The sequence below is a fragment of the Peromyscus maniculatus genome, chromosome 6, assembly GCF_049852395.1.
Source record: "Peromyscus maniculatus bairdii isolate BWxNUB_F1_BW_parent chromosome 6, HU_Pman_BW_mat_3.1, whole genome shotgun sequence".
NCBI classification, from domain to species: domain Eukaryota; kingdom Metazoa; phylum Chordata; class Mammalia; order Rodentia; family Cricetidae; genus Peromyscus; species Peromyscus maniculatus.
Window position 1 is genome coordinate 117,520,360 of NC_134857.1, and position 121,896 is coordinate 117,642,255.

A 121,896-nucleotide genomic window follows, 5' to 3' on the forward strand; every position below is an offset into this window, starting at 1 on the left:
TGGAAAAGAGGTTCTGCTTTTGTTTCCACAGAAAGCCAGAGGCTGTGGATTTGTTCCAGATTAAGATACATCAGGTTTCACCAGCCAAGACCACCTGAAAGGTCTCCAATGACACCATGGCCCAGATGATCCAACATCCAGAATCGTTTCAAGGCAACTTGCTCAGACGATACAGCCTCATGGACTAATCCATGATCCTAAAATTTTCTTTGTGTCCCCAGAGATACAGCGCCCCTCTCCAGCAGGAAGTAAGAAGAGAAGCTACGCCCAAATTCCCAAATATACCAAGCTGGCTTTGGAGATGTGTAAAAGTTAAAACCTTACTTTTTTAAAAAAAGAAAAGGGGAAGTGCTGTGGGATGGTCTGTTTGTCAAATTGCTCTGATTGGTCAATAAATAAAACACTGATTGGCCAGTGGCCAGGCAGGAAGTAGGTGGGACAAGGAGAGAGGAGAGTTCTGGGAAGCAGAAGGCTGAGGCAGAGAAACTGCCAGCTGCCACCATGACAAGCCACATGTGAAGACACCGGTAAGCCATAAGCCACGTGGCAAGGTATAGATTTATGGAAATGGATTAATTTAAGCTATAAGAACAGTTAGCAAGAAGCCTGCCACGGCCATACAGTTTGTAAGCAATATAAGTCTCTGTGTTTACTTGGTTGGGTCTGAGCAGCTGTGGGACTGGCGGGTGACAGAAATTTGTCCTAACTGTGGGCCAGGCAGGAAAACTCTAGCTACACTCAAGAGTGTTTTTGTCTTCAGTGAAACTTAGGCAGTTCAATTTGGTGAGGATGATCACACATCAGTTGTTTGTAGTGACAATGCTGGACTCTAGGAATACAGGTGACCTTAAGGATCATCGGGGATTTGGCTCCAAGACTCCCTTCCAAAATCTTTCAATGTACAAGACCCTTATATAAAATGATGTAGGAAGCTGGGAAGCTGTTGTGAACAACCCACACAGGCCCATATCCTTTAAGTCATCTCAAAATATCTAATACACTATGAAAGTAGTCATGACTGTATTGTGTAAGAGTCAGCACAAGTGCAGTACAGGTGTAACTCCCCCCCCCCCCCGCCCCCCAACATTTTTGACTCATGGTTGTTTGAATCTTTGGATGCAAAACCTTTGGGCACAAAGACCCAATTTTATAGAGTGGGCTCAAAACCATACTTTAAAGAATCATTCTATAGTTCTTTATAGAGAGGACTCATACATGGATTCTCACCTCCGGAAGTTTATAATCCGGGACTGAGAGACATTTCTGATTGGGTGAGTGTTCTCACAGGTGTGTGAGCATGGTGCTGTAGGATACTTGCAGAACTGAATCCACCCGGAGAAGCATCCCAACACTACCAGAGGGACCTGGGGTGGAAACAAGACATCACCAAGTAAATGAAAGTGGTTGAAAGTAGTGTCCTTTACATTTGATTTGCATTAAGACAATAACTTTAGCACCAGGTAAGAAAGAGATGCAGCCAACCACAAAAATCCCTGTTGGGGAGAACAGACAGCGAGCTTTAATTAAAAATCACCCTTTGGAGGAAGTTCCTAAAAGTGGTTCCAGACACATGTCTGCCACTGTGTCTTAAGGAGCACAGTACTGGGAGGGATTCAGAAGATGATGCACCTTTGGAAAGTCTAGTTATGCAGCCCCTTCCATCCTCCTCACCCTTTGGTGGAGAAGGTTGAGAGTCACATGCAGCTTCCACACTTGCTAACTGTGGGTTGGGAACTGCCTTTCCGTCCTCGGAGATTTCCCTCTCCACAGGGCTTCTCAGATGAGAGCTCCGTCTAAATGATTTCAAAATATCTTTTAAATGAACTTTTAAAATGAAATCAGTAATGTAGGTATTCTCTGCAGTCACACAAACATGCCCAGATGTTTATGAAATTCAAATTTGCAAAGTTGGAAAAGAAGGGAACAAACAAACAAGCAAAGCCTTTGACAAAAATCTCCAAATTGAAGTTTTCCCCCTGGAGACAACAGCTGCTTCATACAGGCAAAGACGCAATTCATGGCCCTGCCAACCCCCACTTGAATTCCCCTCCTTCCAGTCTGAATCAGAAATGGGGAGAGTCGTATGGAGGGTGATGTTGCTGAATGCAAATGCCCATAGTCTGTCAAGGCACAAGGTACGGAATTAGACAACTGAATGGGAAGGGAAATGATGGCACCCCGAGGAGCTAGACCTCTCACCCCGATGTTCTGTGCTGCTGTTCATATCTCAAGCGTCTGCTGATTTCAATGTATCAATTTTTTCTTTTTCTTTGTCAGCTCTCTGGTGCGCATTCCACGTGAGAGGCTCTCCTGGTCAGCTCTGTCTTGACAGGAGCGTTTGCCAACTCATGGCACCTCTGCTGGAGGTTGCTTTGTTTCCGTAGCAGAGGCAGCTGAGTCTGTTTTATTTTGATTTTTCTCTGGCAGTGCGTTTTGCCTTTTCCCAGGAAATGTGTAAAGCCAGGCTGATGACTGATGCTGTATACGCAGGAGCTCAACTCTTCTCTAGGAATGCAGGAGCCAGATGACCTTCAGCTCTCTGGACCAGGCAAGCATTTGCATGTAGCCTGTACTCAACGAAAGGACCTTGCAGAACACCAAGCTGTAATTGCAGCCTTGACCTTTCATGGGAACCAGCTATCTGCGCTATCTGCCCCTTAGCTAGTAGTACTTTGTCTAAAACTGAGCTCACACAGCAGATGTGACAGATTCGGGACAACAGCCTCCCCTGGCCCTCTTATTAGCAGATTCTTCGATGAAGAAGTGCTCCCTCCTCCCCCGGTGTGGCCGCTAATGAGCAGGGACTCAGCACCCAAGATTCTTAGCTATAGCTAAGGGCTACGGTGCAATTGGAGCTGGAAATGACAGATGTGGAGGCAGATTCACTTCTAAGAGGTGTCTTTTGTGCCTGGCTGCCTAGGAGGCTGGTCTACTTTCTTTCATGGAGTAGATGGATAACTTTCTGAAATGTCTCTTTCGTCATTAATTGAAATTAAGAATCGGATACTTGGGAATTTAAATCTTCCAAATGAATGATTTTAAGACTTCGATGTATCAACACAATGTATCTTGAAGTCACTTTAGAAACCTAGTTCATTCACATATTATATTTCCTTGTTACAAAGAAGGGATCTTAAACACAAACATTTGATGTGACATTTCCTTGTTTATGTATGAGAAGCTGATATAGATCAAATGAACCCATTAACTGATGTCCCATCGCTCCTCAATCCCAAGCTGTTTCTTAACTAAATTACAATGTTCCCATCAGTGGGCAGTAGAGCTAACCTGCGGGATCTGTAGGACATGGATTTTGAGCACTTTAGATACCAAAACCTGTGGATGCCCAAGTTCCTTATATAAAACGGCTATAAATGATGTGTATATAAACTATGTACACCCTCCTGTATGCTTTAAATCACCCCTGGATTACCTAAATAACTAGCATATTGTAAACACTATGTAAATAATCATTATACTATAACACTTAGGAAAAACTGGCAAGAAAAAAGTCTGTACATATTCAGTACAGATATAATTTTCTATCCATGATTGATTGGATCCATAAACATGAGACCCAGTAAACACAGGGTCCAGGACATATTAGTGTAGTGCAAACTCCAATTGGTCTTAATAATAGACAACCAAAGTCAGATGTTGGGGTAAATGCTGAAAGATCAAAGAAGTAAAGGAGTTAGCCACGGCCACCCTCTACCTCCACACTCCTCAGACTGAAAGGAGCCAAGCTATTGTCTCCTCCTGCCTTATATTCCTCTCTCTGCCCAGCCATATCTCTTCCTGCCTCCTGTCTATACAGACCTCCAGACCTCTATGGTTAACTAATGGCTCCTCCACCCTCTGATCTTCAGGCAAGCTTTACTTGTTAGAACACAAACAAAATATCACCACCTATTAGATTGCTGAGACTACAATAACAAAACACCATAGGAATTTAAACAACTAAAATTCATTTTCTCGTAGTTCTAAAAGCTGAAAGTCTAAAATCAAGGCCTCGGCCAGATTAGTTGCTTTTTGTTTTGTTTTGTCTTTGTTTTTCTTGAAATCTCTCTTTTTTTTAAATTTATTAAATTGTAGATACTATGGATTTTAGCTTGTCTGTTTGTTTTTGTGACTACCACTTCTCAATAAGGCCATCATATTATGAAATCATCAATGGGTCATCCATTGATTAAATCATTATGATCCAATCACTTCCCCAAAGGACCAGTTTTGAATAAATCTTTAACACGTAAGTTTTGAGAGGTTTCATAGCCATACCATAATAGATACTAAGATTTGTTTTATTCTCAACATAAGCTGGCTTCCTCACCGGCTTTTCAAAATTAGCATCAGGACTGCATCTTGCCATTATTTATTTGGCTTTAATCACAGACGCCCAGCTAGCACTGTTTCAAATCACTATCCATTTTTTCCCAATAGTGAGAATCAGGAATCTTGTCTTTTCCTTTGGAAAGAGTGAAGTCCAATCTTGGTTTTCCGTTATTCCATTACTCCTTGGGTCTTATTTCATCTTCAGAACAGAAAGATCCCCATGTCTTACAAACTCATGGAAGCCTCTCCATTATCGTCTTAGGTTCCACAGGATGGCTGACCCCCAGAAAAACTCTGAGATGTTAACTTATTATTTAATATGAACAAGATTCTTTTACACCTACTATAAATGCAGCAGACATGGCTCCCCCCCCCCCCCCCCCCCCCCCCCGCCCAATGCCCAGCCAGAGGAAGAGTCAGTGACAGATGTATCCAAAGTATCAATTACTCCTTAAGATTAATCTTGGAACAATCCCACAGTCTCTAATTTAAAAGTGGCATGCTTGCTCCACAAAAACACACTAGCATCAGTTTAAAAACTGCTTACCATGTAAAAGGGGAGACCAGAGGATGGAGACTGTTTAAATCATATCAGCATTCCAAAAAATAAGATGCGATTTCAGAGGAGACCTAATCTGTAGATTAGATGTCTGGCACCCAGCATTGGTGTCATCTAGACTTTAAAAGTCACCAGGTACAGTAGGACTTTATCCACCATAAACATGCTAGACACTACTAAATTAGAAAACACATCTATAGTTTTTTATATTGGGCTTTTTTTTTTAAATCAAAGAAAGCCCTGTATTGCTATATTATTTATTAAGCAAGAGGAGAAGATGCACGTTCTGATGAGTCACCCAGCAGGCAGGCTGGTCAGAAGTCATTCTGTGTTCACCAGTGTCAGCGGTGGCAGGTGTTCTTGTCAGAGGGCAGCCATGAACACTTGTGCAAGCTCACTATTAACCACACAAGTGGCAAGGACATGAGTGTCTTCTAATGAATAAGTCCATCTGTCGTCCTCTGATCTCTGTTCCAGTATCTGGAAGCTGCATGGTCACACAACCAGAATATTTTGGTTCAACCCTAAAAATGATGTCTTTTCTCTGCTGTGTGGTGAATTCACTTCTTGAGAAACATTATGGTGTGAAGCAGATGAAGGAACACACCCCCCCCACCCCCACCCCTGAGGCTCAGACATGACGGAGAGTTCAGCTGTCCGATGCTTCTCCTTCTTCAAGGGTGGGAGGATGTAGAGGATGAGGTTCAATTTTTAACATATTTATTCAGGAAATCTAGCTCTATTTGTTGAAAAGATTAGCTTTTGTTGATTATAGAAAGTCAACTAATTCTGAATGTGTGGGCCTAGTTTCTAACACTTTAATCCACCCTATCCCTTTTTCTCTGCAGTAACGACAATGCCATTTCTTTTAGTTCCTACACACTTTCACTCTAAGTCTTCACATCATGGAATGCATCCAAGTTGTTCAACCTATGAAATCATGGTGCCAACTATACAAAACCGTCCTAGTGTTTGGATTAATTAGGATTATGTTCCATAATTAATCCTAATTTAGTCAATTGAGAAAGAGCTGAAATCTTAGTGATTTATATTTGCTGACCTGTGAACATTCTACACCTCTCAATTCTCTTAAATCTTTTCAATTTTATTTTAGTCACCTTTACAATTTTCAGTTTAGAGGTTATTTTTTGACTTTTACTAAATTTATTCAGAAGTATTTTATTTAAAATATTTTCCAAATGTTTTCTGCAAGTACATAAACATAACAATAGAACTGAGGAAAGAGTGTAGTCATTAAAGTTCCTGCCAGACAAGTGGGAAGAAGACCTCAGAGCCCAGGTTAAAATAAATCAGGGAATGGTGGCAGGCACTTGTCACACCAACGCTGGGGACGCAGAAACGGGTGGGTCCCTGGGGCTCACTGGCCAACCTAATCTACTTAGTGAGCTCTAGGCCAGTGAGAGGCGCTCTCAACAAAACAGGATGGGTACCTGAGGAAGGACAGCCTGGTCTCCACAGGTAACTGCACAAACATGGACAAACATGTACCTAGCCCCACAAAAATAAAACCAGGTGTTTAAAAACAGGATTTATTTTATTTTTGTGTATGTGTATATGGCATGTGTGTGAAGGTGTGTGTGGGGGCCAGAAGAAGGCACCATGTCTTTTGGGGGCTGGAGTTATAGGTGGTTACCTAGCCATTTGGTGTGGATGCTCAGAACTGAGTTCAGATCTTCTAGAAGAGCAGCAAGCATTCTTTGCTGTTAATCTATCTCTCTAGCCCCAATAACTGATTGTTTTATATACTCTATTTATAGTCTATGAACTTTGTACATTTATGTGCTAATTTCGGTAGTTTAAATAATAGATATTGGGGGCTGGAGAGGTAGCTCAGCAGTCAAGGGCACTGGCTGCTCTTCCAGAGGACCTGGGTTTGATTCTCAGCACCCACATGATGGCTCACAAGTTTCTGTAACTCTTGTCCTGGGGATCTGACTCTCTCTTCTGGCCTTTCTTTCTCACCCTCTAGGGTCTTTTGGAATCCAGACAGAAGCAACATGTCTAGTGTCATTATTATTTTTTTTTAAAGGATGAGGTCTCACTATACTGCTAAGGCAGACCTGGAACCCCTGGTTCAAGGGATCCTCCTGCCTCAGCCTCCTGCATGGCTAGGACTACGGGCATGGGTCCCCTGCAGGACAAATTAATGGATTTTTTGAGATGGGAAGGGAGGCCTTTCTCCAGCTGTGAGCCCAGTAAGCTATTTAGCCTGTTCCAAATTTTCTCTTTTGTAACCTAGAAGTAATTGTGTGTTCTAGAGAGGTAATAGTAATTACTACACAACAGGCACCTTGTGCTTACTGCATAGGTGTTCAAATAAAGGTAACTGCAAAGTTAATGACCGTGACCATGATAATGGAAACAGCAAGTGGTGCCAGGCACCAGGATGCAAATCCCCGCTGTCACTGTGAGGTCTATATTTGGGATTGGATCCCTGCCTCACTGCAGCACCAAGTTCAGGAGACTGCAGGCTGCCACCTCTTTAACTGCATGCCTCTGGCTCTCCCTGCGGCTCTTTCGGAGGCTCTCCTGAGGCGGAGGATGAACTGAGGCGGAGCTGTCCTTGTGTGGTGGCTCTGGTTCCCCAGCACAGCTCTCCTGGGCAGAACTACTCTGGTGTGAAGACGATTCATTTAAGGACAGAACAAAACGCTCCTTCCAACCCCCAATCACCGTAGCACAACCCAAGTAGAGAGGGATCACTCACTGTGGCGATACTCCATACCTGGTGATGCTTTTTCCGCACAAGACACCTAATGGGTCATTTTACAGATAAAACACATTCGAGGTCTCAGGATATAGCTCAGCTGGTAAAGAGCTCACCTGGTATTTATGAGGAACCCAGTTCAGTCCCCAGCACCACATAAAACCAGGCACGGTAATCCCATCACTCAGGAGGTAGAGGCAGGAGGATGAGAAATTCAGGGTCATCTTCGGATACAAAAAGAGCTCTAGGCCAGCTTGGCCTACATGAGAACCTGTCTCAAAGAAACAAAATAAGAACAAACAAAGAAAAAGATCACATGGATTGTCTCTTTTCTTTGGCGTGTTTTCTGTTAATCGTCACCTTTTATGCAAAGGTGAGCTTGTTTACCATTTCCTTATTTAACCAAGGACACTCCAAAAAAAGTAGACTGTTCACTGTGTGACAAGTACGGAGCTGGAAAACCCTAAGAAGACACGTGACAGACCAGCCTAGAAGCTAGATGGTGTGGAAGTGTGGGTGGCTGGTATATATTTGTACGTATATGCTCACACATGTACACAGTGTTAAAAGTCAAAGCCTGTGTGTTTGCAGGCGGTGGTTTGCCAGCACCATCTGCTCTAGGGCAGAAAGACGACCTAATAGGCAAAGACAGCTGCCAGCCTAGGCTTTCATGTACTTGTTTAGTTCCACCCAGCATGACCTGGTGTGACCACCCTTTCTAGGTAAAGAGGATTCTGTCTCCATTGGACAATAAATCCTCAAGCCGAGTCTGGATGGCTTTAAATCACAAGAGGGTGGAGTTTTTAGGGCTTAATACTACCGAGCAAAGCCCAGTGCTGATCACTCAGGGTGAGTCCAGGTGAGTTTGGTCTGGGATCTGATTTTAATCAGTCTTTCAATATCAGTGAACTGAGAGAACGTGATTATTTCTGAAATACTAACACATGTACATTTCCCCTGATATTTCAAGTTCCATTAAAACCCGGTGACTAATCTGTGGGAATGGTGTGTGGGCAGGGTGATGCAGATGCCAGCTGGGAACAAAGGAGAATGAAGGTCATTCCAATTAAACTTTCAACTATTCTAATGAGGACTTAAAAACAAAAATTAACTTGCAATGGGAAAAAAGCAAAAGTGTCTTTCTTACACACTTTTCCCTTTCCATAGTAGGAATTGTATCTGGGGCCTCACTCATGCTGGGCAAATGCACCACCAATGTCCCGAATCCCAGCCCTCATGTTCTTTTAAGACAGGCTCTTGTTTAAGGTGCCCAGGTTGAACTTGAACTCACTCTGTAGCCTTGGCAGCCTTTGATTTTGCAATCCTCTTGCAAAAGCCTTTTTTCTAGTTGCTTTCTGTTGTGATAAACACTGACCAAAAGCAACTTGCAGGAGAAACTGTTGGTTAAATAGCGCGCTGCTCGTGGAGGCCATGCCACAGAAGGAAAGTGCTGGAGGAGGAATTACAGGCCATGGTTACCTTTTTAGAGCTTTATTGGGAGGGGTGGAGAGGGGGGGGGAAGGGAAGACAAGGAGAGAGAGAGAGAAGAAGAAGACAGACGGAAGGAAGGAGTGGAAAGGAAAAAGAGGGGCACACAGAGGGCCCACCTACTTTTTAAGTTGGGACACTGTTGCAGGCTGATGATGTAGTTAAGGACCAAATCTTTACAAAAACAGGTTTGTTTCATCTTACACTTCCGGGTCACAATCCATCACTGGAGGAAGTCAGGCAGGGCAAGAACGCAAGAAGTAAAGGAATTAAGAAACCCAGGACCAGCTGCCTAGGGATGGGATGGGCCTTCCACGTCAGCAATCCATCAAGGCAGTCTCTCACAGACATGGCCAAAGGCCTGTCGGACCTAGTCAGTTTTTCAGCCGAGGCTCCCGCTTCCCAACTCCAGGTTGTATCAAAATGACAATAAAAACTAACCAGTTCCGCCTCCGGAATGGTTGGGGTGACAGGCCTGTGCCAGGAGGCTCGGCCGACATTTGGTAGAGTAGGCATGAGAGTTCTAATTGCTTTAGCCAGCTTGGAGGATTTGGTCTGAAATGTAAGAAGCCCGATAGCAACTGCTCTGAAGATGGCAACTTTGGCAAACGGTTTGGCAGCGACAGCAACCGCAAGGTCCCTAAGACATCTGGGAAAGGCTCGTGCCTAGAGAACTTAGGGCATTGGATCCATTTCCTGTGCTCTCTCCACCTAAAAAATGATCAAAATTATCGGTGTCTAAAATTTTTCTACTTCATTTTTCCAATTATACTACAGATGTAGGAGAATATTTTATTCTAACACTAAAATTTCTATGTCTTAAAACATATTCAAAATTATTGTATTTAACTGTAAAATTAACTGTAGCCGGAAGGTTTCTCCAGTCCCTCCTGGCCCCAGGTCCCCCTGGTCCCAGGTCTTGCAGCCGCTTATAAAATAATCACTCAGAGGCTTAATATTATTTACTAATTATATGGCCTATGGCAGGCTTCTCACTAGCTAGCTCTTATAACTTAACCCATTTCTATTAATCTACAAGTTGCCACGTGACCGTGGCATTACCGGTCTGCTGGCATCTTGTTGCTCCTTCCACAGAGGCTGGCGTCTCTCCAGACTCCACTCTTCTCTCGGTATATCTGCTTGGATTTTCCACCTGCTTCTAAGCTGCCTTGCCATAGGCCAATGCAGCTTTATTTATCAGTCAATCAGAGCAACACATATTCACAACATACAGAAAGACATCCCACAGCAATTAACCCTTCTTGTTTGAATACATTTTAGAAATTATAGTTGGGAAAAGAAAGTTTTCAAGAAAGAAACCTGACTAACTGATGATAATCACTATGAACACAGTTATCCTGCTAGAAGCTGTTTTGCCTATAAAGGCTTCCTTCCCCTTATCTTTATGATAATTTATTATAATATATAGCACAAGGCTGTGTAACACATTTCTCATAGTGTCTTGTGTATCATCAACACCTATTTATAATTTTATACTAATTTTAAACAAAGGAACACCAACTTCTATCAACTTTTCCATAACCTGAAAAGTATTATTCAAGATCATTTCCAGTGTTGTTAAATATAAGTATGTAATGCAGTTTAAATGTCATATGGTATTCTTTCTTATAACAATGCCATGTTTATGAGACATTTAGAAAACAAACATGATTTTTATTGGCTTTGTAATATTTCATAACATGTATGCATTAAAATTTATTGAACACTTTACATTTTTTCTTTTTATTGGAGATATATTTCTTTTTTCACATAATATATCCTGATTACTATTTCCCTTTCCTCTACTTCTTCCAGTTCCTCCCTACCTTCCCTCCCATCCACATCTACTCCCTTTCTGTCTCTGATTAGAAAACAAACAGACTTCTAAGGGATAATAATAAAATAAAATATAGTAAGATAAAACAAAAACTAGTGCATCAGAATAGGACAAAACAAACATAAGGAAAAAAGCCCAAGAGACAGCACAAGAAAAAGACCCACTCATGTGCATACTCAGAAACCCCATAAAAACATTAAACTGGAAGCCATAAGCCATACTATATACACAAGGGACTTACAGGGTAAAGAGAGAGAAGAAATAAATGAGTATATATAACATATGTAAGAAATATATGTAGCCACCAAGATGTTTCTCAGTCCCACTTGGTCCTGCAGACGCTTTATAAAATAATCACACTGAGGCTTATATTAATTACAAACTGTATAGCCTATGGCTTCAGCTTCTGGCTAGCTAACTCTTTAATCTTAAATTAACCCATTCCTAGTAATCTATATGTTGCCATGTGGCCGTGGCATTACCAGTCTGCTGGCATTTTGTTGCTCCTTTGGCAGCGGCTGGCGTTTCTCCAGACTCCATCCTTCTTCTCTCTGTATCTCTGCTTGGATTTTCTGACTGGCTATAAGATTTCTTGCCATAGGCCAAAACAGTTTTATTTATTTTCCAATGGGAGCCACACATATTCACAACACACAGAAAGACATCCCATAGCAAATTTTACATATATATATATATATATATATACATACATATATAAGAAATATAAATATGTTTATATATATGTATATATATAAATTTTTAATTTTTTTTTAAAAGAGGAAAAGCTCTGACATGACATTATAAGACAAGGGTCCTCCAAAGATACCATTGAGCTTGTTTTCTGCTGGGCATCTACTGCTGGGCATGCAGCCTACCCTTGAGAGTAGTTTGTTTCTCCAGTGAGATTCCCTGGTGTTAATTCCACCATGGAAGAATAAGACCACAACAAAAATTTTGAGCCAAATTTGGAGCAATCTTTAATTGAATACTGGCCAGGGTGATGGACTCTGGCCAGGTCCATTCTGGGGTTCCCAGAAAATGGCCACAAGTTGTTGGGAGGTCTTGCTGGTCAGAGGTTGCAGTCTATCATGGCCTGGTAGCTCTCTCCAAGCTTGGCAACATGAGGGACTCCCTCCCTGGTGAGACTTCCTGCTCTCTACCTGCTCTTATCTGGAGAATATCGCTAGGCCTGGAGGACTGACCTTATCTGAAACCTGTCTCTAAGCCTGGATTCCTGATTTATCTCTATCGTGAGCCTTGGCACAGTTTCCTGCTAGAAGTCTTCCCCCTGTTGCACATAAGGTAACTAAGACTTGTACTAGGAGCTTTGCTATAGGACCCTGATGTCATATAGAAAGGCTTATGACAGGAGCATGCTGTATAATGCAAATTAGGTGGTTCCCCAGCTACTGTCCCCAAACCTATATATTCCATATACTCTGGAATAAAGTTGAGTTGTCTCACTGAAGTCATTTCCCGGAGGAAGGGCTATCTCTACAGTATTGACAGCCTTCTAAAGCCTGTTCCCCCACCCCCTTCACGGACTGGCAGCCAATGATCCCAATGAACAAGAACCACAACAAGCTATGTTGGCCAGGTGCTTAGAAAGGCAAACCCACAAGGCTACATACTTCCCATCTTCATCCAATCTGGGGCAAGCATACATGCTGGCATATTTCCTGCCCACGTACCTCCTGCTTATGTGTGATCAACACATCTGGTGCAGTTGAGTCAACTTATTTAGGGGAGTGGAAACACCTGGCTTGTTATCTTTCATGAACAACAGCCTCCAGCATCTCAGAAAGTATCTGTCCTTGGGCAAGGGGCTTACAGATTAGAGGCATTTTTGTTTTATGAATTTCTTAGGCACAGTAATTAAAACTTAAAAAAAAAACTTTGGCTCTCACTCCTTGGAGGAAACTAAATTTTCATTTGCAATACATTTTACATTGTTAATTTTATGCTGTTTGCTTTGGCCTCTGTGTCTGGGAAAAGTGAGACCAGTTGACAGAATTCAAGTGTCTTATTCTTTTTGCCAACTGTCTTTCACAGGACCTCAGGCTCTCCTTTGAGACTTCTCATCTCATCTCTAGAGGTTCCAAGATGTTCATTAAATCCTTAAATAAACAGCAACTGAGCAAATGTCATGAACTTACTGGGCATAGTTGAGAAAAACCCACCTAGTCATGGTTCTCTTAGCCTTTAATTAAATAACCACTCATTCAGTAAAACTGTAAGAGTTATGAAGAAAAGTGGGATCAAGACAGAGGTAAGGGTCTGACCTAGAGGAGGACAGGGAGGGACTCTGAGGATGGTCTAAGGGGGGCAGAGCTGAACTTTCACTAGGTCTCTGGGGGGCTGATAGAAAGGGAGGAGACTGAGCAGGAAGGAAAGTTCCCCACAGGAAGAGTCTATAGAGGAGAGGCCACACCTTGGGGGATGGGCAGGGGCCCCTAGAGTTAGTAAGGAGGCAGAAGGAGTGAGAATTGAGCAGACCCAGAGTCTTCAGTGGGGTTTCCACAAGAAGGGCAGAACTCCATTATCTTTTCAGGGTTAGTTTCCACCACTCTAGTGCATAAGGGTTGCAAGTGGGTAGCAGAGGTGTAGGAGGGGAGGGTAATGCAGGGGTAGGCCCCCAAGTGTTAGGGTCAGCAGGGAAGGAGATGCAGGATCTGGATTTGCAGTGGCTGGTTTTCACATGAGAGGCCCACACCCAGGCTAACTGTTCTCCTAGGAGTTAACTTGCCCTGACAGGGCAAGCCTGCAGGGTCCCAAGGCCCCAGGATGGAAAGCACACAAACTACAGGACAAAAAGCAATGATCACTACAGCATGTTTGAGAACATAAGGAGGGTGTGGGAGTGGGGAAGGCCTAGACACAGCAAGGAAGGGCAAGGGCAGGTGTGGTAGTGAAGAAAATGGCCCCAAAGGGAGTTGCACTGTTAGGATGTGTGGGCTTGTTGAGGTAGGTGTGGTCTTGTTGGAGGAAGTGTGTCACTGTGAAGGCCGGCTTTGTGGTCTCATGTATGCTCAAGCCACTCTCAGTGAGGCAGACCACTTCCTGTTGCCTGAAAGGCATAGAACTCTCAGCTTCCTCTCCAGCACCATGTCTGCCTGCACGCTGCCATGTCCCACCATGATGATAATGGACTAAACCTCTGGACTGTAAGCCACCCCAATGAAATGTTTTCCTTTATAAGAGTTGCCATGGTCATGGTGTTTCCTCACAGGAATAGAAACCCTAAGACAGAAGTTGGTACTAGGAGTAGGGTATTGCTGTGATAGGCCTGATCACACTTTTGTTTGAAGGAATATGGACCTTGGGACTGTGAATTAGAAGACCAGTTGAACATTTTAAATGCTGCTTAATGATGGGTCATCTTAGTAGGAGCATGGAAGACAGTGGTTCTGGGTGCGATTTGATGAACTCTGGGGGGCTGGCTCAAGAGGTTTCAGAGGAGAAGAATGTTAATATATTGCCTAGAGAGCATTCTTGTGATCTTTTGGTGAAAAATGTGCCTGCTTTTTGCTCTTGCCAGAAGAGTCTGCCTGAAGCTAAAATGAAGAGTTTTGGATTAATTCTGTTGGCAGAGGAAATTTCAAAGTAGCCTAGTGGTTATTATGTGTTAACTCTGACGAAGTGGTTATGGATTCTGTCCTGTGGTTATTAGTGTTAACTCTGACAAAGGTTTATAACGAAAATGAACCAGCTGAGCAAGAAAAAAAATACAACACAGAGAGCAATTTGAGGAGAAAATGAGCACCAGGAAATGGAGGTAAGTGGAGTGGAGCTGAGTCCTGTGTTCAAGGAGATAAACAGATTAAGAAATGAAATAAAGGGAGTGGTGACCTCAAGGCAAGATCCCACCCAGCTAATGAGAAGGAACTAAAGAAAAGCTTAGAGCCGGGTGTCGTGAGAATAAGGTCTGAGAAAAGACTGAAGGAAGACCCCAGACTCAAATAGTATGCAAAAACAAAGAGCATTTATTTACCAGCATACAAAGTCGAACACCTGAAAAAATGGCGATGAGCCTGAGAGAAGTGTGCTGGCTCTCTTTAAGCACAGGTAGGGGAATTTCAGGAACAATTATGTCATCTCAAACATGATTGGTTAAGCAGGCAGCAGTTATATTACCCCATTTTTGATAGGCTGAGGTTCTAGTTTTTTTAACTTTGGGCATATTTGGGCAAGTTTGGGTTTGTTTCACGGGGTTACAGGAATTGTCCTGTTTCGGTCACTGTCTTGTAATACTGCGGGGCTGATTCAAGCCTTGTACATGTTCTCTTTCTGTCTCTGTCTCTGTCTCTGTCTCTGTCTCTCTCTCTCTCTCTCTCTCTCTCTCTTTCCTGCTGCAGGGGTGCTGTTTGATTAATAGCCCTTTATTTAAGAAACTGAAACATGTTTACTCTTTAAAAAAAATTGAAACCTGAACCTGGCAGCTTCAGCCATGTGGTTCTAGAGTCAAGGACAATTTTTTTCTTTCTTTTTTAAAAAGGATAGAGTCAGGGATGAAGGGTTCACAACATGCCCCCACAGTCACACTTCCGCCTAGCCAGTTCCAGGTCAGGATAGCCATTTCCGGGTCAAGGCGTCTTGCGTGACCAGGATCCGTGACGTTTCATGGCGACGTAAGCGCACAACGTGGCCATGTGATCTATGCACATGCAGAGTAGTGATGTGACCTGGCCACGCCCACAGCCTTTAAAAAATGAGCACCGTGTTCCCGGTTCCTCCTCCTCCTCCTCCTCCTTCTTCTTCTTCTCCATACACGTGTCTCTCCCACAGGCCTGCGCACTCTCTGTCCCTTTATCTCTAATAAAACTCTTATTAGCAGATTCTGTCGTGTTTTGTGACATTTCCTTGCAGGGTAAGAACACAACACAGCCAAATAACTAACAGAATATTCCTCCACAACTAAGGAAAGCCACTGTGGCCAGGCATGTGTCAGGGGTGTCCTTGAATGGAGTCCCAGAGAGACCATTATGTGAAGCTGTGAAGTTGAAGTCTGGATTGCTCTGGAGACCCCAAGATGTTGGAGATGCCAAAGCTGTGGGATACCTGCCGAGGAGAGCTGCTAACAGCAAGTGGAACCAGCCCAAGAGAAAGAAGTGTGTCACAGTCAACAAAGCTGAAAGGAGTTAGAGATCTGACATTTTGACACCAGATAGGGAGATGCAGAGTATGGAATTTGCCCAGCTGGTTTTCAGTCTTTGGTCCAGCATTTCCTCACTATGCTCCCTCCCCTATATTTTGGAACAGTAATGCATATCCTGTGCCATTATATGTTGGAAGTATGTGATCTGCTTTTTGATTTTGATTTTATAGGAGATTTCAGTTAAGAGATTGCATGAGTCTCAGAAGAGATTTTGAACTTTAGAACTTTAAACTTTTTAGTTTGAGACTGTGATGGACTAACACTTTTGAAGTTGGACTGAATGCATTTTTGCATTGTGATATGGTTACAAGCCTTTGGGGGACAGGGAGCGAAATGTGGTCCATTGGAAGAAAATGCCCCCCAAGGAGAGTGGTAATATTAGGAGGTGTGGCCTTGTTGGAGTAGGTGTGGCCTTGTTGGAGGAAGTGTGTCACTGGGGAGGCAGGCTCTGAAGTTTCATATAAGCTCAAACCATGTTCATGTTCAACGAGACAGACCATTTCCTGTTGCCTGTAAACTGTAGAACTCTCAGCTCCTTCTCCAGCACCTTGTCTGCTTGCATGCCACCATGCTTCCTGCCATGATGACAATGGACTAAACCTCTGAAACTGTAAACCACCCCATTAAATGTTTTTCCTTTATTAGAGTTGCTGTGGTCATGGTGTCTCTTCACAGCTATGGAAACCCTAAGACAGCAGGTATCTTTTCTCAACATATTGGAGAGTTCCCAGGAAGGTGGGATATTTCAGTGTCCATAAGAAATTTCATGCATATAGACCTTTTGGACTTTTGTAGTGCCTTTCCCACAAACATGCACAATTAGAGGGCAAATCTGGGTGAGAGGATCTTCTGTTGCTGACTCTTTCTTGTTGATATTTTATTCTTACACTCATGTGTGTGTCTGAGAGAGAGACAGAGATAGATAGATAGATAGATAGATAGATAGATAGATAGATAGATAGATAGATAGATAATCACTCAGACATGCATGTGTAGGGGTCAGAGGGCCAGAAGTTAATGTTGAGCATCTTCCTCTCCTGTGATCCACCTTGTTTTTGAAACAGGGTCTCTCACTAAACCTGTGTCTCACCATTTCTGCTAGACTGGCTGGCTGGGGAGCTCCCTGGGATCTGCCTATCTCTGTGTCACTCCCAGGGAGGGATTACAGATGAATGTCATGACACAGAACTTTTACGTGAATATTGGGAACCTGAACCGAGGCCTTTATGCATGTATAGCATAGCATGCATTTCACTCACTCAGTCCTCCCCAGCCCATCTTTCCTTACAGTCTTTGGCTAAATAAATCCTAGAGTGATAATTCTCAATTAAAAACAATTTAGTCATTCAAGGGCCATTTGGCAATGTCTGAAGACATTTTTGGTTGGCCCAATATATTAGTACTTTTTCTATTGCTTTGATAAAACACCATGACCAAGGCAACTTATAAGAGGAAGAGCTTGTTTGAGCTTATGGCTCCAGAGGGTGAGTCCATAACAGGGGCATGGCAGGAGCTTGATGAAGCAAAAAGTGGAGAGACCATATCTTCAACCAAAAAACACAAAGCAAAAAAAGTGAACTGGATATGCGATGAGGCTGTGAACTCTCAAAGTTGCCCCGCCCCCCAGTAACATACTTCCTCCCAAATGCCCCATCTCCTACACCTCCCCAAACAGTGCCATCAACTGGAAAGTGAGTGTCCAAACACCTGAACCTCTGAGGACTTCATTCAAACCATCACGCTTTGGTAGGTAGAGTAGGATACTGTCATGTGGTGAGTAGAAGCTTGGGCTGCTGCTTAGAATGATGCAGTGCATGGGACAGTCCCCCACAGGTAAGCATGGCGAGATCCAAAATACCAGTGCTGCCGAGGCTGGGAAATAGGTTTTCTAAACATTTGCATTCTGGAAATGAGTGATGCTAGGACTTAAGCCATGACCCAGCACACAATAAATTTTCCCAAATGTAGCTACCATAGACATATTGTATAGATTGTCTTCATAAATCTCTGTTTTAGCTTAAGAAGTATTTTTCCCATTTCTTTTCTTCTTCATACTTCTATTTCTGAGAAAGATGACCTGAGGAGTTGATGTGGAGAGAGTTGTTTAGTCTCTGGATTAGTCACTTTAGGAGGTGACATGAGGGAGTGTCTTAGTTATGGTTTCTGTTGCTGCAATGAAACACCATGACCAAAAAGCAAGTTGGGGAGAAAAATGGTTTATTTGGGTTGTACTTCCACATTGCTGTTCATTATTAAAGGAAGTCAGGACAGGAACTCAAACAGGGCAGGATCCTGGAGGCAGGAGTTGATGCAGAGGCCATGGAGGGGTGCTTGTTACTGGCTTGTTTCACATGGCTTGCTCAGCCTACTTTCTGATAGAACCCAGGACCAGCAGCCTAGGGATAGCACCACCCACCATGGGCTGGGGCAATTAAGAAAGTGTCTTACAGCCTTATGGAGGAATTTCCTCAGTTGAGGTTCCCTCCTTTCAGATGACTCTAGCTTGTGTCAAGCTGACATCAAAAAGGCCAGTACAGGGAGGGAGGATTTATTCTAGCTCACTGTGGGAGAGATACAGTACATCCTATCAGGAAAGATATAGCAACTTTCTTACACCCCAGTGGACCAAGAAAAAGAGAGACTAGGCCCAAATCAGGGACCAGGCTAAAACACACAAGACCCCCTGACCAGTGACCCATTCCTCTAGCCTTACCTCCAAAAAACTCTACAAGATTCCAAAGCAGAGCCACCAACTGGAGACCTAACCTTTGAGGGGACATTTCACACTCAAGGCACAATAGTCTCCTACTTCATAGTTTTCAAAGTCCTTTCTCTTGATTATCTATTTCTTGAGGCATGCAATTGCTGAGGAAATCATGTCAACAAAGAAATCTCTGCTGGCTGCCCACCATATCTAGCATGGTTTGGACACAGTGCACATAGGCTCTGGCCATGGGCCTATATTATCCTATTTACTTCTTCCCATAATCCCAAGTGGAGGGATTAATATAACTCATTTCACACAAGAGTAACCAGAGGGCTGGAAGTTTAATCGTGCCCAGGTGACATGGTAAGTATGTAGGGGACTCTGGGTTCTCACACAGGTACATGGTTTGATTCCACTGCCAATGACCATGCTGTGCAACTGTCAAACTCCCCCTCTATGGTTTGGAGCTGGGTCGCATGTGCATGTTTTGTCCCTACAGGAACTGCGCTCCAGCTGTCTCTTTGGATTTGAGAAACTCCGTTAAACTCACTCTTAGCTTCCTCTTAGGTTGGTAAACATAGTCCTGGATGAGAGGGAACACAATCAAGGGAACACACACCCACAGGGAACGCAATCAAGGGAACACATGCTCACTCTGCCAGAAAAGCCTGGCTTCCTCTACTTGCTTAACAGCTTTGCTGAGATGTTGTAATCATCTATATCAGTTGGGGACAATGACAACATGGAGGTATATATCTGCCAGGGTAGCTACTCTTCATTGTCAATGACTGGAATAAGAAACTCCTAAGAGATTCTAATGAGATAAGGTCTAATGATGCTTCTAGAGATGATTTTATGATGGAGTCTCTTACTTAACAAATTGGTTAAGCCTTTGATGGATTCATATCTTGGTGGCTTTATTGGGACGTGGTTAAAGGTAGGATGCAGGAAGTCCTTAGAGGAAGTAGATCACCGGGGATATGTTTTTGTGGTCTATATATTGCTCTTGCCTCTTCTTGGATTCCCTTCTTTTCTTCCTATATGTCAGGTTCTGAAACCGTGTCCCATCACATGATAATTTCACAAAACCTATGGGGCCAAGAAACTGTGGACTAAGAAACCACTACAGTATATATCATATAGAATAGTTACTTGATAAATAGTACCAGTTAATGCTGAACATTTGTTACACATCTTTCAACTGTGAATGACACTGTGTATAATCTGTGATGTGCACAAAAGTTTTGATAAGAATATTTTTATAGCAGATTTATATGTGCTTATGGTAGCAATTTGTAAAATAGACCACAAGCTACATATGTTTATATATCACAGAAAATAGAAAATAGAAAAGTTTAGGTATGTCATGATTGCACAAATACATATAGCTTATAAGCCATGATTTTTGAGTTTTCCAAATTGTTACAAGATAGAAAAAAATCTGCCTGTAAACAGACCTACAGAGTTGAGTGCTGTGGGATGTTCTGTATGTCCTGTGGGAGCCCTTCTTGGGTTCTTTGTGGCGTTACCCAGCAGGTCCGCATAGAGGATGATTAGGACCATGGGCCTGAGTGCAGGTGTCTGAGATGGTCTGCACTTGGCTGTGCTGGGGGATGGTCTGTATGTCAAGTTGTTCTGATTGATCAATAAATAAAACCTGATCGGCTGTGGCTAGGCAGGAAGGATAGGCGGGACTAACAGAGAGGAGAAATAAAAGGACAGGAAGGCAGAAGGACTGACTGCCAGCCGCCGCCATGACCAGCAGCATGTGAAGATGCCGGTGGGCCACCAGCCACATGGCAAGGTATAGATTTATGGAAATGGACTAATTTAAGCTATAAGCACAGTTAGCAAGAAGCCTGCCACGGCCATACAGTTTGTAAGCAATATAAGTCTCTGTGTTTACTTGGTTGGGTCTGAGCGGCTGTGGGACTGGCGGGTGACAGAGATTTGTCCTGACTGTGGGCAAGGCAGGAAAAATCTAGCAACAGTTGAGCAACCTGTGTTGCTCAAGAGTCAGCTATATTCAAAGGAAATGAAATCAGCACCTTGAAGTGATGTTGGCATCATGTTATTATTTACACCTAGCAAGATATTCCATCAGCTTAAGGTGACATTTAAATATAATGGAATATTATGCAACCTTAACATGAAGGAATTTTTGTTAATTGTGACAGCATAGATGAACATGTAAGACATGTATGCTAAGTAAAACAAATGAGGCTTAGGAACACAAATATTCTATGATGTACCACACTTGCATGTGGAATCCTACAAAGTTGAACTCACAGAACAAAACAACACGAAAAACAAGGTAAGTCTTTCAGTGACTGGTGAGTAGAACCATGAATGCTAGGGTTTGTGGAGTGAAGGGTTTTTGGGCCAGGGATATAGCTTGGTTTGCAGAGTGCCTGCCTATCATGCACAAAGCCCTGGCTACTGCATAGACTAAGTGTACTGGCACATCCCTGTGAATGCAGTACTTGGGAGCTGGAGACAGGAGGATCAGGAGCTTAAAGGTCATTTTTGTCTATGGAGCATGCTCCTGACTAGCCTAGATGACATAAGACTATCTGAAGAAAAAACAAAACAAACAAAAAAAAGCATGAAGGAGTTTGAATTGTCCAGGATGAATATATTCTAATATGCAGCATGGTGATTATGGTTAACAACACTAAATTGTATACTTGTGAATAGAATAGATCCTGAATTCCTACTAGCAAAATGGTGTATGTGACATGATGGATATGTTTATTAGCTTGATTGTGCCAATGATGTCACAATGTGTATAAAAATATCACATTGCACATCTTAAATACATACCATTTTTATTTGTCAGCTGTACTTCTGTAAATTGGAAGAAATTTGGATCATTCAAAGTAAGGTGCATTAAAGCGAGAAATCCACAGAGGCAAGAAATTTATTAGGGTTAAAACTCACTACAACATGGGAGATTTATTGCAGGGTCCTGGAAAGCCAAGCTATGATCCATGCTGTTCTTCTGCCTGACCCATCTCAGTATCCAAAAAACATTAGGGAGAGTGGGCCTCGTGCTGCATCTCAGGTCTTAAGGGTCCCAAGTGGCCACACCCCAGTGGCGTGTACTTCAAGATCATAGGCAGGTAGAGCAGTTACCTGTTACATCTTCTAGGGGGTGGTGCTTCAAGGTCATAGCCAAAATAGCTACTTGCATAAAGCAAGTTGCTGAGTTAGAAATCCATCTCACTGAAATAGGAATATTTGCATATTTAACAGATATGTATTGATCTATAGCTTCTACCACACTGTTGTGGAATATTCATTTACATTTCGAAGATGTGTCTTCACCAAGGTGCCTTCTGGTTGGTTTAATAAGGAGCTGAATGGCCAATAACTAGGCAGGAAGAGATTGGGCATGACTTCTTTAGACAGAGAGGACTGTGGAAGGAAGAAAGGTAGAGTCACCAGCCAGACACGGAGAGGAGACAGGAGGTGCAAGATTGAAGAAAGGTAACGCCATGTGGCAGAACATAGATTAAAACATCTGGATTAATTTAAGTTATAAGAGCTAATTGAGACAAGTGTAAGCTAAAGGCCAAGCTTTCATAATTAATAATAAGTCTTTGGGTCATTATTTGTGGGCTGGAGGTCCAAAAATAGTCCAACAAAATAGCTTGCTACACCACACAAAAGATATATGATAGTCCCATCAGGAACAAAGTCCCAGGGTCATAAAGACTGATTTTTAAATGAGTTATAAGAATACTTTGTATTTTTAATTGCATGTTTAGGTGTGTCTCTGTGTGTGAATATGTGAGTGTGAGTGCAGATGTCCTGGGAGGCCAAGAGATAGTATTAGATCCCATGGAGCTGGTTGTAAGCCACCCAGCCTGGGTGCTAGGAATCAAACTGGTCCTTTGTAAGAGCAGTATGTGTTCATAACTGCCAAATGACTCTGCAGCCAGAAGAACACTTTTTAACGAGGTGTGTGTATCTGCAATGAGGCAAAGATTAGCACGACAGAGATGCTGAGGTCAGGAAAGCAGAAGTATGTAGCAGACATTCAGACATGTGAGGACCTGGTCTGCTTTTCCAGGCAGAGTTCTCCAGGGAACAAGATGCCACATAGCACACTCATGCCTTATACATAATTGAAGGCGTTATGCACTTCAGTTGCCGACTAAAGGTTGTGCTTGAACAAGTCACAGATCCTTCTAATAAAATACATTTATTAGTTTTTCATCAAACTGTTTTCCACACCAAGGATCGTTACTTAGGTTTCAGAATCTACAGATGAATGTAGTACATCTTCCACGAAATTAATGGACTTCATTTACTCACCTGAAGTACGTTTCTGTGGATCCCCGGCAAGACTGATTTTGCTGTAAACAGTTAAGCTATCTCAGAGTAATGGCTTAGTATGGTTGGTGGCCTGTCACTACCCAGCAAAACAAGATAAGTCATTCAGTGACCGGTGACAGTAGAAGACAGAATCAGTCCATCTTTGTCCTGTTGGGCTTGCCAAGCAGAGCTCTCTGGCACTGAAGACACACTGACCATCTGGAGATGTCCAAGGCACACCACTCACTCTACACCCCCAGCTTTCTGCCTTCATCTCTTCCAACTTTTTTTTTTTCCATGACCATACTGCAGTCTCTGCTGAAATTTAAGAAAGACTTCAAATCAGGGACACCTGTTGTAGTTGGAAATGACCCGGTTGTCTGTGTTACGGTGGCCATTGAGCCCGGGACAGCTGCACGAAGCAAGGCCAGTGAGGGTTCACTTCAGTAGTAGTCTCTCCTGGAAGAACCTCAGGCCCTCAGTGTTGCAGTAGGTGGGATGATTTTTGCAGAAAGATGGTTTTGTTAAGTAAAGACACATAAACATCACACACACGTTTGCACATACACACAATAGGACTAGCAGTAACTGAAAAAAGTTAAATTGAAAGACACTAAAAATAATGGGCATATATTGAAACATTTCATGTTAAAAGACAGACTTCTGTTTACTGTGCAATATCCACAATAGATTAACATTTGATTGAGTGTGAGCACACCGGGCTTAAAGAGACTTCCAGATATGTTTATCTCATGAACTAGTACTCCTTGATTGAAAATAGAGTTCTTGGGCTGGGAATGTGGCTCAGTTAATACTGTGCATGCTTAGTATACACAAAGCCCTGACTTTGATCCCCAGCATAGCATAGACAGAGTACAGTAGCCTACACTCATGACTCCAGAACTTGAGAGGTAGCAGCATCAGGAACAGGAGCTCAAGTTCATCCTCACTACATAGTGAGTTCAAGGCCAGACAAGGATATATGAAACATTGTCTCAAAGTAAAAAAAAAGGGGGGGGGGTTTCTTTTCCTCTGTGTTTATTGGCTTATATAATATAAAATTAAATATAAAGAACCTAAATAATAAGAACAAATGATATTGACTTGCCTGGGACAAAGTCCAACAGTAAGTGTCCCCTCCCACAGGGAGAGTGGTCTGGTGTGTGTGTGAGAGCAGGACCCAACCAGCCTTCTGGAGGAGCTGAGGCAGGTCTTCCCTCTGGGAGAAGATGATGGACAGGTGGGTGCCTGGGATGTATGCCATTTATACCTCTTTTTAGAGAATTCAAGCACAGTTTTAACAGTGTATCCCTTTCTTCTGATGTCTCTTACCCCGAAGAACCAGAGCTCCACAGACGTGGAGGTGCTTTGCAAGAGCTATCTTTATCCTCCATCCCCCTGCACTGACCTTTGAAAAATGCTGGGTGCTCTCAGGTTCATGGTAAGAACAGTGTGAGAATCTAAGTTTTTTCACATCAAAATAATAAATCTGGCCTAAAGATAGCCATGACCAGAACTCAGCTTTCCTCATTCCTAACCTTACATTTTTCTGCTTTGTTTTCCATCTTTTATTTCTCGTGTAATTTGTGGCTGCCTCTTCTGGGGTTCTTTCGGCATTGGATTATCTCAGGTTGCAGCCCAGAGTCGCTCATAGACACCCATTGTTTGGGATCTGCTGCTGGCTCAGTGGTTAAGGAGAAAATAGCAATTCAGCTTGGTGTCCCCTTCACCCTGTAGAGTTCACTGAATTTGGCACTAGCAACCAGTCTACATGCATCTGGTGTGCAGTGTCATGGGCACAACTGTGACCTTTCTTAAGACTGCTGCTTTTAGAGACTCTGTGGGTTCAGTAAGCATTTTTATTTTGAATTTTATTTGAATTTCTAAATTCAGAGTCCATGGTTTTACTTTAGATTGCTTCTAGGGGAAGCATTATCCAAGCTGCACTTGGTCAAATCAAAAGGATGTGACATCGGGGTATTCTAGGCACAGGCAGCACCAAGCCCAAAGGCATTCACTTAGGGAAGTATGGTGGCTTGGAGACCAAAGATAGGACAGGGGCCAGTCATGAACAGCCATAGATTGCCTTCTGTCCAATCTGGGGAGTTTGGACTTTGTTCTGAGGCAACGGAAAGTTACTAAAGGATGGAAAGCAGGGGCATGAAAGCATCAGGTTTGATTTACATGGGTCAGCTTGTCAACACTAAAAAATGGACAGGGCGTGGGAGGGGATTGAAAGCAAGGAGGCAAGCTAGAAGGCTGTTACCATAATTCAGGGAAAGATGAAAGAGTCCTGAACAAAGGCAGTGACAATCTGGATAGAGGCTGGGAGATGTGTTCCAAGGCATTAAGCAGGCCTGGACTTAGACAGAGCTTCTTAATGCTCTCTGTCTGCAGGGCTTGACTAAATCGGACAGAGGATGACAGAGAATACAGAGTTTGTAAGAGATCCAGCTTCAGATTCAGTTTCAAGGAACGCTCCAGAGCTTGTAATTTTCCTCAGGGTTATCATGTACGGCTGAATAGGTTGTATACTACAAGACTATAGGACAATGCTATAGAATAGATTAGACTCTGTTTGGAGAATCCTTGAGTTATGCAAGTACATGTACAACCACTTTTCTTGAGGCAAAACCTCATGGAGATGGTCTCCATAGCTTCTCGAATTGGGTATAAGAGGTATGTAAGACCCCAGGATCTAATGAGAGGCTAAAACAGTTCCTGTTGTACATGGGTGTTAACAGGTACAGGGAAGAATGAAAATGTGAAGAAGCCCTGCAGCAGCTGGAGACCCTGTAAGGAGGTCATGAACCCTCAGCACCAGAGCAGATGGAGACAGAGCTTCCCTTTCTCCATCAGTGTGGTGTAGCTTGGGAATGCCAGAAAGTAGCCACATTAGGGATATCTTGACAGAACACTGGACACAGGACGTGGGAATAGACTAGAGAGGAATGTGGAAGAGCCTCCAGAACGCTGAGCCCCTGGACAGCATCCACACCCACAAATCACAGGACAGGTTGTTTCTATTTTGCTTAGAAAGCCTGAGAATGCATAGCTATTATTTTACATTGTCCACTTAGGATGGCATGTTATTCAAATTAGACTCTTTGTTCACAATTCTCATATATTTGAAAGACATGAAATATGAGTGATTTTGTAAAAAAAAAAAAAGATAAATATGAGTCTTTTCTCTCAAATACTATAAAATTTGTTTATGATAAGGAATTCAAATCTTTTTTTTTAATCTCCCTCACCTTGTAGGACTTTTATGCAAATGTCTTTATCCCCCCCACCCCACCCAGTAAAACCTTCCTCCAAAATTCCTGCTGCATTCTCAGATTAAAGTACCTGATCCCTGCTCACTTCATCTCCTATGTAACTAGAGTTTTCCTGCCTTGCCCACAGTCAGGACAAATCTCTGTCACCCGCCAGTCCCACAGCCGCTCAGACCCAACCAAGTAAACACAGAGACTTATATTGCTTACAAACTGTATGGCCGTGGCAGGCTTCTTGCTAACTTTTCTTACAGCTTAAATTAATCCATTTCCATAAATCTATACCTTGCCACGTGGCTTGTGGCTTACCGGCATCTTCACATGCTGCTTGTCATGGTGGCGGCTGGCAGTGTCTCCTTCTGCCTTCCTGTTCTTTCTTTTCTCCCCTCTGTTAGTCCCACCTATACTTCCTGCCTAGCCACCAGCCAATCAGTGTTTTATTTATTGACCAATCAGAGTACACATTTGACATACAGCCCATCCCACAGCACTTCTATGCGTGATTCTTTTACTAGTCAGTTGAGCAAGACAGTGAGGTTGAATTCCAGGAAATAGGGAAAACTCAGTCACCACCTGAGTTTGAACAGAAACCAAGTATACTTCTTGTCTGGGAGCTTGCTTCTCCATGTTCCCCCTCTTGTAGAATAAAAACCAGGTATACTTTCTGTCTGTGGGTTCACTTCTCCGAGCTCACCCTCTTGAAAATGTGCCCTGTCCAGACACTTCACTTGCAGTGGTACTTTTTCTCTTTGTGATTCTGAGCTTATTTCCAACAATTTGCCCTTCACACTAGACAGTGGCTATATTTCTAAGAAGTTGGGAAACCAAATTTTATTTATTTGTTTGTTTGTTTGTTTATTTGTTTATTTATTTATTTCATATGTGGTTTTTCGAGACAGGATTTCGCTGTGTCCCAGTCCTGGCATCCACTTTGTAGACCAGACTGGCCTTGAACTCAGAGATCCATCTGTCTCTGCCTCCCAAGTGCTGGGATTAAAGGTGTGAGCCACCACTGCCTAGCCACCAAATTTTATTTTTAAAATATTTCCATCATTATGACATTCTCAAAAGGTACAACAATGGTAGTTTAGTAAATAAACGTATCCAATTCCTGCATGCCTGATAGGATCCAGCATCATGAAGCATTTTAACAAAAAGTAGATGTCTCAGAGGAAAACTGCAGAGGAAGGTGCCAGGCTGTGCGGATCACAGCTTTAGCACCACATCCATCTGTATCCCTGGTACCTGAGGAGCAGTTGCTGGACTGACAAAGGAGCAGGCTGGCATAACGGAAATGGTCTCACTTGATCCCAAGAAGTCTGTGAAGTAGGTGTTACTATTTTTGTTTTATAAAAAGGAAACAGAAACACAAAAAGGTCAACAGACTGAAGTGGCCAAGGTCATAGAGCTGATCAGTACTATAGCTGGGACATTAACTGAAGCCTTTTGGTTCTCCCCATGGCATGACACCCATTAGTAAGGGCTTTGTTTTGCATATTCTGACTTAAAAGCACCTACTACATTTCTCTTGTAAAGAAGAAACCCTAATTTATATTTTGAAAATTAAAACAAATGGCACAGGAGAGTTTTCCCTACAATAGGATTACTCATTTATAAATGCAGAAAATCTTATTAGTCAACCTATTTTGAAGAAGGACTGAGGGAATTTATCAAGAACACAAATAACCGTTAGCCACCAAAGGAGAAAATGAAAAAGGCCAAATACAACCCCCTGACAAAGTTTCCACTTGTCTTCACCTCTCTCACATTTAACTAACATCACACCATAGCTACACTTTATGCCTACTTGTTTTTATTATTTTTATTATATTATTTTTCTAAAGTTGTTACTATAAATGTGTTTGATATATTAAATTAATAAAATAGAAAGTGGCTGGAAGTGAGCCAATAGTCTCCCAAACCCAACAGATTTTGAAAATAGTAGATGTGAGGGGTTTGATGGTTTTGGAGTGCTGCACATCCTTCTGGGCAACAGTGGACCCCAATGGTGGGGAAAGGTTATTTCCGACCAAGTGCCACAAAGCAGAGTCACCTGGTGCCCACTGGTGGCTGCTCAGCTTGTGTCTCTTCTCGTTGTAGGAGGACCTCTCCAGCTCAAGACACCTCCAATCCTCCCATCCCCACTTAGACCTCTCCAGCTCAAGACACCTCCAATCCTCCCATCCCCACTTAGACCTCTCCAGCTCAAGACACCTCCCATCATCCCATCCCCACTTAGACCTCTCCAGCTCAAGGCACCTCCAATCCTCCCATTCCCCCTCAGCAATTCTGCAGCCCTCACAGCTTCCTGTTCTGGACTCAGGCTGGGCTTTGCACACATGATGTGCTCTCTATCCTAATCTTTGGTTTTTAGGGGCGGGTAAACAGAAACTGAAAGATCAGGTACTGGCCAGTAAAAGAAAGGCTGTGTTTCTAGTGGGCCACAGGTGAACATGAAATGGAAAACAGGACAGCATCTTTGCTGTGGAATACTATTTTAAGATGTGTGGCATTTGTTTATGCTGTAGGATATTTGTTTAATGATGCAAAGATGTGTTGCATTCTTTTGTGTTACATTTGTTTAACTCTGTGAAGCTGTGTTACTGTGCCTGTCTAAAACACCTGATTGGTCTAATAAAGAGCTGAGTGGCCAATAGCAAGGCAGGAGAAAGGATAGGCGGGGCTGGCAGGCAGAGAATAAAGAGAAGTCTGGGAGGAAAAGATCAAGGAGTGAGAAAGAGAAGGAGAGGCAGACTCCAGGGGCCAGCCACCCAGCCAGCCAGCCACCCAGGTACACAGCAAGCCACAGAGAAAGAAGTAAAGAAAGGTATACAGAAATAGAGAAAGATAAAACCCCAGAGGCAAAAAGATAGATGGGATAATTTAAGAAAAGCTGGCTAGAAATAAGCCAAGCTAAGGCTGGGCATTCATAAGTAAGAATAAGCCTCGTGTGATTTATTGGGGGGCTGGGTGGTAGAGCCCCAAAGAGCTCAAAGAGTAAACAGACAAAAGCATAAAAACACAACTACATATCTTCACCGTCAGAGTACTTTTAAGCAGTAAAATGGGGTCCGTCTCTGTATCACGGCCCTGTGACACTATTCAGGAGAATCTGTGCAGAGCAGCACAGTGTCTTCATTTGTTTCACTCAGTCTGAGGTGGCGGGTCAGACTGTCACATCATGATCATGGTCTCAACAGCCTGGCTGACGTTTCCCAGTACCTTCAGAGACCCGAACCAGATCATCAGTTAGATGATTATTAGATGATTAGTTAGATGTTATTCAACCAGCTCTGAGTCAGGGGTCTTTTTCTTCAAATTAATTTATTGACAGCACCGACCACAAACCGATGGAAGGTTGAATTTTTAAGGTTAAAAAAAAGTGAAGCTGAGGGCAAGTTGGTGAGAAGAAGGGCCCAGAAGCTATAAATATGTGCGTGAGATTTTGGTGGAAGTGGTCATGTGCTTCCCAGCCAGCACGAAGCAGATTCCCAGCGCTGTTTACTGAAGGACTCTAAATTTGGAAGAGGCAGGTCTAATGAAGCCAGGCTGGGAGCCAGCCGAGAGCCACCTGATCCTCATTGCCATGGCTCTGCATAGGAGAGAACTCGGAGGCCCTCACGGGGGGATCACCTAGGGCTTCCTAGTGACCAAACATAGCCTTGCTGATCAAGAAGCCTGCGTGAAAGGGGGCTCATCTCCATGAGTTTCTTCCAGCATAGCAGACATCCACGGACCCAGGCTGGAGGAGAGAAAGGGGACTTTCTTGGGCAGTTCTGGCCAGTTTCCCAGTGCTTCAGGCCTACGGCACAACTGGTCTAAACTGCTTCCCTAGACAAGCAGATACACCAAACAAACTTTCAAGGCTAGAAACTCAGGACAGGCGTGAGAACCTGGAATCCTGAATCTATCAGATTTTAAAAAAGCCACAAAAGCTGTTATGCTTGAATTTTTATGCATTGGAAAATTTTTAAATTGCAGAAATAGTATTCCTTCACCTGTGCTAAAAATTTTTTTTTAAACTGCATAACTTTCTCAAGAAAGAATTTCCCAGCATCTGTTGTTAACAGATGATTAAATTAAAACCATTTAAAACAAAAGATACCTCTCTCTCAATCTCTCTCTCTCTCTCCCTCTCCCTCTGGTGTTCTGAGACAGGGTTTCTCTGTGTAGCCCTGGCTGTCCTAAAACTCACTCTGTAGACCAGGCTGATCTTGAACTCAAAGAGATTTGCCTGCCTCTCCCTCCTGAGTGCTGGGATTAAAGGTGTGTGCCACCACAGCCTGGCAAATATAACATACTTTCAAATGTATCACACTTGATCTAAAATAATTCTCAGTGATTTGTTGATTGACTATTATCCATGATCAGACATTAATCTCAGTATAGTTACAAAAAGTAAATATCAATAAAACATATTTGCTGGTCTTGGGGGACTCACAATGTGTTATTATGCAAATACGTGAATGCCAATGTTCAGACACAATGGTAGGCATTGGGTAAAGAGAATTGCTATGATATTGTGGCAACAAGCTGTGGCAAAGCATTTGGCAGAAGTTATTTGTGGCTTCTCATAGATATTAAGACTTAAACTGAGTTTTAAAAAGATGATGTAAGAAGATTTAAAAGTCAGACCAGGGCTGAGTAAGGACAAATCACCAAGTGATTGCTAAGAATGCATCAAGGTGGCCGGGGCAGGTCCTCCTGCCTGCTCCAAGCCCCACAGGCTCTGACCTGACAGAGCGCATGCGCCTCTCAACTGGACTTCCTGCTTCAGTTCTGAGCTCTCCCTGGAAGTCTCTTCTCCACACAGCATTATCACTCACAGCTTCGATGGACAAATCATTTATTCCTTAGTACACTTATAAAGCTATGCCCAGAATCCCAGGAGGTGTGGAATTAAATTAAAGAAAGAGCAGCCTCTACCTAGATGAGCTGATTCTCTAGGAGAGCACAGATCCACAAGGCAGACAATGATAGGGAATTACAAACAACGATAGAGTGGACGAGGAAGTAACTGAAACGCCTGAGCAGTTAGAGGAGATTGGGAGGAGGGGAGATAGGAGCAGAGCAGCTTTGAGCATCAAATGCTTAGCATGGGCCTCATGGAGACAGTGACCTGTAAGCATGGACTTGAAAGAGGAGGAAGGAATTGCTACACAAGTGTGACGAAGAGGCGGTGTGGTGTGAAGGAGAAATGACCATGTGGCTGCCCTTCCAGAGGATAGTTCAGTATAGAGAGGCATTTTTGAATGATAAAAGTATGAAAAGACAAAGCAGATTAAGAAATAGAACGAATAACATATGTAACAGATTAAAGGGAAACAATCTGGAATGTTCTTGTGTTGGTGATATGTAGAGGCTTTCTCAGACTACCAGTCAGCTCCCAAATAAAGACATAAAGACTTATTAATCATAAATGCTTGGCCTCATCTTATACTTGTCCCACTAGCTCTTATAACTTAGTTTAACCTGTTTCTCTTCGTCTAAGTTTTACCTTGGGGCTTTTTAATCTTTCTTTCATTCTGTATGTCTTACTCCTACCTGGCTGGCTGGCCGGCCCTGGGCATCTCCCTTTCTGTCTCTCTCTTTCTTCTCCTCTAGATTTCTCCTCCTACTTATTCTCTCTGCATGCCAGCCCTGCCTATCCCTCTGCCTAGTTATTGGCTGTTCAGTTTTTTTCATTAGACCAATCAGGTGCCTGAGGCAGGCAAAGCAACACATCTTTACATCATTGAACAAATGCAACACATCTTTGCATAGTTAATGTAATATTCCACAACAGGAATAGACTGGAGGAAAAACAGAAACTGAGAATATTTGCAAGATTTTAGATGTCTATAAGGGAAAGAAGAGGGTTTGAAAGCCGAATAACACAGAGGCAGTGGTGTGCAGTGTAGGAGGAGCAAGGGCCACTCCCATAGGTTTGGAGAGGGCCAAAGCCTTTCTTGGGGTGTTTTGTTGAATTTTGTTTTGAGACAGTGTCTCACTAGGTAGCCCTGGCTAGTCTGGAACTAGTTAGGCAGACTGGATTGGCCTTAAATTCACAGAGATTTACCTGCCTCTGCTTCCTGAGTGTTGGGATTAAAGGCATATTTATTAACCTGGGGTTAACAATTGGCTCCATCATTCCAAGACCCTGGGACCCTTTCTGTCTTGAGCTGACCTCCATGGCCAGATTTCTCTTAGTGGTTTTGTGACTTCTGTAAGAGACCTATCCCTCCGGGAGTCTGTCTTCTTCTGAATCCCTTTGAAGTTATTTAATAATTTCAATTTTAAAAAAAGGTTATTCCACACACATAGCAGTGATTGTTTAATTCTGGTTATCACGAACAGCTTGAATATTGATTATGCTACTGTATGTTGTATTGTGCTCAGAGCTAGGGACACACAGACAAACAAGTCAGGTATATTTACATGTGAAGACACATACATAGTATTATTTACAGATGGAGTCTGGCCTCTATGTTTTTTATACCTTCATTAATACCAGGATGGGGTGGCATTGCCTGAAGTATGGTGGTGGATCTCCATATATAAATTTTCTTGAAACTCAAGAAGATGAGAACGGAAAGTTTTTTTTATGTTTTATTTTTTTTATTTTTTTATTTTGGTTTTTCGAGACAGGGTTTCTCTATGTAGCTTTGCGCCTTTCCTGGAACTCACTTGGTAGCCCAGGCTGGCCTCGAACTCACAGAGATCGGCCTGCCTCTGCCTCCTGAGTGCTGGGATTAAAGGCGTGCGCCACCACCGCCCGGCTGAGAACGGAAAGTTTTTGAACAATGACTGTCAAATGACACTAGCCACGGGCAAAAACCTTAAGCTAATTTCTCTATGTTTTTAGTCCAAATGGTGTGTGGAAGCTTCCTAAAAATAAACACAATAATGTCTTCAAATGGCTATGTAGGAGGTCAATATATCCTTGTTTTCAACATAGGTTAGGCTAATTAGGTTTCCGTCACTTTAAGATAATCAGATTATAAAAAGAAAGAAAGGTTTGTTTTGTCTCATAGTTTAAAAAGTCTGTTGTCAGGTGTCCTGGTTTCTTTTCACCTGTGGTGGCACATAGTGATCTTTATACAAAGCAGAGCAAAGTGTCTCCCTTCAAGCCTAGAAGTAAAAGAGAAAAGGAAGGCTGTACCACACAGTACTCTTTAAAGGCCATGCCCCCAGAGACCCAAATAACTCCCACTCGGCCTGTGGTCCTCAACCTTCCTAATGCTGTGACCCTTTAATACAGTTTCTCATGCTGTAGTGACCCCCAAACATAAAATTATTTTCATTGCTGCTTCTTTACTGTAATTTTGCTACTGCTATGAATCGTAATGTAAATATCTGTGCTTTCTGATGAACCCAAAGGGGTCCTGACCCACAGGTTGAGACTGCCTCCCCAACTCCATACCACCTCCCCAAGGTAAACCGTTTACGTATTAGGGTGGGGTCACCATCCCCCCTGTGCTTTCTCCATGCATGCACAATCGAATCTGTAGGAGTGATTATTTAGCTTTACAATAGACCACTTTTCTCAGCTTCCTTCCTCGGTCTCTTTATACAACAGGGTATTGAACATAGTCTTTTGAGTCTGTTCTCACAAACAATCGAGTCAAGTGAAGTCTAATTTCAGTAATAATTTAATTTTAGTCATATGTTATATTCCTCTTGATTGCTCTGTTTGCAGCTAAGTGACTTGATGCTAAAGAGGTAAAGTACACACACTACTTAGTTATTGAACCTTTTTATAAAAATGTCAACATCTCTGACTAAGGACCTGTGCGGGTTTTCCAGATTAGATAAATCTCAAGAGCAGGGATAATTTTCAAAGCTGCACAGAATTCAATTCCCTTAAGGATGATCAGATCACATGATCTCATTGTCCTTTTTCTACAGAGTTTGGCAAATGAGGAAAGATCTACTCATCACTGATACAGACAAGCACTTCTGCCTGCGGTGCCTGTGGTATATGACTGAGCTAAGTGGCCCAGGGTCACTCCTCCTGTACATTACATTCCGACTAATCTTCCAGCAAAATCCACAAGCCTACCTCACCCCTCCCTGAAGGCTACAAAACCGGAAAGGCTTGGCTGAATCTGTTTCTAAACACAAATCCAGGATTAGAGGTAAACTCTACTCTTTGGAGTAGAGGTAAATTCTATTCTCTGGAATATTTTGGGTGAGTAAATTGAGAAAACTGCATTCAATCTAAATTCCCCCAGGTACCCATTGTCACAAAACCTGCAATAGAAGCAATAGCTGTGATCCACAGTGGAAGGCGTATCTCATGCTTGGCACTGTTTTGAGCAATTCACATGTGTTACCTCCTTTACTTCCCATCCAGATCCCTGTAGATGAATTTTTAAATGGTCTTATTGAATAAGAAACACACAGCCAAATATAGGGGTGAAAGCCTGGGAGAGATCAGGAAAATAGGGAGAGCTACCAGCCAACCTTACCTCACCAACCCTGCAGTTTCCAAAGAGAGCGACTTCCTGTCTACCCAGGCTTATATGCCTTGCTGTTCTGCCATCTGATTTGCTCTCTGTCTAGTTACATCACTTCCTCTTCCTGGCTAGCTATGTCACTTCCTGTCGGTATAGGCCTCCAGAACTCTATGGTTGGCACTGGGATTAAAGGCATGTCTCACCACACTTGGCTTTGCTCCCTAGTGTGGCCTTGAACACACAGAGATCCTGCCTGCTAAGGGATAAGATTAAGGGCATGTGCTACTGTTGCCTGACTTCTTTGTTTACTTAAAATGGCTTGCTATTTTCTCTGATCTCCAGGCAAACTTTATTTATTAAAGCACAAATAAAATATCACCACAGATCTCAGTAGCTCTTCTTTACCCATTTTAAAGGGTTGTCTGGGGTCTCACCAAGCAGGCTCTACGCTGTCTGTGACAAGCCGCAGTGAACAAAGACCGTTCCTGCTCTCTCTACAGTGAATTAAGTCACCAGCATTGTCTTCTTCATGCCAGCAGCAGTGGGGGCTGAAAGCGGCACAGCCCAGCAGTCTGGGACTGAGAAGATGCAGCTGCCACAGCAGAAGGACAAGTGTGTGGTCAAGAAGGCCATCCTAAGAGGGGTAGCACTTTGCTTGGAAGCTGGAAAACCTAATGCTTCCTGCCCAAATATGTTCATAAGCAAGGTGCTCATTTTGGCCACTATACGTAATCTAAATTATATACCTCTATAGAAGGAATAGAAAATCCATTTACTGGCTTTTAAAGACCCCTTTAAATAACACACACACTCACAATCAACCAGATGAACAAATCATTCTGTAAAAGAAAGTCAGCAAATAACAAATAGGAAATCGAAAAGATTAGGACTCTGACTGGGAAAGCAAACACCATTTGCCTTTGTAGATAAGATGCTGGGCCCAGATTCTGGTTGTCTAATCAAGGCTGAAGTGGCTCCTTGGAAACAAGCCTAAGGAACACAGCTGAGTCGAAATGGACTCGTTTCCAACACAGAGTGGGAGCAAGGCTTCTAACTGAAGTCAGGTTCCGACGCATAGACCTGTCTATGAAGCCAAAAGCCTTATTGAACCTAAGGGCTGTGATGGGTACAAACGCAAGCACTGTGGCGGGGAGCTGGGAACATGTTCAGAGGTGTTGTTTCCAAGCCGCCATGTACTCTCTCATATCATGCATAATTGTGGGCGTTCATTCTATGCAGGGCTGTATCCTCAGTATCCTGAAATGGGGCGTACAGGTGATTCAAATGGTTTTCAAAGATGATTTTGGCTTCAGTTGCTTTTTTGTGTTGAGCTATGTCTCATAGGCCTGACCAGTGTCCAGCCCGTGACCCACCGAGTGAGAAAGCCCGTGACACAGATGTTTTTCCAGTCCCCAAGTACTGATCTAGACATGATTGTAATGCAGTGGGGTTCTCCAGGACTAAAGACAAGAGAGAAGTATGAGTGGGCCCAGATTGTGTCCTGCTACCTAATAAGTCTTAAGATTGGAGTCTCAGAGCTTGTTTAGTCACACTAAGACATTTAGGGGGAATCCAGGGAAGACCACCAACTAGGAGAACATGTCCCAGGTTGGTACTGACGTGGGATACTGAGTTGTATGAGTCTGGATAAAATGGTTTTCCTGCTTGTGTTTCTCTACATTAGGAGACAGAAAAATCTTCTGCACCAATTTCTGTTCCAAGAGGCTGTATGGATGGTAAACATACATAAACAAATATACACCAACTTGAGTCTTATAGAAGGGAGCACATGATTTCAGGACATACTAAAATAGTAGCACATCAAAATCAGGCAGGTGTCTGAGTAGGGAATGTGAAACCATCTTAAAAGGGACTCTGGAGGTTTTTATTTAAACCTTTTCAGCAAAATAAACGGTTACTAGGAAAACATGCCGTAAATATACGAAGGGTCTGTTGGCTTGAAATGTATCTGGCGGATTTCTCCTTCCTTTGTAATCCCGTTAAGCTCAGCAGCGAAAGTCAGACTCCTGGCAGCCCTCCCCACTCACAGCTGCCGGCAGAAAGTAGTCGGTGTTCTGAGCTCAGAGGAAAGTCTTTATTGGTGAATGACCCCTGGCCTTTCAAAGGTGATGTCTTCGGCGATATCGCTTGACTTGGAGGCTCTTACTCAATATACAGGCTGATGAACAGATGACAAAGAATTTTGTTGGAGGCAGAGACTGATTTCATGAAAGGGTAGAACAACCTGAAGATGTCTATTCTGGATTTGACTCAACTGTTGAGCTTAATTTTAAAATTTAGGATTTAGTGGGGGTTTTTGTTCGTTTGTTTGTTTGTTTGGTTGGTTGTTTGGTTGGATGGTTGGTTGATTTGGTTTTAGTTTTTAGAGGCAGAGTTTCTCTGTATAGCCCTGGCTGTCCTGGAACTTGCTCTGTAGACCAGGTTGGCCTTGAACTTGCAGAGAGTCGCCTGCCTCTGCCTCTGGCGTGCTGGGATTAAAGGCATGTGCCACCACCACCTTTAATTGTGATTTTTAATTTGTATTCATTTTTAAAGTGAGTTTTAATTTATATTGATAACTACATATTTAGAATTTTATTTTATCTTAAACATTTTGTTGTCATTAAGGAAGTTTAGAAGGCAGGCAAAGTAAAGGGGTGATTTTTGCTACTTTTGAGTCTTATTTCTGAGGACTTTGAATGTGGCTTTTGAAACTGCATTAATATTCCATGCAGGCCAAAATACCTTAATTCTTTATTTATAAATCATTCTTAGCTATTTAGTTAGTAAGGATCTCCCTAAATAATTTTTGGCAGTTTGTATCCAGTTATCCTAAATAACTATTTAACCATTGACTCAATAACGAAGGATAAACTAGTGTTTGCTCATTCCCTACTGTTCAGTCATTTGTAGGTTAACAAAGATTTATTTTATTTCAAAAGTGTGCCAGACCCTTCACTGGGAGGGAGAGAGAAATGAATGAAAGGGGGATATCAGAGAAGTTTGAATTAAAAGCTTCATTTTTATGAGACTTATATTATTCTAGATGTTAGAATAAACAAATCAGACATGATCCTGCTTGAAGAGGGTTTGAATTCCAATGAGAAAGATGAGCAGTAAATCAGTTCCAATTATTTGTAATGTGTGGTATTTTGAATCAGAATGGCTCCCTCAGGCTCATATATTTGAGTGTTTAGTCAGTAGGGAGTGGAACTGTTTGGAAGGATTAGGAGGCGTGGCCTTTTTGAAGGAAGTGTGTGACTGAGGGTGGGCTTTGGGGCTTCAAAAGCTCATGTCAGGCTCAGGCTCTCTCTCTCTCTCTCTCTCTCTCTCTCTCTCTCTCTCTCTCTCCCTCTCCCTCTCCCTCTCCCTCTCCCTCTCCCTCTCCCTCTCCCTCTCCCTCTCCCTCTCCCTCTCCCTCTCCCTCTCCCTCTCCCTCTCCCTCTCCTCTCTCTCTCTCTGCTTTGGGGTCAGGATGGAGCTCTCAGCTACCTCTCCGGAACCACTCATGCCTGCTACCATACTTGATGCCATGATGATATTGGACTAAAGTCTGTAAGTTTAAGCAAGTCCCCAAGTAAATGTTTTCTTTTATAAGAGTTCTCTTGGTAGTATTCCACTAGTATTTCACAGTAATAGAACAGTGACTAAGACATAAGGTAATTTGATAATAATGTAATATACAGGTTGGTGAGATAGGACATGGTCATTCTAAGTACCGTTGTAGTAGACAAAAAAAAAAAAAATTAAAAAATAAAAAGCCACAAGCAAACAAAAAAAAAGCCACCAATAGTTTAAGACTCAAAATGCAACATTATGATTTAGAAGAAAAAAAATTGCTTCCTAAAAAATTACAGAAATATGTGACGGATATGATCATCCAAGCAGTTGACTTAGCTGGTTATATCCTGCTTCTAACTGTAACCCGTGAAAGGCAAGGGAGACATCTTCCCTGCCCTGCCCTCATTGACTGGGGAAACCCCGTGCCACCTCCTTCCCTCTGGATACGTAACATACAAGTCAGGATGACAGGCAGGTCATGGATGAGATGGACCAAGATTTAGAGTTAGGCTATTTTAAGTAGTGTTACGGAGAGATTCCACCTGAGGGTGGTCTTCAAGGGAGCATCGTCCTTTGTGTCGTCCTATCTGAAACTCTGACACCTCCCCAGATCCCTTAGGAGAAAGGCCAGACGGACGCAACTGTCTAACCTCACACATCATGGGCTTGGGGGCGCATCATCAGAGGAAGGGAGTGCAGGAGGCCCAGCAGGGTTCCAAAGTCAAGAAGAGGAGGAGGGCAGCCAGAGAAGATGGGCTCCCTGATACGCCTCCCGGCCCAAGGGACCAAGTGAAAAACCACTCAGCTCCTTATCTGAGCTTGCGTGGAGGGAGGCTCAAGGGCTGTTTAGTAAGGGTTTATTTCTGGTGGTGAAGTGTCCCTTCCTGTCCTTCCAAGTTCTAAGGGCATAGCTAAGGGGTTGCATCTGGAGTGTGTGTGGCTGCATGCTACAACGACGTGCTCTTCTTCCCTTACTCATCCTCCCGGTACATGCTGCTTTGCCCTTCACAGGGATAGTCTTCTTCTCTAATCCTGCCTCTCCACATCGTTGGACCAGCCAGTCCTGTGGGCAGGCAGCTGGCTTGAGGCTGTGAAACAGCTTAATGGGCCTGCAGTGAGCACGGCCCTGTGACAGCACACCACTCCCCCGACCTCATAGACTCGGTGCTGAATTAACCCAATTAGCGTAGGCTGGAACCACCTCCAATCCAGTTTTAACCAGGGCCATGCATTTATCAATTGGAAAAATTTGTGAAAAGCCATAGAAGGCACAAGTTTTACTCAGCCTCACTTTTTTTTTAACTCATAAAGTGGAAATAATAATTACTTTTTAGTCATATGAGTGTGAAGCACTTATTTCAATAACTAATCAATTAGGCACCTTCTAATATTTTCAGGAAAATAAAAAAGACAGCAGGTGCCTTCTTTCCCAGGCTAGCTTTCACATGTCCCTTCTGGGCCTGGGAGGAAGGGGCTGGCCACACTCTGGGTCTTAGGCAGTAGCCAGCAGAAAAGCCTTCTTCACCTAAGTGTGTGCTGAGAGCTATCCACATCTTCATGGAAAGACCTTCAAGTAGATGTAAGGCATCACCTCCCTCCCCTCCCTTTGTACCAAGAGGAACTAAGAACGTTTGTGCTTGGTTAAGGTTTGGCATCTAATCTGAGGCTAATCGTAATCGAATGCATTTCTTCACTCCCAGCCTATAGCTACCTTCAGTAAACTGGGTTTTTTTTTCTCTTGAATGACATGTTTCGTTATCATATTTTGCCACAGTTGGAGACCCTAAATATAAGTATATCCTTAGATCACCTGGTGAGTGGTCTGGCCCTCATTCTTAATTTCTTAAATCATGTGAAGGTTTTACATACACTGATCTATCTCAGAAACCCTTCAGGGAAAGATAAGAATCTTTCTCCACAGAGATAAAAATAACAATGCTGAGTCATTTCCTTTGTTGATCTCTGAATTCCCATATAAAGTTGTCAACAGGGAATACCTTGCCTGGCTTACCAAGCATGCCTCCTTAGCATGGGTTAATACTGGCAATATTAGTCACCGTCAATTGCTCAAGACTTGAGATCAGGTAGGCAATCACTGAGTTCATCTGTAAAAAAGTGATTGTAGTCATATGAAAGAATAAAAGGCACTGTGGTGGCCAATGACTCCAAACTATTCAACAGATTTGAGACCATCCCTTTTCAGAGTACCAGAAACCTACCCAGAACTCTAAAAAATGCTAGAAGGTCAACAGTTTGGAGTTTTTAATTGTCTTCTTTACCTAAAAGTTGCTCATTATTTTTCTATTTATAGGTTTCTTTTCTTTGAATAGTCAGTCCTGCTGCAGATTTTTAGCTTTTTTAATTTTTAAAAGGAATCCGTGGTTTAGATTCCAAAACTTTTTGGAAATTGACTTTATATGAAGGAATTGTCCCTTCCCCTCCCCCCACCTACACTGGCACTGTTTAACTAGAAAGCAAAGAGGAGCCTCACAGATACCCTGAAGGTAAGTACCCACATTAGAACTATCCTGAAGGTAAGTACCCACATTAGAACTATCCTGAAGGTAAGTACCCACATTAGAACTATGCTGTGTCTGATTCTTGGGGAGATTTGGCCAGGGCTGTCCTCAACGAGGAAGTAGATCTCGGGAGGGAGATTTTAGGAACTTTTGGTATTTAGAAATTGTGCTGTGCAGTGGTGGTGAACGCCTTTAATCCCAGCACTCAGGAGGCAGAGGCAGGTGGATCTCTGAGTTCAAGGCCAGCCTAGTCTACAAACTCTGTCTCAAAAAAAAAAAAAAGAAAAAAAGAAAAAAGAAAAAATAAAAGAAAAGAAAATGAAAGAAAGAAAGAAAGAAAGAAAGAAAGAAAGAAAGAAAGAAAGAAAGAAAGAAAGAAAGAAAGGAAAGGAAATTAGGAATTTACTCACACCCAAATGCTCCTGACCTTCCAGTTTTATATTTTGCCAACTACAAGAAGAAACTCAGGAAAAATTTGTTGTATTGTTGTCATAGACAGGGCCATATGAAAGTCCTGGAACTATTCCTCCTCAGACTAGAATTGCCTGATGAGCAGAAGCTCTCTCTACCTCTTGTTCAGCGGTGGTGAAGTTCACGTGCCTCACAGTCTTCAGGGTTTACTGGCCCAGGTATGGCCAGCCTCAAAGAAAATTCAAAATGGAGAGCTGAAAATTCTGCTTGCCTGAGAGGTGACTATATTTAATTCCATTTTATTAATAGGACCATGGTCCTTAATCCCCTGAGTCCATAACATGTTCTCGGGTTGATTATATGAAATAAAAAACCAAACTCGCCGGGCGGTGGTGGCGCACGCCTTTAATCCCAGCACTCGGGAGGCAGAGCCAGGTGGATCTCTGTGAGTTCGAAGCCAGCCTGGGCTACCAAGTGAGTTCCAGGAAAGGCGCAAAGCCACACAGAGAAACCCTGTCTCGAAAAAACCAAAAAAAAAAAAAAAAAAAAAAAAAAAACCAAACTCAAACAGCTACGTGGCTTATTTGTGGTCATGCAGATTTAATAGATGGCCGTTTGAATTCTGTCTGATTTCTGTGTCTCAGTTTCCCTATCTATAAAATCAGTACAGTAACTGTGCTTAGCTCCTTAGGGTCTAAACAGGATTCAATAATTACTATACTCACAAGTTGCCCCACAGTGGCGGCACACACATTTAATCCCAGCACCGGGGAGGCGGAGAGAGTTTGAGGACTGCCAGAGCTCTTATCTCAAAAAACCAAATACACACACACACACACACACACACACACACACACACACACACACACACACAAACTAAAATGTCCCTAGTTATTGTACTCAATAATTAAGAAGCTGATACTTGGAAGGCATTTCTTTTTCTTTCTCCTCACTGTGAGTTATGGCTTTATATCCATAATTTTATTCCTGCTGCTTTCAGGCCCTCCTGACCATGTTTTAGTAGCAGTGGAGGGACAGAGAGTTTGTCCAGGGAGAATAATTGCATCCCAACCCGGAGAGAAGGTAGAAGCTGCAGTTGTTGGGGTGCCTGCCTCCCACCTACCCGCAAGCCTACTCAGAGGAAGGAACACTTTTCAGTGTGGGGGTGGCATTCATGTCAAAAGGGGATGCTTGACGGTGTTATTTTCGTTTCCCACAAATGTGGATGTTTAAAATAGGGCTTTATCCAATCGGCATAAGTGACACACAGACTATGTATAGTGGTGGAACTGGGCCTGGCAGGTGACGAGGGCCAGATCTCATCAAAACCAAGTCATGGTTCTCCAGGGACTGGGCCCCGTGAATTGCCCCAAAGCGTGCTAGCACAGACCCCTGTGTTAGGTTGCCTTGGCAAATCTGCCTGCACAACACTGGACTTGTTTGGGATGGATCTATCTCAGAGCTGGTGAACTGGGATGTTGGCTGTATTTCACGGGGCATGCCAGCGGCTCACATTTCCTCTCTGAACCTCCCTCCAAGCCGAACTGTACTCATGAAGGGTAAGCACATTCGTTGCTCTTTCCTGTGTTTTGGTTCTGTGCCCTGCAGGCCTGGCACACAGCCAGGGGAACCCAATCTCTGAGCTGCAGCTCAGGCTATATTTAACGGGGCTTATTGTCTTGTCGTGGGTTTACAAGTTTAGGAACGGTTTTGAGCTTGAATAGACACTGTAGGGATTTGAAATAGTGTCCATATTGTCTTCCTGTGTTTCTTCGGAGTGCCCATAGCTCAAAGTTTATTTAAGGAGTTTTTAGATCTCTGAAAATTCCCCCTTTCAGCTCTGAATCAACACAGTAAGGATACTAGAAGGGTCCCCCGCTCCCCACCCCTTTTTCAAACAAATAGGTTATGTTCCATGGAGTATAAGTTTGGCCAGAGGAAAAGAGGATGAAGAAAATTCTTGTCCTATGAAAACTTTTATTACCCTCACTCATCCGATTTCGATCTCGAAAGAAAGAGTATGCAAATGAGGCAAATGTAAAATTACCATATGCACAAGGGGGACGCGAAATATTTCTGGAGTTTCCTTAACTGATTTGAAGTGTAGTGCAAAATTTGAATTTTGAACAAGGAGAGAAAATTCATTTAATCAGAGGCTGGGGAGAGAAAGATGGCAGTCAGTGAAGGGTAATTGTGTACTCGCTAGACAACTCTAAAACAGATTACAAAGAACATTTGGCGGATTTGAATCAGAAGCCACATTCCTCTCCCACCCCACCGCCTCTCCTCATCTCTTCACAGCCTCTTCCGTTTACCCTCAAGTGTAGTTTCGGTATGACTAGGGAATGGACACTAAAAATATTTCTGGAATGACGTGACCCTCTGTCTCCCCATCCAGGAAAGCGACAAGGCTGCTGCACAAGACACATGCTTTCCCTTCATTTCTGGCAGACCCGACGTCGACCTACAGATGCTGCTTCTTCGCTGGCTGATGGCATTCAGACCACCAAGCACGGACGGTGCCAGACAAGCGACTGGACGGGACAGCTCCTCCGCATCAGGACGCTGGCCACAGTCGCGGCCAGAGCCCCAGCCCCCTGGCTACAGACCACCTCTGCTGCCGCTCTTGGGAGCCCTCCCACCCCACTCTGGCTTGCCGAGGCCCCACCGCAGGGGCTGAAGCACTGGGCGGTGGTGGTGGCAGCTGTAGCAAGGGTACCTACAGCCTTGGGGCCAGCCCAGGCACGTGGGAAACTGTTCCGGGCCACTCTGCGGCCCCTCCAGGACCAGAGGGGGACCCAGGGCAGCCCCAGAGCTCACCACTGCCTCTTCTTGTCACTGGAACCTGGACAAGGGCTCAGAATGGAAGGCGGTACTTCGGACATGAACTCTCAGACCAGCCTGACGCCTGCGGAGGACCCGGTGAGCCGAGCGCAAGACAGCCAGGAGCCCAGGCAGCAGCTGCGGCCGCTTCCTGAGCCTTCAGACTCTACCCAGCCTGAAGCCAAGTATGTGGAGATGTGTGCTTCAGCTGGAGTCCGAAAGGAGAGCCCCCAGACTATGAACCTGCTACTGGAACACTGTCCTAGGGAGCAGGCCTCCGAGAGCCCAAAGACAAAAGCCCAGGATGAACCCGGCAGCCATGCCAGCGAGGCTTCGACCCCCAAGAAGAGTCCTGCTTCCCCCCAGTGCCCCAGCTCCTGGGCTGGCGAGAAAGACTTCTCATCTTCCTCCTCCTCCTCCTCCCCGGTGGACAGAGCAGAAGACGATGGCCTTTCCAAAATGGATGATCCCACCAAGTTACTGGGGGTCCTGGCCACCTCCTCTTCATCCTTGGGCTTTGAGAGTGAGCCGAAAATGGGCTGCCAACAGCAAAACCGAGAAGAAGCAGCGGAAGGCGCAGGAGCAAGGGAGGGTAGAGGAGGAGGGGCCAGTGATGGAACAGAGTGCAAGGACATTATTGCCAAGTCCCAGGGCAAGAGGGACCCCCCGAAAAATGAGGAAGCACACTACATCACCACCCATGAGATCCAGCTGAGTGAGGTAGAACAGGGCATGGATTTCGATGTGGGGCTGGCTTCTCGCTGGGACTTCGAGGACAACAACGTGATCTACTCGTTCGCGGACTATGCTTCCTTTGGTGGCAGTGATGAGACCCCAGGAGACATCACCACCGAAGAAGACGATGACAACAGCTGTTACGTCAGCACCCCTCCGAGCACCGACGCCACTCGGACTCCCAGCCCCATCAGCAGTGACCTGGCTCGCCCTAGTGCGGGCGGCAGTGGTCGTGACACCAGCAGCACAGAAGTGGGCAGCGGCCCCTCCGACAGCGACACTACTCCCCCACCCACTGGACCTGGCACGGCCACGCCACCTGAGCCTGTCCGGGAGCTCCGGGAGGCAGCCTTAGGAGCCCCGGCCACTGCTGCAAGCAGCTGTGGGAGTACAGCAAGCCAGATCCTCCTATCAATCAAGCCAGCTTCCCGGGCTATAAATGAGCCTAGCAACGTGCGGGCAAAGCAAAACATTATTTATGCTGCCAAGCATGAAGGCGACATGAGCCTCCGAGTCTCTACAGCTGCTGAACACAATTCAAGTTCACAGAAGCAAAATTCGGCCGCAGCCGTGGCTCAGGACCATGCAAAGAAATTCATCGCCGTCCCTGCTCGCCTGCAAACCAGGTGCGGGGCCATCCGGGCAAAGGAGCTGGTGGATTACTCCAGCGGAGCCTCCAGTGCAGTGAGTGAGCTGGACGATGCGGACAAAGAGGTGAGAAACCTAACTTCCAGGGCCTTCCGGAGCCTCGCTTACCCCTATTTTGAAGCTCTGAACATCAGCTCCCGAGAATCCTCCACCACACTCTCTGAAGTGGGGTTTGGACGATGGTCAACCTTCCTGGACTTAAAATGTGGCGGTGTCGGGGCCAGAGTGGAGCAGAGCCTGCTGAGGAGCAGTGCGGCCTCTGTGGCTGCAGGTCTGAGGAAGGGCGGTGGTACCCGAGCCACTGCAGACCAGCTCTACCTCCAGGCCAAGAAGTCCCAGACCAAGGCCTTAGAGTTTGTGGTCAGCAAAGTTGAGGGAGAAATCAAACATGTGGAGACGCCCCTGTGCTTCCAGAAACAGGTCCAAACTGGCTCCCGGGTCGTCACCCTTCTGGAGCCCCTCAATCTACGAAGTGAGAGTAAAGCCAGCAAAGCCAGCTCAGCCACCGGGCCCAGCAGAGTCACCAAGGGGTCCAGCAAAGGCCCGGGGTCTGTGTACACGGACGATGGATCAGAGGCGCCCGAGGGTAGCAAGCCTGCCTCCCGCAGTGACGGCCCCCAGAAGAAGTCCAAGTTTGCTTCCAGTCTGCTCAAAAACGTCATTTCCAAGAAGATGCAGCGAGAACATGAGTTCAAGATGGAGAGGGGAGAAGTCTCTGACACGTCTCACCGTAGCGCCCCCAGCACCTCTAAGGAGGCAGAGGGCACTCCTGGGGCCGAGAAGCCGTGGGAGAGGGGGCTGCAGAGGCAGAGCTCGCGCCACTCAGAGGCCAGTTCTGAGTACACCGTGGTCAGTGTGTCGGATGCAGCGGAAGGGTCTGTCGCAGGTTCTAAATCCCCCGTTTTCAAAGCCAGTACTCCTCGAGAGAGCAACACCGGCCCCGGCCGAAAGTTCTCTGATGGACACGCGGAAGTGTGTGAAATTAAAAAGAGTGCTTCAGAGACTGTGAAGGGTATCTTCCTTCGGAGTCAGAACAGCGCCTTCCGGACATGGAAGGAGAAAGAGGCGGAGAAGCTGGAGGAGAAAGCTCCCATCGGGAAACTGAAGCTCCCCAAAGGTGGGGACTGGAGAGCCGATCTTGGGGAGATCTCTGCCAGCAAGTCCACCATCATGTCTCGCCTCTTCGTTCCCAACATCCAGCAGACACCCAAGGACAAACAGCCAGAGAAGCAGGCCACCAAGTACCCCGCTGCTGCCCAGGCTACCTCCATGGCAGTGGTCAGGCCCAAGGCACCTGAAATCAAGATCCGCCTAGGAAGTGTACAACAGCCAAGCTCAGATTTCAACATTGCCAAGTTGCTCACTCCCAAACTGGCTAGTGGCAGCAACTCAAACCTCTTCAAGACCATTGAGGACAACAGCAGGACCCAGCAGAAACTCTTCCGTGGTGGGGACAATCTGGAAAAAGTGCCCCAGTTCCAGGTGAGAGATGTTAGAGACAAGTCCAAGGCCCCAGGACCTCTGCACCAGGTGAGGGATGTCAGGAAACTGATCAAAGGGTCAGGGGACAGCAGTGACAAGGGCAGTGTCACCCCAGAGCAGGGGTTGACAGGGCCTAAGCCTAGGCAGCTGACCGCTGCCACAGGAGGATCTAGGTCCTTGTCCCCTATGGTGATTATGTGCCAGGCGGTTGTGAATCCAAGAGAAGACAGTGTGGATCGAGAGCCCAGGGAAGGTGCGGGCAAAGTGGGCAATGGCAGCAGAGTCTTGAGCTCCTCCCCAGAAGGGACTGTCTTGGTTCACAGGGCATCTGGCAGGCTGCCTGTGGCCACCATTGCCCCCAATAAATCTGAACAGGGCTCTTACCTGCCTGTGCTTAAGATTGTCTCCAAGGCGTCTGCTCAGAGGACCCCAGAGAAACCCAAAGAGGACGACATCAAGGAGGAAGGGAAAGCGCCGAAGCCAGCCCGGAATGCCTTGGAGAAGCTCACAGCGGCGGTGAGGTCCATGGAAGAGCTATATAGCTTCAACAGAAATGAATGGAAGCGCAAAAGCGACCCTTTGCCCATGATGGCCGACAGCCATGTCCTGTCACTCATCGCCAGTGAGGAGAGGGAAGGGGTCGAGGGAGCTGAAGGAGACCCAGACAAGCCGGCCAAGCAGTTGGGACAGATAGAAGAACGGGACACGGGACACAAAGGCGGTGTGGTCCTGAGAGGGGCCCCCATGGAGCGTCTGCAGAGGAGGAACTCTAACCCCAGCACCGAGAGTGTGTCTGCCCGGGCAGCTGCCTTTGAGAACATGGCCAGAGAAAGGCCCAGGTCTCTCTATATCCCCCCAGTCCACAAGGATGCGGAGAGAACCCAACCTCTGCAGCCCCTCCCCCCGCTCCCCAGCAGCCGGAGTGTGTTCACAGTGAGTGCCAGCAGCACTCAGAAAACTGGGGGTGTGGCCGGCAAGTTCCCACAAGGGCCTTCTCCAGAGAGCCTTTCACCAGCCAAGGGCATCAGATCGCAGGGACTCAGATCCCTCAAGATCTCCCCAGCCACCCGAGCGCCTCCTGATGAGGCCACCAGCAGGAAAACTGCGGCCAGCCTGGAGAAGAGCAACAGTGACTGTGAGAATTACCTGACCATCCCCCTCAAGGGCAGCTCTGCCGCAGGGGAGTTGCTTGGCAGGCCTGGGGCTTCCAGAGAAGGGCCTGCCAGCTCCTCAGCGGCCACTCTTTGCAGCTTGCCTCCACTGAGTGCCCGCAGTCAGGTCCCCAGTAACTCCAAAGGCTCTCACGTCAGTGGAACCAGCAGGCCAGCCTGGCGTACCAAACCTGACAACCACCGAGAAACAGTCGCTGCCCCGCCAGGGCCTCAGAGCCCCGAGCATACTCCCACAGCGGTCTACCACCAGCAGGCGTTGCCCTTTACTCTCCAGGGGGCCCAGCCTCAGGTCCTCTGTTTCTCCCCTCCTGGAATGCCAGCCCCAGCCCCTGCAGGCCCGGCCGCAGTCCCCACAGACCCCTTTCAGCAGCCACAGCCTCAGCAGACACAGCGCAAGATGCTCCTCGACGTGACCACTGGCCAGTATTATCTGGTGGACACGCCCGTTCAACCTATGACCCGGAGATTGTTTGACCCCGAGACAGGGCAATATGTCGACGTGCCCATGACCTCCCAGCAACAACCAGTGGCACCCATGTCCCTTCCGGTGCCTCCTCTGGCCCTGAGTCCTGGGGCCTACGGGCCCACCTATATGATCTATCCCGGGTTCCTGCCCACGGTGCTGCCCCCCAATGCCCTGCAGGCCACACCTATTGCTCACACTGCAGGAGGCAGTGAGCTCTCGGTGGCAGCAGAGACCCCGAACAAAGAGACAGCTGCGGCGTTCACCGAAGCCCCATACTTCATGGCCTCCGGTCAGTCCCCTGCCTCCTCTTCCTCCTCAGCCCCGGCAGCCACATCGCAGCTTGTGGGGGCCAAGGGCTTCGCCCAGCTGCACGGTAAGCCCGTCATCAGCATCACCTCACAGCCCTTGGGGCCACGGATCATCGCTCCCCCTTCCTTTGATGGCACCACCATGAGCTTTGTGGTGGAACACAGATGACCGGAGTCACAGGAAGGCCCTTGGGACAGCCCCTGGTGAGTGCATTTTACTCTGGTGATCCCAGAGAGTGATTCGGTGTCTTTGTGTTGGGAGAGCTACCGTGGCTGTCTGGAGACATGGGCGGGCGTTCTGGAAAAGGGAGACTAAACGCCATCTGATTTGTGACGGGACTAGTTTATTGTCCACTCCCTCCTCTCTGCACCCCTCAGGGTGCCACGGATAGCCTTTTCCTCTGGCCTTTGCAAACTGCCTGAGTGTTTGTCCCACCAGAGAATGATGGGAGAATGAACCCCCCACATGTCCCTTGGCCTTTGTGTTAGTCAAGGTTGAAAGGAGACAGAAATGAAAGCCTGGTCTAGATTTGGTGGTGGAGTGAGCCTATCTCTTTGTCCCCAGCCTCCTGGTGAGACAGATAACCCACTTTAGGTCACCGGAAACACAGCCTGTTTGCTCCCCTGTCTTAAAGAGGAGTTTAAAATGGATGTTTTCTAGCGTCATAAAACATACCTTTCTCTCTTCTTTCATGTCTTCCCTTGGAACTTCTTATATTAAAACACTACATTGTTTAAAGTTCTTGTTTTTTAGTTTTCAAAAGATCAGAATACTTTCCCCAGGGTTTTTAGTGTATCTTATGTGTGGGCACATACACAACATGAACATGTACACACACACACACACACACACACACACACACACACACACACACACACAGAGTTTGACCTTCACAAGAGGGTGAGATTCTGGAGCCAAAGGTACCCCTTGGATGACAGAGTTGTTGCATTTCATGCTGTTTTGCTCTGACTGAACCCACCATGCTCCAAGGCTAATGCCAATCCCCAGAAGCACCGTTAGATCTGCCTGTGTGGCTCCCTTTGAAAAAGAATGACTTCCACGCTGCAAAGGAAAGCAGAGAAAACCTGTTTCTGACGCCTAGTCTGATCTGCACTCACAGGCAGGAAATTTCTGCTGGAAATACAGTCTGTGGAACTTGATAGGAGGCATGGATGTGGGTGGTGGAACCAACCGGGACACCTCAGGTCAAACCCAGAAGACAGTGAAGACACACACCTTCTGCCAGGAGCACAGGGCGTCAGAGCTGCAGGCCGGCTTGTCTGCTGTAACCCTGGCCTCTCAGAGCAGAGAGGGTTGAGATTTTGTCTTTGGGATCTTCACTTCTTGGTAAAGTCATGTTGAATGAAAAAGAAAAGAGGACTGAGATAAAAGCATAGTGTAATCTTGGGGATGACAGAGTGGCTCACATTCCTGTCATCTCAAGAGGGGATGCAGTCCTCACACCCCCAAGCCCGTGTCTGTGTGTGTGTGTGTGTGTGTGTGTTTTGCTTATTCATGCATCTAAGGTAAACAGACCTATATTGCCAGCTCAGGGACATTAAAATCTACCATCCAGTGTGTATCAGAATGTCAGCTGCTAGGACGGCGTATTGCTGCTGTGAAGTCTCTTCCAAGGTAAGAAAGCACTGTATAGGAGCGATCACACTGGGACTTTTACTAGAATTCACGTGAAAATGCCAACTTTGCTCTAGTGGCAACCTAGAGACAGTGTTTGGACTGTTCCTCTCCAAGAGTCTGCGGCAGGCACTACACGGTGTGGTGACCACTAATGCTGAGGGGAGGAGAGGGACGGGGAACACAAAGGGACCCCTAGAGTGCCTGCTGAGGAGACTCAGCATGGAGGATTAGCTCTGTAGATGCACTATCTTGTGGGCGGCAGCGTTTTGATCCCCTGGATGGATGGTGTGTTTACCTAAGGCTGTTTTGGATCTACTAATCCTGAGGAGTTTGTGGAGCCCTGGAGGTGCAGGGAGCCCAGGAGGTTGCACAGCGGTCCTATCTTCTTAGCAACTGCCTTTGGCCCTTCCTTGGTCTGCTGCGTCTGGAGAGGTCTGGTGTGATGCTGTGTCCATCAGACACAGGCATAAATCTGAGTTTTGCATCTTGAGAGTTGAATTGGAGCTTTGAATTTGTTCTTACCCTTGCTGGAAGCAGAATTTTTACCTTAGCAAAGAGCCCTAAAGATACAATGACGGGTGTTGGCTTTGATTTAAGCAGAGGAGTTGGGAACTAAGGGTGAGCTTTTTGTGTGTACAGGCAAAAATCTAGATGGCTAAATTTAGATACGAATTAAAGGTCTTCAGAACTCAACATTACACTTTCCAAGGAAAAGTCAGATTTTAAAAAGGGGTGAGTAATTCTTCAGACAGTTTTAAAAAACAGTGCTCAAATATTCCAAAGCACCAATTGGTTTTCCTGATGGAAGCCTCAGCAGGTGATTTCAGCTCCCATGTTTCCTTTGGAACCCAGACTTTTATAAGGGTTGCAGGGGATTTTGTAGGATAGGGTTTTATGACATCCTTTCAAAATACATGCTATGTAATGGATTTGATCCAATTATAATAGCGAATGCACCAACGAGTAAACTAGACTTAGAGATTTTTGCTGAAGTGTCCAAAGGGTGAGAGAGGCAACTCTCAGTGTTCCTTGGTAAGGTCCATAGAACAGCAAAGGGAGGTCATAGAGGAGAGCTCTGAGCTTCCGGAGAGAACATCTGTGGTTTACTCCCTGGTGACATTTGGCTCCAAACTACTGCCGTCTCTATTTACTTTTAGGAATGCTTATTAAATACAGATTTTCAGGAAATACTGTTACATTCTTCATTCAGTCAATGAATACGAATTCCATTCCTACACTCTGCAGCCATTGTGTGCTCTGGGGTGGGCTGTAAACCCACAAGGTGACGCATGGCTCTATGTCAGGAGCACATATTCTAACTAGATAGGGCAGAGTCCCCCTTCTAAACGGAAAGCTGATGTTCAAGTGTTGTTCCTTTCCACCCAAAGACAATCTCGCTGTCTATTTTTAGTGCCCCGCACAAAGGGGAGTGTTCTGCTTTTGCTCCTGTGTAGGCTGAGTGGAAAAGCTATCGGCCTTGTTTCTAGTTATTCTGTTATGAACTTTCCCTTTATACATATAAAGTGCTACAAACTTTCAGTACTTTCTCATTTCTTTAGATGTCATGTGCATGCGTGTGTGCATGTGTATGTGTGCATGCATGTGTACATGCGTGTGTTTCGGTTTTGGTCTATTTTGGTTTTGAAAGTTACTTCTCCTCAGGATCTTTGATACCTTTCTGACAGAGTAACTTTAACAAAACTTTAATCAGCACTATACCTGCCACCTAGAGTCCAACCTTAGAGAATGGCAATGATTGTGTATTAATTGAATGTCCCTTGTTTTTCTGCAAGGCTTATTTCTCCAGTTCTGAGTGTCTTTCACGACCTTCCCTTTCTCCTTACTTCCCGGGGTTATTCTATGCCACGAACAGAGCCTCATATGTCAACAGCTAAGGAGGAAAGGGAAAGCTGGGTTCAGGGGGAGCCATTTTCAGCACCCACTTTCATGGTGTGTTCTGAGTGGCCCCGGAGGAGTTCTGAGACTACCAAACCCAGGTCTAAGTGTATCAAAACGAAGAGGTCGAGTGACCCTTCCTTAGCTACTGTTCCTTCTGTGTAAGGCTTACCTTTCAACCTGGACAGTCATCTCAGTGTCTTTTCAGTCTACATCCTTTTTTTTCTTCCTCTCTAGGGACACTTGGATCGTTTCCTGGTGTCTGCTCTAGTGTTTCCTTGCTATCTGAGAAATCATTCTGGGCTCTTTGTTAATTGTTTATTTGTTTGCAATATCTTCCCCACCATGGCTTCTCATTCCGTATTCACGTCAACTCGATTGACTTTAATGATCTACCACGGGCATCTATACATCTGCCCATGTCCTTGCTTTTTTTCAGGGTTTGGTTTTGCTTTATTTCAGAATAAATAGCTCAAAGTGCAGGACTGGGTAGCTTGGCAGCTCGCTCACCAGAACGTACTTCAGAACCCTGAGCATCCCTGTTAGGTCAGGCGTCTGGCTACCCTTCATGTGCTGGTGGACAGAGGTATCCAATTGCTAAGCTGCTGGAAACTCCACACATCATTTTTAGCTAGTCCCACAACCAATAGTTTATTTCTGTCCCCTTCCCCGAACACGGTGTGGTTCCCTCTTCCAATTATTGTATATAGCTAGAGTTTTGTTCTGTCTTTGTTGTTGTTGTTGTTGTTGTTTTGTTTTTTTGAGACAGGGTTTCACAGTGTAGCCCTGGCTGTCCTGGAATTCACTCTGTAGCCCAGGCTGACCTTGAACTCACAGAGATCTGCCTGCTTCTGCCTCCCAACTGCTGAGATTCTTAATGTCCTGTTATTTGAATTGACTTTTCTCTCCTCCTTTTTCATTGGATTGAGCTTTTCTCGAGCTTACTCTCATACCTTTCTCCAGAATTCTGTTGGGCATACACATATCAACCAAGGCTGGCCTCGAACTCATCTGAAGCTAACCTTGAAATCCTGTTTCCTCTGCCTCTGCCTCCCAAGCACTGTGCTTACAGGTGTGCTCTGTCTACCTTTATATTTTCTTCCTTACCAAAACTTAGCCTCGTGGAGTCTTTAACCAAGTAGACACTTTCTTAACCTCTGTTAGGCAAATGAAGACATAAATTGGCCCAATCCACAGTAAATGAAGTGCAGGCCGTCCAAAGCCCATGCTCGCATTGGTGCAGCAGGTCCACGTTCACCCACTTCTCTTACTTTTTACCCTCTCTTTTCTTTGTTGTGAAATATTCCCCTTCCCTTATCTGTCCTTTTGTGCCAGGCTTAACTTTTCTGAAAAATTTCAATATCTTTATTTTGTCTCTTGGCCAGTCATCCTAGTAAAGAATTAATTATGTGACATTTGTGTCCTCAAAGAGGATGGCAGAACATGGCTAGGCTGGTGGCACTGGTGCTAATTTGTCTAACTTCAGTTCAATCAGGTGGGAAATCAAAGTTCTATCCATGAGAAATGCTGTGGATATCGCTCTGTATAAATAAACACTGATTGGCCAGTGGCCAGGCAGGAAGGATAGGCAGGACTAACAGAGAGGAGAAAAGAGGAAACAGGAAGGCAGAGGAGGGGACTGGCTGGAGCCGCAGCCAGGACAAGGAAGATGTAAGGTACTGATAAGCCACGAGCCACGTGGCAAAGTATAGATTAATAGAAATGGGCTAAATATAAGAGTAAGAGGTAGACAATGATAGGCCTGAGCTAATGGCCAAGGATTTTAAATAATGTAAGCGTCTGTGTGTTTATTTTATAAGTGGGCTCCGGGACTGGTGAGACTTGGCGGGACCTGGAGAGAAAAGTCTCCAGCCACAGAGAAAATTGAATCTTCTAGCTTTTTCACTAGGAGGGAGAGAGGGAGGGAGGGAGGAGAGAGACTGTGTGTGTGCATGTGTGAATGTACACTGAGTTTGAGAAAAAGGCCAAGAAAGGCAGGGAGAAGGGAATAAGTTGAAGTCTGAATATACTCAACATAAATCAAGCTTCTATATGTGCTTTTCTCATGATTAAAAAATGCTAGCCAGAGCATTCTATGTTGTAAAGAGAAACCTGAGCCATATCAGAGACACTAGACTCAAGATTATGTCTTTGGTGATGAGCTAGTTTGGGAGAGGAAAAGTATGGGATGTACATGTGAGGGGATTCCCCCTCCCCAGGGATGCAGATGGGTTGAAACACTTTGGTTGAACGGAAGCTGTTTGACTGTGACCAGAGCACAGGTCCACATGAAGTCAGGCAACTAGGACTCAGTGGGACCATTACTTCTTCGACTAGGCCAGTGCCATACACACTTTAAGCCTTACTTCTCTCATCTGTAAAATGGAAATAATCTTGAGAAAGCTGTAAAGATGGAACTGTCCACCTACCTCAGAGAACATGGCCTGTAGTAAGTACCAAAGTTTCTTAGAAACAAGAACCCATAAATGCCAAGAAATGTCCCCCAGGCCCTAGACAGAGCAGGAAACCATTGTTTCACTCACCCAGAGTGATGTCAGGGGCCTGGGCACAGAGAGCTGAAGTTTCCCAATCAGGAGACAGAACCCGTAACTCTGTAGTCCCCTCAGAGCTGGCTGTTCTCCAGGCATGGTGGCTGGGTGCCAGGGTATTCTAGTATCCCACACAGCCTTCCAACATGTTATAAAGCTCTGGGTCCAGCTTGCCAGCTGCGTGTGGTGATTTTCCTCTCCATTTGGGCACAAGCCTGGGAGGAGCAAAGGGGAAATCCACCCTGAATTCCTGCTGAATGCTCAGTGTCCCAGGTCTAACTCCCGGGAAGGCACTGGGGGGAGAGCCCCTGGTAACACAGTACAGCTAACCCTCCAGCTCTACTCCCAGGATCTACTTGAGAGGTCTCTGATGAGTTTTATTGGCTAATTATTATTTCATCCTTAATAAGAATTAGATCAATACTTTCAAGTTTTCAAACAAAATTTCTCTAAAATTAATAGAGCAGAAAAAAAAACCTTATAGATATCCACAAAGTAATATCTAGACTAATGATCCCTGAATATGATCCCTGGATATTGTCTCAGTTGGCTATCATCTTGAATGGGATTTTCCTCCTCTTTCTATTGGTTCCCTTCCACTCTGCTCACCTTGCCTTATGATGGCACCAAGCCAGAACTACCGTCAAGTTCTTTAATCTAATTGAAATCATTCTTAGTCTCCTGGTCACTCCTCCTTCACATGTGATTACGTTCAGTTTCTTCTTGCTGTTCTGTGTGAGTTAAGGTAGAAAATCAACCTTAGCAAACTGTATCTGTGAGCTCCAGGGACTGCTAGGTTGTGGGAACTGCATGCACCGTATACCAACATTTCCTTTAGCCTGAATGCATTTTCTCAATATAAACATGAAACAAAAAGATATAGCTGAAGTGCATTCATCTGAGGTGCAAAAGCATTATTATTCTAGCTTTCTTTCTTAATAAACACGTGCTTAAACAGGCTTTGTTTGTTTGTTTATTATTTATTTATTTGGTCACAGGACTGAAGCATCCCTTGCTTTGCTACTTGATTGCATATAGTTAGAGAGATGGTATTTGATTCTTCTTCCTCAAGCTTGTTTTTCACATGATACAGACTTCTTACTCCTCAACTACTTGCAGCTCATTTTATTTTTGTCTTTATAATCTTATATTTGGATAGCAACTTCTAGGCATTAAAAAAGATTCCTTAAGCAAAGCTCTAGTAGATCATGCTTAAAAATTTATAAAAGTAGAAGACAGGGATAGTTTCTCAAATGCTTTTGAACAATGTTAGTGCTGTGTTAAAGTGGATTTAATTGAGTTACATGTTAAAACCAGTCTATCTAATTTATATAACAGCACACTATGAGAAATTCCACAGGATTTAGTTAGTGCTGATTCCCTTTCCAAGAATCCTTAGTGTTTCATTCATCTCATTAGATTACTGACATGATAAGTTCTAAATGACCCCATTTAATTTAAGTATCAGGTCTATGTGCTGATTTTAGGGACGCATACAATATATTGTTTTGTACTTGTTGTGAATGATTCTCAGAGAAACTAAGCATTTAACTCCAAAATCATTTTTGAATGGTTGATTGAATTTGATTCAATTTTCAAAGGCAGGTTCCATTTGGTGGCACTTTCTGGAAGTCAGCAATGACTAGTAGCTTCAGAGGCATGGTTTCAAAACACATTTAAAAATGTAAGTTCCGTATTATAAAGAAATGAGCCCAATAATTAAACGGCCAATGGGGGTGTGATTTTCTTGCCCCTTTACAGGGGAATGTTCTTTCAGAATTGGCCATCTTTTCTTTGACCATGTTTTCTTTGCACTTTTTTCTTTTGCAGGAGCAAGACAGAAATAAGGCCTGTTCTTCAATCTGAAAGTTGCATCGTAACACCTGAATTCACCTGAAGAACTTTCAGTTGTGTTACGAACTTTTATTTCTTATGAACCATGTGTGTAAGCTTGTATATTTTCCTGAACAACTGCCTTAAGGTAGTTTTTGTTATTTCGGTTTCGCTAAGATGACTGAATGGTTGTGTTTCTCCCCGTGAAGTATTTCTTTTTATACTTTAATACAGGATGTAAGCTTTCTTACCGCTGCCTTCTCTTCTGCACTTGTGGCCAGGGAAACCATACACTGAGTGTTTGAATGGTTCATTCAAAACAAGCCATAGAATCTGATTGGTTCTATTGTAAACCCAATCAGCATATTGATAATAGGATCACAAATCACCTTGGGGTTCCTTGGACTGTATCTGCGGCTCTCAAGAATCCAACCTTTGTTGTAAGTGTGCAGCATACACTCCCCACCCCCTTTAATGATTCCCTTCATGGACTCCCTCCTGCCTCTCCATCTGCAGCCTGAAGTTCGGGGGCAGTAGAATTGGCAGTGAACTTTGCTCCAGTGGCTCTGACTCCCTCGGCCCTGGCCATCCCAAAGTAGAAACTCCGTAACCACAGTGCTTACTTCCTGCTTCAGGTTTTAACAGATATTAAGATTCCAAACCTTGGGATGTTTTACTGACCAGTTGTAACCGAATTCTGACTGAAGGGATCCATTTAGCTTGTCCTAATCGGTGTCTCAATTAAGTGATACACAGAAGAATTTCTTAGTTACTCTCTAACTGAACATGCTTTTAAAACCCATGTATTATCTCAGGACTTCCATAAGGAATCTCTGTTCAGTTACTCATTTGTTTAAAGACAAAACATTCTGGTGAATTCTTTAAATAATCATTTTCATTTTGGTGATCATCAATATTTGGTTTCTACTTAAAAGTGTTTCTGGAAGTAAAGGATTTTATGCTGCCTTAAAATACTGAATTTTCTAAGGTTTTTTACAATTTTACTACTTTTTAATTGTGTTTTTTTTTTTAATTCAGACTAACAAACAAACAAATTCAATGTTACTTCCAGGGCCTCCCTTACCAGGGAAAAACAAGTTCTAAAAATTAAGTTCTTTTACATAAAGAGCAATATTTGAAGCAGAAATAGTGGCTTTAGCCTCTCAGCCACTGGCCTACAAGCTGTGAAATAAAGTTTTGTCTCCGAGGCATGTGCTATGAAGCAGGATTTCTGGTGTGGAAGATGTCTTTGGGCCATATTTAGGAAAAGTGATATTTCCTAGAAGATTTACCCCAGAACTTTAGCATTTTCCAGGCAAACTGGCCATGTATAAGGTCACTTAATATTGGAGCAAAAAACTAGAACCCATTTCTTTCAAAGATCTCAAACCTGTAGCCCTAAAGCATCGATGTGAACTCTCAAGGATTTGAATGAAAAGAATGGACTACACGGGGTTTGCATGGGCAGAACCCACGCCAGGAAGGAGTCTTCTGTCCCAGGAGACTTGCAGGAAAGCACCATGGGTTTGCTTGCCAGCTCCCTACAAAGAGAGACTCCTCCTCAAGAAAATGTGCCAGTCCAGAGACTGCGAGCCCATGGGCTACTATCAATATTTATCACCAGCAGAGCTGAGCCTTCCATTCTCACAGAGTAGGAGAGAAACTGAGGTGGGGGGGGGGAGAAAATTTTATTTGTTGCTTCTATGGAAAAGGCTGCGCCCTCCCACACGTTTCCAAGGATGTGGTAAGAGTCCAAGCAGTTAAAATACAATCACAAGCTCGTGTTTGTGCCTCTTATACCAGCTATTGGTCATCTCACAGCTGGATCATCATCTGCTGGGCCGTTTCCTACCTCAAGTGACAAAGAAGGAAAATTCTCACAGGCACACATCCCAATCTCTGGGTCTTCTGTTTTGTCATTTCTGGAGCTTGCATGGACATTTGAATGAAGTGGCTATTCCTTCTCCTTTCAACCAGTGTGGGATGAACCAAGAATCTAGAAAGCCTTCTACCGCAAGAAGTAATAACTCTCAACAATGTCTCTTCACTACTGAACTACCCATCCTATTTTATATCGTAAAACCATTAATTAAAAAAAGTACCCTAAATAGAGCTATGAGCTTGAATTTAAACAGAATGTGGCCTGGCCTTTGTAATTCTTTTTCTCAAGGTTATGTGTGAGGCTCAGTTTCCAGAATGATCATGAGGAACTCTGTGATGGGATTTCAATCCGTTGATCCTTTTTCCCTGTTGGTAATGGGGTCATGTTGAAACAGGCCTCATTGGACCTGCTTCTTGAAAAACAAACACATTTGTAGCCAGTATGAAAATTTAGTTGACCAGAATGTATTTCTTTGAACACTTATTGACACTACCCTCCGGAGTAAATGAAGTCCAGGATAAAGCATCTGTGTACATGTGATCATCCCTGACTAATTAAGCCAAAAATGAATTATACTTTGACAACTTTATGATACATTTCAAAAATTAGCACACATTTCAAATTAATCTTATATAACTAGAAGAATGTATAGTGACACAAATATCTTTTTCTCTACTCAGATTTGACCTTTTCACTCTTGATTCTTAAAAAGATTCAATGTCCTCTGATTCTCTTTGTCTACTGTAGAAACAATGACCTTTATTTGCTACAAACCAAATGATCCTATTCCCTGAACTCTATCTAGCTTGGCCTGAAGGACAGAATTGATTCCTAAGTAAATGGCTATACTTCCACAATGAGTGTGTGCAGTGTTGGTTTCTAAGTAGATGACTATAATCTCATGATAAGTGTGTATATGTGCATAGGAAACACATTCATCGATACTCTTTGTATTTAAGACTATCATGGTATACATTTTCTTTTTTTTTTTTTTTTTTTTTTTTTTTTTTTTTTTTTGGTTTTTCGAGACAGGGTTTCTCTGTGTAGCTTTGCGCCTTTCCTGGAACTCACTTGGTAGCCCAGGCTGGCCTCGAACTCACAGAGATCCGCCTGGCTCTGCCTCCCGAGTGCTGGGATTAAAGGCGTGCGCCACCACCGCCCGGCGGTATACATTTTCTTATGTGGTGCTTGAGGAGTTTCATTCTACAGTTTACAAGGTGTAATATTTGCACCCTAAAATCTCAGGGTATGCTATTTTACCCAGATACTTGAAAGAAAAAGGTGCCCTGTATTTTATCAGTACTGTTAATGGGGGAAAATTACATGTAAGTTTGTTTGAGAAAACTGCTCATAAAATCAAATCGATAAGCTGTTAGGCTTTTACATAATTTCTAAGGAGATGTATACATAAGTAATATATATTGTCAAGAGACTGCTTATATAGTCTTTAATTTCTGGGTCTGAGGTAGGCCTCACAAGTCCATAAATTCACAAAGAAAGCATGCAGCCTTTGTTCAGTAGTGCCTTGAACTTGAATCGAACTGGAATCACACTCCATTTGTGTGTGACATGTGTGAACACGAGACCCAGAAGGAGGATTCTAAAACGGGGGCTCCTGTGTATGCCCCGTGTCTCTGAAGAGAACTGAGCATTCACTGCAACACTTGTGAGCTATTAACACACTCAGCATTTCATGTTGCAAGTGTATTATTGGATTTATTCCTGTCTGATTCAAAATGGTGCAGAATAAAATATACACAACTAATTTAGTTTTTCTTTAAGTTTCTGAATTGCTTTTTTCAAGCTAGTGTTAGTGGCAACAAGTCCTTCCAGGGTTCTCTGAGTTTTGCACTATGCCTGTATCTGTTTTCTGGCAGATGATCTTTTCCCACCCGACCCATTTTGAAGAGATGTGTTTATGTATTTACATATAAATTATTTTCTTGTATAGTGATGACAGTGGTGGTGGAAGAGAATGTGAAGACTGTGGAAGTTACGTATGAATAGAAGAGTGTATATTGTATAATGCATAAAGAAGGACATTGGAGAATGGTGAACTATATTCCCCAGACTATGAATGATGGAATGTGGAAAGAATGTGAAAATTTTAAATTCACTAATGTAATCTTGGTGGAGAAGTTCCTGGCTGAGGTTTGATGTGATTCTATGGTACAATGCTGTGAGCCTGGCTAAGGGAACTTTGAATCCAGCCAACAGCTCCAAGATTTGCCTTTCAAGTGCTCTTGCCTGTGTAGAAGACTACTGAGATGAGATTTTGCGAGAAAAGCCTACTTACCTTTAACTGACAGCATTTATAAATGATGGTGCAATCTTGTGTATTGGTTTTTTTTTTTATTTTGACAGCTTTGAAAAAAATGTTTGTTGTTGTTGTTGTTTTCCAGTAAAAGTAACTATAAAGAAAGCATTCATGGTTGGTCTTTATTTTAACCCACAAAGTAAGCTTTGGATGTTTTCATTTTCTCCTAGCTTCTAGTTTAAATTCCTCATCTAACAAACATATTCTGAAAATACTGTACAACCAGGTACATTCATTTTCTATTGGTATGGTAACAAATACCTACAGAGTCAGGGACTTAAGGCAATGCACATTTATGATCTCATAGCACTGGAGTTGAGAAGCCTGGTACGGATTATTCTCTGCACCCAGCAAATATCATCAGGCTAACCTGTGTGTGGCCTAAGCATCTCTACTTCATTAAGTAGCATTTGTGGACGTTCCCACTAAGGTCCGTGGTGCTTCACCTACACCAAGTAGCTATCTTACCAAGTGTTTCTGAGAACCGACATGGATGCCTAACAAAGCAGTGGTGTTATTCTTCTTGAAATTCGAAGAGTATCACACATGAAGCTCAGTGGTGTCGTGGTCCTTAAGCACAGCACTAGCCAACTGAGATCACTGTGAACATTAATGTGCAGGACACATGGACCTACACTCAAGAAAGACTTCCAGTAGCCTTTGCGCCTACAGGAAGGAGTTGGGCTACTGAGAGCAAGAAAGAAAATGAGCATTCCTGTTATTTTTCCAAGAGTCACCTCTGGCTTCCAGCTCCTGTTCCTCAGGGATTTTCAGATTTCTCCATGTTACCTCAGGTTACATCATTTTTCTCTGCATCGTGCTACCTCCCTAGCTGTCCTAGCAATGTGGGGAGGAAAAGATTATTTCATCTTGCTTCAAACAGTCCTCATTTTGCTATTGTGACAAAACACAGAACAAAAACAACTTGGGAAGGAAGGGTTTATTTTCAGCTCACACATTAAAGTCCATCACTGAGGGAAGTCAGAGCAGGAACTCAAGAGGTTGAACTGAAGCAGAGATTAAGGAGAAATGCCCCTGACTGGCTTGCTCCCCATGGCTTGCTCAGCTTGCTTTATTATACAATCTAGAGTCACCTACCCAGAGAGTAACATCATCCACAGTGGGCTGGGCCTCCACATCAATCATTAATCAAGAAAATGCCCCCAAAGACTTGCAAACAGGCCAGTCTTATGGAAGCATTTTCTCAATTGAGGTTTCCTCTTCCCAGACAACCAGAGCTTGAGTGAAATGGACAAAAACTAACCAGCATGCTAGTCTTCATTATAGCCTAATTCCCTAATCCTAAAATCCCCAGACTCAGGGACTCTATGTGTGGCCAGAGTTCCCTGAAGGCTTAGGTTAATGGCATGTAGATCAATCAGCATGTGGCCCTTCACAGGATGACAGCCGCATTAGCAAACACCTTAAACATGAACTACTGGCATTCTTGTCCTGAGACAGTTCCACACCACTTCTGATATGAGGACATTTTCACTGATTTTTAGTTCATTTGTGCTCAGCCATTGCCCTCAACAATGGAGCTCTGCCCCCCCCCCCCTTTGACCTCCTCTGCACTCCAGCTTGCTGGCTTCCAACCAACTTCCTGTCATTTTGAGAGAGAATTTATTCGCCTAATGAGGCCCAATTATTAACTATCTGCTGCATGCAATACTGTAAAAACTATAGCTTTAGAACAAAGTGTGCCCATTCTTCTGGTTATATATTGCTGAGCACTGATCTACCCCCAAACCTAGTAGATTAAAACAGCCACCATGTGCTTAGCTCACATCTGCAGGTTAAGCAGGGCTGGCATCGAGGCTTGTCTCTGCCTCACAGGACAGTAGACAGCGACCAGAGAGCACTCTCTCACCCACTGCTCATTACGGACCTGCTAGGTTGCTGCTTTCAGCTGAGAGCTGGGCTGAGCTGCAGACAAAATGACTCCAGGGCCTCTTGGGAGCCTCACCGCTTGGACATCTTCAAAGTGTCCTGGCTAAGTTCCCTAAGTGAGGATTCCAGGAGGCAGGAAGCAGATGTTGCCTGCTGCTTAAGGCTTCGCTAAGAAATGGATACAGCATCATTTTCATCATCTCCACCCATGGGTGACTATAAAACTAAGATGTGGTAGATAGGATGGCAGCCACCACCTCTAAGAGAGGCTTGCCAAAGGACTGGGTGATCTCTCACCAAAGGGTGTTTTTGAACACACTCTTTAGGAAGGAGTTCTAAAGTCAGTTCTTAGATGAGGATAGGTTCAGTCAAACATCCTAGAAAAACAAATCTAGAATGTGGGTAATCGGTAATGGGTTAGGTGGGCAGATTTTATGTTTGTATTGGGCAATACTGTGGAGTTAGGGAGGGCAGACATCCCAGTGTTCCATCCAGTGAATCAGCTTCCTTTTGGGGAAAAAAATGAACACCTATGACAGCTAGGCCAGGCGCTCTGGTTCATGAGAGATGTCATGTTTTTGGGAAGCCTTTAACTACGACAGGAATGCCTGATATGCTTATAAAGCTGCTTAGTCCAAGCCTTGCCAACGGCATGGAGATTGAAAGGAAACTGGCCAACAGCCACCAGAGAGACATGTCAGCCTTCGAGCACAGGGCTAGCCAGGGGGCCAAGAGCACTAGGTCTGGACAGGACCAGGAAATAAAGGGCCTTGCAAGAGCCTGGAGGTAAAGAGGCTGTTCAGTTGTTAAGAGAACAGGGCAGCCACCAAGGGCAATGAGGGACAGTGTGCAGACAAGGAGCAGACTCACCATTCTGAGGTAGTGGAGAAAAAGAACTTTTGTTTTTCTTCTGTTCCTTGATGGTTTGGCCTGGTCAACAGAATGCCCCTTACAGACAATGTTTCTGGAAGGTGTATATGCTTTCAATATATGCCTTTCCAATACAGGGTTTGAAAACACCCTTTGGTGACAGATCACCCAGTCCCTTGGCAAAGCCTCCCTTAGAGGTGGTGGCTGCCATCCTATCTACCACATCTTAGTTTTATAGTCACCGATGGGTGGAGATGATGAAAATGATGCTGTATCCATTTCCTAGCGAAGTCTTAAGCAGCGGGTAACATCTGCCTCCTGCGTGGAGAGTAAGAATGGATTTCTTGAAGACAAAAATATCTGCGTTTGAAATTCACTTCTATCTTTCTTATTAATGACTTTTATCCCCTAAGTCTGCATCTCTGCTGTAAAGTTAGGTGGACATTAGAGTATGGCATGCGTGCATACTGTAGTACTGAAGTCCACACACACACTCACACACACACTCACTCACACACTCATTCACAAACACACACTCACTCACACACACTCACACACTCATTCACTAACACACTCACATACTCACTCACTCACAAACACATACACGCACACTCACTAACCCACATTCACACACATACTCACTTACAAACACATTATAGATAAATATAATTAAAAAATAGAAATAGTAACTACTATGACATGCCTCTATTTTATTACTTCTGCCTTTGGAAACTTCAAATCCACTGTTACACAGATTGCTTAGAAATATTCAATCCATCAAGGAATAGAACTTCTTTTATTTTAAAATGTAATGCAAGTTCAATGAAGGAAATTTGGAAAATTTTAAATATTCTAAGGTGCATTTGATACTTTACATGCAAATTGGCAACCTGCATTTTTGCTTCATGATATTGAAAGCCTACATCTTTATTTTATGTTTCTTGGTGGGATAATTATACGTGTGTTGCATGCATGTGGATGTGAAAGCATGTGTACCCATGTACATGCATGTGGAGATCAGAGGAGTTATTAATGATTTTTATTAGAAGAGGACAGTATTAAATGTCCCCCTCTACCACTCCCCACCTTATTTTGGGGGGCAGGGTCTCTCACTGAACATGAACCTCTGTTTCAGCTCGACTGGCTAGCCAGTGGGCTCCAGAAATCTGCCGGCCTCCGTCCCCCAATGCCGAGAGTATAAGCGAAGGTGGTCATGTCCAAGTTTTATGTATGCTGGGGATCCAAACTCAGGTCTCGCCGGTGTAGTATGTACTCTCACACACTGGGACATTTCCTCAGCCCCTGGATGACTTTTAATGGCTACATCTTATTTCTTCCCACTGCTGCATCAGGATATGTTTAACCAGTCTCACACTACAGTGTCTTTAGGTTTTGTCGTTTGAGGCTACGCAGATAATGCTGCAGTGAGTACCTTTAAGCATAACTCTTTGCGAGCATCTTTGATAATTTCCATGACACAAAATCCTGTAATTGGAATTACTGAATAAAAGGCATGAACATTCTTAATTTTTTTTAATTTTATAATTTTATTTAATTTTACATATCAGCCGGGATTCCCCTGTCCTCCCTCCTCCCGCTCCCCCAGCCCACCCCACATTCCCATCTTCTCCAGGGCAAGGACTCTCCTGGGGATTCAGCTCAACCTGGTAGATTCAGTCCAGACAGGTCCAGTCCCCTCCTCCCAAATTTTTTATCACAAAGGATTTTAAGAGAGCTCTTGGCTATCCTCAACACAAGCAAGATATCAGTTTTAAAGAAACTTTGTACTCTAATGACAAGCCATCCCATAAATAGCTCAGTTAAAAACTTCTATCTTAGTGCTCACTTGTTAAAGCATCCTGAGGATGGGAGGATGAGGTCCCTGGTGGACAAACATCAGAAAAGACTGTCTTGTGGTTTGAGGGGTCTCCCATAGTCCCTGGGTCACAGCTCCCTCAAGCAGGAGCTCTCCAACTGAATTCCCATACCAGTAGCCTGAGCATTACCTGGGAAATGTCACCTGTGTGCATCACAAATACGGACTCACTTTCTGCCTGTTAATGAGATGGAGGGGCTGGCGAGAGGCAGCCTGTGTTGCGGAGCCTTTGGGTGGCTCTCCGACATGTTTTGGACCCACAGTGGCCACCTTCTGAGAAAGCAGCAGGAAAGCTGCTGAGCCCGGAGCACTACTTGCCACATCATGTCAGTGCGGCAGTATCCAGTAAGTTATTTCTTGCCCAGTACTGTTATCCTCTGAGATTGTTTCAAAGCTGGAGACAGTAAATGCTAGGGATTTGTATGAACACTTTTTTTTTTAAGCTGAGGGCTTAAGAAATAATAATTTCCCTTATATTTTTCAACAGAAAGTTAACCTAGTTTCTTTTGTATATTTTTCTTTGGCTTCCTTAACATAGAATCTTATATAACCCAGAATGGCCTTGAATGCACTATGTAACAGGATAGCCTTGAATTCCTAATCCTCCTGCCTCTATCTCCTGTGTGCTGAGATTACATATATGGACCACCACATCCAGTTTCTATTGTGCTGAGGATCAGACCCAGGCCTTTGTGCGTGTAGGCACTCTGTGAACTGGACTACATCTCCAGAGCTAACCTTTGCTTTTGGATCCTTGGTTATTTTTGTTCTTACAAGGGCAGCATGGGAGCGCTGTGCTGTGAGAGCAAAATAAACAGCTCAGTTATGGAGGCTGTAACAGTGACCTGTCTTCCTGAAAGACTCTTAGCAATCTGGAGAGCAGATCGTGTTGGGAATGTCATGGAAGCCACAGGGCCTTGCATAGTAGCTGGTGAACACAGACCATCTGCTGAGGATATTGCAGACTGTACTCAAGGCTCTAGTCTGAGGAGCAGACCTTTCACTTGAGAAGATATTTACGCAAGAGAAACAAACCTTTAGTGACTATAGAGATGACTCTGTGGTTGAGAGTTCATATTGCTCTTGCAGAGGACTCAAACTGAGTTCTCAGCACCCACATTGGGCAGCTCACAACCTCCTGTAAGTCCAGCTCCAGAGGACCTGAAACTGTCTTCTGGACTCTAAGAGTACCTAACTCTCTCTCTCTCTCTCTCTCTCTCTCTCTCTCTCTCTCTCTCTCTCTCTCTCTCTCTCTCTCTCTCTCTCTCTCACACACACACACACACACACACACACACACACACAAAATAAAAATTTTAAAAAGGGATAAAGCTAAAAACCCTCAAACATGAGAGACAACCAAGGACAGCCAGTTTTGTCGGTGCAGTTGATCCCATCTGGACACATGGAAAAATCACTTGGAGAACAGGTGCCTTCATCCCAACAGCTTCTGTGAGCAGGAAACGGGACAGGACGTAGAGGGGCTGGAGGAAGCATGACAGACTAGGAAGGAACAGCCAAGTAAATGTAGGGCTTCTTTGGGAAAGGTGGGCCTTGAAAGGCAGAAGAAGGTGTTCCTGAAGAGTCATGTCCATGAGGCTGGAGTGAAATGCAGAAGCTCACTAGCTTTTTCTGTGCTTCTGTTCTATACAGATAATACTGTAAAGTGATCGCGTCTCCCTGGAAGGGCAGTTGGGAGCAAGGAATGATTGGATCTCTGCACAGTATCTAGGACAGTGTACAGCGATTACGTCATGTGTGCTAAGTAGTAAACGGATGGGGAGACTTTGGCTGGCATGGAGAATCCTAACTTCTGGGGACTGTCTATCATCCAAGTGCTCTGCATGGACCATGTCCCCTGCCCCCGCTCAGATAGTTACTGAACTAAGGCCCCCACCTTCCTAGTTTCAGAATATGAGACCACGTGTGCCTTTAAGGCCCTCTCTGTCTCAGCCCTTCACCTCACACTGGATGAGAGAGCTCTGCGACTGTCTTTACACAGCTGATTATAAAGCAGAGTGAGGGGAACAAGTATAAAAGTGTGGGGATAGATCCCCAGAGCAGGGTGGAATTCACTCACCGAGAAATCAGGTCGCCTGAGCCTTAAGTCTATGCTGGAAAGAGAATGTGCACACTTTTATGTGTAATCCTAGAGGATGATAGCAGGGATCTTTCTAGTAATAATAGAAGGGTGGAAATAGTTTATAGGTTTATGTGATACTCCAAGTCAACTGTAAATAAATTAAACCTTCATTAATGGGGGTGGGGGTGGTCACTGATGTTCTAGACCACCTGTGACCCCAGGGTGGAAGAGAAATAATTAGTGAAACTCATTTCAACGGTGGAGAATTTGGGAATCTGGATCTTTATGTTGTTCTTAATCATACCACACGGTCTGCAGCTGTACAGCTGGGTCTCTTCGAGCACAAGTTGTTTACACACTCCAGCTGAAGCTGTAGACCTGATTGCACTCTGGGATCTCAGATGACCCAGACGGTAAACTGGGGGACAGCCAGAGCCAGAGGCCAATTTTTGGTGAACAGTGCCTGGGGCAGAGCTGAGGACATCGTGGGGCCGAGCTCAAGTATCACTTCTTGGCTATCCCCCCCCCCCCTTTCCTTAGGATTATGGGCACATTTATAACACATTGATGTTGTAAGTTGCATCGTTTGCTTTAAGGTTTCTTGAGGTAACACAACATAGCCCGAGAAGATGTAAGTAACAGAACTTGGAAAACTATTTATTTGTTCTTTGAGAATTTCATACATGATATATGATGTATTTAGGTCACATTCATCCCCCATTGCCCCCACTAATGTCCGTCCCACTCCCACGGGGGTCCGCTTCTTACTCCCGTGTTGGTTTGTTGGGCTGTCTTTTTGTTTCTTTGTTTGAACTAACCTACAATTTAATTGCGGCTGCCTGTCCGTATGGGCGTGGGATAGGGATATTTACGGGAGCACACTGGTAATGAAAAATGACTCACATTTCCCCAGAAGCCGTTAACTGCCACTGTCTTCCCAGTTAGGGGTGGGGCCTCATGACCCTACTCCCATCCATATACTGGAAGATTGACAGGCTCAATTGTTTATGGGTCACCACAGCTGCTATGAGCTCATTAGTGCAACAGGAGAGAGCATTTCACAATGCTCCTTGTCCTTCATCCTTTCCGGGCCTCTCCATCACATTCCCCAAGGCTTGGGGAAGGAGGCCATATAGATATTCTGTTCGTAAATGAGTATTCAATAGTCACTCATTCTCAACACTCTGGCCTGGAACTGGAGTTACAGATGGTTATGAGCCACCATGGAGGTGCTGGGAACTGAACCCAGGTTCTCTGTAAGAGCAATGCATGGTCTTAACCACTGAGCCTCCATTTACACGGTTATAAATGTGTTAGAGTTTCAAATAAGTTTTTATTAGCTTTCAATGTTTTCAAAATTGGCACACAAAGTTATGGACTTCATTGTCATATATATGACTATATATATATGTGTATATATATATATGTATATATATATATATATATATGCTTGCCACAGCCCCTCCCCCATCCTATCTTACATCCCCTGCCTTGCTTAGTCCTCCCTTCTGTTTATGTCATAAATATTGTCACTCTCTGTTGTCTTCCTCCCTTTTTACCTATTCGTTTCCTTTCATTGTCCCCTTTCTACTTTCATGTCACATGCACACATGTACACACATACACAGGGGTTGGAAATCTAGACATCACATGTACATGAAAATGTGGTATTTGTCTTTTTTGAGTCTGGCTTATATCACTTAATAAGATGACCTCCAGTTCTATACATTTTCCTGCCAATGTCAGGATTGTGTTCTTCTCTATAGCTGGCCCAAGCTCCACTGTGTTTATGTACTCTGTGCACCAGTTCATCTGCTGATGGGCAAGTGAGCCAGTTCCACATCTTGGCTATTATGAACATGTAGTATCTCTGTGGTATGCTGATTCAGAATCCTTTGAGTAAATACCCAAGAGTATCCTTGCCAGATCATATGGTAGCTCTAGTTTTTATTTTTGAGAAATAATCATAGTGATTTCCATAGGGACTCTCCCAGTCCTATGAATAATAACCGTTAATAATAATAACCAGCAATGAATAATAACTGTTGCTCTTTCTCCATATCACCACCAGCAATTAAGTTTTGTTTCCAGGATGTTAGCCATTTTGACTAGAATGAGATAGAATTGGGTGTAGTTTTAATTCACACTCCCCTGTTGGCTAAATGTGTTGACTACTTTTCCAAGTCCTTGATGGCTTTTTCATTGCTTTGAGAATGGTCAGTTCAGCAGTCCATTTTCTAATCACATTACTTTGGTTTGGGGGTGCTTAATTTTTGCAGGTTGTATTGTTTACTGGGTTTGTTGCTATGACCAAGTCCCCCGCAAAATCAGGGGAGAATTGTTTGACTTATGATTCAGGGGATACAGTCCATCATGATGGAGAAGGCATGGCAGGAGGAACGTGAGGCACATTGTAGTCAGGAAACAGTGGACAGGCAGTGTGTCTGGGCTACGAAACCTCAAGGCCTACTGTCTGTGACCTACTTTCTCCAGTGAGGCTCAACTTCCTGAAAGTTCCACAGCTCTCCAAATCAGCACCACCAGCCAGGCACTGAGTGCTCACACGGGAGCTGGTAGGAGGCACTGTGCATTCGAACCTCAACAAAAGCCTTTGGAAAGTGTAGCTATTAATATCTGGTCTGATGTGTAGTTGGCAAAGAGAGTCTCCTGTTCGGGGGGGGGGTGTTACCCCCATTTTGCTGGTTGTTTCATCGGCTGTTCAGAACCCCTTAATCTCATATAATTCTACTTGTCAATTCTTAGGATTTTCTGTGCTATTGGAATCTCTTTACACAAAGTCCTTGCCTATGCCTGTCTTAAGATATTTTGTCTGAATTTCTCTCTAACAGTTTCAGAGTTCCAAGTCTTACACTGAGGTCTTTGACCCATTTTGAAAAGCGTGTGTGTGTGTGTGTGTGTGTGTGTGTGTGTGTGTGTGTGTGTGTGTGTTCATGCGCGCGCACATGAACAAAGGGAAAGATATGGATCCAGTTTCAAACTTGTGCCAGCCCCGTGTGTTGAACAAGCTGTCTTTTCTCTAATCTGTGTGCCTAATCAATACCTTTGTAAAAAGGTAGGTGGCCGTAGCTGTGTGGGTTTATTTCCGGGTCCTCTGTTCTATCCCGCGGGTCCACATGTCCGTTCTGTGTTAGCTCCCAGCTGTTCCCATTACAAAGGCTTTGTAGTGTAACCTGGGGTCAGGCACCCCTGTGTCTCCAGTGTTTCTTTCTGTACCAGACTGTGTTTGCTCTTCCAGGTCTTTTGTGCTTCCTTAAAAGAACCGTTGAGTTCTTTTTTCTGTTTTTGTGAAGAATGACATGGGAATTTTGGTGGAGGCTCATGGTAGATTGCTTTTCTTGATGTAGCCATTTCATGGTATTAATTCTGTCAATCCATGAGCATAGGAGGCCTTTTTATTTGCTACTGTCTTCTTCAGTTTCTTTTCACAGGTCTTTAAGTTTTCATTACGGAAGTTTGTTAACTCCTTCGGTAGGTTTATTCCTGGGAATTTTTTGAATGTGTTGTAAACAGAATTTTATTCCTGTTTTTTTTTTTTAAAGAAAACTTGTTATTGGTAAATAAAAAGCTATTCTTTCATTATGTTGATAGTGTGTTGTTCTACTTTGCTGAAAGTGTTTCTCACATTGCAGCATTTTTTCTGCATTTTTAGGGGTCCTTGAAGCAAAAGATCATGCCATGTGTCCTTCCATTAGTGAACAGGTAAACAAAGGATACATCTATGTGATGGAATGTTATTCAACCACAATAAAGAATGCAGTACTGATTATGCTATAGTGTAGACAAACATTAAGAACACAATGCTGAGTGAAAGAAGCCAGCCATCAAATAACGAGTAATACATTGTATTCCATTAGTACAAGACACAATTGTGTGTAAATTCTAATTCTATAGAGATTTTGCCAAAAATGTACATGTTATTGTAAATTCAAACGTGCCTGTAGGTCCAAACACTCTTCAAAGAGGAAGGGACTTTTGGCAAAAGAAAAAGGGAAAAGAAGAGAAAGAGATCTATAGCGGAGAGAGTGGAAAGGGACTTCTGTACAGCTGTAGACCAGGATCTATAGAGGAACACAAGAACTCCCAGAACTTTGGATTCTTCCTCAGACTTTGTAGCTGCTGTTGCATCTTTACACAGCCTACCACCCAGATCCTTTTGGCAGGAAACCTTTGAAACTATAAGACAATCATAGTACAGTGGGACCCAACAGCAGATGCTGCAGGAACATTGCTCAGAAATGAGTCCTAATTCTATCATTCTCTAGGTCAGAAAATACCTTCTGTGCCTCAATTTCACCACCAATAAATTAACTGTTTGGTTCAGTGGCCATTAACCCTGAAAGCCTACCAAGCACTTGAAATGTTGGTGTGAGAAGCAGGGGACAACTTGCCACAGGCCATCCTGCAATCAAGGACAGGGGTGGCTGTCACAATTCATGGAAGAGAAGCCAGGCTGAATCCTCAAGGTGTGTAGGCAGGTGCTGGCTGAGCAGAGACTGGAAACCCACCTTAAGAGAATCCCACAGCTTCCAAACCTCTTCACATCATGAAGGCTTTCTCACACTCATAGCAGTTAGCGGCCAGAACTAGAGGACTCCAAGTGGGTCCAAAGTTAAGTTTCTGACTCAAATGTCTCATTTCCCATCCTGGCATAGAGTCCAGCTCTCTTAAATTCCTATGTTGTTTCTCTAAAAAGGAGTTTTTGCTTGCCTTAGGTTTGTAGATTCTTGTCTCTTTGGAGCATGTTGGAGCATGTTAAGTACTACCCATTCCCTAGTGATGGGGTTCAGCCAGTGAGGCAAATGGGACACGACCACACATTCATGCTTAGGGCCCTGCAGTCATGCCTTCGAGAGAAATGGTTACTCTACATTTCACAGAGGCAGCTGTGGCTTATCCAAAAGGCTTAGAACGGAAGTTCCTCATTCTGTGACTCCTCAGCTTGTGCTCCAGATCAACCTGCCCATCCTGTGGCATCAGGACAGTGCCCTCTACCAATCACCACCTTCCACCTTCCCACCCACCTTCAGTTTTTGACTTCTTTTCACACTTCAGTAACATGAAAGCAAGTGTGCCCATCTCTGTTGCTTTGTCGAAAACTTGAGTTGTACGTTGTTTGCAAGCTGCCAGGTCCTGACACATTGGTGCTATCCCATTCCGAGAGCTCACTACTCATCGAGAGACTCTGCATGCTTGGCTTGCTGCAGAGGCTTAGCTCCGTGCATCCCTGGCCTCATAAACAGCTCGATCAGAGAGCCATGAACTCAAAGCAATACAGGACAAAAGGAGCTCAGTAAATTCCATATGTTTATTTCATCATCACAATTCATTTTCTACTTCAGCTAAACTTCCATCTTATGCGTCTGTTTAGTGGACAGATGAGCACCTGACTTTTTTTTGGGGGGGCAGGTATTACAATAAACACATCTTCCTTATTAATAAATATGTTTAAATGTTTGGTGTGGCCTTTTAATTCATACAAATAAAGAGAGTCTTTATTCAATGTTATAGTTTTGAAATACAAATCCATCATTTTCTTGAAGTTCTTCCCATCTCTACTGGATGTTACACAAACTGTAGTCAAACAGATGATGCTTCTACCACCAGACAATTGAGGTATAAAGTGGTAACTCCAGGGTGTCCCCTACAAAGAGCTGTGTACCACATGACGGTATCAAAAAGACATATCCTGAGAAAAATCTAATGGATGCTCCAAGACTCAATTATTTTTTATTCCTGTATGCTAATTCCAAAGTGAATGACTTCCAAGTGGTCCCACTGCAGGGCCAGCAGAGACATGTCACAGGTCACCTTAATTCTGTCTCTTTGATGCTTATAAAACCACCAGAAAACATAAATATTAATTCTTGAGATCGACGAACAAAACTTTTTAAGTCTTGACTCCACCCTCTCTCTGAACCTTCTGAAAAAAAATATACCAGGGGAAAAAAAGTAAATCAAGAGAAGAAGAGAAAGGGGGAAAAATGGCTCGCTTGGGTCCCTCCACTCCCGCCCCACTTAGGCAGTGTGTTTCCTGGAAAGCAAGCATAAGGTCCCGCCAAGGGCTCACTTCGGCTGAAAGTTGTTGAGTCAGTTCACATTTGCCTAAGCTTTTATGGTTTGGGGGTTTTCGTTTTCTTGTCTTGGTTTTATACAGACCCTAGTTTCTTCTTAGAACAAAACCAGATTCACTGTACCTGCTAGGACTTTTGCAAAGAGCAAAACGTAGGCATGTTGTTGTAAGTGGCATGGTGACTCAGAGCGACACTGTGGGGCATCTCCTGAATAGGCTCAAATTTAATTAACGGAAGTTCTCCTCTGTTCTTCACCAACATCTTAAATACAGGGAAATATGTAAACACCGTGCTCTCAGAGAGCAAAGATTAGGCACATCGAAGCATGTCGCTCTCAAAGAAATGGATCCAAGGGAAACACCACTCATCTGTTTCAAAACCATCCACCCGAGTTATCGCTCTCTGGCTGAGGGGGGAATACCACGTTGCACATCTCAGAGTTCTCCTGATGGAGTGGGAGTTCACATCCAGCCACTAGGCTTTCTTTTCTTCTTCGAGAGACAAAGCCTCTGCCCGTGGACAGCCTTTCGTACTTTGTCTCAAATTGCCTACGAAACGCGAAGAGGAAGGGCAGAGTTACACACAGTCAAGCCACCCACGCTGGCCCCAGGGTGCTTCTGCCCTGCTCTGGAAACCCATCTGCAGAGAAGTTGTAGGTACTATCCTGTAGCATGTTCCCACTGTTTTCTCCTCTTTTCTTCTGATACTGATAAGCACATGTGACTGGCTGGAAATTGAGAGTCCTACCACGCTTGGTTCTGGAATGAAGGGCTGAATTCCTGGGATGCTGCTAAGGCTCACAGGCCTTGCTGCCTCTCACCACCCATTCCAGAAGCCCCACCCCAAGTGCACTCCGTTTCAAAGCATTGAGTCCAACAGGATTTAAGAGCAGAATGTTGAGAGGGAACTATTCCCAGCCTATGCCCCAAGTAAAATGGCAAACCAGTCTCGCTAGCCACATGGCTGGGCTTATGGTCACTACATGTATTTATGGAGACTTATTCCACACATAAACATAAGTTAATGTTAGTGAATATTTAATGTTCTGAATGTTTGTTCACTATTTTTGTTCTAGGAAAATGTGACTTACTGGTATTTGTACTTGAATTATTTACTGACGTATTTTTTAATATGGATCATGAAATACCAGCAAAATAAGGTACTCAACTTTTCCATGGTTATCACAAAAGATGATATAAAGTGTGACTTGCTATTTCAAAGCTACTAGTTATACCTTGCAGTTAGACATAGTTCAAGGAAACCTTCATAAACTACTATGGACAGTTCTGATACAAAGAATGGCAACTGGACCCGAGGACATGGCGTTAATGGAAGGCAGGCCCAGAATGGAAAGGAGTTGTGAAGATCCACGGGCCATTGTATAATAGGGCTTTATGGACCTAAGCTTTGTAACCACCCCTCCCTTTAAAAACAATTCAGAATGCCAAATTCTCAAGACTGGGTCCAAACTTAAACAAGGTCAGGTGGCCATTGCACAAATAACTGTGGACTCCCTTGGGTCATAGGAAATGGATGGCCAGATGTACCTTGACCAGGAAGCAATTGTGAAGACACCAGACAGAAATTGCGCATGAGGTATTTTTTCTGAAACTATATGATAACTCCTACAGTAAACTGAACCCCTTTGTTTCCTTAAAAAGTTATTTCTAGATTAAATAGGATTTAGTTCCATATCAAATGAATGGATCTTTGGCATGTTAGAAAATGAGTTTTTTGTTTGTTTCTTTTATCTATCGTTTTCTCACTTCTTTAAAGATAACGTGTTGCTTACTCGGTTTCTTCTGTATTCTTTTGATTCTCAAACTGCATGTGAAGGATTGAGCGCAAGCTCTTGGGGAACCGGGAATGGTTCCGGGACTCCTGTGACAGTGCGTTTACCTGAATGGAGCTTCGGCCCTGTCCATCTGCATGCAGACTAAGAACGGGTACTGTGAGAACTGCACCGTTGAGATGAACTCCAGACCCGCCTCTGTCTCCGCTCTGCTCTCCAGGCCGGCTTTCACAAAGGAAGAGTCCACGGTGACATCACTGTTTATTACCACAGCCACCCTGGAAGTTTTGAAAAACATCGCTTATTGTCACATTTAACTGAGCAGGACTAACAGAACTTCACCGGTGAAGTCTCAACTCATGGCCCCAGCAGACTGGGAGGAAACACTTAAAAATGGAGAGTGACCTCAATACACATAAAGCCTTGTTGGAACCAGGACATGGTGGTGGCAGAGATTGGCCACAGAAGGGTTGCTCTTTCTCTGGGCACCCTTGCTTTGAATTCTAGACATGGGAGCCAAGTGCATACCACATATAATGGTGTTTGGGATGTGTGTACCAAGGACCGAGATGAAATACGCCTGGAACCTGGTCCTTTCTCAATCCCAGAAACACCCACAGTTTCTTAAAGAGAAGTATGAACACATCAAGAGGACACCTGACATTTATGATAATTTTCTTGTTAACTCTCTCTGTCAGCTTCATGTTAGCTATTTCAGCTCCATTTCATTACTTCTCAAAGGTTGGCTAGAGGCATGCATATAGTTGCCAAGACACCTGAGAGAGCTGCTTGACAAAGAGCCCTTCCTGTAGTGGGATATGTGCAGGCAAACAGGACGGGATTAGCAGAGGTCACTCACAACAGACAGACAGACAGGTTGGATGACTAGGGCATATGGCTTGGATGACAACGAAGACGTTAAAAAAAAATCTAGTACAAGTTTGGATCTCTTTAAGCAGTTGCAAACTTCAACAAAATGATGGCAAATTATGCTCACAATGAAATCAAATTTACATGCCTATACATTTTAAAAAAGAGAGATACTAGTTTTTGTCTGGCAAATTATAAAATAATTATATTTTTTATATAATATAAATACTGCTGTTGTTCTCAGTAGAAAACAAGCCAATGGGTTGTTTTAATCTTCAGCTGTTTACCAGAATCTTCTACTGTCTTACACACAAACAAATGTTTAAGGGATATTATTTAAGTGAATGAATAGGCAAATGAAAGATAGAAGACAGAACAGTTAATAAGGACACTGGGAGGGGTGGAGAGGAAATGGCCTCAACACACAATGTATACTTATGTGAAAGTGCGCTTATATACAATGAATACACAATGTATACTTATGTGAAAGTGCGCTTATATACAATGAATACACAATGTATACTTACGTGAAAGTGTGCTTATGTACAATGAATACACAATGTATACTTATGTGAAAGTGTGCTTACATACAATGAATACACAACGAAAACGTTAGGTCTCAAACCTGGGACAAGTGGCCATCTGAGGTGCCTATTTAACATATCAAAGCAGACCTGGTCACCAGGTTCTCCCAGCAGCCCCCAGCCCCTACCTGTTACAGGTTATGGCTGGCACACCCCACCCCATACCCTAAGCTTCTCCAGCCCAAGGGCTGGGCTGCCCTCCCCTCAGCTGCCCTTCCATATGTCATTTTGGGTTACCCAGCCCCTTTTGTCTACCCTTTATTCTTCTGGGTCTCCCCTCACCCAGCTCTCCTCACACGGCCAGGCTCGGTCATTTCATTCTTCACCTCCTCAATGTCCCTTCCTCTGGCTGTGCTCTCTCTTTTATCTACAGTGAACTTTCTCCTCCACCATACCTAGCAACAGTCATGTCGTCCCTTTTATTTCTAATTTTCATTCAGAAAAAAAATTAAAATTTGATTAAAAATGAGATTATCATTTTATTTAACCCAGCGGAATTAGCAAATGAAGAGAGATCCTAATACCAACAACAGAGATAAGCTTTAAATTTACGTTTTATACTGTAATATTAACATGAGACCTTGGGGATGAACAAGAAAGGAAGGCTATGGTTCAACAGTAATAGGTTTGTTCATCAGGTTGCCAAGGGATCAACTGTGCTGGCCAGCCTGAAGTCAGCTTCACACAGGTCAGAGTCATTTGGGAAGAGGGACTCACAAGGCAGACATGTGTGTAAGGCATTTTCTTCATTAGTAGCTGATGTGGGAGGGTCCAGCCCCTTGACTGTGTTGCCACTCCTAGGCTGGTGGCCCTGGGTGCTATGTAAAAAATGCAGGCTGAGCAAGTCAGTATGCAGCACTCTGTCTGCTCTCTGTTCCTGCTGTGTATTCCTTCCTCACCTTCCCCTGGGGATGGACTGCAAGCCGTCCCTCACTACGACTCTCCTCCCAAACTTGTTTCTGGTCATGGTGTTTTATTACAGCAATAGAAACCCCGAGGAAGAGAACAGTCAACTACTAAAGTGAAATATGAAGAGAATGAGCCTTCATGTGGATCTGCATTGTCTGTGGGTGTCTTTAGAAGCAGAAGACCCTTGATGCTCGATCAACCCGTTTCTAAGATGCTATGGATGTAATGAACTCCCACAATCATTTCCCACCCCACGCTTACAATCACAAACGAACAGCACAGATATGTTAAAGTCGGAAGTGCAGACAGCACCCGAGACATAGCCCTGCATTTCTTTGCATTGTGCTTACCGATTTTTCACTCGGGTTTTAGACTCACGATACCACAGACTGAATTCCATGGAACCTGAAATGTCAATAGCCAGACCACCCTGGATTTCCATATTTGCCTTTAGTCCAGATTGCAGCTGAATATCCTGGAAGCAAACAATACGGTAATGAGCACAAATGAGTTAATGCCTCTAACCGAGACACACTTGACTCCCTGCTGTACAGTGAACACTCGACCTGTGCTGCTGGAGGACTCTCATATCGACGCTCACTTGTTTGTTCCAGCACAAGCTCAGGGCCTCTCACCTACTAGGCTCCTGCTCTGCCACCAAACTACACCCCTAGTGAAGAAGGCTTGGAAATATGTTACCCTAATCTTGGGCACCAAAAGAAGGCATTGCTAAGTCAGTCAGTTAAAAGAGTGGAGGATTGGAGTATCAACCGAGAAGGCTGTTTCCTTCGATCATTGCCTCTCTTTGGAGGGGCAATTCATTTTCAATGTGTAGCTTTCGGTAGAGAGTCAGCACTATCTAGGAAAAGTTTCAAAATGCAGTTCTCAGGTACCCCACACCTACTGACTTAGAAACTCTTGGGGATGGGCGCCCAACGACCTCCTTCTAAAATACATTCATGTGATTCTGACACAACTAAATTTGAGAACCCCTGGACCAGGAAGACGAAGGCATTTCCATCAGCAGCCCAGCCATGGCATTTTTTGGAAACATGAGATTGGACAAAATGATCTCTTCAAGTCCTTAAGCACTTCTCTGGTTTTATGTTGGGGCAAACACAGGCAACTACATCTTCTGGCAAACAAAAAGGCAGGAAGAAAATTCCCAGTGCAGTTCCGGGAACTGCCTAGGTAAGCTAGAAAAGGACAGGAAGAGGAGGCAGCTGAACTAAGCTTCTGCACCCTGCTGATTGACATTGGCAATGACTCCAAACAGTGGTCAAGCCTAGCACAAACTCAACTTTATTTCCCAAAGGCATGGTGGCCGTTTAAAAAGATGGCCTCCTGGCTGGTTGTCTTATCATCTGAAGCTCGCTGCTTTGTATTGTTTGCCTGTGTTCAGACTTTAACTCCCCTACTTTCCATGTGCATTAAGTGGGGTGATGCTGGCTGAAGACGTTCCGTGCTAGACTGAAATCAGGCGGTCTGAGGCAGTGCTGAATGTGATAATGATTCTGGTAATGAAGCTCTGTACCCTTCACTCTGGTATTCCTCCAAAGACGTTAAGAGTTCCTGGCAGCTAAGAGCATGACTAACTTCTTTGTGTAGCTGCCATAAGCAGACCAAAAAAGCCATGCATTTGCCAGGCACAAATGCCATGATTGCACTTTTTAGAAAGGACTGTGCTGTTCTCTCTGAATTTCAAACAAATAGAAATATCAAATATGGCAGGAAACCTCAGAGAACTGGTTCACACCCAAGAAGAATAAGAAAGTGTGACCCTGATATGAAAATGCTTTCATTCTGAAGGACACTCCTGAGTGCTCTGTGCCAGGGTTGGGACACATAAGGGGACATCCCTAAGCATGCTTCACGCCATGTGTACACTAGGACAAAAATGTGGCTCGCATAGGATGCAGGGACTAAGTCATGCTTCATGACTAATGTAAAGAATCACATCCTGTCCTGTAAAACCCACAATAATCATGCCCAAAGGTGTACCTAAGCCTCTGAAAACCAGGGATGGCACCAGGTCTGCTGCACACCGTGCCCATGCCTGATGCCAAGTAACTCCTATAGTGTCCTGCCTCAGAAATACTCCTTCCTGTGCATAATCTTATTTTCTTGATTGGAAATCTATAGACCTGTTGATCCATTTAGTCCAGTGGACCCTGAGATGTAGATCCCCACCTTCCCATAGCTGTACATTACCTGGATGTCAAAGCATCTAGGCCACAGAAAAGAGCACTTCACAGTTATCAGCTAAAATGCCCGTGTGAGAAGAGCATTTTCACTGCAAGTGATTTGGAGAAACACTTTGGCTTTCTCGATGATTCTCTTCCTCCAAAGGAAGAGCTCTTATATGTATGTAGTCACAAGGAATTCTACGGGATCTACTTATGAGGACAAACCGACATGCCCATCTCCCCCACCCCACCCCTCCCTTGACTCTGGAAATGGGACTAAACCATAGAGTGGGGAGGTTCTAGTTCTTTAAGAAACTTAAATGAGTGGAACTAACAGATTTTGAGCACCTGTGTGCCCAAAGCCTTACACGTGAGAAGTCAAACATCATGCTGCTCTCCACTGAAGCCATTGTATTTCTTCACTGACAGGAAAACGATGGCTCAGAGGCTTCCCGTGGAGCACTACCCAGACCGTGTCTAAGGATGGGACTGTTCAGCTGCTGTACGCAGCTGTCACATAGTTACAACTCTGTTTCACAGTCTGTAAGAAAGTCTGTTCGGAGGAATATTGCAAAGAAGATAGAGAATAAACTTAAGTCCTCAGCTGGCCCAGAGTATACATTTATTTAATGTTTTGTCTAGGGACTAGAGGAAGAAGATGCTGGAACTTTGGGTTTGTGGTTGATGTGATCCCTTTGCTTTTTAACTATGAACTACAAGGTGTTTCTTATAGAATAGGCCCTGACATTTTGACAGCTCATCTCACTGCTTCTACTTAAGAAAATACGTTATTTCTTGGCTTAAGAAGCTCCTCTTTCTTGGATACCATCGCTGAAATGTAATCCAGTGAGAGACAGAAACAGAGAGACAGAGACAGAGAGAGAGAGAGAGACAGACAGACAGACAGACATATACACAGAGAGACAGAGACACACACAGAGACAGAGATACAGACACACACAGAGAGACAGACATATACACACATAGACAGAGACAGACACACAGAGAGACAGAGACAGACAGACAGACACACAGAGACAGAGACACAGAGAGAGACAGAGGAAGACACCCACACAGAAACAGAGAGAGAGAGAGAGAGAGAGAGAGAGAGAGAGAGAGAGAGAGAGAGAGAGCACTGAGTAATTCTATCTGCCCTGGTGGCTGTGACAGGCTGCCAGCTGCCAGTGTTTCTTTCAATGTCAGCACTTGACCTGGAGTGGTATGTGCTTCTGAGGCTAGGATGGCATTGCTGGAGTGTCCTGCAGAGCCTGGGGCCTCGGGAGCTTATTGGTGAAATAACCTCAGGTCTGCCGAATTCTTAGCCTGACACACATGGACACTGGTTATGTTTAACAGTGAAGGGGCACTCTCTCATAGACCACACCTTGCCTAGGGTGCAGTATCTTAATGAATAGGAAAACCATACAAGAAAATTTAAGTCAGGGATTAACAAACTATAGCTTGCAGGAAATCGTTCTGCTTCACTGGCTGTTTTTGTAAATAGCATTTTATTGGAACACAGCTCTACTCAGGTAATAGACTGCTGATGGCTGTTTTCACTCTGTAATCATAAGGCTGCATAGGTGCATCAAGACCATTTGGCTCTTGAAGCCTGAAATAGTCACTCTCTGCCCTTTACAGGTCTGCCAGCACTGAGTGTTTATTTATGTATGACTGGAGGACTGGAGAGTATGAGTGGCACCTCTAGTTCTCCTCTTCATTCACATGAAAAGAAACCTGCTTTTCTCCAAAGTGCACCAACACCCAGGAAAGCTGGAAAACCCAGCTTCCCTTGCAGCTAGAGATAGCCTCATGACCACTGTGGTCAGGAATATTCTATCCAGGCTTCTGGGTGGCCATCCAGCTCTTCATCCTTCTCCTCCTTCTTTAGGGGTCTGGGTGTTGTGCCAGAAGGGGAGTGGCTATCACAGAGTCACAAGTTGACCAGTGTGAGATTAAAAGTCAGAGTAAGGCTGGGCATGATAGTGCGAGCCCTTAATCCCAGCACTTGGGAGGCAGAGGCAGGCGGATCTCTGTGAGTTTGGGGCCAGCCTGCTCTACATAGTGAGTTAGGCAGGCTGAACTGAAGTGCAAAGATTCTGGTCCCTGAGGATTACTGTGTTAACCCTGGACTGCCTATTTCCAAATGCTTATTACATCATAAAAATCAAACTATCAATTTTTTTGTTTTTGAGATCTATATCTACTTTGAATTTATATAAGGATCTATAAAGATAGAGACATAATGTTTAATTCTAGCCACTAATGTTTTGGGGTACGTTTTAACAAAATGTGATACTTAAGGTTTCCTAGCTCTTAAAACCCATGACTTCATAACCAGAACCTAAAAAAACAGAATCCTCAAATGATTCAGTGAAAAATGATACAGCTGAGAAAAATCTTCAGATCTGTTGTAACTGCCTCACTTTGTAGTAGGAGACCAGGACTTGAAGCTATTCCATAGCTTCCTTCCCAAGATCACACCAAGGAAGTGGTAAAAGCCGAGCTCAAACTTAGGCTGCCATGTATGATGTCACCATATCACAAAAGAAGCCAGCCTCAGAGTATGTAAATTTTAAATGAAATCTCCATATAACACATCAATATAATAAATGTGAATTAGAGTATATAACAATGCCCTCATAAGATGTTACCTAGTATTTTTCCATTTTTTTAATATCATTGTGCTAAGGCAGGACATAAGTCAAAACATTAAAGAAAAAATGTAAGCATCAAACACTCATTTTAAGGGCTGTTCAGATGAATTCTCTTCTGTTTCTCAGAAAATCCACCTGGGCATAGCATCTGAATCCCATAGTGTCTTAGTCACTGAAAGTCTTCCATATAAAAGGGAGTATTCTAAGACTTAGAGCCAACGAGCACGGTAAAAAAATCCCAAAGGTCAAGGAAGTGAAAGTACTTCTTTTCTCTACGAATGAGCAAGCTTCTCTAAGAAGGAATCTGAAACATGGGCTGGCGTGAGCAGTGGTTCATCAGGCCTTCACTAGTATGACATCATGAAAATGAGGCAGCATACTGATTTTCATAATCATTGTCATTACAATGCCAGCTAGCTCAGCTCCCGAATTCGGGATAAATAGCCAAGCTCTGAGTGCAGGAAAGCCAAGGATGCAGGTAATGCCATCGCTGCTCTGTTGCACCCAGGCATTCTCCACGAAGCAGCTAATAACAGAGAAAGCAAATGGTACTTGTGTCTAGCGAAGGAGAAAGAGCAACAATAGCAGGAGGACCAAATGCACAGAGGGTGAGCTCCGAGACCCACAGAGCTGTCACCTGCACTTTCTAGACACGCTTAAAATGTGTCTGGTGGGCTGAGAGAGGCTCAGGTGGGTAGTGTCTGCTGCACAAGCGTACGACCTGATTTCAGTCCCCGTCACTCACACGAAATCAAGGCACGGTAGTGCACATCTGTAACCCCAGTGCAGGGGCGGTGGAGAGAGCCGAAGCTCTGAGGCTTGCTGCCTGGCCATTATAATGTAACTGAGCATGCTCCAGAGTCAGTGAGTGACTGTCTCAAAAAGAAGCTGGAAAGCAACTGGGGAAGACATGTGAGAATGACCTCTAGCTTCCACAAGCTCTGATTGTGCAAAGACCTACTTACTGTGCACAAACATGCACACACACACACACACACACACACACACACACACACACACACACACACACTGTGCCAGGACTCAATAGGCACTTGCAGGCTGAGAGAGGTAGAGAGTTACCTGGGAATGGTCTATTAGCAGAATAAGCCCTTTCACCACACTGACAGGGTCACCAGACGCCGACAGCATTTTGGACATCAAATCACTGTATCCATTGAAAAAAGTGACAGGTCTGAGCTGAACATCAAACAGGATGGCTGACATGCCAGCATAGGAGTCAAGGTTTTCCTCCCCTTCATCAGGAGTGGCCGCAATTAAGCTTTCCAGCCCCTGAGCTTCGATGACCACCTAGGGAGAAAAGGACACAAGGTTGATGACCACCGCCCCCACCGCTCCACAACGATGGAGATGCCTCTGAGCTACAAACAGAACTTTTCCAGGGCCCAGACTAAATATCATCTGTAATTAGGCTAGAATAAAAACCAAACCTCTGTGCCTGAACATAATAGAAATTAGCTCTCTCCATGTAATCTTCAAAACCACCCTTGGATGTATGGAAGATTTTATTCATTTAGTAGATGAGTGAAGACAGGTGAATATTCACTTGGCTAGTATGAGGCAGAAGCAGGGCTTGAATGCCTTCTCTGTGACTACAAAGACCACAGGCCTTCTGTTGGAGGGCATCATTGGAGATGCTTAATCTCCCCACCATGTCTCATACAGTGGACCTGCCATCTTCTCGAGCCTCTGAAAGGAGATGGAGAGGCATGGCAGTGCCGCCCAATCTGCTGTTCTGAGAGGGGACATTCATACCCCTCCATGTCAAACTTTCACCCCGACCATAAAACAAGGCCACACTATGAGGAAGCTCGCACCCTGATGACTAGCATGTAAAGAATTTTGCATATTTTCAATCCTGCATAGTCAGGCACTAACCACTGTATGCTTGGCATTCTCAAGTGCATATCAGAAAGCAAATGGCAATGCCTTGGCATGGAGGGTATGAGATTCTGACCATGGTGCTACTGAAGGGTGTGGGCATTTCATATCAAGTTCCCATAGCCATGGATCATTTCTGAAGCTTGAATAGCTTCAATTAGAAGGCTACAATCTGAGAGTCATTAAACTAAACTGATGGTATAGTTCACAATAACAATAAATCATCATTTAATTTTGGACTAAAGTTCAACCAGTTCTCAACTGCCGACACTTGATTCTTGTCTCCTAGCAGTACTGGAGAAATTTGAATTAACTCTTTGGGAGCTGTACATTGTATTATGAAGTTTCTTGTAGGAGATTCCAGTCTCTGCAGAGATGAGCAAAAGGGCATAAAATTAAACACTTAGAAACACCCAAGCAATGCATCTATGATTGCAAGTTTTACTAGCAACTTCTGGCACAGCTTCAAGTCTGTACATGTATGTGTGTTTGGAGTTACAGATAGAAATTCTGGCACAACTTCAAGTCTGTGTGTGTGTGTGTGTGTGTGTGTGTGTGTGTGTGTGTGTGTGTAGTTACAGACAGACGTCTGGAAAGTGAAGCAAACCCAACTACTTGGGTTTCAACTTCAGATGTGAAGCTTTATGACAGAAACCACCACTGGCTTACGAGCGTGTTCTGTAACGCTACTCTCTGTATATGTCATTTTTCCTCACACCAGTTTCTTTGATTAGTAACTCATGGGACATAAGGTACCTGACTACCATGAAGATCTGTCTTCCCGACGTACTGGAAGATGTTCAGGTTACTTCTCCTCAGAATGCCAGAACCCGAGTACAGCAGGTCAAGGCTGTATGTGGATGCCGCGCGGGGGCTACCTAACAACAAAATAACCACAGGACTCAGGAACAGTTTGGCAGTGCTGACGAAAGGGGGTGGGATGGGAAGCTCTTTGGGGGTCACTTACGTTCTATGTAGCCAGTATAGGCAGAAGAGGACCCACTCTTGGAGAAACGGTCATAATTGTGAGCAACCATCTCCTTCAGGACTCGACGGATCATTTTGCTGCAACACAGAAGAGAAGATTTCTCATTCACAGCAATGTCTGTTTCCCAAATCAAATTGGGAATGTGACCAAATCCTCAGCGTTATGAGAAGAAGGCCACATTTTCCTCATGCCACAAGACTGGAGGAAGTACCAGCTGGGCACCAGTGGCCAGGTGTGGGCTTTCCCTTCATTCCTCAAATATCGAAACTAGTTTGGTGTCAAAAGGACAAAGGGAAGGGTGCCCAGCAATGAGATGTCTTCAGCTGACTGGTGGACACTTTGGGCAGAAAACACAGTTTGAGTCATCATAGCTGTGTTGTTAAAACAGTATATAAATTTAAGGAAGCTGTGTCAAACAGGACTGCACACACATTTTCTTTACTTTCCTATACCTTCTAAAATCACCATTGGCAGATGATCCAAAACAGTCAGTTTCCAGGATTGCTATCTATGCATTTTCCACTACAGAAAAAGCTCAATAAAGCCCACAGGAGAATGGTTCTCTCCTCTTACTTCAGGCCTGTGTCCTGGTTATGTACTCAGCATTGAGATCTTTTCATTTCTCATCAGGTCATACTAATCAATCAATAATAGTAAAATTACAACATGTCACTCTTCCCCCTCGCCAGTAATCAACTAAAGTAAACCAGGCCTAGGTCTGAGGCAGAAACATTTTGCAAGAAGGAATGGTACTCTATACCTCCCCTATATACCGGTATCACCAGTTCATTCAATTTTTGGCTTGGAAGTGAAAAGGTCATGTTCTCAAATATTCAGAGGGTTTCCATGTGGGTGAACATTGGACACACTCTGCTCTGTGCCAGAGCCAATATGATGGCATCAGTGTATAGGAACACACAATAATGAAGTCTCCAAAGTGGCACAGGTTTGCTAAGTGGCAGTGAGCTTCCTGGCACTGGGGAGAGGCAAGTGGAGTCTGGTACAACTTGCCAGGAAAACAAACAAACAAAACCACCCTACACTGGAAAGAGACCCATACCAAGCAAAGTTGACCTTAACATCCCTTCCAGCTCTAAGGGTTTTGTTACTGAGAATCGGATGTAAATGTTTACCACGGCTTCTTTCCATTTCTTAGGCTGCTCTCTGCCCCACTACCTCCTCTTTCCTGCCCCCAAATCGCTAGGTTCCCAAAGCAGAGGCAACAGACACACCAAGGCCTCCTCCAAGGTGTGTCAGTAACAAGGAAGGAACAGAAGAACCTGATCCATACAGGCCAGCAAGGCCAGGGTTCCTTCCTGCTCCGGATCCCACTCACCTCCCTCCAGCTGGCCTGCTCCGCCCTCCCTTCTTCCCCTGCTAATTTCCCCTTCCTTCTGCTTCCGATTTCTCATTCCTCTTATTTTGATTTTCTTGTCTTTTACTTCCACCCAACCCTATTCCTGTTTTCCTTTTCTCTAAGGAATCCGCACACTGGGTCTTCCCTGGGGGAAGTATTCCTTGTGTATGGCAGAGAAGATGAACATCCCTCTCTAATTCCAGTGAGCAGGAGCTTTGGGAGAGATACCCTCAAGAGGGAAGTTCAGAGTGAATTAGGAAGGGGCACTTGGGAAATGGAACGAAGTGAGTCCAGCGAGAGTGACCGAGCACACCAAAGTCCACGGGAACTGCTGTGCAGACCCCAGCTTTTCCTAAACAGTGGGCCGTGACTAAGATTTGTAACTTCAGCAGCAAATTCAGGGGAGTTGTGACAGAAGTCTTCAAAAATTCTTCACATTTGAAAAGTTAAGAGGAAAGAGCATTTGTTGAGAATGCTTCATCTCATTGTGCTACTTACAAAAATAGTCTTGTTGAAAATGCAATTTGACTTTAAAACGTTCTTAACATTTGGTGATCTATATATTTACCACACTGAGTAGATACCCAGAGTAACAGTTCCAAATCTCAACCAGCAAAAGGGAAGCTGTTTTATCTGACTCAGTAAAGCGTTTCTTTGGAGAAACTTGACATTCACTGGGTTTATGTAACACTACCTTGTGAAATGACCAGGTCACGATTGTTAGCTATGTATGCACCACATCAATATACAAATAGGCATGAGTAAGAAGAAGCATATGGAATACATCGTACCTCGAAGGCATTTCAAAATGCAGGATGTCTTGCACAAAGGTGAGCATGTATTTATTCATTTCTTTGGGAAGTTCCCCAATAGACAGCAGAATGTTCTTCACATCCATGTAGGAAGGATTGTTCTTTAAGATCACAGCAGCAGCAGCAGTGCGCACAGTCTTCTCATGAACCTTACGATTCTGGTGGTAAATCCTGTTCAAGGTCTTCTTCACCTGTTAGAAGACGTTCCACCTTATCACACCCATGGAGTTTTAAAGTTGATGTTGTAGGGACAGTGAGATGGGTCATCAGATACAGGTCTCTGTGGCCAAGCCTGATGACATGGGTTCAACCCTCTGGACCCACGTGGTGGACGGAGAGTACTGACTTCAAAAAGTTGTTTCCTCAACTCTGCATGTGTGTCATGTTACACGCATGCACACACATACACACACACTCAATAAATTAATGTAATAATTTAAAGTTGATATTGTAGTAAGAGAATGTTTAGATATACATGTCTTACTGCATTTGCTAGATTCCTCTGAATCAGGTTGATCCCGTGTGACTAGGCTGGCTACTGGACTGTGGACAGAATTGACGTGGATGGCACTTAGGCAGAGGCAGGTAAGACCTGGCATGCCTTCTGCATCTCTTTCAGGACTGCTGTGGACACAAAGCCACGTGTTCCTAACCCACGTTAGACACAGCATGAGTACTAAACTGTGGATCAACTGTAAGGTTTTGCAGTCCATGTGTTTTGCAACAGTGCTTGGTATTACCTGATATAGACTTCTAAGGCTGCCACGGCAATGGGAATTTGTGGGGGAGAAGGCAATATGAACTGGTATTCTCTTACAATAAAGGAGCTCAGATTCCTTTCCCCTCTTTTTTAATAGAAAATTTATGTGCCCATTTCTAAAAGTAGTTTTATGTTCATGCTAAAAAGAGAAACAGTTTGCAAATATTCCCAACCCCAGCTCACGCACAGTCTCCCCACATTGGCACTCTGTACCAATCTCTGCGGTTTGAATGTGTCTCCCCAAGGTTTACATGTGGTCATCAGTGCGGTGGTGTTACCATGGTAGGATCCTTGAGATGTGGGGTCTTGTGGAACACAATTAGGTCATGGAAGCATTGTCTCCAAGAGGAATTAATACAGGTTTCACAGGACTACTTTAGATCCTTCAAGAATTGGTTTCTCTAAGGGATTACAACACCTCTCTTGAATCTTTATTCTACATATACCATTTTCTTCAGTTCTTCTTGTCTCTTGCCTTTTCCCATTTCTTCAAATCTTGCCCTTGCTCTCAGACTTGTCGGAGTTCAGTAACCTACCCAAGAACAAACAACTAGGAAAGGACCACCCAGAATTATAGCTAGGTTGGTCATTCTTAAAAGCCCACACCTCATGCCTCACAGCCAACTACCTTTCATACAAAATGGTAGGAGGACACTCAGCGGCAGACAGCATCCTCAGTGGTAAACACTGTCAAGGAAGCTCCCATTGAAACACTCTCTGCTCTAACAAAATCACAATGTAGGAGGCTTCCCAAAAACCATCCATGAGCAGTTGAGGTCACATACTTCAACCAGTTGAAAACTTTAACAGTGCTCTGAAATGTACAAAAGCAAAGATATTTCTAAAGAGAATTTAGCTACCTGGCCAACTACTAGAATTTGTTTCTCAAGACAAGAAAATGTGTTTCAGGATACAAGACATCTCTGTTCAAAATGTGAGGCTGATTTAGAACAGCCTTAAATACACCTTAAGAGTTATTTCTAAGCATAATGGAGTGATTGTTGTGAGAAAAAAACAAAAACAAAAGCAGAGGAACTTGAGAGGAGATGGCATTTGGTTTACCAGAAGTGTTTTTCCTCCCTCCTTCTGCTCATGTGTTTACCTCATCTGTGATGAAGGAGACATCATATCTCTGGAGAACAGTGGTAGCCAGGTGGCTGACGGGCCCTTCTCCAGCCTCAGCGTACTTCAAAAGGAGTGGGATGCCTTCAGGAAGCAGGGCGTTCTTCAGAGCCAGCAGATACATCGTGGTGTCCTCCTTTTTCTCTGGCTTTTCAAGCCCTCCCAGGATTAGCTTCTTAGCTTCAACCACTGCCTAAAACACCACACACCTTAGACAAATGCCCAACTTCACACTCAGACCAAAAAAAAATCAACTTCTGGGAACTTTGCTTTGGCTGCCAAGTAAAGCTTGCTAAAGGTACCAAGTCTTCTCAAATGTATGCTTACATGTTCTAGAGAAGCAGAGCATAATTAATAATGGGCATTTAGTCTTTAACACACTCCAAACACAAACAGTCAATGATGAAGCTCAGTTATTCTTTGTGGAGGGAACTGCCTCAGCACCTCAAACAAAGGCAGCTGTGGTTCCATACCCCAGACCCTTTTACTCATGGTTTAATACTACAGCGTCCATGGGGCTTGGCTCCTGGATCTCCTGGTGATAGCACGATTCATGGGTGCTTAAGACTCTTAGATAAAATAAAGCAATATTTGCATGTGATCTATATGTACCCTCCTGCTTATGTGAGTCATCTCTCCATTATTTGTTGTACTCAATATAATATGACTGCTGGGTGAATGGCCATGCTGTGATGAATACATGGTTACTGCACGTGCATTATAAAGTATGAAGTCCGTGCTCACTAAATAATGCTGACTGGGTGCTTTTACATGTGGATTTTTTCTTTAGCCACAATGTGATATTCAACACAGAAACTGATTAAAAAAAATCAGCCATTTAATAATTATTGGAATTGAAAATGGAGAGATTTGTCATTCTCAAATATCTTAGATGTAATGCTAAATTTGATTTCTGCCAAATTTTAACATCCCTTTGTTAGTGACCCTTTCTCAAATGCTTATCTATCTTTGGCTGCTCCCTGTGGAGTCTCAAGAATGATTCTCCGTATTGTTTTTAATAACAAGCATTTGGAAGAAAAAACAACACAGTGATGTCTTTCTTTAGCAGAAGAAAATGGGGACTGAATGCTTGCTCATAATAAGAATGAGGGAAAGGGGGCTATATATAATATTCAGCATTTTAACATTGTAAAATAGGAAAACAGGCTCTTAATGGATATTGCTAGATTTTAATCTACTTTGGTTCTCCATATTTAGTTATGCTTACAAAGTGAGTTATTTTCTCTCTTTTTTTAATGTAACAGATGAGATATTTGATAGCCTACTCAGGCAAATAAAGATACTTTTGAAAATATAATAAAGATACAAAGTTCTAGGTGATCAGCAGCAAGTCAATTCCTATCACTAAAACTCACATATGACAATTGCACTCATCACAGAAAAGGTTCCAAATCAAAGAGGAAGTTGTAGAGTCCCATAGCCTCTAAGGACACCACTCAAAAGAGATGAAGAAGATCATTCAATTGTGGTAAAGGGTTGAGTCATCAAGAGAACAGTAAGAACTACAGACATCCATAAGTGCAACAACAGAGCATCTGAGATCTGAAAGGAGACATACTGCAACCCAAGAAACACACAGAACTTTACAGGTTACCCAGACAAAGTCAACAAGGAAACATCTGACATGAACTCTACTTGGGGCAAGTGCCTCCGAGTCATAAGCTGAACATCACATCCAATATCTACACAGTAGATTTTCTTCTGAAGGATAGACAGAAAATTTGCAGGCTACATCATATATTAGGTTTGGGGGTTTGTTGTTGTTGTTGTTGCTTGGGGGCTTTTGGGGGTGGGCAGGGTCTCACTATGTAGCCTTGGCTGGCCTGGAGCTCACTATGTAGACCAGAGAGCTCCAGGTCCCTGTGCCTCCCAAGCGCTGAGATTAAAGGTGTGCAGCACCATATCTGGTACACTGCAAGTGTTAACAAATTTAAGAGGACTGAAACCACATCAAATATTTTCCAGCCACAATTATGTGAAACTAGAAGTCAAATAACAGAAAGGAATCAAGGAAAATTAACAAATAGGTGGAAATTAAACAATATTTTCCTGAACAACTATTAGATCAAAGAGAGACTTAAAATACACCTTCAGGTAAATGAAAATGGAAATACAACATACTTCATGGTTGCAGTAAAAGAGCCCTGAGAACAAAGCTTACAGCATACTTGCTGACATCAAAAGGGATCTCAAATAAACAACATGTTATGTTTCAAATAACTGTTGTCAAGTACAAAAGAAACTCAAGATTAGCAGAAGAGAGAAAATAACAAAAACCAGACAAGAAAAAAAATGAAGTAGAAAATTATGCAAAAAAATCAATGAAAATAAAGTTTTGAGTTTTTAAAAACATAATCAAAATCAACAGACCTTATGCTAGAATAAGAAAAGAAGATAAAAGACTCAAATAGGCAAAATCAGAAATGAAAGATGAGACGTTATCACTGATGAGACAACACAAAAGGTCCTCAGAGTCGGCGGTGAGGAGAGTGGTACACAGGAGACTATGCAGCTTGGAGACACAGCCCAGCTACTTGAAACAAACAAACATGACCAAATGATGGAAACCTCCGTAGTGTGAAGACACTGGCAATGAGCAATTCCGACTGAGTAATTAAGGAAAGGCCCACAACCAGATGGCGTCACATTTAAAGGGAATACTACCACTGCCACTGTGCAAAGCACTGCCCTATACCAGAGCCAAGACACTCCCAGAAGACCAGAAACCGAGTTCACTGCTGAACATAGACTGGACACTTCTAACGAAGTAACATCAGCAGGGAGGAGGAGAGATGGCTGGGCAGTTAAAAGCACTTGATGCTCTTGCAGAGGACCCAGGTTCAATTCTCAGAGCCACATGGCAGCTCACAATCATCGGTAGCTCCAATTCCAGAGCATCAAGCTCTTTCTTCTGGTCTTCACAGGTACCAGGCACACACGCAGTGCAATTACATACATGCAGGCAAAACATGCATACACACAAAATCAATAAACCTTTTTAAATCAGCAAGGGGACACTAAAATGCCAACATACACATTCTACACAATTGAGATTCATCCCATAAATAACTCAGCCATGGTTTTGCATATGCAGATCAACAAATGTAAGTGACCACATCAGCAGAGTGAAGGCCAAAACAATATGGTCATCCCAACAGATGAAGACGAGACATCAAAGTGTTACCTTCTATTCTGGTAACTCTCTACAAATTAGGTGTCAAAGGAATGTCCCATGTGATAAAAGCCATGCGAGGTGAATTCATAACTAACACACACTACACAGTGAGAAGCTGAAGGCTTCTCTATGATCAGGAACAAGACAAGAATGCTTAGTAGGCACTACTATTTATCCTCATACTTAAAAGTCCTAGCCAGAATAATTAGCCAAGAAATAGAAATAACAGCCATTAAGTGGGAAAATAAATATGTGAAACAACCTGCTTCATGACCAGATGGCTTTACACACAGAAAAACCTACAAACTCCATTATCTCACTATTGGAACTGATACATGGATTTGGGAAAGTGGCGGGACACATGTCAACCAACAAAATCAGTAGTATTTCCAAATGTTAACAATGTAGTGTCTGAAAAGGAAGTTACGAAAACAGCCCTTTTATAATAGCATCAAAAAATAGAGTACTTATAACCCAGGAAGTGAGACACTGTATACTGAACACTAGAAAATGGTGACTGAAACAGCTGAGGATATCACTAATAAGTAAAAGGATATCCCATGTTGGAAGAATTAAATGTGTATAAGATCCAAAGCAGATTCAATGCAAACATATAAACATGTCAATGACATTCTTCAGAGAACTAAAAAATATAGTTCTAAAATCTGAAAAGAATAAAAAAGACACCAAATGGCCAAAGCTACTGAGTAAAAAGAACAAAGCTGGAGACATCACATTACTGTATTTTAAAATACAATACTAAGCTACAGTCATAAAAATGGCATGGTGTTGGCATCAATGTATAGAAACAACAGCCTGTGGGATCAACCTGGGATAAATAAGCCTACACAACAATGGTCAAATGATTTTTTTCCATAAAAATGCCAAGAACATACAATGGGGAAAACAGTGTCTTCAATATGGCTTTGAAAAAACATACATTCACATACAGCAGAATGGAAGTGTATCCTTAACTAACTCCTGTACAAGAATTAGCTCAAAATCAATTAAGGATTTAAACTTGAGATCTGAAACTGCAAAATATCTAGAAAAAAGCACAGGGGGAGGCATAGTATGAAAACACACCGTAATCCCAGCTCCTGGGAGTCTGAGGTAGGAGGTTGAGTCTGACGCCTACTTAGGCGAATTCAAGGCAAACTTGAGCTACATAGTGAGAGCCTATTTCAAAAGTAGGCAAGGCTACAGATGAAATTCAGTAGTAGAATCATATGCAAAGCTATGAGTTTGAGCTCCACCACACATACACATGCACACACACACACACACACACACACACACACACACACACACACACAATTTGTCTAAGACAAATAAAAACAAAGACAAAACAACGCCTAAGTACATATGTAGAAGACTATCAACAAATATGTATTAGGAGGAAGATTAATGGGTGATTTGCTTTCTAGACAGCATTTATTGAGTACAATCTATATACTAGGAATCATTTAAGCAACTGGTATTGAAAAACAAGGATTCATCACTGTGTGGAGCTTACATCCCAGTGACAGACAGAAATAAACAAGAAAGCTAATAAGCAACTGAACTGTAAAGTAAGTGAGATGGGAATGATTGCTGGGCAAAAAGGAAACGGGGAGCGGGTTTGAGGCTGGGGAATGGCTGAGTTGGCAGCATGGCAGTACACTGGGAAGTCTGGACAGCAGTGACATGAGACAGTGGCACTTACTTTGAGCTTGCATCCTTCATTCTGACACAGCTTCCTGACAAGAGCTCCAATGATGATCATAACTGTTTCTCTGATGTCATTGCTTGCAAACGAACCTTTGAACTTACTCTGTAGCCAAACAGAGATCAAATAATAGGTTATCAGAACACTTCAGCATTCCAAAGGGGCACTTTCAGTTAACAAAGTAACAAACACCTAAAAATGATTTTGTGTTTCTAGACAACAAACTCAGAAATTGTTTTTGAGACACTTAGAAACGTGTTGTCTAGTTTTGCACAAAGGATTACTAGAATGCCTGATCCCAGGTGATCTAGTCCATCTGTGAACCCTTCAGGGTTCAGGGATTTGATTATTTAGGTTAGTCTAGTCTTTATATGAACCAGGGACATCAATGTGGATGTAAAAACAGCATGAAGTTTTTTGAAGTCAAAGTAACTCTAATGGTTTATTGAAGCATCACATAGACTCTCCACTCAGTGTTTTCTTCTTTGCCACATGATAAGATAGGTGGCCGTAATCTTCAGGCTGTCATAAAGCATTGGTTGTTCTGATCACTGGGCCTGCAAAGACCCTAAGTGAGAAGATTTGCTGTGCTGTCAGTGACTAATGCACAGAAAAGAGGCCAGCGAACTCTGAATGTGAATACTAGGTGGACTCTCTCTTTGGCCTCCTCTCTGATTGGATCCACTGTTAATGCCTGCTTATGCTCAAGCAGCTTTTTGTTATTATAGCTGGGCGGTGGTGGTACACACCTTTAATCCCAGTACTCAGTAGGAAGAGGCAGGTGGATCTCTGTGAGTTTGAAGCCAGCCTGGTCTACAGAGCAAGTTCCAGGACAGGCTCCAAAACTACACAGAGAAACCCTCTCTCAAAAAACAAATAAAAAGAAAGAAAGAAAGGAAGAAAGGAAGAAAAAACAGAAAAAGATAAGAAGAAAAAGAAGCTTTTTGTTTATCATTTTTGATTTTAGCATTCCGTGGTCATTATTTTCCCAGCATCCCTGACTTACAAGGAGTGCTCGAAGCAGTTCTTCATCGGGGTGGGAGGCAAATCCACAGGCATAGAGGAACCTCTCCTGGAGAACAATGCTGCTGTCACTTTTGAAATCCAAAAAGTCCAGGATGGCTTCCAGTGAGTCTGGAGTCTGGGCAGAAGTGACAGCATCCACCAGCTGAGGGCTGTAAGGCAGGCGTCACGTCAGTCATCAGGACTTACAATGACATTACTACAAATCTCCATCACTCACCATTAATGTGAGCTTCCTAAAGAAGTACATTTCCCTTTGAACAAAAAATATGAATAATACATTCTCCAAAGCCCTCTCCATTCTCCTTAGACCTCTCTAGTTCCCGCTCTTTTCTGAGAACACACAAACTACTACACTGTACTTGCCTAACAAACACAATTTCAAGATTTCTAAGTTAAAATTACGTAAATAAAAATCATAAACTAAGTTCAAAATATTTTCTATGAGTAATACATAGAATCTGAAGTTCCAAATTGAATACTTTTCTCTAATTGGATGTGTAAATATACACATTTCTCAAACGCCTAGTTTAACTCAAACACCATTATTGATAGAAAATGGATAACTATTTTAACTTCATATGTAAGAGAGAAGTTTTTTCCCTTTTAAAATAAAAAAGACACCATGGTATAGTTCTATTTTATCCACAACAAATGTGTTATTGTCTTCCATGGAGAGATTCTAGTTAAAAGCTAGTCATAAAAAATATCCTTGGTTAGTTGAGTCTGGGCATGATAAAATTTTAACTGATTTTTCACACTAATGAACATATGAATGAATATGAATATAAATAATGAATATAAATACTACATACTGAGCTCACACTCATAGTGGCTCAGTCCTGTAATCCTAACACTAAGGAGGTTGAGGCAGGAGGATCAACCCAGGTTCAAGCCCAGCCTGGGCTACATAGTAAATTTCAGGATAGCCTGGACAACAGAGCAAAATTTTGTCTCAAAATATATCAAACAAACAAAATTGATTAATAGCTTGAAAACACAATTCCATAGAAGCGAGGCAACCTCCGTTTCAGAGCATGATTATAAACTGGAGTCTGTACTAATTTAGACTCATGGACACAAAACAATCGTCATGAGAATCAGTGTGAAACTGATGTACTTCTGGACAAGTGAGCATTGTTACTGACCTGTGGCACAGCAGTTAGAGAGTGCAGACCAGCAGAAGGAGGTAGGATAGAAGGTTGAAAGGGGTCCTTCTTATATAACAAAAAACAGGGTTAGAGAGATGGCTCAGTGATTTAGGGCACTGCTGCTCTTGCAGAAGAACCAGGTTCAATTCCCAGCACCCATATGGCAGCTCACAACAACCTGTGACTCCAGTTCCAGGGGATCCAATACCCTCTTCTGACCTCCAGGGGCAGCAGACATGCATGATGTGCATACATACATGTAGCAGTGCTCAAACACATAAAGTAAATCAATTTAAAAAAAATAATTAAAAGACAGTAACAGTGTAAGAACATTTTCCTGATAGATGACCCCGAGCAACAATGGGGGCTTACAGCACTTCTTTCTTCTCTGACTTCAGAATCTGGAGGATCTCTTCTCTCCTGGCAGTCCTGAGGTGCTGAATGAAGGCCAGGAAGCTGCTGACAGCCTTGGCATTGGACAGGTTTTCAGGCTCCAGGTGTGTTCTGATAGACTGCCAGTGCTCCGCCAGCTGCAAAACATGGGTGCAGTGCAGCCCCCCTTCATTCTGAGCTCACAGTTTGCAAAGGGAGCTGTTCTCCACAACACAATGGTCACCTAGATCATCTCATAGGTTGTATGAAGCTAGAAGCAAATACAGCAGCCTGCTTCCCCTGGGGGCCATGCCTCCACAGCACCATTTTGTCTGCCAGTGCTGAACTTGAAGGACCTGGGGCAACAGCCAACCGATGTTTGGATGTGTTGGTCCCCCAATGACTGTTGTCATAACTACATCTGAGGCCAGGCTTTGAGCACACTAGTGAAGGTGTTCAGAACATTAATTAACAGCAGGGTATCTGTATTCGGGAGGGGCAAAGTGAGATCTACTGCAGAGCTGCACCATTTTTTAACTTACTTGAACCTCACTGAAAATCAACTTTTCAAACAGTTTCAGCTCCCTACTCTTCTTAAAGTACTGTTTGTGTGAAATCCAGTGTCATGCTGTTATTGGGATATGAACTGTTCAGAGACTGCATCTATGCTTAATGGGCAGTATTAAGAAAAAGGTCATTTTCTCACACATTATAGTTATCATACAATGGTTTTGAAAATATAATAATTCTAGTCAGCGGTATCTTTCAGCTTTGAAACAAGCCAATAACTTAACTTCTCCACTTCAGTATTTTTTTTAACCTCATTGCATAGGATGTTAAAATCTATCAGTGACTGTTAACTGTGTGGTAAATCACCTGCTATCTGTAGTAAAACGATTGATTCCTTTATAGAATTAGCTGAAGTTTTTACTGTAGAAAAAGAGAGAGAGGAAGGGAGGGAGGGAGGGAGGGAGGGAGAGAGAGAGGGAGGGAGAGAGATAGAGAAGAAAAGAAGAAAGGGAAGGAGGGAGGGAGAGAGGGAAAGGAGAAAGGAGGGAGGGAGGAAGGCAGGGAGGGAGGGAGGGCAGGCGGGAGGGGTGATGGGCAATTACAATCCAGCATCAGTGCCGTTTGCTCACACTTACAGAAGGGCATCCTTTGCAGGCTTGCTGGAGGACCTGCCCCACGATGGGAATGGCTGTGTACTTGGAATCAAGTGCTTTAATTACACCTGCAACTTGCTTCCCGGGTATCATCCTCGGACCTGCTTCAGTCGTCTTCAGCTCCAGTTTCTGCCTGTGCGACACCAGATGGCAACAGCACATTATAAGAATGGATGTTTGTATGTGAGAGAGAAGAAACAATACAAAAACTGCAGTTATTTCAGCAAGTAAAAAACCAACTAACTTACTCCATCTACACTCGGGCTGCAGAATCTCCAGGGACACCTTAAACCCCAACAAAATTATGTAATTTTTCTGGTGTAACTGTCTTATTCAAAGGCTTGGAAGTTTAAGTCTAGACTTTCAAAATATCATGCCAAGAGAAAATTTGCCTGGGTGCTGAACAAGACATGGGGTGTCAGCCCTTCTGAATTTAGACCTGTTTTCTGAAAATCACGTTCAAGGCAATCACATGTCATCTGTGAGCCAACACAGTCGGCAAAGCTTATTTCCCAGAAAATGGTCTCAGTAGTGACTTTTTTCTGATATGCTCTCTTAGAAATGCATCTGTCATCAATAGATGGGAAAAACTAGTGTTTTGTATATATAACTAGATTGTGTGAAAAATGACGATGAACAGGTTTAATTTAATTTTTTCAAGGAATTCAGTTGAAATAAAGAATCCATGTGTACATGCATACACAGGCACACACACACACACACACATACACACACCCCTATTTACAAGTCACATACAATAATGTATAGGAGAAAAAGTTGAACATAATAATAGAAGAAGGAAAATAAGAATTCTGGCATTGTCTTACTTCGATACTATTGTTCCTGCAATGCTTGGTAGGAAGTTTAAGGCAAAAGCCCTCGTCTCTTCGGCAAGCACAGCTGTGACAAAGCTGTCCTCTATCTTATAGGTGGTGACAGATGTGGCTTTTGAGCTGACACCCAGCACCTGCATAAGTAAAGACATAGGTGAGTAAGTAGAAAGTAGTTATTCTTAATCTTCAATTGAGTCAAATAGCAGCCCCCTCTCGATTTTCCACAGAGTGCCTCTCTGACACCATTGCCCATCACCCACAACACATTAAATATCGATTCATTTGGCACATGTGAAAATGTAACCTAAACTAAAAACGATAAATGTCTTCAAGTTACACTGCTTTGTTCTTTCCTACTATTTAAATCCCTATAGAACGGCATTTTCGAATGCCCCAAAGAAAGCAGTATCTGCCTTACGTACCTGGTTCAGTGTTGTAAACCCAGGCCTCTCGATTTTGCATGTATCCAGGGCCTTCATTTTGATCACTTTGTCTTGCTGAGCCTGGTAGGTCACTTTACAATCCCCAGAGATATCTACCTGGAGCAGGAAGTAAGAGCGTAATGCTTGGGATGTCGTGTGGACCATCTGTGTTCTCCCAGGAAGAGGCTTGATTCCTGGGCTCCTAATATGCCATGGCAGAACCCCACCCCACCCCAGGAGGACAAAACAAAAGGACAGAAATCCTGGGGGGCTCCTACAGGACGCTGACTCTCACTTTCTTTCATTGAGTCTTAAAACACCTCCTCAGCGGTCCCAGGAACCATGGGCAATTCCTACTTCTCTCTGAGTTTAGGATTTGGACACACTGCCTGACCATAACTGAAATCTCTGGTCATATGGGTAATTATCTAGGGAGGGAGAGGTGTTTTTAAAGGCTGTAGCAAGATGGTGTGTGATTTTAACAAAGAAATATGGTCATAAATTCTTGAAACTCATGGGATTAACTAAACTCATTGCCATTCATAATAAAAAAAAATTGCGTTTAGACGAAAACATCCCAATACAGACTCTGCTCCGCTCCTCCGAGCTTTCCCCTTGGCCCTGAGCTGGCACCACACCGGCTGCCGTGTTAGCAAGCAGTCCAGCCACATTCCCTCGGCCCTCCACCCATGGGCTGGGTGAACTAAGACCAGGAAAACTGTGTACAGCTTGACTCAGATGTGATAGCTGGAGACCTATGATTTCTCTAACTCGTTTCTATTTCTTTACTGAATTAGGGGATTGGGGTAAAGTAGTGAGTCTGCACACTGACACTGCATTCCAAATATCTGAGATATTAAACTGCAGATGCTCAGCTCTTTGCTTGTCTACAATTTCAGCATCCTTGGGATAAATCCAGGAAACGTATTTTTAATATGCTCCCCACAAGGCAGCAGGACAGAGACACCTAAACACCATTGGACACCCAACGTTTTCTGCATATATAACAATTATCTAAAGTCCCTTTAATATAATTGGTTATAATTCCTTAACTCTGTTTTTAATCAATAAATAATTTCATATGTAAATGAGATCTGACTACCTAACTTAAGTCAACTTTTCTAAAACAGAACAGCACTTTTAATTTTCTGTAGAATTTCAACAGGCAGAAATTCTTACAAACAATTTTGATATGCTTATTGACAAGATGCTGATTGACTTATTCATTGGCCTACTTATTTATTTTGTAGTACTGGGGCTTGAACTGCCTCATGAATGTTCAACAAGCTCTCTGCTACTGATCCATATCCCCAGCCCTTCTTAGATTTTATTATTGCTTGGGAGGTATGTATGTGTGTGTTATGTATGTGATAAATGCATGTGTGCACACCTGTGTGCATATATGTACACCTGTCTGTGTGTGTGTACACATCCATATGCATACATGTAGGCCATACCTAGAGGGCATAAGGTGTTTTCCTCCATCACTTTTTGCCTTATTCCCTTGAGACCAGTTCTCTCACTGAAACTTAAGCTCACCTTTTGGGCCAGCAGGGCTGGCCAGTGAACTCTCAGAATTCACCTGTCTCTGTCTGCTACACAGGGAACTAGCACAGAAGTGTATACCCAGCTCTTATGAGGGTGGTGGAGAGCTGGTGGTTTTCATTAAGTTATTCAGGACCTTTGCCTAAAGTCTGGTCTTAGCTCCCAAGTAGCTGAGATTACAGGTGAGCACTCCTTCCCCTCACCAGGATGCTGAATTCTTAGAATCATCACTAAGTACCTCGTTGATGGTTCCGGAGCTTAACTGCATCTGGAATAAGCTAGCCAAGCCTCTCTTGAGATTTTCGATGCCCACGGGCTCATTTTCATAGGAGTAGAACTCTTTGACCTAAAGGGAAAGAGAAACAAAAATGAAGCGATGGTACATTGCTTATCAGATCTGGAGGGCCGGGTTCTCACCTCTACTGATGGTGTGAGATACTGTCAGCGCAAAGCTGTGATTTCTTTCTTGTGAAAAGAAGCAGGTTTTATTTCTAAGAAGCTAGGCCATCAGGAAATGGGACTTAGGAGCCGAAAATGATGGTTCAGAACATGATGGTCATTACCGAGTCGGGGATTTCTGTGGAAAACCAGGGCTGTGCAAGGAAGAAAAACTAGAGCGTTCCTTTCGTTCACATCACATACTTTTCTCTTATAATTCTGCTTGAAACACAAACTAATGAATGAAAGGTTCTTAGAAGAGAATGACAATCGCCACAAATGGCAGTTCAGATTCCTGAAATGGCTCTGACAGCGCCCAGGTTCGCCCATGAATAGAACCCAGATGACCCAAGTGATCCCTGAGCATCGCTGCTGCTCTGGGTAGAAGTGCAGAGGGTGGAGGACCGGCGGGCTTGTTTGGACGGCGCACCCTACCCATGACTACTGGTTATGGTTCTCATTAGAAGGTCGGCAAAGGCTGAAATGAGAAGAGTGATTTGGCAGGAGTAGGAAGTGACTTGGCTCTGTTTTACCCTTGACATTTATTGGCACTGTATCTTTTATCATTTTAATGAGTCAGCCCATCTTTAAGAAACAGTGCAAAAAAGTGAAGAGAAGTGTTTAGAGGACAGCTTATTGTTTTCACCTTGGACTGACTTCAAGCACATCACACGGTTTAGAAGCAGAGGGCAGACACGCCTTCCCTGTAAAAATTACTATGGTCTACACAAGCTGAGGCAGAGCATTTCTGCCCCCCAAATTCCCAACGCTTTCCTATTTCTCAAAAACCAACCAACCAAACATAGAATTTAAAGTTCAGTAATGCGATGAATTTAATTAATACTAATCTGAATAATTCAGCCTACCCAAAAATTTCTCATGTCTTAGGAGATAATATTGTGCCTGAATCAGCTTTCCAAGTACCTCAACTCTCTATTTTTACTTCCTAGACACACTCTGCCTAGTGACAGGTTTTCTGGCTACTGTATCTACGGTCAGTTTTAGTCACTCCACTGTCTAATCCTTCAGTGTTGGAATCGTGTTGTCTGTGCTGGTTAAAGGGACCTGTGACAGTGACCTCACTGTCTGAAAATCCAGGGATCATATTCTCAAACAAACCACTGGCAACTTCTCAGATCCAAGCTGGCTCTCTGATGCTCTATACTATAAACTGGATTTCCTTCCTTTAGCAGGAACAGTCATAGTCAGTAATCTGAAAAGCATAAACCCAGAGACAGAGCCAAAAAGGTTTGGCTTTTTCTATTGATATTTATTGTTTTCCTACAACTAGAAAAGTAGACAAGCCTTTTGTTTTGTCCTATGTATGGCTGTTATTTCAGAAGCTGAAACTGTTTATTTCTAGGACAGACCAATCTGATCCAAAGTAAAGATGACATCCTTATCCATATTCAAACATCAAATTACTGAACAATGATAATCTTCATAAACTGGAACTTTGAAGTTTGACCCATGTGACTGTCATAGAAGTAATCTTAAATTCACTATTTCACAAGAGGAACTGAGTATGTTTTATGGTGTTCGGGCGATAAAGCTGATGATAACTTCATTTAGTTCTGAAATGAATTCTAAATACCCAAGCGCTCAGGCCTCCGATCTGAATCCAGAGTCATCAGAGTCCAGAGAACAGTAAGCTAAGCTTTCCACATGGGGAACTCAAACTGAGAGTGAGACTAGGCGGACTGCCAGGAAGGAGAACCCAGCATCCTGTGGTGAAATCTGGGGCCATTTTCCCTTGGAACTGTATTTTCCCTTAGGAAGAAGATTCCCCCGTAATTCATGGACTCAGTAACAGAAGTTCAAATTTACATCCTTGCCTAAACAACAAAAATAAGTTGAACTGATTCCTGCAAACAGGGATTCACCATTTTGTCTTTGGTATTTAACTATAAGACAGAGCACAGTCAAGCAGTATGGGACAGAAGCAAATGAAGACATGGGTGATTTTGACAGGCACCACCCACGGCTCCTTTGCAGGGTCAGCGTGGGAGCAGGAGCTGAAAAGCCAGGTTTAGATAGCAGATTCACACCAGGAAACAATGCAAAATAAGAAGCAAACTTAATTTTATCAGTACAGACGACCAAAACCAACAGAACCTTTCATTTGTCAGTGTTAATGAATTTAACAGGTAACTGCCATGTTCCCAACTTAGCTTGTTGAATGCGGACAAATTCAGATGGTACCCAAGCACTTCCATATGGTCAATGAGTGATTGTGGGAAACAGAAAATGCACAATGAATATGCATCTGAGTATTCTGTTGGGTTCTTTCCTAATGTAAATATGGGAGCTGTAAATGGGGAGAAGAGAAAGGGGGCTCTGGAAAAACAAAAAGATTCTCTTGAAATCCCAGAAGTCTTGTGTAGATTTGGCCTAGGGCAGAAATGTCCTCCAAGAAAGCTGTCCATCAGCAGGTCCCCTGCCTGTGCAGCTGCTCTCCTTGTAATCTGAAATGACAATGACCTTTCTAACATCGATGTGGCCGGAAATTCCCTTTGACTTCTTAGTCTACAGGATCAAGCCTTTCCCAGGTACTTTATTGTACAATTGAGAGATATATAATGATGTACTTTAACCCATGGCTACAGCAAATCATCACCTCCCGTTGGGCTGGCACATTGGTGTCACTGAAATAGTGATGTGGCAGCTTCATGCAGCCTTTGAACAGTGAAGGCACTGAGTTCTTACGTGTGTGCACGGCAAGACTTTGCACTCAACTTCTGGCAAAGGCACTGTAAAATGATAGGCTGTGGTCAAGACCATAAATGCAATTAATATTTAATGGACTCAAGAAGCTTGCCACTTTGGAGGTCCAGAGAAGAAAATATCTGTGTTCTGTGTTAATAAAGTTGAGCCATATGCAAATCAAGTAAGTGAATACATACGGTGAAAAATAAAACAGAGAATTCTCCAAGTCAATCCAGGAGGATGATGAGTGGCACACAGAAGGGAGGGCACAGACTCTGCTTCAAGTGTCAGCTTCGTGACCTGTCAGTTCTGTGGCCTTTGGAAATTTTCTTAACTTCTCAGAACTCCAGCTCCTCATCTGCCACAGGAGTATAACACAGCGGCAACCTCCCAGGTCTGTGACTAGCGCAGGAGACCATGTCTGTGGTGTGGTCAGGCAGAGCTCAGCACGCCATAAGCACGGCGTTCCCTTTACTTATCACTAACTGAATCAGAAGCCGAGACTGGTTCACTTAGCCTCTCATCAACTTTCGTGTTCACCCTTTTACTCTACAAACACTCATTGAATTTTCACTATAATCAAGTTGCTGAATGCACTAAAAGAAAGATGTGATGCTGCCCATGAGAAACCCGCTGCTACTGTGGACAGAAGACAGAGAATTATAACGCACTCAAGGGGTGGTGGGCTTGGAGGAGGTTAGGAAAAGCTTTATGGACACACCAGTCAGGACAAGGTGGAGACACTTTGGGGAAGGGGAAGAAAGACATGGAGCCGAGAGTGGAGGGGATGGAATATTAACAGGATTGGGCGTTTTCTCTGCTGAAAGCTGTAACTTAGCAATGAATATGGATGGCTAAAAGAGAAGTGGGAAGGCCATGAGTGGGTTCCAAAGCACCAAGAGTGGGGTGAAGTCACATGGCTGTTTCCAGCTGACCAAGAGGGTGTGACTGCTATAAAAGAAAGCAGGACATGGGAACAAAGCTTGAATCAAGGGAAAGATTCTGCGAAGTGGAGAAAGAGAAAGGCATTCTGAGAGACTGGGGTTCAGAGTTTATGTGATGTAGCACATGCCTGCCTCTGAGCCCTTCTTGGAGTACTTCATAACAAATGTGCATCCTGCTTTGCAAAGAGGTTTCTGGCATTTTTGCTTTACAGTACTTCTCATCATTTTTTTGAGGTAGAAAGTTGAAGGTTGGAGACATGTAAAATGACAGCTGTAGCTCCCCTATCTCCCTATTGTTTTCTACCTCATGACTAAACTTGAGCTCACATCTTCCTTTGTGAATAAGATACCCAAACCTTCCTCAACTAGAATGTGGAATGCCTGATCATTTACTGTTCACAATTGCTTTCAGTTCCAACATAGTAGGACCATAAAATAGGTTAGATTTAAATCATAAGTAAAACTTCTGAAAGTTTACAGAATTTCCTTATTGGGCTTCTAGATGGATATTACAATATTCATTCATCATTTTGCTCTGTTTAGTGCTTTTCCAAGTCATATTTCTAAAGAAGGTCTAAATATTTTGAAAGCTGCTGTGTCTTCAACATGACACAGGAAGATGTCAGTTTTGTGTTTTGCCCAGACAGATACCCTCGCACATTAATATTACTTATCTAAACTTTTACCTTTCATTCTAATCTGCCTACTGCTTTCCTGAACTTACCTAACATGCTGTAATGATTTTCTGTGTTACAATAGCTCTGTAATCCTTCCTAGTTTAATAGCTAATAAGAGATGCACTTTAAAAACAGTGTTTCTCATCCAGAAGCCAATACTTCATTCTATTACAAAGACTTTAATGAGAGAGAGAGACACACACAGAGACAGAGACAGAGAGAAGCTGGGTAGGAAATAGAATTCAGAGCATGGTTTCATTTCCTTTGGAGACATTTGTTCAGCAGCCTTTGCCCCTCAGTTCTTGAAATGATTCCACTGAAAACAGGTGGTAACAATGAGTCCCTCAGAGCACGACCCACTGAAAGGGGGCCCGAGCAGGAAACAGGAAGAAAGCCAGAGGCTCACCTTCCCCCGGACCAGGTGAAGGAGCATGGGTCTCTGCAGCGCCTCCAGGTTGTCCTTTCCTAGGATCTTCGGTGCAGTTTTGCCTTTGAAGATGCTCTTCTCTCCTCTCTGTTGGTTCACATTTTCAACGTTGACAGTTGTCATCTAAGTCAAGAAAAGAACACAGTTAGGAAAACATTCCCACATCTGCCTCCTAAAAAGAAAATGGTAAAGGAGACCAACTGAGGTCGTCATCCTTTCCAACGTTGATTCGCAGGACTTGTCACTCACATTACTCATTACTCGACAAGTGCTCTGACTTTAAAACGGAAGGTATTTAACATTAGCTATTTTAACTAATCGAAGGTGAGAACACTTAACTCTGTGACCTTGAGTTATAATACATGTGCCTTGAATCTGGCTCTTTTGTCTCACTGGCACTTTTCTCACTGGTCTTAAACAGTGGCTGTCTACCTCCTCCTTTCCCTGTCTGTAGTGTGTCTGGAAACATTCCTGCCCATTCTGCCTCCTGTGTTTATACAGTGAAGGTCAGCAGCAGAATTACAGAACAAGGATGGATGCAGGCAATGTTTTCTGCAGGGAAGCTTGCTGTTCTAGTGATAATGACTCAGAGGAATGCATGGTGATGTCCTGATCCAACTTTGAAAATACAACAACCACTAGAAACACCCAAAGAAATGGCAGCGAGTTGTCAACGGGGCTGCAACACATCTTACGATAAAAAGCTATTTGTTCCACGTACTTGATCCAGTGTTCCTATCTGACAGTAACCTGCAGAAGAGCAACTAACTTTAAAAGGAATCCATTACCATTAGGTTCTTGGGAAGTAGGATTACAATATATCAACATTAGAAAAAGTCTCACAGATCTAAATCATCATGGCCCACCAAACACTGTCATTCTGTGGAATACTTGGTTCCTTCTATAAGAGGCCCTGCCCCTCATTAGTAATTCTACCCGTTAAATGAGGCCTCTCCTAGTGTATCTCCCTTTCAGTCTCCATGGTTCCTTACATGACATGCATTGCAAATCCCTTCCTCCAGGACATTTTGAATGGATTCCAATACAATGTCCCCATTCATATTAAGATGATATATAGAACTGGAGGTCAGACTTCAGTTACTCAGCAGCACGGAGCAGCCTGCTTCAACAATTTGGAGAAAAATCACTATTGATTAGCAACAACTTCAAAATTATGGATGCTTCAATTGTTTTTGTGAAAGATAACAAGCCAAGTATATCCAATAGCACAAAACAAGTGCTGCTGGATGATGTGTTTCTAACATCGAACCCTAGTGTAGTGCAGTGTTGCTTCATTTTGATAGAAAATGCCCACCGTGACTTGGATCAGTTGGTCATCATCACCATCAGGATTCCTCCACAGTAACACAACGTCCACATCAGATGAGATCCTGTAGCCCACGCTGTCCTGAAGTTTTCCTTTGCCCCCATCCAGAAACACTTCAGTGGAGTACGTGAGCTTGTACAGCCGTTCATTATTTAATGAGAGACCAGTTGTGTGACCTGCATTAAAGGACAGGCACAGGTCAAGTTCCAATCGTCAGGCACTTGTCAGGCCTGAGAACATACTGTCTTACCACCACTGCGTTCTCCAGTTCACTGAGGCTCAGTGGGGCTTAACTAGCACCTGCTGAACCAAAGAGGATGTGCTTTTCCAGCGACTAAAAGCATCGGCTTAAAAACCACACATAAGTAAGTTAACTGATGAACATACAAACAAGCTTCCATTTCAGAAAACCATTTTTTTTTAATCAACTATCAAGTCATCTTCACATTGCCCAGATTGAACATAAGACAGTTTTTAAAGCAACAGTCATGTTGCTTTCAATCACTTGACTGTAAGTTCAAGCAGAGGTCTTGACAGGAATTGCTTTACAAATTCAGTAAGCTCTTTTGTAATTATTTAAAATTTTATGTGTATGGGTGTTTTGCCTGCATTGTATGTACACCAAATGCATGCAGTACCTAAGGGATCCAGAAGAGGGCACTGGATTTCCTGGAACTGGAGCTAAGTACAGTTGTAAGTTTCCATGTGGATGCTGGGAACCAATCCCAGGTCCTCCGGAAGAGCAACAAGTGCTTTTAACCAAAGCACGGTTCCATCTTTACAGCACCATAATTAATGAATTTTTAATTCCAACTGAGTGTCAAAAAAATGTTAGTCATCAAAAAGGCCATTCTTTCATTTGGCATACTTGTTGCATTTAAAGAATTTTTTCCTTTGTAGTTTTCTCTCTAAGCTTAATTAGCAAACTTGTCCAAAGAACATTTCAGTGGTGGTTGTGGTGGTTCATACTTATAATCACAGCACTTTGAAGGCTGAGACAGGAAGATGCCCATGAGGCTGAGGATAGTCTGGGCAATATAATGATTCCAGGCAAGCCTGAACTACATAGTGAATTCCATGCCAACCTAAGCTACAATGTGAGACCATGTCTCAAAAAACCAAGTAAACAAATAAATAAATATCTATACCCAGGTATATTATTGTGTAATAATATTTTAAAGAAAAATGGAACACTAAAGAGTCACCTATAAGTAAGTTTAAATTAACTGTGCCTGAAAATAAAAGGACAACTAATTACATAAAATCTTAAGACCAGCTTAAATCTGGACAGGGGGATTTAATATTAAATAGCATTGAAGTCAGTATTGGGAGCCAAAAAAAAAAAAAAAAAAAAAACACACAAAGGAGAAGTTCACACAGTTTCCAACTCAGTTTAACTCATTCCCAGGACACACAAAGGGGAAGGATTGAATTTTTCCCAGACACAGAGTTTATGATCACAGAAGCTGGTTTTGATTGTTTTCCATGTGTCACTCCCTAGATGTAGTCAAGAAGGATTCAGTGTGTATGTTCTTACTTGGTGTCACGGGGGTTGATTTGCCAGTGAACTCTAGTAGGAAGTCATAACTTACTTTCCCCTAAGAAGTATGTACATAGCCAGGTGTACTGCTGCACACCTTCAATCCCAGCACTTGGGAAACAGAGCCAGGTAGATCTTTGTGAGTAGGAGGCTAGCCTGGGCCACATCAGCTTCTGTCCACCCACCCCTAGCAACAACTGCACAGGCTCCAGGAAAAAGAGACCAAGACATGTTGCCTCAAGATTATGTGTGCTGACATTCATAAAAATCTAATCATCTCAGTCTTTTTCTTTTGTTGTTTTCTGTCTTGTTTGAGACAGGGTCTCACTATGTAGCCCAGGCTGGCCTAGAACCCTTCTTTCTCTTGCCTTTTGCTCCAAGTGCTTGAATAACAATTTTGCACCACCACATCTGGCTCTGAGATAGGCATTGCTGTTCTTCATTAGATGAGAAAACTGAAGGGCACAGAGGTTACACCCTTTGCCCAGGATTACTCGGGCAATTAATAATGGTGACGTGATGGGAACTATAGCTATCTGGTCCTAAAGATCATGCTCTTACTTTTACTACAAACCTCTTAAAATTTTAGATTGATTTCTCTTTCATTCCTAGGAAAGGAGCCAGGAATTCATTCTTTCCTTTAACAATGATGCTCTGAGAAACTCTCAGGACATGGTCAATTTTCTAGGTCAACTGCTATGCCAATAAACAAGGAGACAAATTTTCTCCCCTTATGGAGCTAATACTTATGTGATGAGGAGCTAGAAAATAAGATAGAATGAGTGTATGAGCAAACACCATAGAAAGACAGACATGCTACTGGAGACAAGTCCAATAGGAAAGGCAATAGGTAGATCTCTGTGAGGCAAGGTCAGCTTGAGGCTGGCCACGTGTACATCTGTAGCAAGAGTCATACTCTGCTCCTCCCACTCCATTCTCACAAGGAGCAGCAAGGGCAAAGGCCCTGAACAGGGCTCATGTGGACACAAGAGCAGAAAGAAATGGAATTGACTACTTAAAGAACACAGCAGAGGAAGGTGAGGTTCAACAGGTGCCTCGGCTTCAGGGAGACTCGGGGTCAAGTCCATAGGGCCGAGGTGGAAAGCTGAAAGAGGTTTCTGACCTCATTCTAGGGCCATGATCTGACAAAGGTTCAAAGGGAGGACACAGGTTTCAGTAGGAATCCGGAAGAGGCAAGTGATTGATGAGTGAGAGATGGCACCACACAAAACAAAGTTCAAACCCCAAGTCAGCCAAGCCTGGGACAGGACATATAGAAGGAAGACGGAGTTCAAAGACCTTGAAGGAGACACAGTCTATAACTCTCTCAGCCTCTTCTTTTTCTACCTCTTCTGTATTCTAAATGGGTGCTCTGCAGCAGTTCAAACACTACTTTGTTGCCAGGAAGGATATTTTGTACCTACGTGTGCTTGTGCGTGTGCGTGTATGTGTGATCTATAAAATTCCATATAGGGCACATGCTGTCTTATCAAATCCTCACAGCAGTTGTGAAAGATGAGCAGTACATAAGAGCTGACAAAGACTGACTCTAAGTTCAATCCCACACACATGCCGACTCTGAAGTTTGGGTTTTAGGAAATCTGAGTTTATGGACTACGTGAAGAAGCCTTCTGATGAAAATCACTGTGGAAAATGTGTAGGAGGGACTATTTCTTAAAGTCCACAGCTTTCAAAACTATTATGCTGATGTTTTTTAGCTTTTATGTTACCAGTAACAAGGAGCATAGGACAGATCAGCTCTTGACTGCACCAGCCAATGATGGCCAGAGCGGGAAGGGCCCTGATCTTCATTGGCTTCTCCTACCACTTTCAACAGGCCTCAAGGGTCTGTCTGTCCTGTTCATCAGATGCTGAGTTTCAGATGGTCCAAATGGCTAGGTTGTGTTCCAGGGTTACTTTTTTAGCTACCGCTCTTTAGAGTGGACACGACAGCATTTTTGTTCCAAGGGTCGAGGCGCTGTAATAGCACCGCTCCTTGGCTGAAGCAAGGAGGCAAAGCAGAGGTGAGTTAGGGTGAGGCTCCAGGAGATGTGCTCTGGAGATACGGGAAGAAATCAAAGAGTTTGAGGATCTGACAGAAAAGTGTAAGGCAGAGGAGAGATGGATGTGATTAGTGCAAATCGATTAAAAATAAGGGTGGGGTCAGGGACTGAGAAGAATTAGCAATCAAGAAGCAAAAGCCCTACATCAAAAAAAAAAAAAAAAAAAAAGCAAGTCAGCGCTGAGAACAGCTCCACTATTACCAGCTACAATCAGTAACAGCCAGGGAAAACCTGGGGCTTTGGAGTCCACATTCAATAAATTAGACTGCCCTCCACATTACCCTTCATCCTACGGTTAGCAAGAAGGTAGAGCCACTTCATGTCATTTGCTTGTTAAATATCAATCACTGTGAGGGCAAAGAATCTGCCATCAAATCACGGTCCTCTACTCCCAAAGGCTACTCCAGGTAGATGGAGAGAACCGAGTCCTGTATTGAGCCCTGTATTGGATGCTTGTGATATTTAGTATAAGAAAGTCTTTGAACTGAAAGGAAGGAACTCGGGGAGAGAAGCTGAAGCCCCGGGCCCCTGACTCGCCCAGGTCCTTGGAAGACTTTGGAAGAGGCCCTAGCAATCTGTGCACGTTCCTTATCTTTCCTCGGTAACCTTTGGAAGCATAAGATATTTCTGCGGTGTTTTCTCAAAGACAGCCTCTCAATTGCACAAGCTTTGGGTCCTGAAAACCTGGATTTGTCACTGAGTTTGTACACAACAAGCTGTCATGTTCTAAGCCACATTTTCCCCATGCGCAGGTGGCATGCCTGCATGCTGCTGGTGTGTGTGTGTGTGTGTGTGTGTGTGTGTGTGTGTGTGTGTGTGTTTGCTGTTTTTCATTTACAGAATGGGAATTAAAAAAGATGACACAGTAACTACTATATCTCCATTTTTTTCAAAATAATCATGATATTGGGTTTGTATACTGTTTACATCATATTAGACAAACAATAAAACACTACTTTCTAACAATTTCAAGTCAAATATGATTTAAAAGTTTTAGTTTTTCACCTAAGGAAGGGTTGTATTTTAAACACTAACATTTTTCGAACGTGCTGAAAATATTCCCTCTAGTTTAAGAATCTATTTGCCCAGGTGAAATAACTGAATTTTAACCCTCTATATCTTGCTGTAGTAACAGCTATTCCTTTTCCATGTAGAAATTTCACATTCACTTTATGGTCACAAGTCACAGTGATTACAAACAGATTTTAAAAGTTTGTGTGTGATCATATTATGTCACTCACTCCACTACACACCACTAGACATGACCCCTACCATAACAGGGTACCTTGAGATCAGGTGCTTTTAACAGTGTATCTTTATGAATTATAAAAAGTGACAGCTTTATACGGGACAACAATCCGAAGCCCAAAGAGCCTATAAGCTGGTGGATTCATAGAAGATTTCCTATCAATACATTTGAAACATGACATTGAAACGCTTCCTGTGAAATGCTCTCCTCTTGTTTTTTTCTGATGTTATCAATTCATATATATATATATATATATATATATATATATATATATATATATATATGGCATTGTCTTTGGGATTTTTTTCCTTTTATTTTATTTTATTTTACAATACCATTCAGTTCTACATATCAGGCATGGATTCCCTTGTTCTCCCCCCTCCTACCCCCCTCCCCTTCCCCCCAGCCCACCCCCCATTCCCACCTCCTCCAGGGCAAAGCCTCCCCCGAGGACTCAATTCACATATTTTTAAAGTGATTTTCATCTTAAAACAGAAACTGTTAACTAGTAACACTATATTTAAAGATGTCTTATTTCTTAAATCCATATCATACTGCCTTATTTTCTTTAATTCACTGACTTGGATTATTCTATTCTTTTTGAATGCCAGCAGAATTCCATATATGATTTGCCATTTCATTCATAACTCTTTGGCAATCAAATGTCTTTTTCCCCTCATTGGGTCTGACTCTTCTTGGTGTCCCATTGCTAAGCAACTAGAAGGAAATTTCGGGACTGGGTTTTATAAATCCTGTTTTACAATTCAAATGAAGGCACTGCCTTCTGTGTGTCCACCAGCAGCAGGTAACAATAGCTCAAATCTTTTTCCAGGAATGGAAAACTGAAGCCAGAAACACACTGATCTGAGGGATGGCGGGCTGAAACGAAAAGAGACCTCCATTCTCGTAAAATAGAGCCAGAAATTAAGTTTTTTCATCTCCACTTAGTTACTTATCCCCAGATATTTCAACCTTATATATTTTCAAAAAGGGTGTAGTTAGGAACTCTTCCAGCATAGACACACACACACACACACACACACACACACACACACACACACACACACACGAGATTCAAGTTTAGGAAAAGGCAGCGTACACTTACCTTTAACAGAGGCAGAATATGAGGAGAAGAAGCAGAGGAAGAACACAGCTAAGAGGATCATGCTGCCTGGCTACCCTCTACCACATCCACTTCCCAGGAGTGACTGAGAAGCGGACTCTCCTGATGGCAGCCAGCAAGGAAGTGACCCTTCTCAGAATCTGCGACAACAGTGTTTATCTACAGGGGAAAGGTCAGATTCCAAACTCCAAAATCAGGACCTAAGTTCATGGAAGGGCTCACTATTAATGATTAAACATAGGTGGGCTATAGTTTTCAGTCTTTCACTTTGAAGAAGTTTGTTTCTTTCAAGATGGAAAATCAAGGGAGTTTTCCTCTGGAGAGCCACACTAAACCAGTTCACTGTCCTACAAATGCACAAACGCAGAAGCACCGAGGAGCCATGCCATGCCAACACAAACAAACAAACAAACAAACAAAAATTGGCTGTGCTACTTTTCTGCTCAACTACAAAATCATCACCAAAGCTAGAACACTGACTGCCTGTGGAAGCAGGCATTTGTAATGAAAACGTGGTGAGGTCCAATTAGTCGGAACCCCACTGAACCTAACTGAACCAGAATACATCCTCTATGGTTATTTTTGAGGGTTGTTTGTTTGTTTGTTTTTGTTTTTTGTTTTTCAAGACAGTTACTCTGTGTAGCCTTGGCTGTCCTGGAACTCACTCTGTAGCCCAGGCTGGCCTTCATCTCACAGAGATCCGTCTGCCTCTGCCTTCTGAGTGCTGGGATTAAAGGCGTGCACCACCACCACCTGACTTATTTTTTAATTTTTATACTACTCATAAACCATTATAAAAATCATTCTTAATTTTATAATTTAAACTAAGTCATACCACCACTGATAAATTGTATTAGACCTTTCATCCCTGAAATGTGGCTGATTGTTCTTAATATGTGCACTACAGAGGTTGGACACACCAGCAGGGCCACCATTAATGAATGGGTGAGTGGGCCAACTGAGGCCACCAGAGCAGACCTCTCATTGTACCAACAGGTAACACCTGTTTGGGTCCCCAGACTGAGGGCCAGAGTCCTGTCTTTTCTGAGCTGCATTTCTAAGAAGATATTCGGAGGAGGAGTCCGAGTTCTCACCACTTCTGCCACAGAATATTCGTTAGGGAACCTCTTTAAAGTGAATGCCCTCGTAACCTAAAGCCACACTAGCTGACCCTGCCAACACCTGTCACCGGAAACTCCCACTAGAGTCCTGATAGAAACATTAACACTTTGAATTGAAGTGGCATGCTGTGTGTGTGTGGAGGGGAGGTAGAAGAAAGTCTGGTAGCAAGGGTGATTGGAATGCCTATGAAAATACTCATGGCCATGTCTTACCTATAAAATGGGTTCTCCCCTAACCTGGAGCTTAAATCTGTTAGGCAATAGGGCTGCAAAAGGAAATGTAAAATTTAAAAATCTCCAAACTGAAGCATTTCCTTTGAAGTGTGTTTTCATATGCAAAATTAAAAGGGGAAAGTTATTTTAATCTCCTCTTGAGTAGAGCATTTGTTATTACCAGTTTTTCTGAGGCCAGACAGAAAAGGGCATTCTCTCTGTCTCTGTCTCTGTCTCTGTCTCTCTGTCTCTCACATACACAGAACGCTTCACTGGAAAGAAATTGTGGCTACCAGGTGTCCATATGCAATGTAATGAAGTGCTTGGCACTTGCTTTTTGTTTAGTTACTGTTGTTACTACACTTCTATTTTTTTTTTTTTTAACTTGGTAGCCCAGGCTGGCCTCGAAGTCACAGAGATCCGCCTGGCTCTGCCTCCCGAGTGCTGGGATTAAAGGCGTGCGCCACCGCCGCCCGGCCTATTTTTTTTTAAATGGCACTCTACTATGCAGTCCTGACTGACCTGGAACTCGAGGTGTAAAATAGGATGGCTTTTGACTCACAATGATCCTTCTGTCTACCTCCCAAGTGCTGAGATTAAACACCAAGTCTTTCTAGCTTTGCTTTAATTTTAATAAATCCCCAAACGTGTCCATAACATTAGATAGGTAGGCATAGAAAGCCCTGATAGTCACTTATGCTTACAGACATATTTATTTCAATCAAGAGCTGTTTGAGTCCTACCTGAGTGTGTAAGAACCGTCTTGTATTTTCACCTAAAAGTCACTGTTGCATATATCTACAGCTATCGTTAGACTATGTGGTGTGTGATACGTGTCTCTTTGGGTAAAGTTCTAGGCCTTGTCAGGTGTTTGTATCAGAGTCCAACCAATAAAAGGCATATCACTATTACCTAATCAAGGGAGTGCTGTTTCATTGAGCATTTGATTTCCACTAGAAAGCTCTACAGTCAGTAATCATTTCAACACAAGACATACAAATAAGCTGCTTCTGCTGTTCTGATGCGCACCATCATCCTTTTATATTCGGTTTATAGATTTCTCTTTTTACAAAGACATTGGAGAAACTGTTTCTCATGATGGTTTCACTGAGATGAACTAAGAAGGGCAAACACCTCCATATTCAGAGAACTCTGGATGGCACAAAGTGCCAGCCTTTGGTGCTTTATCACACAGAGCGAACAGTGGATGGTGCAGGTGAGAGACGTCTCCTCAAATCGCTGGCTGTGTGGCGTGGCACATAGAACAGGAAAGAACGACAGGACAGGAAGGCATACAGTAACAAAAGCTGGCGTGAACACTAGAGTTTACATTCGGCCATCACAACAGTCACTTCCTCTTGGCTCAGGTTAATTGTTCAAAACTACTTCAAGGAGCATAGAAAAATGAACCTTCAAATGTGAAATATAGTATTGTTGATTTCTTAAAAAACATTCAAGTTGGGATTTCAGAAGAAATTGAATTTTTGAACATGGGATGAAATTGACATTGTCATTAATTAATTAAAGGGGATGTCTTTTCATGAGACTGACAATTTAATACGGAAGTTGACAGAACACTCGTTTCTGTGGTGGGTACTCCAGGCTGACAATACAAAGAGACACTGATCTGTACTAGTCAGCACAAAAGCAGATAATATGTTTTAAAACATCATTGTTACTACAAACCCCTTTGGTGGTACCCAACCCACCACACTACCATGTTGCCTTGACAGATGAGGGAACTTTGAAATTAAAGATGGATTACTGATTCCAAAGTACAGCTGTGTCCTGTTGAGTATCATAGGTAGTTAGGAGTTAACTTATTTTCCTAGATTAGAAGATAAATGAACTTTAGTCACTAAAGGTTAGAAGGAAATGAGTTACCCTATTAGATACGGACGTGGCAAGTCAGGATGTGTGGCAGCCCTGAGAAGAAAAGTCATCTGTGTCATCAGAACATTCTGCTCTCTTCTTAGAAAGAGTGTGACACTGCAGGAAGGAAGGAAGGGAGGGAGGGAGGGAGGGACAGAGGGACAGACAGACGGAGGGAGGGAGGGACGGACGGAAACTTAAGGACGCTTTCAATCACTCTTAAAAGCTCATACTGTTTTAAAGTGTGATGACACTTTTAATTTAGTAAGGGACTTAGCATTTTCATGGAATCCTGAGAAACATACTTTGTTAAGAACATTCTTATATGGTGGCGCACGCCTTTAATCCCAGCACTCGGGAGGCAGAGCCAGGCGGATCTCTGTGAGTTCGAGGCCAGCCTGGGCTACCAAGTGAGTTCCAGGAAAGGCGCAAAGCTACGCAGAGAAACCCTGTCTCGAAAAACCAAAAAAAAAAAAAAAAAAAAGAACATTCTTATAGTTTGGTGACCTCTTTCATACTAAGGCATGGTAGAATATATATATTATTTTAACAAGTATTGTTAAAGACTTTCTTTGTTAAAATAAAGAAATATTAAATTACTAAATTAATGAAAGTAAAATTGGGGCTTAACTATGAGACATTTGGAATCTAAGATAAAAGCATAGTCATTTTTTCAAAACAGAATTAAATAAACCTACATAAACACATATACACATATTTGTCAATAATCAGACAAACCTGTGCATCCTGCTAACCTGAGAGGTTTCTCATACTGTGTCTGGTCACTCAAGAACTGGGTGGACAGACTGAAGAGAACTAGTAAAAATGATTCCAACAGATGAGGACAAAGAAAATAAGCATTTAATTTTGATAAAATAAAGAATAAATAACAAAATAATTCCATTGCACTTTTTAAAATGGAAATTTCAAGCCTAAAATAAGATGTTGAGTAGAAGTACAAATTTATTTTAAAGGTGTACATAATATAACTAAACTCATTATATTTATAGACAAATTATTTATAGGGATAAACAAGTGAATTAATTTACAGCAGAATCAGAAGCCAATCATTTTCAAGTAACCATCAAAATAAAAAAGATATAAAATATTTAAGATTGGTCAAGAGATGAAAGATAAAGTGCAGGTAAAATACGGTATTTGGGGATAGTGTTTGAAGATTTCCCAGAACTTTTGGAAAGCACTGTGTTAATTCTGTAGCCATCATAACCAGTCACTGGCTTCGAACAACAGAATTTTGTCCTCCAGTCCTGAAGTCAGAACTTCTACAGGAGCATCACTGGGCTGAAATCAAGATGTGGGCATGGTGCACAGCTTTCCCAAGACTTTAGGGGGAGTTCATTTCCTTGCAGCTGCCAGCTTCTGGGAGCTGCCTGTGTTCTTTGTCTCAGGGCCCACTTTCTACACCTTCAAAATCAGCACGAGTGGGCTGAATCCTTCAGCCTCAGATCACTCTGACCGCCTCTTCTGTCTGCTTCTTCCACAGTTGATGATATCAGGCCTATGTGGATAACCTAGCATAGTCTTTTTACTTGGGGTCAGTCAATTAGTGACCTAAATTAATCTACACTGTTAACATGGATGTTCACTGCACTTTGGGGGAGCTATTTTTCTTCCTATTATAAATACAGACATCAGATTTAAGAGGTTCTACAAACTTCAAGCAGAATAATACACACACACACACACACACACACACACACACACACACACAGCACACTGGCTCAAAAACATCACAATCCAACTATAGACTAACAAATAGGTAGGGGTGATATGTGAAGAGCTAGATAAGAAGATAGATCACCTTAAAAGGGTAAGAAAAACAAACAACCGCATAATTATTAACATCACCAATGAAAATGACTCCTTTAAGGGCTGAATGACCCTTTCACAGGGGTCAAGTATCAGATATCCTGCATATCAGATATTTACATTACCATTCATAACAGTAGCAAAATTACAGTTATGAAGTAGCCATGAAATAATTTTATGCTTGGGGGTCACCACAACATGGGAAACTGTATTAAAGGGCTGCAGCATTAGAAAGGTTGAGAACCACTGTCTTAGAAATGTGCAGAGTAAATAATATTAATTTGTGGTTGACACCTATCACAATTAACAGCACTGTATTCTAGTCTACGTAAATACGTGTTTCAATCCTAAAACAGAAGTAAACATGTTCCCAGAAAAAAAGGAAAAAATACAACTAAAAGATCCCTCTAAAAGTTATCTTTAAAAATCTACTTCAGGCAAGGTGTAGTGGCACCCATCTTTAATCCTAGCTCCCTGGAGGCAGAGGCAGGGGATTCTCTGTGTGTTGGGGGCCAGCTTTGTCTACGTAACAAGCTCTAGGCCAGCCAAGGCTATGTGCAGTAAGACCCTGTCTCAAAAGAAAACAAAATCTACTTCAGCAGAAAACAGTGACCCTAAGTCGGACACTGAGATGAAGACGTGACCACTATTTGAGGAAACACACCCTTTAAATGTTAGTATTTTGTGGAATTGGACTGATCTTAAAGTATACAAAATAACATAAAATATGTCACATCGTTTTGTGACACGTTTATTCAATGATAAGAATCAGTTCAATAAATGAAGGTTCATCAATTCAATATGAAACCATTTAAAATACTATTATGCAGCGGGTGGTGGAGGCAGCAGTGGTGACGATGCACACCTTTAATCCCAGCACTGGGGAGGCCGAGGCAGGTGAATCTCTGAGTTCAAGGCCAGCCTGCTCTACAAAGTGAGTTCCAGCACAATCAGGACTGTTGAACAGAGAAACCCTGTCTCAAAAAAAAATTTAAAGAATACTATTATGCAAGTATGTTTATTCATTGGTCTACTGTATTTTGGAAGCAGACTACTAAATAGCTAATACAAATATTTTGAGATAATTTCTTATTTAAATATATAGAGGTGAGCACCAAAGGGGTTAAAAGAATAGTCACCAAAACCAACAAATATTACTAATTATTATAACAATTATTTGTATTTAGTTTATATCCTACTTATATTTTCTTACATTCTGTATATTCTATTACTTTAAAAACTTTGGTTAGATTCACCAAATATACCTACAAAAATACAAATATTTCTCATATACCCTGTATCCAATTATACCTATGGCTAATGTTTTCTATCCATATGATAGATTTAATATTAATAGTCAAGTTGTTAACTAAAAGCCATACTTACAGATTACATTTGTTGTTTTACATGTTTATTTTATGTGTTTATGTCTGTGCCCGAGTATAATGTGTAGCACGTGTGCAGGAGCCCTCAGAAGGAACTAGAGTTACAGACAGTCATGAGCTACCATGTCCGTGCTGAGAACGAAAACTGAGTCCTCTGAAAGAGCAGAAAGTGCTCTCAGCTGCTGAGCCATCTCTCCGAGGCCCTAGACTATGCCTGCCTGTAATTAATCCCCTCCCCTGTTCTAATGTCCTATCCAGGATACATTACATTTGACTGCCACGTCCCCTTGGGCTCTTCTTGGCTGTGTCAATATTGAGGAATCCTATATGGTATTCAGTAAGATATTCTATTGGAAACTTTGGAATATTAACTGCAGTATTCCAATAGATGACCACAGAGCTCAAGGTTTGTTTTTATCACATTGCTAGAGGTGATCAATGTGATCTATCACTGGCATGGTTACTTTGAGTCCTGACTGATCAGTGTTTTTAGACTGCTCCATGGACAATTATTCTTATTTTTATTCTCATTCTTTATTCTGGACTCTTTGGAAGGAAGCACCATGCTCAACCTCCTCTTTAAAAAGGGAGCTACATTTCTCCCTAGCAGCAGAGTAGTGACATGAATTAACAGGGTTTCTTTGGCTTCTTCTCTTCTTTTGCCCAATTACTTATTTAATCCTTTGCATTGGGACTCACAGAGACTTTATACTTTGAGCTGTAGCCCAATACTGTATCTACTTAATCTTGCTGTAACTGCTTATTTTTTATTCATTCAGAGTTCTTTCAGGGATTTAGGAAGATGGCTTGTCTCTAACACATGAAAACCTGAATTCACATCCCCAGCCCATATAAACAGCCAGGCATAGCTCAGTGCTCGGCTGTAAACAAGTATAGGAAGGGAGAAGCAGGAGACGCTAAGGGCTTGCAGGTCAACCAGTCCAGTCAACAGTCACTCTCCAGATTCAGTGAGAAGTCTCAAAAAGTAGGGTGGTGAGCTACTGAGGAAGGTACCTGATGCTGACCTCTGACTTCTACACACACACACACACACACACACACACACACACACACACACACACACACACACGGTGCTCGTGAACTCACAAACACCCACACCCACATATACATGGGAATACTCACAAACCCTCCCCCATATCTGTGGTGATATTTTATTTGTGCTCTAATAAATAAAGCTCGCCTGGAGATCAGAGGAAAAAGCCAACGATTATACTAAACAGAAGTCAGGCTATGATAGCACATGCCTTTATTCCTATCACTTGGCAGGCAGGGATCTGTCTGGATCTCTATGAGTTCAAGTCCACACTGGGGAACAGAGTCAGGTATGGTGACTGACACATGCTCTTAATCCCAGTACAAACTACAGAGGTCTGGAGGTCTGTACAGACAGACAGGAAGTGACAGAGCTGGGCAAGAAGAGGAAGTGATGTAGCTGGGCTGAAAGAGTGAATGAGAGAACAGAATAGAAAGGCATAGAGGCGTGGGTATTCAGAAGTAGGTCTCTTTGGAAGCTGCGGAGTTGGTGAGGTGAGGTTAGCTGTGCTTATTCCTATTCCTCTGATTCCTCTCAGGCTTTAACCCCAATTTCTGGCTTTAAGTTATTTTTTTTATCAATAAGACCATTTAGCAATTTGTCTACACATATCCAACCTCCCCCCTTCTGCCCTATACATACATTCATGAGTTCTTTCAATTATGCTGTTGTGTTCTTTTGGCATAC

General features: G+C 43.3%; 2 protein-coding genes across 2 annotated transcripts; one reads left to right on the forward strand and one right to left on the reverse strand.

Moving 5' to 3' along the window:
* Positions 1–43,757: 43,757 nt before the first annotated feature.
* C6H4orf54 (chromosome 6 C4orf54 homolog) lies at positions 43,758–59,739 on the forward strand. Its single transcript, XM_006970326.4, has 2 exons — positions 43,758–49,168; positions 56,879–59,739. Exon 1 carries the CDS (start codon positions 43,758–43,760, stop codon positions 49,131–49,133), a length of 5,376 nt encoding a protein of 1,791 aa, XP_006970388.2. The 3' UTR covers positions 49,134–49,168; positions 56,879–59,739.
* A 13,367-nt stretch (positions 59,740–73,106) lies between these two features.
* Mttp (microsomal triglyceride transfer protein) lies at positions 73,107–113,886 on the reverse strand. The gene is made up of 18 exons (XM_006970325.4): positions 113,717–113,886; positions 107,748–107,935; positions 106,412–106,555; positions 101,479–101,586; positions 99,696–99,812; positions 99,268–99,407; positions 98,423–98,573; positions 97,278–97,435; positions 95,738–95,906; positions 94,729–94,836; positions 89,808–90,020; positions 87,925–88,136; positions 85,756–85,853; positions 85,545–85,666; positions 83,970–84,197; positions 78,397–78,521; positions 75,791–75,961; positions 73,107–74,439 (listed from the first exon to the last, which is right to left on the reverse strand). The coding sequence occupies exons 1-18, from the start codon at positions 113,775–113,777 to the stop codon at positions 74,265–74,267; spliced, it is 2,688 nt and encodes an 895-aa protein (XP_006970387.1). The 5' UTR covers positions 113,778–113,886; the 3' UTR covers positions 73,107–74,264.
* Positions 113,887–121,896: the final 8,010 nt, after the last annotated feature.

Excerpts from the sequence above, each read along its gene's own strand:
- C6H4orf54 (XM_006970326.4), top strand. The coding sequence starts at position 43,758 with ATGCTTTCCCTTCATTTCTGGCAGACCCGACGTCGACCTACAGATGCT.
- Mttp (XM_006970325.4), bottom strand. The coding sequence starts at position 113,777 with ATGATCCTCTTAGCTGTGTTCTTCCTCTGCTTCTTCTCCTCATATTCT. Across the intron at positions 85,854-87,924 it reads CATTTTGAAATGCCTTCGAG|CAAAATGATCCGTCGAGTCC; the intron begins GTACGATGTATT and ends TCTGTGTTGCAG. Across the intron at positions 78,522-83,969 it reads TGCTAATAGACCATTCCCAG|GATATTCAGCTGCAATCTGG; the intron begins GTAACTCTCTAC and ends GTTTGCTTCCAG.